The sequence below is a fragment of the Ictalurus furcatus genome, chromosome 5 (assembly GCF_023375685.1).
Source record: "Ictalurus furcatus strain D&B chromosome 5, Billie_1.0, whole genome shotgun sequence".
Classification (NCBI taxonomy): Eukaryota; Metazoa; Chordata; class Actinopteri; order Siluriformes; family Ictaluridae; genus Ictalurus; species Ictalurus furcatus.
This window is the reverse complement of record NC_071259.1, coordinates 5,752,158-5,896,336: the sequence shown is the minus strand read 5'-3', so window position 1 is coordinate 5,896,336 and position 144,179 is coordinate 5,752,158. Positions and strand designations below refer to the sequence as shown.

Below are 144,179 nucleotides of genomic sequence, written 5' to 3'. Positions count from 1 at the left end.
GAAATGTGTTCAGGTTAAAGCAAAAGCATAAGAAACAGAAACGCAGAACAAGACTTCACTAATACACACGGCAAAACAGAGGAAATGAATGCATAAATGAATCAGGGAAACATGTAACAGGTGAACACATTCAGGGAAGGAATGGAGACTGTTAACCAAACAGAAGCTCACTGTTAACCAACTCATCCTATTCATTAATACTATTTTATTGATAAAAAAAATATTTACATTATTAACAGGTTTTGGAAACAGTTTTTATTTTTTGCAGGCTGGGAAATGTACTCACTGGTTTGCTGTTATATGACAGATTTACGTATTCATACATTTAAAATCTATATCCTGAATTGATATATTTCTGTAAAGCTGCTTTGGGACAATGTCCATTGTTAAAAGCGCTATACAAATAAAACTGAATTGAATTGAATTGAATTGAATTGAATGATTTTTTTTTACATTATCCCTTTATTTTCACTTGTCATTTTTTACATGATCCATTTTGGTTATGATAAATGGTTATTTATCACATATTATTCACATGATATCCCATATTCATTCATAAGTCAAGTTTTTTTTTCAGTCTGTCTGCACTACTATGTTTATGGAAATCCTATTTTAAAAATACATTATTAAGTGCATGTTTCTGTGGGTGAGAGAGTAGAGAGCATGACAGATTAAGAGATTAAAAGAGATGATAAATCAGAAAATTAAAAGTAAGAAAAGGATCAAATAAAAAGAAGAAACTGAAGAAATCTGGCATTATAGCAAATTTTAGACTGTGCCTACAGTGCCCTCCACTAATACTTGCACCCTTGGTAAATATGAGCAAAGAAAGCTGTGACAAGTTGTCTTTATTATTTAACCTTTTGATTTAAAAAAAAATTCACGAAAATACTCTGTTGTCATGGATATCAAATAATTGCAAACAAAAGACAGGTTTATAAAAAAATATTTTTGTTAAATACAGGTGTGCAAAAATTATTGGAAGCCTTTTAGTCAATACTTTGTGCTACCTCCCTTTGAAAAGATAACAGCTCTGAGTCTTCTCCTATAATGCCTGATGAGGTTGGAGAATACGTGAGGTACATGAGGCATGAGGTACTTTTCCATATGGCTACCTCTCTGTGTGTGCTAAAACCACCTCTGGTGTTTATTGCCAAAAAGCTCTATTTTGGTTTCATCTGACCATAGAACCCGATCCCATTTGAAATTCCAGTAGTGTCTCGAAAACTGAAGATGCTTGAGTTTGTTTTTGGATGAGAGTAGAGGCTTTTTTCTTGAAACCCTTCCAAACAACTTGTGGTGATGTAGGTGACTTCGGATTGTAGTTTTGGAGACTTTCTGACTCCAAGACTCAACTAACTTCTGCAATTCTCCAGCTGTGATCCTTGGAGATTTTTTGTCCACTCGAACCATCCTCTTCACAATGCGTTGAGACGATATAGACACGCGTCCAATTCCAGGTTGATTCATAACATTTCCAGTTGACTGGAACGTCTTAATTATTGGCCTGATGGTGGAAATTGGCATTTTCAATGCTTGTGCCATTTTCTTATAGACACTTCCCATTTTGTGAAGCTCAACAACCTTTTGCCGCACATCACAGCTATATTCATTGGTCTTACCCATTGTGGTGAATGACTAAGGGAATTTGGCCTATGTGTTACCTCATATTTACAACCCTGTGAAACAGGAAGTCATGGTTGGACAATTTCCTGTTCCTTGTCACCCAGGTTTACTAAGACAAAAAAAAAATCAATGGGAATATACTTCAAATATATTTTTCTCATATAAATTCATAGGGGTGCCTGTAATTGTTGCACACCTATATTTAACAAAGATATATTTCTTTTGATAAACCTGCATTGTGTTTGCAATTGTTTGATATCCATGAGAGCAGAGAATTTTTGTGAATTCTTTTTTTTAACAAAAGATCAAAAGGTTAAACAATAAAGACAATTTTTCACGACCTTCTTTGCTCATATTTACCAAGGGTGCCAATATTAGTGGAGGGCCATGTATGTGCTTCCGCATACTAAAAACAGAGAAGCAATAAATAAATAAATAATAAATCTAGCAAAAACATACCTTTGATCCCACAGAAGAGGGGTTTATGTAACATGTAGCAAAGTACAATTCTGATTCCCCCCATTGGCCGCAGCAAGGTTCCCACAGCCCATCATTGGCCGATAAGTCACACCGAATGGGGTTTGGAGATAAATCTTGTTGGCATAATAAAAAACAGATTGCTGTGTGTCAACAATAGCCTCATGTAACTTCCCTCCTTCCCTCCCTCCACTTGATCCCGCTGTTTCCCATTGTCTTCTCCAGTAAAAACAGCCTGTCACATCGCTCCTGCTGCTGATAACTTTTCTAGACAAAATGCAGCCTTGTTTGTTCAACCATTATGAAAAAGAAATGTTTTCTCTCAGAATACAAAGTCTAGAAGTCCCACGGTTGCTTGTCATGTACCAGCAGTCTATAAAAAGATTCAATGAAAAGAGAGGGGATAAAAGCCAAGACTGGCAGCCAACAATCTCTGTATAATATCGTATTAATTGTTGCCATTATTGTAGATTGCTTGGAGGGAGTTGCTGATTGGGTTGGCCTGACAAAGTGAGCATGTGGTGCCACTTAGACAAGGTCATGAGCAGGCCTGATCTCTAGAGCCTTGCTGTCATCTAGTACAGTCAGGAAGAAAACGGATCAAATAGTTCTGCATGATTTTGGAAGCCAAAGTTGAACCCATCTCTGTTGCTTTCACTCCATATAGATTAACCTCTTCACCTTTCTCATAGTATTTACTGTAATACACAACCATACCTCTAAATCAGGAAAAGAATCTCTCTCGCGAGGCATACCAGACATCTTTAGAAAGAAATGACTGGCATCCGGCAGGTCACAAGTGGACTAGCGCTCAGATGAAAGTTCTCTTATGGCAAAAACCGTCCCAGGAGAATGCACAAACTCTCCTCACACACATAATCCACATGTAGACACAACTGTGCATTGTTGCACTTGAGCCACTGTCGCCTGACAAGCATCCGATACTTGCCACTCCAGCCTTATCGATCTAAATGTGTCACCATCACTGCCTAAATAAAGAGCCAGTTCCCAGATTTTCCTAAGCCATTGGGAACGGCATAACCTTGAGATCGGATGATACGCAACATCACACAGGTGAGTCTTAAGCAGCATATAATGTGAGTGGGATTGATAGAGACTTACACATCCAGACGATTAAGGTGTGTGAAAACATATGCTCACTGTTTATGATTACTCATCTTGGGGTAAATGCTAGCCAACCCACCTTTTATCCACCATCTCCAGAGTTCTTGGATTGATCCTGGGCACAGGTATCCATATCAAAAACACACCAATTACCCTTGACTCCAATGAGAGAAATACACTGATGCATGGCAATGTGTGAAAATTCCACTTCACATACTTGAATATTTAATGAATCCTACAGGACTCTTCAGTAAATGCTTTATTCTGGTCAGGGTCACTGTGGATCTGCAGACCATTCCAGGAACACTGGTTGCACTGCCAAGCTGCCACTGTTGGGTCCCCATGAACAAGGCTCTTCATTCTCTCTGCTACACCACACAGCAACATGCCTACATCATACTTGTAGTGTTTATTAATGCTTTCCTTCAGCTGCCAAAATACTCTTGTAAATTTGGCCTTATTCACATTCTGACCTGTCCACACCCATTGATCTCAATTGCATTCCTAGGAAGTCTGAGCAGATGTGGCTCAATAGCAGTGATGACTGGCCATAATACATATCGTGAAGACAACACTGGGTTCCACTCTTCTCAGCCAAGAACAGGAATCTGAGGCTACAGACAGCACAGGTTCACTGGTCAGTTGATGGTCGGAAATATGTCTAATGTTTGTACAGTTTTGTGAACCTGTGCCCACTGTAGCCTCAGCTTCCTGCTCCTGGCTGACAGCAGGTGAACTCGATGTGTCCTTCTGTTACTGTAGATCATCCGCCTCAAGGTTTGACATATTGTGCATCCTAGGACTGGTTAGATTGTAGACTTCCTGTGAGCTTGAAGCAGTTTTTCCTCAAATGAACACTAGAGACTTTTTTACTTGAAAATCTCAGGAGATCAGCAGTTTATGAAACACTCAAAGCAGCTCATCTATCACCAACAATCATGCTATGATCAGTATCACTGAGATCACATTTCCCCCAAGATTCTGATGTTTGATTAGAACATTAGCTTAAAATCTTGACGTGTTTCTGCATGATTTTAGGCATTATGTATGCTGTTATCCAATTATCCAATCATTTGGCAATGCAACTATGTTGCAACTGACCTCATAAATGTGATACTCATTGAGATGACCACAAACGGTCTTCTGAGTCAGAATGGATATCTTGCTTTTTATGCAGAACCACCAAACAATGAAAGTAATTCACATGTGTATACACAGCTGCATACAGGCCTGATCATCTGAAAAACAGCCGTTTGGGCAGTACCTGTGGTCTGGTATCCTGAAGGTCTAGCAAGCTCAGCTCGAAACATATGCCACAGATTAAATTGGATATGAAATGGAGCAGAAATGGGAAATGTTAGAGAATGTAATGATCTAAGGATCATTTAACTTCATAGTGACTATAAGATGGACTACAGGTAATATGATTAATTCTCAAAGCAGTTGAAATATATCTAGCTCATGTTGGATTTGGACCATTATCTGTGCCAGACCTTTGTCTCTGGCAATATAATTTCATTTTATAGGCTTACCAAGTAAATATTTTGGTCTTCTTCTAGTAGTCCTTATAAATAACAGCTTATTTAAGCTGCACATATAGGACACTTATAAAATAACAGAAATAAACATTGATCAAATATCAAATCATATGAAAATATCAACCCTAACCCTAAGTACATTATAAAGCAAATGTTAAAGAAAACTTTTTTTTTTAATCATTGGACGATGCATTATTGTACGGCACTAAGAAACGCTTACATTATGTTCTCAACATAGGCTGTAAGCTTTTGTAGTTAGAGAAAAACTTGTCTGTTAAATAGTTTTTCGCTGATTAGATCAGGGCACCAAGTGGAAAATCTTACCGTTTTTTGGTTATAATGTTCTCCCGGATGTTTGCTAGAGAAAATCAGTAACCTGGTTATTTCCCAAGCACAGTGATGCAGCTAAATGAGCAAATCAGATCAGATCATGTGATTACAAGGACGTGTGAGGTCTCACTTTGATCAACTGTATATAGAGAACAGAAAAAAATTGCTTTGTACATTAGGAAATATAAGTATTATCTTACTTATATATATTGTATTTGTGGTGGTCTGAGAAACCCGTTGGATGTCACTATAGTTGAAATAGCTTATTTATTTATTTATTTATTTGTTTGTTTGTTTGTTTGTTTGTTTTAAAACCTGCCTATTGCATACATACACCTCTAGTTGAACTCTTTTTACCAGAAAACAAAAAATGGAATTTAAACCCGTGTTCAACATTGAATTTATTTGTTATGTCACACTCCACAGTAGTGATTATAATAGTTATAATTATAATAATATAATAATGATAGTTTTTCATAAGTATTTCTTTATTTTACCTACCCTACTTGGTTTAAATTTGATCATTTTATTGTGGCAATTGTATACGGTATTTTACTATCAAAAAAGCTTTAGTTGTGCTGTCCATTTTTATCTCTGTACCAATTTTATTTTAGAGAGGTGTGAATTGTTTGCCCAGCAGGGGGCTCACACCCTGCCTGTTTCCCATCGCCCTGCTCACCATCACCTAAACACAGAGTCATGATACTCTGCACACAGAAACCCAACAATGTCTTGACTAATCTTACAACAGACTTGCAGCTATGAAATAATCAGTTTCTTTATAGCGTCAGTATACTGCTTGAAAGGGCTAAGTAAAAAACTATATTTTACACAGAAAAAATTCCCTTCTAAACTTCTAGCACACAAGACTATAAAATGGTAGTGGGCTAGGAATAAAGGTGGGTATATATATATATATATATATATATATATATATATATATATATATATATATATATATATATATACACACACATATATATGTATACACACACACACACACACACACACACACACACACACACACACACACACACATATATATATATATATATATATATATATATATATATATATATATATATATATATATATATATATATATATCAGGGCCTGTACCTGTATCAAGATTTTCTTTTTCTTTACCTCCAAATAAGACTCTTTGTGTACGGTATATCCTAGTTGTGGTTCTTGTTTGTTACATACCAATATGAAGAACTACTGATATGAATAATTCTCAAATCTAAGACTCCACAACATCCACGTTCCACAGCATTGATTTAACTACTGTATAAATGGTCAAAAAGTACGGTATTTCATGCCAAAAAAATTATCGGTGAGAAATTGCTGCGGTATAAGAGGCATAAAACACTCCGGGACAGGGTGTTATTGGAAACCAATCAACTTCAGGGTGATAACAATAACTCTGCTTCTGATCAGGTTGATCAGGCTGATCACCACCACGTTGTTGATTATTTTCCTATAACATCGTGCTCCAAGTGTTTTATTCCTTAATTAGTTTTCTTTTCATTTTCATTCCTGCCCTTTTATACCAACAGTTATTTCTTCAGTATCTGTCAACATAACAGATTTGTGTAATTCTGGCCCTGAATCCGCCATTGTGCTGTGGTACCGAGGTTCTCAGTCGCAGACAGCCAGCTCAAGCAGCGGCATTAGACTGGAATAATCTCACTACAGAAGTAGCAAAAGGTTAAATTCACAAAGCGGGTCTAAGGGGGATTTGATGACCATCTGGGATAGTATTGGCGAGATGAGAACCAGATGAGGTGGATCCCTGGAAAGAGCAAAACATCATTAAAACAAATGAAATTAGATCTTAAAGAGTGTTTAGGAGCCATGTCAATGCAGAGTCTACTAAAGCACTGAATAAACCTCACTCTAGCTGACATTAAGAAGAAGTTAAGACCGGTACCAATTTGTTTCAAATTTGTTTATTCACTTTCAAAGGTTTTCATGTAAGAATTTAGGATTATCTTGCATTTTCTGTTCCAAAATGAAACATTCCTCAGCTACAAAAAAGAGCACTGTGCTCCCTGAAAAGAGTGTGGCAGGAAACTTAACCTACGTAGACTCTGGGAAGTATTTAAGTGCAGCAAAGAATGCCATAGCAGAAAATGTTTTCATCATCTCTGAGCACGATGTGAGGATGGCTTTTAGGGGAGCAGGACCTGACGGCATCACAGGTGAAGTCTTTAGAGCCTGTGCTGACCAGCTAGCCCCGGTGTTCACCAAGAAATTCAACGTATCCCAGAAACACTCAGTAATCTATATGGACTTCAAGCAGTCCATCATCGTTCCTGTCTGAAAAACCCCCAGCCAGCCTGCCTCAACGACTATTGTCCTGTTTCAAGTGCTTTGAAAGACTGGTCAGAGACTTCATCATCTCTTCACTACCTGATACGGTGGATCCACTACAATTTGCATACTGCCCAAATCGATCCACAGATGATGCCATCACGCATCTCCTCCACACTCCTCTGTGACATCTGGACTCCAGGAAGGGAAATGTTTGTTGACTACAGCTCAGCATTTAACATTATAATTCCCTCAAAACTCACCATCAAGCTTGAGGACCTGGGTCTGAGACCATCTCTGTGCCATTGGATCTCCAACTTCCTGAAGGACAGACCACAAGCAGTTAGGATGGGCAAACATGTCTCACCCCCCTCACCCTCAGCACTGGAGAACCCCAGGGATGTGTACTGAGCACCCTGCTGTACTCCCTGTACACCTATGACTGTGTGACCACTTCCAACTCTTCCACCATTATTAAGTTTGCTGATGACACTGTTGTGTTGGACCTGATCTCTGATAATGACGAGAAGGCCTATTTAGAGGAGATTAAGAGCCTGGTGCCAGGAGAGCAATCTCATAATGAAAGTCAGCAAGACGAATCAGCTGGTTGTGTACTTCAGCACAAATCAGGAGAAGAGCTACCATCCACTCGAGATCAACAGGACTCCAGTGGAGCATGTGGACGGTTTCGATTATCTTGGAGTCAACATCACACAGGACCTAACATGGTCCTGTCACATCAACATCCTGGTGAAGAAGGCCCGTCAGCGACTATTCCATCTCACATTGAACAATTTTAAACTGCCTCCTAAGGGGCTCAGGAACTTTCACACCTGCACCATTGAGAGCATCCTGATGGGAAACATTACAGCCTAGTTTGGGAACAGCATCATCCAAGACAGACGAGCTCTCCAGAGGGTGGTTCGAACAGTTGAGTGTATCATCCGCTCTAAGCTCCCTGACCTGCAATCCATCTACAAGTGGTGCTGGAACAATGCCAGGAAGATAATGAAGGACCATCCCAACCATCCCAACAATCGACTGTTCTCTCTATTACAGTCAGGAAAACATTTCTGTTCCCTGAAGGCCAACACAGAGAGAATGAGGAGGAGCTTTTCCCCTGCAGTCGAATCGGGCCCTCAACCAGGGGAACACCAAGGACTAGAACTGGACTAGAACTCACACATACAACATCCACTACCTCATCCTGCCTGTATTACATCTTACATTCACTCATCTTTTTGCACTTTATACAAATTGCACATGTACGGTTTTACCAATTATTTATACATTTATATTTCCAATCTATTCTGCTTTATGTTCCATTTAGTATATTATAATTGTAATTTTATTTCTTTTCAGTTTTATAATTTTACTATATTATAATTGTATTTTTTTTATATTATATTCTAAATTGTCATTCTATTTCTATTCATTACTCTAGTTTTATTCTCTATTATATATATATATATATATATATATATATATATATATATATATATATATATATATATATATATATTTCTATTCCTTAATATATTTTTGATCTTTATTATATTTTATTTGACTTTTATTCTCTTTTATATATCAGAGTGGTTGTAAAAAGCATTTCACTGATTGTCATACTATGTATGGTTATGTATGTGACAAATCAACTTGATTTGATTTGATTTGAGGCTGGCCCAAAATAATTACCTCTAGCATTATTATTTTTCACAGCATTGGACTTCCTGTGTGTGTGACCTCTTTCTTTATAAAGACCGTCATGACTTAAGGACACGTTATGTCACCAATAAATAATCGTTCCTGACCTGATTCTGAGCTATGATTGACCTGTTGACCGGGATGAGTTGGGGTATGCTGTGTATGTGACACTCCTAACCTCCATCAGTCATCAACCTGTGACAAAACAATGTAAAACATGTCTAAGCCACCAGACAGGCCCGGTCAAGATGCTGCAAGTGCACAAGTATTCTGGTTACCCTCCAGGACTAATGTTTGAGTCTCAGGAACAGAAGAATAGGGCGAACATATGAAGACAGAACAGCATCAAGCAAACACCTTTTTCAGAATTGTGAGAGACTGTTGTATCTGAGCAGATGGGAGATTTTGTGTGGAAAAGGAAGGTAGGCAGGTTCTTACAGGTTCTGAGGAATGCATATAGATTAGGGAGCTGGACAGGGTCTTACAAATTCTCAGCAGAATAAGAGTATGGTTTCATTAGAAATCAACATTTCATCATTGTGCGACTTAAGAGCTTACCATCCATCCATCCATCCATCCATCTTCAACTGCTTACTCCTTTTCAGGGTCGCGGAAGAACCTGGAGCCTATCCCAGGGAGCATTGGGCACAAGGCGGGGTACACCCTGGACAGGGTGCCAGTTAAGAGCTTACCCTTCTGTCCAAAGCTACTTCTCATTTAGAGTCGAAGCACATCTGACTTGTTGATATTGAGGAAGAAGTTGTCAATGTACCATGCCGTGAGGACTTTCACCTTCCTTAACATCATTCAAGGCAAATGACTGTCGCGCCGTCGGCAAACTTGATGGAAGGGCAAAAACAAAACAAGCACCTGGGTTTAAAGTAAGCGTAGAACTGAGAGTTGGAGTTCTGCCTGTTGGAGGTCTGCAAGTCCATTCATCTATTTCTGCTTGGAGTTTCTGACGTTGTAGATGGTCTCACATGTGGATCCTAAAGATCAAACTTCCCCAAAACAGTTTATGCCCAAGTCTCACCCTTGCTTCAGTGGATAATATCACCTGGATACTATAGATTTATACATACGAACTACTGCTTTAATCATAAACATGGTCCTGTACTCATCCCAGACCTCTTATTCTTAATACTGTTTGACTTTATATCAGAGATGGAAACTCGGGTCTGCGACTTGGACTCGAGTCGCACTTCAGTCGCAAAAAAAAAAAAGACTTGTGACGTGACTTGGACTCATGAACAACTGACTCGAGGCTTGACTTAGACTCGAGAAGTGTGAAAAACACAAGTCCTTTTGGTTTTAAGGCATAATAGCTGTAGTGTTAAAGCAGATTGGCATGGTATCCTGGGTTAGTTACTGAATGGCGCAAGCCCAGACTACACATCCTGGGATGCCATCTGCTCTGGCAAACTTATTGAGGTATAATATCGTCAAGATATTTCTCACGTCATCTGAGTATTTGATTTGAGCTGCATGATCTTTTAGCAGGAGACAAAATTAATCTATGGTGTTTGGTTAGGCAGATTGTCTTGTTTGTCCCATATGCCATGCTTCTGTCCGTGTTCATCCTTTTGTCACTGTTTACTTAATTTTCCTTATAGGTACTTTCAGCAGGAGAGTGTATTTAGCAATTTTTTGGTCTTAACTCTTGCCTGGTATTCGTTATTTATGTGTACTCGTTGCCACTCACACTTTTTTTCTGCCTGTGTTCAGACTCAGGCCATAATCTGTATTAGGGGAAATCCAAGACTCTTAATCAACCACATCTTGCCTCAAGCTTCTGAGCCCTCACGATAGGAGCTCAATGCTACAAGTTCATGAACAATTTTTTTTTTTTATGTATTCAGATTTGGTAACTGTCACATTTTTTCCCCTTTCACATTTATATCTGATCCTGTCAAAACAGTCAAAACTGTATTTTCTCAGCTCTACTGTTTTCTTTGCTGTTTGGAAGGATTTCAGGAGCTGTAGATACATGAAGAGAACAGAAAAAATTATTATTTTCATACCAAATTTCAATTACATATATATATATATATATATATATATATATATATATATATATATATATATATATATATATATCACAGCTTCACAGTTTCCACAGCACTCTGCACATATAGTATATTTTTATTTATTCGCTGTTTTATTTTAAAGGATGCTGTTGCTTAGTTACAACTCTAAACAGCATTCCCACAGCTTTCAAACAAAACCTTTTGACCAATCATACATTTTGTTATTCACTCACTATGCGAGTTATAATTCTGGTCATTCAGCAACAAAATATATGAGGCACCATTTAAAATTAGGCATTTTTATTGAAATCTAGGTTTCAATTAAAAATACGTAAAAAAAAAAAGAAAAAAAAATGCATTGATAATTGGCTAAGACCTTTGATGACCCACTCACTGGCTTCCTCATTCACAGATTGCTACATGTGCTAAATGCAAATGCAAATTGTACTCAATTTGTGCCTACTTGTGCCTCAGGGAAACAGAATATCAGCGCCTGAAGCCATTGTTTGTGTTCATATGATTTTGTTTAACCAGATGAAGTACCATGTGTATTTATGTGCATATGCGGTTCTCTGTTCTGTTTATAGAATAGGAAGTATGTTTCCTCTCGGAGACAAATGAGCAGATCTGACTATTTCGGAACATTGGTGGACTAATTACAAGAAAGCACTCAGGAGCAGGGGCCCAGTAAAACACTAATCAAGTGAATCAGGACAGGAAAATATGCTTCAAATAGCCATTTTACAAGCTTTGCTAAAATGGCTTTTGCATTTTACAAGGACTTCCTCACGCTCACCAGATGAATGCTAAACAGGTACCAGTAATTGGAGAAGAAATGTGTGTGCACATTTAAATAGACCATGGAATATGTGAGAACTCTGTCCTAGACCTCTGTTGCCATTGGCTGGGGTCCTAATTAATCAAAGCTTTCACAGAATAATCGCCCAGGCCCAATGAAGCACAGGGACATTCTTCATCACAGAAAATCTAAACAGAACATTCTTTGGTTGAGTGCAAAAAAATCATTAAAGTGGATGATATATCTAAAGCCAGGATAACTTAATATAGTATGTGTTATTATAAATTACAGTTCATTAAGCAAGATTCTTTACATCTATAATAAACGGAGCATTATTATGTCTATTAAATCTGTCGAGACTCAGTTATTTAACCATACGGTGTGTTTGACTTGAATAGGAATGAAATAGAGGTTAGTTAGCAATTAAATAGTGCATGAAACTGTAACGTGAGACTAAAAGCTGGCTTTTAAACCTAGAAAATTCCGTGAATACCAAATGCAAAAGTGGTAATGCTAGTTAAAGGTATTAGACTTGTCATTTGGCTTTCAGCAGGTTTTTTTTTTCTTCTTCTTTTTTTTTTTACGGGAAGTGCTGATTGAGATTTGGATCCTCAGAGTTCCTATTTGCACCTTAGGGACTTAGGATCTTCACATCAAAACCAACTAACGACAGATATTCTCATCGAGAGCCTAACACACAGAAAAATAGAGAGCACTTGAGCATAACATTGAGGTCCCGAATATGGGTTTGGCTGGTGATATTTTGGTCGAGTCAAGGTGGTCTAAAAGCAGCTGCATCCTCCAGTTTTCACCACCTATGCAAAACAGGTTTCAGCCAAGTTCTCCACACCAACCAGTTTCCACTTGTGGCATATCAAAGGACTCATCAGCGGTGGTAAAAACAAGGCTTTATCAGATAATGCTGTCTCTTAAAACAGTGATATAACATCATTTTCCATTTATTCACTCTTACCTGCCATCACAAAACCTTGTCTAATCACCCCAAACACTGTTCTGTACACATCTCTCATCTATCTCTCATCTGTAGGTTTAATGTCTTGTTCAACTTTTCAGTATCTGAGCTGCCTTTTAAATTCTGTTGAAACCCAGCACAGTCAGCTATATTTGTAACTCTGGTATTTCTCTACTTTTTTTTTTTTTTTTTGCTGAATAGAATCAACATTTACCAATCAATGATTTACCAATCATTCTTAAAAATATAAAGCTGCTAGTAAAAAAAAGTTCTATAAAAGGACTGATTATCTAAAGAATCTTTTTTTTTTTTTTTAACCAAAATTGTTGCCGTTGAAAAACTCTGGACCACAAGGTTCCTGAGAAAGACTAAAGAAACATTTCTTTCTTGAAGAAGCCACTAATCGATCTACGGAACGAAAAGCTCCTCTGACCATATTACCTAAAACCATGTTAAGCTGTGTGTTTCAGTAAACGTTAAACAGGACCCATGTTGTGGACAGAGTGTGTAATTATGAACGCTGGCGTGGAAACGTTGGGTTGGAAGTAGTGGCAATAGCGGGTGTGAGTGGAATGGCATCTGGTGGGTTGGTGGTTTGGTGAGTTGTACCCCCCCCCCCCTCCTCGGGCCCCACAAATGTCTGCGCATGTGCCTGGAAATGTATAAATGTATTCATCCACCTGCATGTAGCACGGTGTTTCATGCTCCTGCATCACAATGAACCTTCCCAGAGAGAAATGAACATGGAATATGCAAAAGGAAACAAACATGGAACACGGAAACAAACGGAAAGCAGAAAAACAAAAACAAGCAAAAAAATTAGAACATAGAAATAAACATGGGACAAGGAAATGGGACAAGGAAAAAGATTTTTCAAAAACTTAGACATGAACACGGAACAAGTAATCAAACACGGAAACAAACATGGAACACTGAATTGAACATGAGAAAATTCATGGAATGTGTAAACGGAACACAGAATCGGATATGGAACATGGAAATGCACATAAAACATACATGGAGCATGAGCATGGAACAGAAACTACATTGAACACATACACAAATGTGGAACATGCAAATAAATGAACATGGACTACATTTACATGCACATCAAATTCCGTTTAAGGTCTATACTGTATTCCAAATACAATGTTTACATGTGTACAGGCATCGCAATATTCTTGTATACATGATTGTTCTCAGTTTGCCTGAGTTCCCATTCATAAATACCTAGCCTACAGCTGAATATCTGTTAGCACCCACAATTCCTTGCGGACTGAGCATGCACATGTACATTTATATTTGCATTTATTCATTTAGCAGATGCTTTTATGCAAAGTGACTTACAAACGAGAAAATACAAGCAAAGCAATCTATCAAGCAGAGAACAGTACAAGTAGTGCTACTATACAAGATCTTTAATCGAGTACTAGAAGAAGCAAAGTGCGCAGAGTAGAGGTGTAAGTGCCAGAGTTAAGTTTTTTTTTTTTTTTTACAAAATTTATATATATATATATATATATATATATATATATATATATATATATATATATATATATAAAAAAAATTTTTTTTTTTTTTTTAAAAAACCTTACTCTGGCACTATATATAAATATATATATATATTATAAATTATATATATATATATATAATTTTTTTAGGGGTTAATTATGTGTTCACAGAAGAGGAAGGTCTTTCGCTGTTTTTTGATAATAGTGACAGATTCTGCAGTCCGGATTGAGGTTGTGAAGTTCATTCCACCACTGAGGAAGGCACTACTAAGCGGCGGTCGTTGATCAATCGCAGATTGCGTGAGGGAACGTAAGCCTTCAGGAGAGTGTTGAGGTAGGGAGGTGTTGTTCCAGACAAGGTCTTGTACGTGAGCCTCAAGGCCTTGAATTTGATGTGGGCGGTTACAGGAAGCCAGTGCAGGGAGATGAAGAGGGGTGTGACATGGGTTGTCTTGGTTGAAGCTCCTATCAGTGGATTTTCTGAATAAGGTGTTTACATGCAACAAATTTCCGATTAAAGGTCTGTTCACACTTTTTCAGCACGTTAAACGGCCCGTTTAACAGCCGGGGTCTAAATCAATGGCTGTTAATGGGAGTGTTCACACCTACACGTAAAACGCGTGGCGTCAAAGTGTAAACATTTTTTAACGTCTAACTAACGGGTTATTTTTTTTTTGTTTTTTGTTGACGCGCCATGTTAAAAACTGTCCGACCAATGAGATTCATGCTTTTGTTCACCTGCCCGGAGCTGCTGAAGTTACATAAAAACCACAACTAGGTGGCATTCAAGCATAAAAACTGTCTTACCGAGCACATGTTGATACCTGAAGAAGAAGAAGAAGACATCACTGGTCCTCCTACTGCTGAAGCTACTGCTACTGCTACTACTACTGCTACTGCTGAATCGGCCAATCAGATTGCAGCCTTTACATGACTCAATACTAATAATTGATGTGCATGTGAATGTAGTCACTGAATGAAAATGGAAAGGAACATAGAAACAAACAAGGACCAGGGAAATGAACACAAAAAGTTAGTATGGAGAGGCATAAATGAGCAATAAACATAAAACATGGAAATTAATAATTAACATAAAACATGGAAACAGAAATGGAACATGAAAATGAAGATAAAAAAAAAACAAACAAACATGGACCATGGAAATGAACACAGAATATGGGAATGATCATGGAACATGGAAGTGAACGTTTGAGAAAATTCTGATAACAGACAGAAAAACGTTTATTAACAAAGGAAACTTTAATACACTGGCAAAAATTGCATACTTAGTCAAGAAGCTAAGGGCATTACTGGAAATGCTCTAATCTAACAACCAATCACTTCTTCTCTGCTGGTGTTTTCAGAGTCATTCAGTACTTCAGAACTATGAATACATACTCGCCATTTTTTTTTTTTATCTTCATACATAGCAGACAGGTCAAAACATGTTCTCAAGAGACATGCGACTAACACGGCTTACAATAACATTTACGCTCAAGACAAGTACAGCATGAGACTCATAACAGGAATGGGAAATGACCAGCAATGTAAACACAAATCACTGTAGGAACATACTATAAAACACAATGTACTAGGAGAAGACGCAAAAGGCCAGCTTTAACAAGGGTACTTGATGTCAGACAATATCTGTACAATACACACAAAAAAAACCACTAAAATGGCTGGAAAATGACTTCCTCTTGGCTCACTAATGCACGTTCAATGCCAGCCTGTGATTTTACCTCATTATGCAAGTGTATTTAAAAAAGAGACATGTTCCTGGATAAACTTAGCATGTAATCAGGGTTTTTTCACTGGGGTTAGCGAAACCCTGGGAAGAGGCAAAGTGATGGAAATCTAGTAACCTATCGAGGATAGCTTGGGCTCTGTTCAAAGTTGCTCTGCAGCGGCATTAGGAACGAACACTAATAAAACAGCGCTTACGATTTGAAAAGAACTTTACCGGGCTCAGTTTTAATGTGCCGCATCTAGCTAAGGTGATTTTTTTTTCCCCTTTCCAAACTTGAACTTCACTGCGATATGAGCTGTGTCAAAACAGCGAGCATATATCATATTGCCCTGATTGCTCATTAGCGTGAAACTTTAGCTTCGTTCCTGGTGCACCTCGCTCATTTACTGTGCACCCACCACTGATGGGTTTCCCCGTAATGCGAGGTCATCTTTAGCGACGTACGTCGTCAGAGAAAAGACCCAAGTCAATTAGCATCCCTCTGATAAGCGGGCGATTAGCTCCAGCGATAAACGTCTCACTAACACTTAATCTCATTGGGAGCCATTGGCTGAAGGTGTCCTACTCTTTAATGAACACTCAAGCAGCCATCATTTGCGACCAATTCTTCGTCCGAATGCGTCACCGGTGGATGATATCACTCGTGTTTCCATCAAGCGGAAGTGAGAAAAACGGACTTTAACGACTCTGTTAATGCACAGCATTAAAACACGAATTAAGAAAGAGAGATGAAAAATGCTGATTGAGGTAACATGGGAATCTATGACACAGATTTTCTTTGAATGTGGCAGGAAGATAACAATTATTGGCAACTTGAAACGGTGAGGTCACAGGACTACGAATAATTTAATGGCACTTTGGATTCAGTTCGAAATATTAAACTGCTGGCTAGCTTGTTTTACTCAAGAAAATTTTCATTACCCTGTGTGTCATGTGATGGAGTGAATCCGCATTATGAACATTAGAATATAGAGATTCATATTTGTGAACATGAAATGCTTCCTGGTTTGTAACAACCTGGCTAGTTACTGTACATCGTACCTTTTCAGAGGCAATAAACTAGATGAGTAGAAAAAATTTCCATGGACTGCTAAGGTTTGAGAAAATTTTTCAATCTCTGAATACACGTCTCCGTCCTGCCTTGTTTTCATTATTATTATTTTTTTTTTCCGCTTGCAGTTGTGCACAGGCACGCTGGCGCCAAAATCATGATGGTTCAATGAAACATGACAGACAGAAATTAAAAAGCATGGTTCACATGGGTTCCATTTAAGCTGCAAGAACATGCAACCACATGCATCAGAGTGGCCTTGTTTGTCTTTAAATAACAGGTTTTAATGTTACATGCAAGTCAGCTTAATACCATGAGCATTCAAAAGTAGGTGGCTCCTTGATTGGAAACCACTTTCTGAAGTCTGAGACTAAAAGTAATTAAGGTATAAACGTTCGACAATATATTCAAAATGACTTTTGCTTCATCTGTGATTGTCTACAAGATATGTGATGTGGTCTTTCAATCAACACGCGCGTAAGATTATGGTTAAATTTAGGGCTGAATAATACACTCACTATCCACTTTACACTGCATTCATAAGACCAATATTCCAATATTCCACCGCCCATTGTAGCCTCAGATTCCTGTTCTTGGCTGACAGGAGTGGAGCCCAATGTGGTCTTCTCCTGCTGTTGTAGTCACTCTGCCTCAAGGTTTGACATGATGTGCATTCTGAGATGCTTTTCTGTTCACCACGGTCGTAAAGAGTAGTTATTCGAGTTACTGTAGCTTTCCAGTCAGAACAAATCAGTCATTTTTGCTAACACTTTAAAGTCATCAGTTTGAAAAGATCACCTGTAATGATAACCGTTCACATTCACAACACAAATGGGAGAGGTCATTTTTACTCTCCAAATTCGCTAATATACACTGATCAGCCATAACATTAAAACCACCTGATCAATAGTGTGTAGGTCCATCTTGTGCCACCAAAACAGCTCTGGCCCGTCGAAGCATTGACTCCACAAGACCTCTGAAGGTGTGCTGTGGTATCTCGGACCAAGACGTTAGCAGGAGATTCTTTAAGTCCTGTGAGTTGTAAGGTAACTCTTTGTCACGTTTAGGCCTCTACCATTGTGAATATCGTTGCCATAACAGTCTTGGTCTGCAACAATGATAATGATAATGAAAATGAGTCTTTATTGATCACATGTACACAGCACAGTGAAATTCTTTTTCTTCACATATCCCAGCATGATAGGAGGTTGGGGTCAGAGCGCAGGGTCAGCCATGATACAGCGCCCCTGGAGCAGAGAGGGTTAAGGGCCTTGCTCAAGGGCCCAACAGTGGCAGATTGGCAGTGCTAGGGCTTGAACCCCCGACATTCCGATCAGTAACCCAGAGCCTTAAACAGCAAGCCACTACTGCCCATGTTTAGAGCAATGTTTAGGTAGGTGGTACAGTACGTGTCAAAGTAACATCCACATGAATCCCGGGACCCAAGGTTTCCTAGCAGAACATTGCCCAGAGCATCACACTTCCTCTGCCGGCTTGCCTTCTTCCCATAGTGCATCCTGGTGCAATCTCTTCCCCAGGTAAGCGACGCACAAGCATTCAGCCATCCACATGATGTATCAATGACCAAAGACGGGAAAGAGTTAGTGTTACAACCCCATTGTTGATACAAGTCTGTCTTTTTTTTTCTCTCTCTCTCTCTTGAAGTTAAAGACAAAAAAGATCACAGCTTTTCATGTTACTGAGAAACCGCGAAGACCTCCATCCCTCATGGTGAAAAACGTTATCTATTTTATCTCTGATTTACCACTTAGCGCTGACACTTGAGACTCCTTCCAAAATGCTAAATAAACATCTGCTCAAAGAAAACGTCCATATCAACAATTACAAGATCTGTTCATGTGGAGCATCCACTATACTATACAAGTCCCTGTGTATGTTGTTACTATAGAAACGATAACATATTAGAACAAGAGCATTCATATAAAAATGTGATTTGTATTACAGCAGGCACTACTGTCAGAGAAATTTAATCAACTTCTAAACAGTCTGAATCGAGAATCCACAGCACTGTGGCATAAAATAAAACTTGCCTCTTGTTATCGCTGATGAGAATTGCAACTTCATAGTCATTTATTTATGTACGATTAAAATTGAAATATCGTTAAAACCATATTTGTTCATGGAATCTTTAAAAAAAAAATGCTCCTCGTACATTGCTGGCACGTTGCACCTTCAGCTATTGTGATATGACACGTTTACCATACTGCCCACCTTGGTTCAGGTATGGTATATGTGTTTTATTATATCTTCTTGATTATATGTAGGAAAATGAGGACATTCAAAAGAGGCGGAACGGACAACAGACTGAACAAACAACCTGAGTGTTCTATTTTAAATAACCGAGTAATACAACAGGTCCTTGCTTGCCGACCGGCATCTACTATTTAAAACACAGTCACTGTTCCACAACAAGCGGGTAGATGAGATGCTATCAGAGTCTACCCTTCCCTCGTATTTCTCTCTTTCTATCCTGCCTCACCACTTCAGCGACCTTCTTCCGTGTCTCCGTTACGCACCCTCATCCGACATACAGACATGCCCACAGTATGATACTTTTTTTTCCTCTCGGCATCTACTTGTCAAGCTGGATTCCTGTATTTTTAAACACGGTAACCCAGCAAAGCGATTCTAAAGAGTGCCACAAAGACCTGTGCTGGTTTCAATTTATTTGCAATTACAGACCGTGACACCGATGACTTCCATCTTATGTATCTTACTATTTACATCCTTGTCACATTGTTTATCTGGTGAAAACCTTTGACCGTTACTTACATAACCAGCAATGTCTCCTCTTCCTATTTGATTTTTTCCCCTTAGTGTTATCAACAACCAGTATACTGATAGCTTATTATTATTATTATCATTATTGTTATTATTATTATTATTATTTCATGTAAGGCTGACGTCAGGAAGTGTTTAAGCACTTTGCATCAAATTCCATAGCCAACTGTCATGGCCAACAACATTCCAACAACCATGCCATAGTCAAAGTTACGGAGATCGCATTTTACCTCTTGACCTGTATCTGCATGATTTCACTTTTGCCACATGATTGGCTGATTGGATAATTGTGTGAATCTGCAGGTGTGCAGGGATACAAACCTTATTCCATCCAAAGAGTACTAAAGTCTATCAAGTTTGACCGGTACACAGGGGGCATCCATCCATCCATCTTCTATACCGCTTATCCTTTTCAGGGTCACGAGGAAACCTGGAGCCTATCCCAGGGAGCATCAGGCACAAGGTGGGGTACACCCTGGACAGGGTGCCAATCCATCGCAGGGCACAATCACATACACATTCACACACCCATTCATACACTACGGACACTTCGGACATGTCAATCAGCCTACCATGCATGACTTTGGACTGGGGGAGGAAACCGGAGTACCCGGAGGAAACCTCCGCAGCACGGGGAGAACATGCAAACTCCGCACACACAGGGCCACGGTGGGAATCGAACCCCCGACCCTGGAGGTGTGAGGCGAACATGCTAATGAATATAGAAATAAATAAATAAATAAATAAACACACTGCATACACAACTCCATTCCCACGATTCACACACATGCACATAACATTTCTCCTGTTCAAAGTCTAACAAGGTTTCAGGCAACAAGGTCAATGTACTTCAGACCAGATCAGCCACATTAGATCAGTAGCTTCTTCGAGCAAGTATGTTTTGCTGTAAGACACGTTTACTACTCATCCTAAGGTTACATTTTTCGCCATCCTGCCGCAGTTTGCACAGATTTCAAGTCGTAAGCTACTATATCTATACAACCAGACGGCTGACCACATGTTCAGCTCTTTTTCAGCCATACCACATAATCCATTCAGTATTGCATTGTTGACCTGTCTAGTTAGTGTGCACTCTTGTGTATTTCTTGTATTTCTTCTTGTTTTTTTGTTTTTTTTGCACTCGTCTCACATGGTCATTTATTTGCACTTTATGTAGTCTTGTGTACCGTGTCACTGTATTATGTGTCGCACCAAGGTCCTGAAGAAATGCCATTTCATTCAAACGTATACATGGAGGAACGATGATAAAACAAACTTGTTTTAAAATAGAATAAAGTGGTTTATTTAGGATACAGTATAATGTAGTGTGAGGTATGGATCTATTCATGCTCTACAGATTGCATCACCTTCAATTCAGCTTCAATTCACACAGACATCACATAGACCTTAATCTTCACTGTTGCTTATCTTTATTCCAGGAAGAGAAATAAATACAGCCACAAACACTCACACTTCCAAACTTTCCTGCAGAATTTGCCTTTGACTGGAAAATTATTCTAGGAAAGTGACATTTAGGGGCTTATATGCTTACACACACACACACATATACATATATATATATATATATATATATATATATATATATATATATATACACACACACACACACACACACACACACACACACACACACACACACACACACACATATATATATATATATATATATATATATATATATATATATATATAATGTGCTGTAAGATAAATAACATATAATATGTGTAGGGGAAGTGTAGGGTGTCAAAATTCAAAAACAAGATCAAAAAGATGACTGTATCCCCATAGAAAATACTAGATGTAATTATGTATGGAATAAAACTCTTGGGGATATGCAGTTAAAGGAAAATAATCAACACTTGGGTGGTGTGATGCATTCAGACGTGAAGCCGCGTTACTGTTACTACCCTGAGGTTGATTATTTTCCAGTAACAGCACATTCTGATGTGTTTTATTCCCCTTATACCACTGCAGTTTTCCAATGATTAAATATTTTTATTTACTTATGAATGACGCATGTTGCTTTTTAAGGGTTTATAATTACATTTGATGTTGTGGAACATCAGCAAGACAATTTATCACTTAAGTTATAGCAGCTAAATAAATCATCTTTTTTTCTCTCTAAGTTAATCTGACAAAAAAGAAGGGAAAGTCTTCAGGAAGTGGCAGAAAACATATTGAGTGTTATAACGCACTGACACTGGAGACTCCTTCCATAAATGTTAAGGAAACATCTTATGAGACGCTTCACCGTATCAACAATTATGTGTTTTATTTTGTGAAAACCCCCGATTTTTAGATCCCTCTCTATTTTTTTTTAATGACATTTCCTCCCAATTTGTCAATTGTTTTTTTTTTTTGCCAATTTCCACTCACTAGCTTGGTCTCCCTTATCATACAAGAGCTACCAACCAGACAGAGTGATGTGTAGCTGAATAGTGGTAGCCACATACATGAGCTCACAGACTGCCATGATTGGCTAGTGAAAAGAGTATGTCATCTCTCCCACCCAGACAGCATGGAGAATTTTGCTCTCCTGGACTCCTGTCCATCAATGGCTGTGGCAACGCTAAGAACTCACGTTCTCACAACGATAGGTTGAACTCTTTTCTGTTGTAGCACTTGAGATGGTGCTTTTCAAAGCATGGCTTGTTCACATGACAATGTTCACAGTTGTTCACGACGATGTGGCGACGTTCACAAACAGAACCTGTACACTGGAGGGACTGGAATCATCTGCAGGAAGTGAGCCAGGAGGAACCTGGAAAAAGTTTAACTCTCTCTACAGCATAAAAGTTTATTCACTTCTTGGGCCAGTAGCTGGATGAGTGCAGAATAGTATATCGTTCATGCTAACCTACCATGTTGCATAATTGTCATATCATGCAAGAGTCAGATTCAATTCTCTGCAGATTCGTTTCCCTGAGCAGAGACCGAGCAAAACTTAGTCAAATACAAAGCTATCAGAGTGCTCCTACATGTAATAATCCATGTAGTTTGCAAGGACGTATATAGCTCGCTAAACTAGGGGAGTTTACACAATAACTTAGCGTTGCATTAGCATACATAGTATGTCACAGCATGTTGCGTGCGAAAGCAAGCCAAAACTGCAGGGATGGAATGTCGTTATCAGATCAGAGCATGACATGAATGTGAACGACCCAAATGCAGTCCCAAGCATGGACAATCATATGAAAACTAGCTAAGGAGCAGCTGCTGACTTTTGACCAAAAGAAGCCACGTGGAAAGGGAATTTATAGTAAGCTGTTCTCTACAACATAAGACCACATGACAGTCTCAGTACAGTGAGATAAGCAATATGCAAACTTTGCACATTTACACAGTTTTCATGCTGACCAGGCAACAGGCAAAGAAATGGCAGGTGTAGGAAATCAGAAATACATTACATAACAATACAAACAAATGTCAGGTTTTGTTCCAAAGTCCTGTTTAAAATTCATAATTACAATTCCCTGTTTGGGCCTTTTGTAAACGAAGCAGCACTAAAGATGATCAGCAATGCATTCCTCTTGATCATATAACAAAAAAGGATGTCTACAACGTTTCACTTCAAAATAGAACAAATACTATAGTTTAATGTATGTAGCGCTTTATTTTACTTATTGTACAATGTAGATGTTATATTGCTGATTTTACTCTGCAATATGGAATTATGCTGGTAGTCAACAAGTTTTAGTGCCAGATTAAGGAGGAATTTCAGAAAACAACTATAATCAGTGTCCCAAAAGTCTCCATACTGTGCATATTGTATTGGATGCATGGCAAATGAACTAGTATTCAGATGTTCAATAATTTGCACAGCTATCAATTTCTCTGCAACCCTTGACACTGTAGGTAAATGACTAATAGGCCTATCATTACTGGCACAATGAAAATCTCCACTTTTAAGTATAGGTACAATAACAGATGACTTCCAAGCAAGCAGATGGAAACGTCCCCTGATGAATTGAAAGGTTGATCATTTTGGTGATGGGATTAATTAGTGACACACTTAGCTCTTTAAGCATTACAACATCCATACCAAATATATACTTTGAGATGTACAGTAATTGCTCATAAGACATCTAATTCAGTGACAGCCTTTAGAGTAAAGACTTGTTCAACTGCATTAACTGGAGAAACATCTGTATACTCAGGGGGGGAAAAACATTGTGCAGTTGAGACCAAAGTAATGATTAAGTTTTTCAGCCACTTCAGCTGGATTATTTGTCAGCTTCCTATTTACTCTCAATTCAAGTGATGTTCTATCTTTTTTGATGTCCTTTTAATTTATTTAACTGCTTCCAGATTATTTGAGAATTACCCCTTGCCTGTTCAATTATCTTCAGGAAATAATCTGCTTTAGCTTTTCTGAGTGTCTTTACCACCTCATTTCTTAACATAACAAAATGTTGTCTGTCGTGACTTCACTTACATTTTAGATTATTTGCAGTTTTTAAAACAAAATCCCATTCTTTCATTAATTTTAAAATATCTGTATTTATCCAAGGGATGGTATGTTTTTTTTTATGACTAAATTAACTAATTAACTATAACTAAAATCTTTAATAGTGCTCTCTAATGTTTTTTTTTTTTTTTTTTTTTTTAGAATATTTGACTATCTTCCACCTGATCAATTCCCATTAATAAATCACCGCATTTAATCTGATGAACAGCACTTTTGAAGTCATCTAGTTTATGTTTTGGGATGCCGTAAGACTCATATTTCACAAATGAATTAAGACTCTTACGAGATAATTTTCTGGCCACTAAAATCAAATGGTGGTCCGAGAGGCCTGTTAACATATTAAAAGATTTCAAAATACTCTCAGCTTGGTTACTAAATATCAAATCAATTTGAGTCCTTGTCGAATTAGTTATTCTTGTAAGCCTGTTAATCAGTTGATCAAAATGATCAGTTATCTGTTTAAGATTCTGTCTAGCTATTTTTGTCATCCCAATTAATGTTTAAATCTCCAATAATAAGAACAGCCTCTTTGTTAAAATCACATTGTTTTAGTAATTGCTTCAAATTTTCAAAGAAACTACTCAGAAGTACTTTTATATTCATTAAAGTACTATTTGTCATACTTTCTTTTTATATGTGTGTATATATATATATATATATATATATATATATATATATATATATATATATATATATATAAAATCTATTTATAGTTACATTTAATGTTGTAGAACTTCCAGGAAACAAATTCCTGTTATCCCTTTCATTATTAGAGCACCACTTGTACTCTGTCCTGAAGACGCACCCATGTCTGTAAACGTACAATGCTAAATATGCGAACTACAACATATCAAAAAATTACACGTTTACGTGAAGCGTCCGTCATGCAACATAGTAAAACGTATAAGAACGAGTGTGTTAATATAAACCTGTCATTGGAATTACAGTCATTGCTGTCAGATTTGCTGTTATAGAAAATGAATCAACACCCTTTTGACAAACCAGAAATAAAAACTCTACAGCACTGTGGTATTATAAGCTAAAATACTGTACCTTGTTGTGTATTTGTGCAGCGAAAGATCCGACATGACATGATGTGGAAGATGACTGAAATAGTCATGTATTTAACGACTGCAGTGTAAATCAGTAGCAACAGTTAACAGAAATTCACAGGAAAACCACAAGTGACAGTAGTTGTGTTTGTGCTGTTATTGAAATGATGTGGTTTGGGATCAAACAAGGATGACTTCACTCTATTAATTGAGCTCAGTTAATTGGAATGTTAATAAACTGAATCAACTGATCTTTTTTTAATCATTTGAATAAGTCATTCTGCACCACTTTGTATGCACAAATACACACACTCATACACACTCACACATATATCAAGACAAGCCTGATGGAATGTGAAGGTCCGTTGGCTCTCCTTTGACAGGCCATTATCACAGCTGAACCATGGCTGGCGTTGTAACTCCAGAGGACATGCAGCTAATCACCTCACACACAGGCGGAGATAAGAAGAGCTCACAGCCTTCAGCGGTACGGAATATCCTAGAAAAAGTAACCTGGATGTTTTTAGCTGTGGGTGTATTTATATCTGTATGAAATGCTTCAGTGAATGCAGTGCTTTAGGCACAAAGCCATAGTTCAAATTTCAGTGGATTAAGAGATAAAGTAATGAGACAAGACTTCCCTAGTAACTCGTTTTTTTTTTTTCTTTTCTTTTCGTATTCCTCTGTCAACATTATATGAGTCTTTATTAATAATTGGACATCATATTTACAACAAAAAGTCAACATACAGTACAGTACACTATTAAACCTGTCAGTTTAACAGGAACACCTGTACACCTGATCCTGATCATACATGCAATTATCCAGCCAGCCAATCATGTGGCAGCAGCGCAGTGCAGATACAGTGCTTAATGTTCGTATCAGAAGCATCTCATTATATCATTTAATATTTCAGAATCAGAATAGGGAATACGTTTAACCTCATTACATTAGATTTTGACTGCGGCATAGTTACTGGTCTGGCTGCTTTGAGCTAACGATTCTCATGGGATTTTCACTCACAACAGTCTCTAGAGTTTACACAGAATGGTGGAACAAAGCAAGCAAACAAACAAAACAAAAAAGCGTCCTTGTTAATGAGAGAAATCAGAGAAGAATGACCAGACTGGTCTGAGCTGACAGGAAGTCTTTAGTGACTCAAATAAGCACTCTTTACAAGTGTGATTATTCGAGTTACTATAGTTTGTTTTGTTTTTGTTTTTTTCTTTTGGAGAAATCATGTGTTGGTTGTTGACAAACATTCACAATTTAACACAGTTCTATGATTTGTATTCTACTGTACAAAATTCAGTGATCTGTTTTGCTGACCCTGTCGCTGTTCACGTGGTGTTTTTTATTGTTTCATGTCAAGTGTCAAGTGATTCTGTGATTCATTCCTAACATTACACTTGCCTCTGATAAGGGGAATGACAAGAAAGCCTACTTGACTTGTGTGTATGTAGACTGAAATGTTATCTGTGTAACAAATAAATCGTTTATGTGTGTATGTGTGTGTGTGTATATATATATATATATATATATATATATATATATATATATATATATATATATATATATATATATATACACACATTATGCATTACAATTTTACATGCTGAAGTTCTGGAATGTTACTCGTATGCTTAAGTCAAGTGGTTGGTATGACTTCTTTTAAACACATTTACTGTATGTCTTTATACGCTCGATATAGAAGTTGGACAAGGTCAAGTCACAGTTGCGCCACAGTATAGATGCAGTCCATATGTCTATTATATTATATATATAAAATATGTTTATATTATAGAGTATAGCCATACAGGTTTACTAGTAAGACAAAAGCTGTTTTGTTTGCCCCATTCATTTTAAAACTTTAAAAATCTCTTGCTTGTTTTCATACTTTCATGTCACGCGTATCCATTTCACATTCTACATAGCACACGTCACCATCGCCAGTCTGTCTGTCTCTGTCTCTCTGTGATTAGTGGCATCAGTCCTTATTTTATCTTATTTGATCTCTATGCTTGAGCTCGACTGATCTGTGCTAGCTATTTATAATGTGCCTCGGTCTTATCGTGTCCCCGTAAATGCCACTATTAATAATTAGCTTCCAGCAAATTACCATGAAAAAGAGCCTACTGAGAAAGAGATCGTAATCACTGTGAGAGCTGGTTAAAAGCATGATAAGTAAGAGGAATAAACAGAATAAACAAGTGATTAGGTGTGGGGAATGGTGTGAATGGTGTTTGTGTGTGTGTGTTTGTGTTTGTGTGTGTGTGTGTGTGTGTGTGGCTGGGGCGCTACTTTATTGAATGAAAGGCAAGTTCACTTTTCTAGCCATCTGTTACACTTGCCCCCACACACACTCTTTGCTCTGTTCACCCAAGGGAGCCTCACGCCATCACGTCAGGCACGTTTCTTTCAGGTAGTCAACGAAGCCTCTGTCCTGCTCTATAAAGGTATGCTGTGTTGCCATAATGTGACCACCATACCATAAACACATTATCATATCTGAGAGCTGACACGCGAATCAATTGAAGGGCAAGAGGGGATTTAAGACCAGACCAAGTACGTGTAGGAAAAAGAATGTTCAAAGAATGTATATGTGTGCTACATTTGATTGACAGGTCTGCTCGTAGAGCCAGGTTTGCTAATGTTGGAGTCATGACTTTGACAGAAAGTAAACAGCTATACCTCCTCTCTTCATCCATCTCTCTCTCTTTCTCTCTCTCTCTCTCTCGCTCTCTCTCCTGTGTTAGGTCATGTCTAAAGCTAGAATTTAACAAATTTTTCTAAAGAAAAGTGAACAGGCACAGGCTATCCAGTGAGGAGTGGGTGAAAACATCCAGCATCACTTTGACAAGTCAGACAGTCCATAAACGCTTTCAGGTATTTATTTATGTAAGAATTTAAAAAAAGGACCTGCAGTGAAAAGTCCAGACAAATTGTTCATGTGTGGAGCTATTTTCTGGTCACAGTCACACATGCAATCGATTATAAGCATATTACTGCTGAAGGTTGAACTAAGGGTCAGCTACGTGTGTTTCACCTCCACATGGTAAATTTCTGACATTTGCTACTATTTATAGTTTGGAAAAATGACAGAACTGAAATATGTTTCTCTTTTATATCTCAAGTACAGTTCTAGCATTTTAAAATCTGGTTACCACCAATAGGAAAAAGGGAGAATTTGACTGCAGCGCAGGAGCATCACCGACAAAACTGATTACAAACTGGATTTATTAGCCTTTGTGTAATCAGTGACTTGAAGCGTAACATTCATGCTGCATTCAACTTACCTCAGAAGTGGGAAGTCGGAGCTCAGAATAACGTCATCTTCAAGGTCCGAACATTCGAGCTACAAAGTGGGGAAAAACATAGACTCCTTCATGTCTGTCATTTTTTAGCAACAAGCTAGCCAGCTAACTGTAGTGACTGATGTATATTTTCCTCCTCAAAACAGCAGTCTGTATAGCCAATGTTATAGATTTAACAAGTAATATTTCTGTATGTTGATTAATCTAAAACAAATCCTTACAGTATATACAGTTAAATATAACTGATTTAAAGGTAAAAAGTAGAGATGCAGATACTAAATTTCTCAGCCGATACCGAAAACCGATTATTCAGAGTGATATCGGCCGATACCGATAGCCGATACCGAAAACCGATTATTCAGAGTGATATCGGCCGATACCGATAGCCGATACCGATAGTTCTGCCTTTTATGCCTTCTTTTAAATTAATAATAATTAATTCCACAATTCTGAAAGAAATGCAAATAAAAACTTTATTCTCTCCATTTCCATAAGTTGTTTCACAGTAACTGGTCTCATAAACACAAAACACATTACTCTAATTAACATTAACACATGAACTAAATTCTGAAGATTAAAGTAAGATTTCTTAACTTATTGAATGTTATTAATTCATATTAACAGTGATTGAATTCTAAAAAACCTCCTGTTAGGATTCACATTCACTCACCACAAACAAAAGCATTTCTACTTCATCACTGAACATCAAACTGGTAATATATAGGCCTAATATCAACTTTTTTTTGTGCTGATATTAACTCACATTAGCATTAACTGGATATGAAATATACCACTCTACAATTATATTTTTCTGTGCAATATATACTTTTTTGTCAACCCATCTTCATTTAAATCTTTCAACGGTGTACTGGCACTTTAATTCAACACGAGAAAAAAAAAACAGACTCCCGCTTCACTGCTGTTCACTTCCAGTGTAAAATTTTAGCAGTGCAGAGCTTACAGAGCTTACAAACTGCAGTTTTGTTGTCATTCCAAACAAGTGACATCATCTTTACACACAGCACCAAATCGATGTGTTTTCCCGCCCTCTTTTGATTGACAGGATATAAGCAGCCCTGATCATCGGATGTTTTTAAACTGTAGCGGCTGATACCGATTATCGGCAGATACATCGGTGCATCTCAAGTAAAAAGTGCCACTTTGTTTACTTTACTGATTCTGTGAGCAGCCATGTTGATTTGTCATCACTTGCTGAACTCGGAGGAATTGGATTTGAGGAGACCACCCGGAGTTCTTCAATAGGAATTCAAAGTCAAGGAGCTACGTTTTTTTTGTCGTTGTTTTTCCTGTTGGGAGTTCAAGAATGACGAGTTACGACCTCTAGCCAAATGTAGTATCGCTGTGAAGAAATCACACTTTGTTAGCACCTTTAGGTAAACTGACTGACTGTTAAACTAGCTCTTGTTAAGGTGCCATTATAATCAGGAACAAATGGCTTATAACATACAATGACAGTTTGTTAATCTATTTAAAGGTCCACTGAAACTTTATCAACCTGAGCACGTTTAAGTCAGAAAAGCTAAGGTATTACAGGTGCTAGCCTAATGACGTTGATTAGCCTAATAAAGCTAGCATCAGAGATGGAAACTCGAGTCTACGACTTGGACTCGAGTCGCACTTAAATCACACAAAAATGACTTGCGACTTGACTTGGACTCGTGAACAACTGACTCGAGTCTTGACTTGGACTTGAAGACAGAGACTCGTGAAAAGTCATTTTGGTTTGGCATTCCCGATTACATTCTCTCATTACTGCCCCACATGACAGCATCAAACACTTCATTTTTCAATTACTTCCTCATTCATTCATTCAGTATGTGCTGCAGCAGCAAATATTTCATCTCTAAACACACCAAGCCAGCATTATTATATACACACATGACGCATCTGAAGGCGCACGTTCATCACCCATTGGAAAAGTGCTGTTATATAAATAAACAGCAAATAATAAAAATATAGTCAGGTTTTATCTTGTGATAATCTTCGTGTCATTTAATTTGAAAAAGCAATCAATTCATCCAAAAGGGAAACTGCAGTGTTACACAGCTGTCAGGGGCTTGCTTGCTGTCCATTTTCAAGAAGTACAATTGTTTCCATGTCCTTTTCATGAGAACTACAGCAAACTACGGCAACTCAAATAGCTCAAAATACACAGCACGTTAGCATTCTGTAGACGTAATCAGTTTTAATATTTCAAAATTGATTTAGCCTCATACACTGTTAATTATAATAATTAGCTGAAAGAACTAATGCTAAAAAATAGAACAAAGACTTGAGACTTGACTTGGACTTGAACCTAAGGGACTTGTGAACATATCTGGCTAGCATACAGGAGGAACATTTAGGTTACTTAGCAAGCTGGCTAAGGTTTTATACGTTTTGTTTAGTCAGCTTAGCTATTTTTACTGTTGTGATTCTTAAACTAGCTGCTGTGTGGTGCTTGCTAAGCTACAGGGTAGACTGCTGGATGCTAGCTCTTAGCTTGTTTAGACTGTAAATAATCACCTTTCTATGTCAATTTGAGGAAGATTATTATTATAATTATTCTTATTATTTTATTTACATTATTGAAGTAAATGCTTGAATATACAGCAAATGAGAAATAAAGGTTTAAATCACTGGCTATATGCCAGAAAAACAGATGGTTTTGCCAGATGGCCACACATACTATATGTTTTTCTGCTTAGCGCAAATAACTCTGTCACCATGTGGGGCGGTCTGGGAAAACCTAACAGATGTTACCTGATTTTAACAAACGTACAGGATATACAAGCATTTAATTAAAAAATGTAAAGATTTTATTTCAAAATCACAAGGAAAGGTGATTAGCGATTATTCACAGGTGATTATTTGCAGTGATTTATATAAGATGATTACTGACTGCGCTAGCACCCAGCGGACTCGTGTGAAAATCTGATGATGTTTTAGGTCATATTTATGTAGAAATGTAGAAACTTCTAAAGGTTTCACAAACTTTCAAGCACTACTGTAAATGCTCCTCTTGCATGCTAGCTTTATTAGGCTGAATCTGAATCTCACCAGCATGTGTGGTGCTCATTTTACTGCTCATTGCCTCCTTCTTCTTTTCTTAAATGCTGGTGTTTTCTGGAGCTTCTTACAGGTTCTCCAGACCATTAATGTCAGCACAAACAGGATGCTTGGTGTTGACTGACACTTTACAGCTGGTTTAATGATTCTTTCTGCACAGAGTTGTGCTATTTTCCACACACGAGCGTTGATTCTCTGCAGATGTGAGTTTTTACTGTGTCCTGTGCCCAGTAATAGTGATTTAACAACAACAACAACAACAACAACAACAATAACATACTTTAGTGTCCGAAAATGGTGTCCATTTTGGTGCAACATTGAGTGGCCATTAAGGGTTTTGTCATTATTGTAAAAATGAGTGAAATAAAGTTTGATGCTGTTGTTTTAAGCAAATTTAGCTTATATTTATAGTACATGCATGAATACTATTTCCCTATTACATTATTGTTGATGCTTCATCTTGCATACATAACCAAGGACACATTTCTCCAGTTTAACATAGCGAGAATAATTCAGTTCAACTGTTCAGTATTAATCCCCATTCTGAATCATACATCTAGTTGATTTTATTTTCAGTCCCTCCAGGATTTAGCGATCGCAGAAATGAACGGAAAATCAAGCAAAATCCGTAGTATACGGAGGACCTTGAAATTTTTCTAAATTACCGAGACGCGTCATGTGACATCATCACAGCACGCATTCAGCCAAATCCCTCTTCGATTCACGTGCGTCGAACATGAGTACAGCTAAAAAGGTCTCATTTACTAGCAAACATTTTTGTGCAATTGCACTTTCACCAATTCAAGTAGTTTTCCGCAAAGAAAGCACAAAAAACTCTGCAAACTGCATTTCAAATTTTGTACAAATCCGCAGGAAATTCCAGCATTTTTGGGCACAACAATCACAGGAACACTAAGTATGAGGAAGCACCATAAACATAAACACATTCAATCACACTTACATTAACCAATACACCAGCATGTATTTTGGGAGGTTGGTGGAAACCAGGGAACCTGGATGAAACCCAAGCAGACGCAGGGAGAGACATTTGAAACAAACAAAACAAAACAAAAATAAATGCGCAAGTATTTAGATATACTTCTGAGATTTTTTTTAAACTCCACCCCCGCTGTACAAGCAGCACTTTTTTGTCCCAAAAGTCTTTTTTTTTTTTTTAAAAGAGAAGAAGTGTTTATTGGTCACATATACATTACAGCACAGTGAAAGTCTTTCTTTGCATATCCCAGCTTGTTAGGATGCAGGGCTCAGAGCGCAGGGTCAGCCATGACATGGCGCCCGTGGAACAGAGAGGGTTAAGGGCCTTGCTCAAGGGCCCAGCAAGTGGCAGCTTGATGGTGCTGATTCTAATCAATAATCCAGAACAATAACCGTTGAGCCACCACTGCCCATTTGATACAAACAAATACTATAATAAAAGACATAACGAGTTTATACCTCAGATAAAGTCCATATCTGAACAAAGATGGAAAAAGTATTTATTTATTTGTAATGATTTTTTGAAACATTTATTACGCAAGGAACCTCATTTTGAGAACTCACTTTAGAAATGTAATTTACTGTTGATGTTTCATCTCACACATGCAATCAAAGATAATTCTCTCCCAAAATATATTACTGCCATTATGTGTTCATGAAGTTCATGCAAATCAGCGCCCAAAATATGATCAGAAATATGGAAAAAGCTCTATTAGTTTTCATGAATGGTCTAAATGTATGAGGAAAATTGTGAAAGCAGTGATGTGTATACTGTAAGTACTAACATATGGCTAGCTTACTAAGGGGAATTTGTCAGTTTGTGGATTATAAGACATATAAGACAATAACAGCAATAATAATAACAATAACAATAATAATCATCATAATAATAACAATAATAATAATAGTAATAATAATAATAATAATAATAATAATAATAGTAATAATAATAATAATAATAATAATAATAATAATAGCAATAATAATAACAATAATAATATAAAGAAGAGTAAGAAGAAGAAATAATTAATTTAAAGAAAACAATTTATTTAAATAATTGATTTAAAGTAAATTTGCAGTGATTTGTTTCTTTCTTTCTTTCCCTTTTTTCTTCTTCTATTTTATTATTTCTCCACCTTTTCTGACTTTCTTTAATTCTCTCTCGCTCATCTTTCTCATTTTCCCTCTTTTTTCTTTCCTTGCTTTCTCTCTCTCTTTCACTCCTTTGTTCCTCTTTCTTTCTCTCTCTCTCACACACTTTTTCACTCCTTTTCTCTCATTCTTTTCTATCCTTTTATCTCTCTGTTTCACTCTTTCACTCCTTTTCTCTCATCCTTCTCTATACCTCTCTTTCTTTTTCTGCTTCACTATTTCGCTCCTTTCTCTCTCTCTCTCTCTCTCTCTCTCTCTCTCTCTCTCTCTCTCTCTCTCAGGTAATTATGTAAAAATTTATACTTTAAAGGAACTGTATGTCAGTCAGTCTCCCTCTCTTTCTTTCTGTCTTATTCTCTCTCTCTCTCTCTGTTGCACTCTTTCGATCCTCTCTCTCACACACACTTCTCATTATTAACAGCTCAGAGATTTGAATACATCCCACAGTCATTCCAGATAAAAATGTCTGTCAGATGAATAAATGTGAATGTAAATGACCACCTCTGGATCAGCATTTTGGACCTTGGGGGTGTGATTTCCATCAACAAAGAACGGCCTGTCTTTGTGAACGAAATCCCACAAAGCAAAAAGTTCCTCATGAGGTTGACATGCCTTTAGTTTCCAAATGTTGCATTTTTTTCGCCCCAAACGTCCAATCCTACACGGTAACCTGCTTCTCCCTGAGCAGCTCTGCAGTGACCACAAGCTTAATCACAAACCCAGCTGTGCTCTTATTGTCTACTATTCTTACATTTACATTTACATTTTTGGCAGACGCCCTTATCCAGAGCGACTTACATTTATCTCATTTATACAACTGAGCAGTTGGGGGTTAAGGGCCTTGCTCAAGGGCCCAGCAGTGACAGTTCGGCAGTCCTGGGATTTGAACTCACGACCTTCTGATCAGAACATCTTAACCACTGAGCTACCACTGCCCTGTTCTACGTTAACAAGGTCAAATCATATAAAAATTAATAAATAAATCAAATAATTTCATATATATATTTCTCAGGCACATCATTTATCTCTGTCAAAGAGAACTGACACAGAGCAGGAACTCGGTCCATCAGGAAACGGAATAAAACCATGGCAACATCAACTCATATACACATCTACCATTGCCTAATGATAACATAATCATGAATATATCTAGAATAAACTTCGGGGGAGCATTCTTTTATATCATATGACACTAAAATACATTACCTTGGGATAACTACTTGGGAAACCAAGCCTGATGTAACTTCATTACAGTTTATGGTGTTGGATCTGTGTTGCTCTTCCACACTGATGTAAAGAAAATCAACATGTCTGCCAACAAATATTTGCTAATGGTGAACTGGTGTGCCAAAGACGTCTAATATTTGTGTCATGACATTTTCCATTTGCAGTCCTCACACCGGTCGACTGCTCCATTCTGCACTTAACACAGTGCTAAGAGTTCAACTGACCCCTGAATAGACGTTACGTTGTCGTGCTTGTGACATAGTGTTATTACTGTTCTTACCTTGACTCAGTGTTTGCGGGGTCGTAGGTCTCTGAGCTCATACGTGAAGATTAGCCATTATAGTGATAAACGTCTTCATTACTGTATTACCCCTCATCCCATTTCCCTCCTCACCTTTTAACATTTCTCTCACATTGACACCTTTATCAAACAGCTTTCTTTCGCTATCTCTGTTTCACTGGTTTTAAACTCCAGTTTTACACTTTACTGATTCCAGGCATAACGTAAAATCAAACATTTATGGTCAACTGATTTAGATCCCATAGCCTGAAGGTTATGCTAATGTATGTATGGAATAAAACACTTTGTGGCATGCGGTTACAGGAAAATGTCAATGACCGGGCGGTGTTTTTTTTCCATTAACAGGACATCCCAAAATGTTTTATTCTAGTGTACTTCTACCACAGCAATTTACAAACATATAACCGTATAACATATAAGGCGTCATTGTCATCCTCCTCCTCAGCTGGACACTCTGACACTCTCAATCTGTCGATCCAAATCTCACTAGCCAATAAGAGTAAACCACTGTTAAGCCCTGCCCACATGTGAGATTTGTACCAGAATGGTGAACGTAAACGTAATCATACCCAATGATTAGCTAAAACAAAGCTTAGAAAACTGAAAGAATGCTGTTTATTTGAAGACAGTGTTAAATTTGCTCACTGTTTTCAGTTTCAGAGTGTTTTTCTTCTTTTACTTTTGATTGTTTCTTGAAAAGTTACGTTCAGTACTTTTGGCACAAATTTAATTCCATATTTTTGCTGTTCTATTTGCCATTTGTATATCTATCGTATACCTTTACAAACTTTCTACACAAATTTCTAAATAAAATTTAAAACATTGTGCCAACCTCTAATACCTTAGCTTTGTAATAATAATAATAATAATAATAATAATAATAATAATAATGATAATAATTTTAAATAAAGATTTTTATTTTACCTCAGAAATCAGCTGTCTCATGCAACAGCCCTAATTTTTGTACAAGAATCTGTCAAATGTCAAGAATATTGCCATGATTTGTTAAGAAAAGAAGATATTTTCTATAAATTTATCTAACCATCACTATTACATTCTTAGACCAGAATGTTAAATATTATTATAAACACATTAAACACGTTTTTATTTTATTTTATTTTATTATTCTTACATGATTCTTTTTTATTCATGGTACTCCTGCACATTGACAATCCCATTTACTTTTGAAATAAAGTGCAATTTGAACTAATATAAAAATAAATCTAAAGAATCTGGATGTTTTGTAATAATTTATGCATGAAAGGGTTAAGAATTATATGGTTTTTATCCATTTATAGTTACGCTTAACGTTGTGGAATATCCATGACGCAAGTTAGTTCACAGAAGAAGAAAAAAAAGTCTTTACCTCACCAGCCTCTCGTTTTTCTCTCTCTTGCATTTAATAAGATGAAAAAATGCAGCTTGTCCTGTTACCAAGAAACTGCAAAGCTCTCTGCCCTAAAGACATTCCCATGTCCCAGGACTATTCCTGTATCCCAGGACTATTCCAGTGTCCCAGGACTATTCCTGTATCCCAGGACTATTCCCGTGTTCCAGGACTATGCCCGTGTCCCAGGACTATGCCTGTGTCCCAGGACTATTCCCGTATCCCAGGACTATTCCCGTGTCACAGGACTATTCCCGTATCCCAGGACTATTCACGTGTCCCAGGACTATGCCCACATCCCAGGACTATGCCCGTGTCCCAGGACTATTCCCGTGTCCCAGGACTATTCACGTGTCCCAGGACTATGCCCGTATCCCAGGACTATTCCCGTGTCACAGGACTATTCCCGTATCCCAGGACTATTCCCGTGTCCCAGGACTATTCCCATATCCCAGGACTATTCCCGTGTCCCAGGACTATTCCCATGACTGTTAGAAAACGCTGATACTGAAGACTCCTTCCAAAAAAAATGCTAAAAAACAAACAAAAACAGAATGTTCAACAGAATCACACAGAAAATTTCATGTTGATGTGGAGCATTTTCCACACGAGTCCCTGTGTAAGTTGTTACTAAAGAAACGCTAACATATTAGTACGAGTGTGTTAATATTAACTCTGCAGCTGGAATTACTGTCAGAGAGAAATTGAATCAACATCTTCTGACTGACCAATCAGAATGGAGAATTCATCAACTCTTTACAATAATGTCATTATATGCGTGTTCAATTACCACCAAGGGACAAGTCAAATGTTCTGCAATCTCAATGTTGTCCTGTAAGGAGAATATCCCACCCACAATTCCTTCTCCTTCCCCTGGCTTCTTGAGAAACATTCAAAAAACCTATGAGTGAGTCTTCCGAAAGACTCTAAAATAGCCATGTAAACACTGATATACTGATTACTAAGCTGTCGAGTTAACTGAGCAGAACAAATAACATTGGGGCACAGAATAACATTACATGATGTAACTATTCTATATTAAGAAGTATATTTAAATTGCAGATTGTTACTGAATACTGTAAGGACTACACTGTAGACAAAGCAGACGTTTTTTTCTCCACTTTTTTTCTTTTTGGTTTTGTACACACAATGATATTCCAGAGCCTTTAAACTCTTTTCCTCTCCTCCGCTGACACATTTGGTTGTTTAGAGGAAACACAGGAGGGGCATCGGCTCCCTGGAGAGCGCTATCCCACCCACGATGCCAACGCTGCAGCCAGAGCCTTGTCACGCACCTGAACGGGGAGAGCTCATTTTAACTCGGATGCCATCACATGACCTGCTTCCTTCACTCAAAGCCTAGCCTGAGCCAAGTATGAAGAAACATGATAGTGTCAACTGCCCAGAATCCCCCTGCTGTACTCAGTTCCTGCTCTGACTCTGCCTTGGCCGTGGCACTGATCTTTGTTCTCAGCCTGGTTTCGTTTTGAACCAGGTTTTCCTCTCAAGTATCGCATGTTAAAAACTGCAAGCTGCCTTTCTAGTTATTCTACTTTTCTTCTTCTGTATGTTTCTTGATCTGTTATCAGATATCCTGACTGTGTCTACTTCTTACACATGCCTACACCTCTAAACAATGATTTATAGAAAAATCCAGAATAACATCAAATCGCTTCTGGCTTTCTTACAACAACGTTAGAAGGCAACATATATTTAACCTTCCTATTGGCATGGACATTAAAGACCAACCCTTACAGTATTTTACAGTTGAGTACAAGAGGTCAAACAAAAATAGTCAAAGAGTGTATGTTAGATATTAATAGTAACCAAAAACAACAACAACAACAACAATAGGAAATATAAACAATTCTACACAGTGTCCCAAAAATCTCCATATATAGCGGTCTATGTACAGCACACCAGCATCACGTCAGTGGTGCCTTTGTCCGTCCACTCCTCTGTTGGTCTGCAACACTTCCGATCTTTTTTAATTTGTTAATAAGTTTTGTAGCAGTGTCATGTGATGATGTACTCGCCACGTTTCCTGTTAAAATCCATCGCAACCTTGCGATAGCTTCCCCGATCCAGCCATGAGCATGATTTCCTTTGCTACACTGACAGAATATTCTCACATTCTCAACCTCTTTCATATCCTCTGAGCAACTTCTGGATCTCCTCACATTCTTCAAAACACATTTTAATGGTCTTATAACTCCAGATATAACGCCAGAGATCATATATCACCTTCTTCAGTTTTGTTTTTGGCTTTGTTGTTGTCTTACTCTGTATTAGTTGTTCTAATTTTAGCATCTCAGATCTCAGATATAGATAAATGATAAAATACAGCTACATTTTCCTTCTTCCTGATCAAAAACCATAAAAAAAAGTTTTGCTTTTTTAAAATTTTTCAGATCAGCTTAGCTTTGTTTGAAAGATCTTAGCTACTACTCACTTATTTACGCGTATTTTTTACACACTTATTTACGCAATTGTAACTTTCACATAACTTTCGAAAATGCAGCTTGCTTAGACTATTTATTTCATTTCCTACTTTGTCCCCACAGACAGATTTTTCCTCGTTCCAGATTCAATAAACAGATTTTATACTGGGATCCGAGAGAGCGAGAGAGAGACAGAGAGAGAGAGACAGGCTCGGGAGAAAAAATGTGTTGACTACATTTCAAAGAATTCAGGAACTGACCAAAAGGTCTCAGAATAAAGTTTGGCATTACATGATAAAAAAAAAACAACAACTCAGCAGCTATAAATGTACATATTTTTGTTGCAGTGAGTGCGCCATGAAAAGACTAGATACACATCCTGACACAAACGGAAGGCAGTCATATCTCCAGACATCTCTCTTGCGCTTTGGCTCCAGGAGGAAACTTGTTATCTATGACTAACGCGGCATAAGATACTTGACCGTTGACAGTTGCTGTGTGTGACCAAAGCATAATTTACTCTTTCTCTTTCACTCTTTCTTTCACTCACACACACACTGCGACACCCTACTGTCTGAAAATACACACAGCAGAGGCCTGGTGTGTGCAGATGTGCACAGCAACACCACTTCAAAAAAGCACGGGCTTGCATCATACCTCTGTTTGTCTCTGTTTTCCACACACACACACACACACACACACACTTACTTCCCATTTCCAGCCCTGAATAGCAGCATTTAAATCCTCCACTTAGAAAAAGTCCCTTAATTTTCCAGATAAGACTCAGGTGTGCAGCGGGGCCTTAACGCCACTCCACGCCTGTTTAACATTCAGAGAGGAACCATCTGCAACCGTTTAAGCATTTAGCAGTGCCATTCTGATAATATTCATTAATAACATTATATTCTGACTTGGCACGCTCCCTCTTCCTCATGGGACAAGCTTTTAACGTGTATTGGGTACAAACGCACCAACAGGCTTTTCAGTTCAACACCGTCTGCTCTATAGACACCCCCCGCCCCCCACCCAAAACAAAACCCACAGCATGTGGTTCCACTCCCCAGGAAATAAGTGCGATTTCCTCACAACCTGATGGCTACAGCACTCCGAAACTAGCCCTGGGTGTCTTAAAAAGCAGTGATCTCATGCTTTCCTAGACTCCAAGCCCATCAATTTTTCCACAAGTATAATTGACATCTGCTCATCTCACTCAGCGTAGACTCCGGAGCATCTGAAAGGAGCCCGGGGTGACTTGTAAAGCTGAAATAAACATACAGAAAGTTTGTGCACCCGACCTTCCCATGACAAAACATGCTAAAAGGAGAAGTTACAGTAGCATGCAATATGAATGCGAATATGAGACGAGTGTCATCGAAGCATGGTCACGAGATTCGGCGGGGGGAGTAAAATATAAACAGCGTAAGGCTTTTTAAAAATCCCTTGGAGATTGCGGTCTTCCCAGTGGCTTGTGGTCTTCTCATGCCCTGCTTCAAGGGATGTGGAGCAACAGTGCCAGGATTAGACTCTTCCTGCCCTCCTTAACATCCAGCTTGTTTTCTCTCGCTCAGGGAAAACAACAAGAGCCTGTGTATCCCTGGAGCATTTCAGAATATGTACAACAGCTCTGTGTAATAGGTGGCACTACATTTTGGTTTACAAACAGACCGCTAACTCTTATTGATCGTAATGTATATAATTCAGTAGCTATAATAAAGAGGTTGGAGCGTACTCTAGCTACGAAAGGAAGGAATAGTGTTTAAGAGGTTAAAAAGAGTGAACATAATGTAGCACATGTACATGCTATGGATGAAGGGTTCTTCCTCCTCGCTAGACTGTCACAACGCTGCCGAATTCTCCTTTCTAATCGGTCAGATGGTGCTGATTCATTTTGTATAACAGCAGCTCTGACAGTAATGCACTCATTGGAACGCGTAATCGTATTAATCTCATTTGCAGGGATTTGTGCGGCTGACGCTCGCCGCCGTAATCAAAGTAAACAGAGTTGAACAAAACAAAACATGTCGTTATTTAGCATAGAAAAACATCTAAACATCGATATGGTGATGCTTTCTCGAAGATGCTTCTTTAACATTGATGGATAGAGTCTCCAGTGTCTCCATCACGGGAAAAATCTGAGAGAGAGAGAGAGAGAGAGAGAGAGAGAGAGAGAGAGAGAAAGAGAGAGCGATAGAGAGGGAGAAAGAGTGAGAGGGGGAAAGAGAGAGAAAGAGAGAGAGAGGGAGAAAGAGTGAGAAGGGGAGAGAGAGGGAGAGAGAGGGAGAAGGGGGGAGAGAGAGGGAGAGAGAGAGAGAGAGAGAGGGGGAGAGAGAGGGAGAGAGAGAGGGGGAGAGGGAGAAAGAGTGAGGGGGAGAGAGAGAGAGAGGGAGAGAGAGGGATAGAGGGAGAGAGAGTGAGGGGGAGAGAGAGAGAGGGAGAGAGAGGAATAGAGGGAGAGAGAGTGAGGGGGAGAGAGAGAGGGGGAGAGAGAGGGATAGAGGGAGAGAGAGAGGGGGGGAGAGGGAGAAAGAGAGGGGGAGAGAGAGTGATAGAGGGAGAGAGAGAGGGGGAGAGAGAGGGATAGAGGGAGAGAGAGAGAGGGGGAGAGGGAGAAAGAGTGAGGGGGAGAGAGAGAGAGGGGGAGAGAGAGGGATAGAGGGAGAGAGAGTGAGGGGGAGAGAGAGAGGGGGAGAGAGAGGGATAGAGGGAGAGAGAGAGGGAGAGAGGGAGAAAGAGTGAGGGGGAGAGAGAGAGGGGGGGAGAGAGAGATAGAGGGAGAGAGAGAGAGGGAGAGAGGGAGAAAGAGTGAGGGGGAGAGAGAGGGAGAGAGGGAGAAAGAGTGAGGGGGAGAGAGAGAGAGGGGGAGAGAGAGAGGGAGAAAGAGTGAGGGGGAGAGAGAGAGGGATAGAGGGAGAGAGAGTGAGGGGGAGAGAGAGAGGGAGAGAGGGAGAGAGAGAGAGGGGGAGAGAGAGAGGGAGAGAGGGAGAAAGAGTGAGGGGGAGAGAGAGAGAGGGGGAGAGAGAGAGGGAGAAAGAGTGAGGGGGAGAGAGAGAGGGGGGGAGAGAGAGGGATAGAGGGAGAGAGAGTGAGGGGGAGAGAGAGAGGGAGAGAGGGAGAGAGAGAGAGGGGGAGAGAGAGAGGGAGAGAGGGAGAAAGAGTGAGGGGGAGAGAGAGAGAGGGATAGAGGGAGAGAGAGAGAGGGAGAAAGAGTGAGGGGAGGAGAGAGAGAGAGGGGGAGAGGGAGAAAGAGTGAGGGGAGGAGAGGGGGGGGGGGGAGAGGGAGAGAGAAACCACAAGGAAAATGAGCTTTTTCAATCATTTATTTAACAGAAATATCAATAGATGTGATATTCTTCTGTGGAAAAAGTAAGTACACCCTTGGCCTCAGAATCTAGCATTGCACCCTTTAGCAGAAATAACATCTTGTAGGCATTTTGCTTAATTGTCCACCAGGCTTGCTGGAATTTTTCCATAATGTGAATTCATGTAGAACATAGCCCTGTAGACTATTTGCTGTTCTGAACCTTTATTAACTTTGCACATCAATAACGCTCCACATAATCGAAGACTAATAAAAATGGATTTTGAAAAATGTGTTGTTTAACAAAGTAAAACGGTTGACATGGTGATGTTTTTTGGTTAGGAGACACTTATTTAACATTTATGGAAGGAGTCCCGGTTGTCAGCGCTTTGGAACAGTCATGGAGCTTTCCAAAGTTCTGTCCTAAGTCTTCAGGACAGAGGGATTTACACTTTCTGACAAGCTGCGTTTTTAAAAGAGCGAGAGAGAGAGAGAGAGAGAGAGAGAGAGAGAGAGAGAGAGAGAGAGGGAGAGAGAGAGAGATAGAGGGAGAGAGAGGGAGAGAGAGAGAGAGAGGGAGAGAGAGAGAGGGAGAGAGAGAGAGAGGGAGGGAGAGAGACAGAGGGAGAGAGAGAGGGAGAGAGAGAGAGAGAGGGAGGGAGAGAGAGAGAGAGGGAGGGAGAGAGACAGAGGGAGAGAGAGGGAGGGAGAGAGGGAGAGAGAGAGAGAGAGAGGGAGGGAGAGAGAGAGAGAGAGGGAAGGAGGGAGAGAGAGAGAGAGGGAGGGAGAGAGAGAGAGAGAGAGAGGAAGGGAGAGAGAGAGAGAGAGAGAGAGAGAGGGAGGGAGAGAGAGAGAGAGAGAGAGAGGGAAGGAGGGAGAGAGAGAGAGAGGGAGGGAGAGAGAGAGAGAGAGAGGGAAGGAGGGAGAGAGAGAGAGAGGGAGGGAGAGAGAGAGAGAGAGAGGAAGGGAGAGAGAGAGAGAGAGAGAGAGAGGGAGGGAGAGAGAGAGAGAGAGAGAGAGGGAAGGAGGGAGAGAGAGAGAGAGGGAGGGAGAGAGAGAGAGAGAGAGGGAAGGAGGGAGAGAGAGAGAGAGGAAGGGAGAGAGAGAGAGAGAGAGAGAGAGAGGGAGGGAGGGAGAGAGAGAGAGAGAGAGGGAAGGAGGGAGAGAGAGAGAGAGGGAGGGAGAGAGAGAGAGGCTACTTAGGAAAAGACTGTTCTATAATGTAAGGTATAAAAGAGCTATAACTTGTCTCTGGGATGTTCCACAAGATTGAATCATTACAATGCACAGCATGCTGTTAATGAATAAACAGTGTAATCATTGTAAAATCGCTGTCTTGTAAACACAATAACACACTCCTGCTGCATCACACCACCCTGGTGCGCATTATTTTTGTATAACTCCACAGACTGTCACGTGTTATTCGTTACGTGGCATGTCCTGCCATTACAAAATCAATGTCGGGATGTTAAAAGTAACTCAATAATTCATCACATTCCTAATATTATATTCCTATTGCTTCTTACACATAACAAGAGTGTACAAATAAAAAATAAAAAAATTCGTTTGTTGTTGGTGTTTCAAAGCTAGTACTCCATCAAGACTTGAAGACCTGTGAGAAAACGTAATTAACAAACGTCACTGTCAGGTATATCAGTCTGTTCAATCCTGTTAGAGATAAACGTCTTTCACTGACGAATACAGAAGATGATACGCACTGCAATGTTTCTTTCTCTCGGTAAGTGTCTTTTGTCTTGAAGTGATGAAATAGGGAAGATCTCACAGATCACTGGAATTTGGGTTGAAGTTTGTCTCGGAACCATCGGTGGACGTGATGTTGTCAGGGTGATCACAGAGAGACAGGACATTGCTCCAGAAAGTCGCAAAGCAGGGAGAGGCTAACATGCAGCATAATGCCAAGCTACAGTGGCCAGTTTTCCAATCTCAGCAGTAGAAGAGATAAAGACCCGTTATGCAAGGTCTAACACAATTCATTCAAGATGATTCAACATGATTCAACATGATTCATTCAACACGATTGAACATGATTCAACATGATTCATTCAAGATGATTCAACATGATTCATTTATTTTGACAAGTGATTTTTTCACCCACGATTCATTTCTTTTTACGTGAATTCCCCCCACACACAATTTATTTACACGTGATTTTTACATAGTTAATTCAACGTGGTTCATTTCTTTTCATTTCACCCACGATTCATTTCTTTTTAAAGTTATTTCCCCCCCCCCTACACAATTTATTTAGTTACACATGTGAATTGTACATGATTCATGTATTTTCCTGTTATTCGTTAGACCTAATTCATTTTTCAAGTGATTTTTTTCTTCATGATTCATATTCTCACATTATTTTTACACATAGTTAATTAGTTCGATCTGTGATGTGATCTTTCAACATGATTCATTTATTTCACGAGTGATTTTTCCCCATGATTCATTTTTTATGTGATTTTTTTTTTTTTTTTTTTGCCCCCAGACAATTTATTTACACGTGATTTTTACACAATTCATTCGTTTTCACATGTGAGGCTTTTATGGTTCCTATTTTTACATTATTTTTAGACATAATTACATTTTCACGTGATTTTTTTCCCCAGACACAATTCATTTATTTTTCACGTGATGATTTCATGATTCATATTCTTACGTTAATTTTACATATAATTACATTGTTTTCAGATGTGATTTTTGCACTAGATTCACTCATTTTTATGGGATTGCACATGATTCATGTATATTCACGTGATTATTTTCACAACTCATTTATTTGAACATGATTTTTTTTTCCCCACACAGAATGTTTTTTTTTTTTTTACACATTTTTACATGATTTTTTTCACGTTATTTTATTAGGCAATTTTTTTCACGTGATTTTTTTCATGATTCATATACTCATACATTATTTTTTAGACATAATCAAATTGTTTTCTCAATGGAACTTGATTCATTTATTTCACAAGTTATTTCCCCAATAATTCATTTCTTTTTACACATGATTTTTATACATGATTCATTTGTTTTCATGATTCCTAGTTTCATAATTTCATAAATTCATAGATTCAAAATTCGTGAATTTGTCACGATTAATTTACTTTCATGTGATGTTTCCATGATTAATACTTTTAGGTTAGTCTTAGACACAATTACATTGTTTCATTGTTTGATTTTTCCCCACATGAACTGTTTATTTTACATTTGACCCCCCCCCCCCCCCCCGCCATTATTCATTTATATTCCCATTACTCTTTCATTATTCATATTTTTATACATCATAAATTTTTCACACATTGTTTTTTCACAATTTTTACATGATATTTTCCCCCACACAATTTATTATTTATTTACATGTGATTTCTACATACAATTCATTAATATTCACGTGATTTTTTTTTTTCACAATCCATTTCTTTTCACAAGAGTTTTCGGCCTGATTAATTTATCTTTACATGTGATATTCCCCCAAAGAATATATTTATGTTCACATTTTTACAGTTCATATCTTTTCACTTCATTTCTTAAACATGATTAATTTATTTTCACCTGACTTTTTTTTTTTTAATGATTCATGATTCATATTCCCACATTATAAATGGATTGTGGCTCTTTCAACATGAATAAATTAATTCACAAGTGGTTTTTCCCCCATGAATCATTTCTTTTTACATGATGTTGTCATTAACCATATTTTTCTATTATCCTTAGGCAAAATTTCCCCCACATGATACGTTTATTTTACATGGTTTCCCCCCAAATGATTCATTTATATTCACGTTACTCTTTCATTATTCTTTTTTTTTTTTTTTCATTTTTTTAACACATAATTCATTTTTCACAATCCATTTATTTTCACAAGTTTTCAGCCTGATTCATTTATTTTAAGAGCATTTCCCCCCTCCACACACGTATGATATTTTCCCACATGATTCATGAGTCACATTTTGTTTTTACATTATTTTGTGTTTGCTTGAGTTCATATGCTCAATTTTCTGTTGTACACTGTAATAAAGTGTTTTACATGTCATCGTTTATTACTGACATTATCACATGTGAAAAACATCTGATCACATGTCCAATGTATCTGATTGAATTAATGTACAGATAAGTCTTGAACAGAAATTTACCCAGATCATGACAATCATTTCTTTTCCACAATTATTATGCATCAGGCTATTACATGCTTATATGTTGTGAAGTTACAAAGCTAAAATTTGACATAACAAATACTTTATTGGTAAGTCCCAAACAAGGTGCTGTTGCACAAGCAGAGTGGGAGGCGGATCAGTGTTTTGCTCGAAACATTTCCTATTTCCTTTAGTGCTCTTGATTAGCCCCTCATGCTAATGGAGAATTTCCGGTGTTAAGAAAGAGCCCTGCAAACAAACTGAGGCAGGGCAATGCTAAATTACACATAAACAGCCCTGTCACGACAACCCTCATACGAAGACCGAGATAGAGCGCGAGACAGAAATATGAAAACTTCATACCACATTTACACTGGCATTCTTTCAGCCATGTGGAAATATTGTCTTTAATCATTTCTGCAGTGGCGAACAGTTTGTTAATGTTTAACAAGGATTAATATTGTCTCAGTACCTGATATGGGAAGGTCTGAAACGATGCAATACAAATAAGCCCCAGGCCACCCAGGCTCTTGTCAGTGCAGATATGATGTTCAGGTCCACAGATTTCATTATTTTCTGTTAAAGCAGACTCTTTTTTTTTTCCCCCCGCATGCACAAAAAAGTTTGTATCTTTTTTACATGTCCAATAAAGACACCGGGGCTTACTGGTAGGTTTTTCTGAATTACTGTCCAATCTCAGAGCTGCTGTAAAACTGCTATGTACTCTACATGCTCTTTTTATTTGACTTGTTGATTTCCATGTCAAACACAAGTGTATCATTTTTTACTGCCAGCCAAAGTGACAAATCAATAAAAGCTGAGCAATAAAAAGCATCTGAAATTCTATCCTAACAGCATGGAATATTCTCCAAAAGGAAGGCAGTATATTACAGTTGAGATCATGAGTTTACGTATGGTTTTTTAAAATTATTATTTAGTTCTGCCCTGAATAAGATATTTCACACACTGTAAAACCGGATAAGTTCATTTAACTCAAAAAATTTGAAGAAACTAATTACCTCAAAATTTTTACGTTGATAAATCAATTTCTTTAAGCCAAATACACTTAAATATAACAAAAATTTAACTCAAACTTGTTATATTTAAGTGTATTTGGCTTAAAGAAATTGATTTATCAATGTAAAAATTTTGAGGTAATTAGTTTCCTCAAATTTTTTGAGCTAAATGAACTTATCCAGTTTTACAGTGCTTAGCATATGTTTACATATAGTCCACAAGACACAATAATAACTGAATTCCCACAAATGAACCAGTTCAAAAGACGACATACGCTTGATTATTAATACAGTGTGTCGTTACCTGGGTGATCAATGACTGTTTTTATGTTTTGTGATAGTTCTTCATGAGTCACTTTTCTGTCCTGAGCAGTTAAACTGCCCACTGTTCTTCAGAAAAATCCTCCAGGTCCTGCACATTCTTTGCTTTTCCTGCATCTTCTGCATATTTGACCCCTGTTCCAACAGCGGCTAACGCAAACATTCAATGATGATTTATACTTCCACAGATGTAGAGAACGCACATATATAGAATAGAGAATCCTATTTAAATATTATGTTCTTCGACTTTTTCTTTATATGGGATTTTAAGAAATCAGGATGTGACAGATGTGTACAGGTTCTCTCTCTTCATACACTTTTGGTCTTTCTGTGACAGCTTCAGATCTAACAGCTTATCTTTAATCTCGAGTTCTACACTTCTCCCCGAGGACCAGGATCAACTTGCATTTTACTATCTAGACCGGCCTCTAATTCACTTCCAGTGACCGAACACATTTTCTCTGCTAATTAACTGGCCATTCCCATGAGGAACCTCCGGAAGGCTCTTGGTAAACATAACTCACAGGCCTGGGGCTGGCAGCATCGAGCCGACTTTAAGATGCATACATTTTAAAATGTGCACTTCCTTCCTTTGAAGGACAGAAGCACAGGTTTGTGAACCTCGCTGCTCTTGATGTTTTCTGAAGACAACACTGGGAAAGGTCTCATATGGAAATGGCTCACAACCCAGGAGGAAAACGAGTTTACGAGGCATTCGGAAAAAACGCCGAGTGCATACTGACGTGACATATATGATGACGTGTTTTTCCTTTCCGGAGATGGTGTGAATGTTCTGGAGCAGCGTTTCCCCACTGAGACATCGCGTGTTGAGAAAGCTGTCTCAGGGGGGTTTAAGCATGAACATTATAAGAAGGTCTTTAAGTGTGAACTCTCAGAGGTAGGGTTATGAAAGAGCTGGTCTTGTGCTCAGTGTTAATATGTGTAATAAATGTGTACAAAACCAAGAGGTATGACTTCTACAGTATCATACCTCTATGGGAGGGGGATCAAAAGGATCAAAATGTAGACTGTCACTCCTTATTGCACAAACGTGATTATTATCATTTTAGTCCCTCGGTGATCAATAAATGTTCAAGAACCCAGCTGCTTTCTCAAGAATGATCAACTGCATTTGACTGGGTGGGAAGAGCTGAGCTGAATTTCTCATTTTATTTCTGCCAAGTAGCTGAGATATAACGCAAGGATTTACGTGTCCAGCTGAGCTCATTTGGAAAAAGTGAATGAAATAAAGTGTATTCCGGACAGTTTGTCTCGATAACTGTAAATCACTGTAAATTTTATACATTCCATGTACAACCCCAATTCCAAAAAAGTTGGGACGCTGTGTGAAACGTGAATAAAAACAGAATTCAACGATGTGCATATCTCACACACCCATATGTTATTCACAATAGAGCATAGAAAACATTAAACATCAACCATTTAAACTGAGGAAATGTACCATTTAAAAAAAAAAAAAAAAAAAAAAGGTCATTTGGAATTTCATGGCCACAACAGGTCTCAATAAAGTTGAGACGGGGGCAACTAAAGGCTGGAAAAATAAGTGTTACTAAAAAGAAACAGCTGGAAGAACATTTTGCAACTAATTAGGTCAATTGGCAACAGGTGAGTAAAATGATTGGGTATAAAAAGAGTATCATAGAGAGGCAGAATCTCTCAGAAGTAAAGATGGGATGGAATCTGAATGGAAGCATATGTTGCTCTAAAACCTGTAAATACCTTTCAGCATTGATGGTGCCTTTCCAGATGTGCAAGCTGCCCATTCCATAGGCACTAATGCACCCCCATACCATCAGGGATGCAGGCTTTTAAACTGAGCGCTGATAAAAAGCCGGATGGCCCCTCTCCTCTTTAGTCCTCTTTAGTTTAGAGCAGTGGTTGTCAACCGGGGGGATCAGAAACCAGGAGAGATCAGAAGGGGGCGCAAATTGTTTTCAAGAACAAACCACAGACAGGGCATCATTTGGGTACTCGGTCTATTTTATTGCTTTTCATATAGAATGTGCGTAAAAGGAAAAACCCCATGTTCCGTCTTCCTCTGTAGGCTATTTTCTTTTTGCTCTGGAGAGGCAGAGCTTAACCTGCCTTTTATCTAGCTGTCAGTGCAGACCAGTGTCACCAACTTAGCAACTTTTCAAACCCCTTTAGCGACTTTTTTTTTTTTTTTTGCAAAAAAAAGCACCTCACGACAAATCTAGCAACTTTGTGGACAAACCTTAATGACTTTCCAAATGTCGCCAGTACTGTCTTGCAAGCGTGAAGTATTGCTTTCACACCGCACTCGCACCTCTCTCTGCGTCTGCTCTGTTCAGTGAGTGGCCGAGAGTCAGAGCAGCACGTCCCGGTGATCTCACGGCAGCTGACATAGACATGAACGTAAAAAGAAGCAAGTGCAGGTGTCCCTCTGATTGATTTAACAATGTCATGGCTAACGAGACGCACCCTTCGTCAAAATTTACATCATTCGTATGTGAATGTTTTTAGAACGCAAGACGAATGGACTGCAACTGCAATGTTTTACATGTAAAATAGTATCTGTTATTACAGAATAGTTCTCTTGTTCAAAGTAGCTATAGTGTTCAGAAACATTTTTGTCATTCACGTTCCCTACCTGTCCGTTATATATAGTTTTATAAATGTCATAAAAGTTATTTTATAAAAATCATAAAAGTTATGAAAAGGAATTCAAAAAGTACAAAAACACAAAAGCAAAAGAAAAATCTATCTATCGTTCTATCTATCCATCATCTATCAAACTATCTATCAAAAACAGATTATACATTAGGTATATATATATATATATATATATATATATATATATATATATATACATACATACACACACACACATTTAATATATTGCCAGCATTGCTGACATATGATTGGCTGATTGGATAATTGCATATAGTATTATATGCAATATATTAAATGTGTGTGTATATATATATATATACACACACATTTAATATATTGCCAGCATTGCTGACATATGATTGGCTGATTGGATAATTGCATATAGTATGAACATGGAGTACAGGCGCTCCTATTAGCTCCTGTATATTACCAGTGGCTGCTATATATTGTGTATATAGTCAATTATTTGTTATTTTCTTTCAATAAAAGATGTCCATCTGAAAGGATCTGTCTTTATTCTTTAGATCACTATCAGTAAGATTGCATGTGTATTGCCTTTGAATATGGCCCAAGATACAGTATGTGAGTTCTTGAAAACATAAGACTTACTCTACAGCACAGTATCTCAGGACCCATCTTATAGCAAAACACATGAACCGCTTTGAGGTTTCTTGAACAGTCTAGTATTCTCCTTATTTCTTTTTTTTTCTTTTCAGCTGTAGCCCTAAAAGCCAAAGCCAACAAACTCCAGACTTAAGATTTTTTTCACCTCACATGGGTAGTCCATTTCTACTTCACTTGCCTCAACACTTTCATTAATTATGCGAGTCTAACTACATAATTGGCATGGCCTAGTTTCCACAAATTTTTGTAAAGTTAAAATCATATTTGACAGTAAACAGAGTGATCAATGTACAGCCTGGTCACAGCCATCCATAATTGGTACATACCAAATTCGTGTAACAATTTTTCATAGATATACAGTGGGGTCCAAAAGTCTGAGCGCACTAGTGAAAATGCATCTGTTTTGCATTCTTTTCTGCTTTAACGCAACAATTTTCATTACAAAATATATTATTGACAACAACTTGAGTTGTAAAGTAAAATCTTACATGAATGTCAGAGTTTCTTGGTATTTGGTACGTATACGGTAGGTACTTGGTACGCCCCGTTATTTGCTTAAATCTTATGATCCATTTTAGATCAAATCCATCGGAATGCCATCTGAACACACGCGAGATTAGGCATGAGGAAAATCCGACCTTTCTCACAAAGCAGTTGACATGGTCAATATCACACATTTGCTCACATTTCAGTCTGTGCAGTTTCTCTTGTAGTTTTTTGTGATTGTTGTGGCCAACAATACTTGATTTTACAGTGGCTTTATTCAAAATTTGTGATGCAATTTGTTGAGTATTTGTGCATTTTTGCAGAAAACTACTTGAATTGGTGGAATCGCAATTGTATGAAATTGTCTTTCGAAGCGATGTTTGTGGGTAAACGAAACCTTTTAGCCGTACTCACGTCCGATGCACGCGAATCAAAGAGGACTTTGGCCGAATGCACGTTGCGATGTCACGTGATGCGTCTTGGCTTAAATCTGTGTAAAATCTGCGGTAATTTCGAAAAATTGCAAGTTCCTCTAAATAGTTTGCTTGATTTTGCATTCATTTCTGAAATCACCAAATCCCGGAGGGACTGCCATTTAAATAGGGACCTAGAAAGAGTGCAGAGTCATCAATATTAAACATTCAAGATATCGACACACTTTCTGTGTTTTATGAATTTCAAAATTCTAGAAGTTTCGGTTTATTTCTCATTTTTAATGTTTAAAAAAAAAAAAAACAATCCCAGATTTTCAATGTGGTCTTTTGTATATATTTTATTCCTGCTGATTCATAGCTTGGAATACCCTGAGCATAAGTGGAAAACATCTCACTCAGTTTGGGAAAAGCCTTGTGATCATAAAGCAACCATGATAAACAAATTACGAATATGCAGGCTGGTCTTATAATTGTATGCACATTTTTATAAGACCTTGTTGCTTTTAGAAGAGACTCAGCCCAGATCATCAAACCTTACATTAAACCTTTGCATTTCACACTCAATGATTCATCCTCGGCGCAATACACCAACTAGTCATCGACTGGTGAGAGGAACCAAGAGTTTTTGAGCAGGGAAATCACCCAAGTATGCTGGATTCAAGCACAACCCTTGTGTAAGCCATCCAAGGTTACAGTGAATACCAAAGCGTAAGATGTAGACATTTTCACTTACTTCATTCCCCCACAACTATCGACCTTTATACATGATTTATTGCTAACTGTTTTAATGTTTAAAAAGAAACATCTGCTGTCTTAAATCAAAATTGGAGCTTATCGTGTTTAACTTTAGATTTCATCATCCAAATGTGCTTCAGCTTTATAAACCACGTAAGCATTTACAATCATCCGGTGGAATATTAATGAATTTATTTGTTCGTTCATCTTAAATAATCACTTTGATTTATCCTGGTCAGGGTTGTGGCTGCTTTCTAGAGGTGCTGCTCAACGACTCGATATTGTAGAAGCAGCTAGTACAGGTCAAAATACTTATCATCAGGGTCAAGGTCGTGGTGGATACCTAAGTTTATGCCAGGCATAAATGCACCTTGAATGAGACCAGTCCATCGCAGGGCTTCCATGATTTGTTCACCTCTTCAATATCATCTGGTGATGCCTGTATTGGGATATGTCTCGGATCGTGGCTTTAGTGGATTGCCTTGCCTATAGATAATCCAACTACCAGCATGACCTTGTTGGAGGTGTGAGGTGGCAATGCTACCAGCCAAAAATGTCCACATGTGTTTCCTCAAATGTTCCACAATTCCAGCTTCAGGGTTTTTAAATACTAAAAACCCTGAACCAAAATTAGGGGTTATTCTTGATCTAAGTAGTGCATAGAACTTTAATACACTAAACATCATGTTGAACTTCAGATTTCATCATTCAAATGTCCTTTATAATCTTTATATGTAATATCACTCCATGTTCCTTATCATCATCTGATGAACAGGCTTCACAATAACTCACTCAGTGGCCGAGATGAAACAGATCTCCTGGAAGATTTCTGCGTATCACATCTCTGTTATGTGGAGCAAGGTGCACGTAACGCTCTTATGAAATCTCATGGGGCAGAGCTAATTCAGTATCACCGAGATAATCCTACCTGGCCAAGAATAACATGCTTCTGATAGGACTGTCAGTAATCCATCCTCCCTCTGTCATTCTCATCGACAAACACTTTTATCCGTTTATCCATACACAGCTCGACATGAAGTCATACACGAAAATATTCGTGGGAAATTCCAAGCTTTCGTATGAAGCTCAGGTGCGTGAAATTCTCAATGAAGGAATTTGAGATGAATGGACAATCATTTCTTTTTTTAGCCTTCGCTCGTGCCAGGATTAAGGCACGTTTTTGGAAATACTCATTACATTAATAATAATCTATTTTGCAAAAGTGCTCAAACAAAAAGTTAACTTTGTTTCGTTTCTCTGCCTAATTCTGACGTGGACTTTTGCTATTTTGGCTTCTATAAATGTATGCTGTTTTCTTCCTCCCAATACTTCAAACACAGCAATGAAAGAGTGTCATTTACCCCAGACAGGTGTTAGCTTTAAGGGGTTCTCAATCTTGTTTAGACTGTCTCCCCATTTTAAGGCGCGCAAAATTGTCACGAAATCTCCTCCCAACACTACCACACTGTCAAGTATTCCATGTAATGAAGGTTAGGACGGAAGCAAGTGCAGATAAGAGCTTTTAATAAAGAGAGTCAGGCAGACAAATCCAAATCATGAGACAATAGCATGGTCAAAAACAGGCAATGGGTCAGGTGATCAACAAACAGGCATGAACGAGGCAAAGCGAGAATTGAGAATGAGAAATCAGAAACAAGATCAAAGTACATCAAAGAACGAGGAACAGGGTACAAACGCTTGGTACGGTGAGAACACTCAATACTTCACAAAGTCACTGTGTTCCAACAGTCTCTTCATACTATAATTGTGAGTGCTTGTGAATTTGATGCAGGTGTGCATGATTAGAATGAATGTGAGTGTTCTCGGAATTGCAGTCCATGGCGGCCATGTTTGTAGGCCGCAGTGCAGGATGGGAAATGTAGTCAATGGTTTGCTGTGACATGACAGATGCCAATAATTCATAGCATGGGAATAAATATAAATGACAGCCTTACTACTTTAAAAATCCACACAATCCGCAGGTTGCTAGGTAACTTTCATTAAACCAGTTTGAAAACATGATTAAGACATCTTTAAAAAAATGTATAAAAACTTATACATCAAGTTATACATCAAAGAGGTAAAGATGAACATGTTCTTTACATTTATACATTATGATGCTTTCTGAATTACTGTGTTCAAGAGCCCACAACTGCACTCAGTGAATCTAATGAGAGGACTGGACTTTGTGCATCGCTCTGCAGCTTTTCAAAGCCAGGACATTTAATATAATGATAATGAAAATGAGTCTTTATTGATCACATATACATTACTGCACTGTGATATTCTTTTCTTCACATACCCCAGGATGTCAGGAAGCTGGGGTCAGTGCGCAGGGTCAGCCATGATACAGCACCCCTGGAGCAGAGAGGGTTAAGGGCCTTGCTCAAGGGCCCAACAGTGGCAGCTTGGCAGGGCTGCGGTTTGAACTCACGACCTTCCTACCAGTAACTCAATGTCTTAACCACTGTGCTACCACAGAGAATTATGGGTATACACTGCAATATTTATGAATATGTGCATGAATATTTTGTATTTTGTAGTGTATCTAGCTAGTAATCAGAACTGTCCTGCACAAGATTACGCTTTTGTTTCATGCTTATTTGTGATTTACGCTTGTCCAGTGTGAACGCCACTTGGACAGAACAATGAACACAGCACAGCTGTAGTCTTGTGTATAATAGGCTTAAGAGGAGCTCTAAATTGGTTGAATAAACATAATATCTTTAATAATAGTAATCTGACCATTTTAGTTATTAGTAAATATGCCATAAATCAAGTGTATATGCACAGAACTGCATCATTAATAATGGTTGGTAATTTGTATTATAATTTTTTAAATAATCGCCTGCGGCCCCATCTACATCTCTGCTTATGTGTTTCATAATAAAGGACACATTTTGTCTCGTTTTGGCCACGCTTGATAGGGCGTAGCTTTCGTACCAAATACACATAACGAACACAGCGTTTGAAAAGCAGTAAACCAAGAAGTAGGATCAGTCTCACCGTCTCAGAAGCTGCATTTCCATGAACCTACTTAATTCGCAATTTGAAATTGCGAGATAAAAACCGGATAATGGAAACGTGAATTTCGACAAAAAAAAAAAAAAAAAAAACTCAAATATTGCAAAAAAGTTTATACACTCGCATGAGGTGGTTTTTCAGACAATTCGACAAAGCAATATTTCGAAAAAAAAATTCAATGGAAACACATTTCTCGGTCGGAACTGGCTCTCTCGGGCATGATATGGCAGGCGCCACGAGTGGTATTATTCTGTTGCATGACTCATCAAATGTTAAGCGAATCATTCTGAAGATTTGGATCCACAGGACCTTTGTAAAATCATTGCAGACTATGATCTCCCAGAAATCCCGGATACGTGGCCACTGCCAGGTATAAGGAGCTTGCCTTTCCATGATTGCTTGCATTACATGCCCTCATCGCTTTCTATTAAACACTACCACGGCTATTGCTGTGGATGCAATTGAAATCACCGTGCCAACACTCATCAGATCTTGGAGATTTGTCGCCATGTTTAATTGTAATGACTATCACGAGAGGAGAAAACCCAGATTTTCTCGCATAACAACATTTAATGGAAACGCAGACCATTCGCATTTATGTTTTGTCAACATTCTTAAAATATTGCTTTTATTTTGCGCAAAACTGTGCCAGGCATGTGGATGTGGTTTTTGTTGTTGTTGTTTTTTTCTCATTACATACATTTCTCTCTTTCGCTGTGTAATCGCTTTTTAAAAACCAATCATTCACACATCACCTTGTGCATTTTAGTGCGGAAATTCATCTAAAACCATATGACGGTTGAAAAGGTGGCAAAGCCTTTGGTTCCCACAGAAAAAGAAGCTGAAAGAGAAAACCCACAATCAGATAAAACAGAAGCAAAATGATTGCAATAGAGCAAACACAGCACAGGCACTAGCCACATTGAGACGCTATCTCTAGATCAAAATCTCATACATATACTCTATATGACGTAACCATGACTTATACTGTACTGCAGAACAAAAGAGGGCTAATCACAGCATGCTTATATAGCTATATAGTTATATAGTTTGGGTTTTTTCACATGTACCTCTCAGGTATTTGGTTCTTTTCCCAGAGCTTGCATGTTCTCCCAGTGCTTCAGAGGTTTCCTCCAGGTACACCAGTATCCTCCCCCAGTCCAAACACATGCATTGTACGTAGGCTGTTTGGCGTTTCCAAATTGTCCGTAGTGTGTGAGTGTGTGTGGGATTGTGCCCTGTGATGGGTTGGCACCCCATCCTGGGTGTCTCCTGCCTTGTGCCCTGAGTTCCCTGGGATAGGCTCCAGGCTCCCCTGCGACCCTGTGTAGGATAAGCGGTATGGAAAATGGATGGATGGATGGATGAATGAATGGATGTTTCTATTTGTTTTTCACTGGAATTGTGCTGAGTGCTATATCACATTTAAGGTGCATTTTGAAAGCACCTTGCTTTTGAAAGCAGCTTTGCTTTACAGAATTTCTTTAGATGTCCTTAAGACTTGTCCTTCTGGATTCGGAGCCATGAAATATTGTGCTGTCTTAAAAATGTTAGGGGAAAAAAAAAACGTTTTTTTTTTTTTTTCTGTATTGTTTGTGTTGTCGCTGTTTCCCCTGCTCTCAGTCACAGCAGGCCGCAATTGGAACTTTAAAAGGTTAAGACCTCATTGCACACTACTGGTCTACTTGAGTGATATTCGAGCTTAATTCAATGCCAAACCTATTCTCTTTCTTCACTCCTTAAGACTGTCCTTCGCTGGCATGCTAGCCACCCTTTACTTCCCATATGAGAAAGTGGGAGCCTCCCTGTACTCGCTGTGGGAAAAATAGCCTCACTTGAGCATGAAAACAGAGCTTGCCATTCCACCTCGCTGAAAAATGTCCACTGTCTATCAACAAGTCCAGCTGTGCCAGTCTTCTCTCGGCCTCTTGACTAGCGCGAAAGCTATGCCATCTTCTCACGCATGGACTAATAACCACCTGCCGAGCATGTCAGATTCAGTACTAATGGTTGCTCGATCGACTTGCACTGTTATCACCAGTGTGAAGACTACACACACACACACACACACACACACACACACACACACACACACACACGCAAACATTCTTATGTTTACGCAAACTTTACAAATCCACAGAAATATGTCCATGAACACTGTTACATAGGAATAGCTAAAATGGTACGCAAACACTGGCACTATGACAGAAGGACAATCTGTTTTTCACACACACTCTACGGTGCTCAGTGATCCATACTTTCCTTTGACTGTGACAGATGCATTACGTAATAGGTTGCTGTGATGAGAGCAAAGACAGTAATAATTCATAATGTCAGGCCAACAGACCGTCTTGCTTGAAGTGCTCGATTTAATTAAACTCAGCCCAAGTTAATATGAGCCTTTCGCTAATGACACGTTCATGACACGTTCATATATCAATACCAATATTTATATTCAATAACTTCACTTTCGGTTGTGCAAAAGATTTATTTTATGATTAAATTCTAAGCTGACTTTTTTTTTTTTTTGGTTTAAGCTTTATATTATCCACACTGCCACATGACTACCCTCCCGGATTTAGCCCTCACCTCATCTGTACTTAAAGAGAGCAATGCAGCAGCGCTTTACTCCTTTAGTCTATCCTCCACATCTGTACACTCTGCTTAAACAGATACGATTCCAAGCCTCAACTTTGTGTTATCACTGAACAATTATTCAGATTATACAGACAATTATACGGATTTATAGCACAGCTCTGTTGAAGTCTTGATTCTGATTAGTCAGAAGTTAGAAGTTTATTAAAGTTCCATAACAGCTGTTTCCATAGTAACAGCTAATTCTTTTATGGCTCCACATAATATGAAGTAAATAATAAACTATTATAATAGACATTTTTTAAAAAAATCATACTGTTACAGTATTTAACAAATGAAATGATGATGTGTTCAGTAATAAATTGCAAAAACGTATAAATTAAGAACGTCCTATAAGAGCACATCATGTCGTGTGTTTTTCTTTACTTATATATTTACAGTAGACAATCCTGCAGTCAAAAACAGAACAACAATCACCAGGGTAATTTAGCCACAGTCTGGGTCATGGCCTCTTGGCACGATGCTCTCAGCAAGATTCATTTCTTAGCATGTGAACCATAAACTTATCATTAATTCAAGCAAATCAGCTCCGCCAGGCTTAAGCATCAACATTAATATGAGTTCTCATGTGCCGAAGCTTTGAGTAATCACATAAACCTATCATGATTGTCTGCATTTTTGCACGCTGACTTTGCTCAGTGGTTTCTATAGATTGCAGCAGGAAGTACAGTCAGTGTGCGATGAACACACCACCATCCTGACCAGTCTGCCGTTTATCTGGTGAGAAAATCAATTCAACATGAAGGTTGAGATGTGAAAATGTGACCATCCCTTCTCAACAATTAAAGGGATGAGGACAAATCACAGGGTGATCTGCACAAGCTCTGTCCATGCATACGGTATACATACAGTGTATACATACAGTAAATCATCAATGACCCATGAAACACACTTCTGTCACTCCAATGTATTTCTAAACAACATCCAAAAAATGTTGCCAAAGACAGGGAAGATAAAAAAAGGAAACTTTGCATTTGATTTGCATGATTGTGACCGCTTCAGACTGGTTCCATCACCCTAATTTCAACCAGTTTCACATTTCATGCAAGTTGAGTCATGGGAATTTGCATGACTTTGCAATCGTAAGACTGTTGATTTGTGGGTACAATAGTAAAAAAGCATTTGGGATTTATCAGGATCCATCCAAACTTATTATTTCACTTAACAATAGTTAACAGTTAAGCATATTAGCTTATATTCGTTTTTTTTTTTCCCTGAATTGATGATCTAGACTATACCATGGCATGCTGAGTAAATTAAACTACATACTACTTTAACTGTCTGCTGTTGTATATAATTGCATTTCCAGACACAAGAGATAATGAATGAAAGAAAGAGATTAATGTTTCTGGTTTTCCTTAAACGTGCAGCTTCTCTACTCAGAAAGCCAATCCAAGCACATAAGTGAGAGATGATGTAATGTAGTCAGTGTTGCAAAATAATCCCTAGAACAGTGGATACATGACCCTGATGCAAAAAATGAAGTGCACGTAATCCAATTAATGTCACAGCTACTTGATAATAAATTACACTTAACAACTGTATTTATTTTTCACAAGAGGCAATTTCTGCTAGCAAATGTGCCAAGAAGAACATACCACAAGCACAACAAAACAAGTGGACGGTATAAGATGATGGTGTGTTTTTATTTGTATATTTATTTTTATTTACTTGTTTACTTTACCTACCATTCAAAGGTTTCTGAGATCTGCCGACCTCCAAAGATGTTTATAATTGCACTAAAAATGGTAATGTTTTCTCAGATATCCTATCAGGTTTGGATATATTGGCCATCTAGCAAACAGTGAAGAATATAAACATTCATAAATCACTAGAATTCCTGTCAAATTAACATATTTAGCCAAATAGTAAGCAAAACAAAAAAAAATTAAGTCAAGATAAAAACGTAAATTCTTTTCAAAAATCCTGTCAAGTTAGCCAGTTATTGGTATTGGCATTGAAGATTACAACATTCAAACATTCACATATTAAAAGAAAGAAAGACAAAAAAAAAAAAAAAAAACCCTCAGAAATAATGCAACATTACCTCATGTTAGTCTGCTAGCTAGTGCTAGTTGTGAACATGATGAACATTTATAACCTGCTACCCTGTAGTTAACAGTGAAGATATGGAAATTGATGTATAGGACTTAAAAATCCACTTTAAAAAACAACAACAAAAACAAACAAACAAACAAAAACCCTCAACCCTTTTCATTTAGCTTAGATAACCCTAGCTAGGGTTAGCAGAAATCCTATCAAGTTAGTTTAACTAGCTATCTATAGTGGTACAGATTATTACTGTTAATAAATATGACTTGAAAATTTACCCAGTAATCATATCAACCCTGGTTAGATGATGTATGTAACCATGTAGTGTTAGTTGTAAACATCAGAAATATGACTTAATAAAGGAAATCTCTTAGAAATGCTAGCAGTGAGGACTATGAACATTATATTAGCCAAATTATAGGCAGTATGAAATAGTGAACATTTGTAAACAGGACTTATTCTCTAAGCCAGTTATCTAGAGTTAGCAGTAAAAAAAAAAAAAAAAAAAAAAAAAAAAAAGAAAAAAAGAAAAGACTTCAAAATCCTCTCAGAAATCATGTCAGGTTAGCTTATTTTAGCTAATAGCTAGAATTTGTACAAATAAATAAAGACATTTTGTAAATAGGACTTATTTTAGCTAAATAGGTAGAGGTAGCAGTAAGAAATAATTAACATTTGTAAATATATCTTAAACATCCTCTCGGAAATCCTGCTAGGTTAGCTTCTTTTGGGCAAACAGCTAGAGTTAACAATAAGGAATGATGAACATTTGTAAATATGACTTCAAATCCTGTCAGAAATCCTGTCAGGTTAGCGCATTTTAGCAATTAGCTGAAATCAAATATGACTTAAATGTTCATCATTCCTTATTGTTAACTATAGTTATTTGGACAACAGAAGCTGTTAGCTAAAATACACTAACCTGACAGGATGTCTGACAGGATCATATTTACAAATATTCAAATATTTTTTAATTTATTTTTATTAATTAATTAATTTATTTATTTAATATTTTGGAAAACAGAAGCTAAAAAAAAGGTGGGGGGGCGGGGATTAGCATGAATTGGAGATGTTAGTTTAGCTACCTCAGGATGAAATAGACTCTGGAGAAAAGGGATAGTGTTACTGTTTACTGTTTATTTTTATTATTATATTTAATGGCTTTTACACTCTTTAATTCTTTAACATTGTTGTTTTTTGAAAAATAAATTGTACATACAAATTGAATTCATCATTATTTAAGTGTTTTACATTGTTGTTATTTAAGAATGCCATAGCCTAATAACAATCCATTGTAAACTTCATAAGTCATCACAACCTAAAATTGAGTGGAATCATTCAGTCTCAATGCAGTGTAATTGTTGCTATTGTGACATGTTATCGGGTTGTTGTTGTTTTGTTTTTTTTACGTGTTGCTTTTAATTGAATGAGTTTGCCTTTCAGATAGGTCTACCCCTCTCTCTGTAACTGTACTTTGATTTGACATTATAAAACGCTCAATTTCAGTAAATTTATTCACATGACATCGTTAAGATTCACAATTTTACCAATTTAGTTAAAGTAATGACAATAGTTTTTTTGTTTGTTTTTTTTCCAAAAAACAATTCATGATGATTAATTTGGCCTGTAGATATGTTCTGTAAGGATCAGGTGACAGATGGGGCAAGATGGTTCCATTTCATAAATTTAATTTCTGTACTGTTACAACTAAATTGTTAAATGTTTCCATTTGATTCCCATAATAGTACATTGGGTGATGCATAATGATCCTCTACATGCTACAATCATATATAAACAAGTTACAATTTACCAGTAAATGGACATTGTTCTTAAGTGGGGCTTCTTCCCCCATCTTTCCCTATGACTTAAAAATCCTCTCAGCATTCCTGTCAGGTTTGAATCTGCATGACTACTGGGGCTGAACTTTATGACAATTCTAGTGTTAAAACTGTTTCAAATGGGACATTCCTCACAGAGGGTAACCTGAGCTCATGATGCAGACCCTGGAGCTGTACAGAAATTAGCCCAGTGTTTATTGATGTGTTCTTTAACATACTCTGGCACACGGACTTCACTCTGAACATTGAAGGGCTGTATTTCTTTCCTGATTTGGTGCTGATGTGGTACTGATATGATGAAATTTCTGGCTGAATTTTGGGTAGGATTAAGTGTTGAAATATAGGCCATGATTCAAGTGCATGGTATTGCACATACTGTTCTGCTGAAATCTAGCATTCATCAGTGCCTGGCAGATTAGATCAGAGTTCAGAATTACTTACTGATGCATAGGAAATCCTGCCCTGAAGGTTCACATGTGAAAACAAACACACACACTCACTTGTGTGCCCACCTCTGTGCAACAATGACCGTTCGAAAAAATTTAAATAAACATCAGAACAAGGATTTGCTGTTCAACGCTGACATGAAATCTGTCAAAGAAAAAAAAAAGAAAAAAACAAGTACAACAATGTCTACTCGCACTGGAATGTGGTTTAGGTAATAAATAAAAGTGACAGCCCTTTTTGTGGATGCGCATGTGTGTGTGAGTTAAAAAGGAAGGAACTACTCAAGGCTTTCTTTTCAAGACTACCCACTGAGCCAACCATCTGCCTTGATTGGTCTTCCTGGTTTAGCTGGGTTGGCGTGAGTGGCAGATCTGATAAGCATCAATTATTTTTAGTGCTGTGAGTGAGGGGCGGGGAGGGGGGGGGGGGAGGTGGGCGTGTGGCTGCCATTGTATTGCAACACTAGTGAGACAGGAATGTCCTTCTGAAGACATCAGGGCTACCATCATAATCTGGAATCAGAGGTGACATCAAAATGGCAATGTGTAATGACTAAAGTGATGCAACGAGAAAAACAAAGAGAGCGAGGAAAAAAAAATTGAGTAAAATACTGAACACAACATTCAAAACCAATCTAGATGTAAATATGTGTCTTTCGAATTCTACATAAGCAATAGAAATGGATCTCATTTAGGATATTAACCAACCGTACAAACAGCAATAAAGACTAATTTCATTATCTTGTTGTATTCTTATGTAGGCTATGTAGCTTGAATTATGTGAGGTATAAATGTTGACAGGGTGAGGATGTGCTGTTATAGGAAAATAATCAATGATGGGTTGGTGTGACAGGGTACAGCCAGACATGAGTGTTTTATTCCTCTTATACCAAGCAAATGCCAACAATTAATGTCATAATTTTTTATCAATTTATAGTTACATTTAATGTGGAACTTTAGTCCACAAAAGTTATTACAAAAGTCCACAAAAGTTATTACCTGTTATCACTTATGACATAATAGCTATAAACAGTCTCTCTCCTTTGTTTTTTTTTTTAAAAAAAACCTTTTGTAGTTTATAAGACAGAACCCGGCAGCTTGTCATGTTCCTGGGAAACTGCAAAACATAACTTCGTGAAATCATAAAGTGACAGCTTTACATCTGACTGTTACAAAGTGCTGACAATGCCGACTCCTTCCAAAACTGCTAAATAAATGTCGCACCACAGACAACAATTACGCACATTTTTTTTAATGTATACCATTCTCCGTACAAATCCCTAAGAATTAGCTGTTACTTTAGAAAGGCTAATATATTACAGCAAGCGCAATAATACACACCTTGTGTCCAGAATTATTGTCAGAGCTGCTGTTATAGGAAATCAATCACCACTCTGTCCAATCAGAATCGAGAATTCGACAGCGCTGTGGTGCGAGCTATATAAATGAAATGTCCCTTTTATAACATTGTGAATTATTCGAAATGATCCTGAGCTCTTAGATATCTCAATTCGTTTGCACAACAGTTATTAGCGTGACAATTTCTCTGACACATGCGTGACAGCTTCTGATTGATACCCAGTTAAATTAGTGGGATGCAAAACAAAAACAGCTCTCGGCAGGCAGCAGGTGAACAGGTCTGTACAGTTGTGGCTGCTGTCCGAGGTTAAACTTATAATCTGTCCAATCTGCAGATAAAGAAAGAACTCAAAACGAAGCAAGCAGACATTATTGAACTGAAATGATCTTTAAACAGAAACTGTTGAAACTGCATTTTTTTTAATCACTTTTGGAAAGGCGCTTTGTGCAAAGTCCCCCCCAGTAAAGTTGAGGTAAATGAGGTCTGTGCATCAGCAAGAGTAAAATAAATAATCTCACACACCAGTCTTATTTAACTGGTCCTGTATGCATTGGGCTGTGGAAGAAACAAACACAGACGCAGTTCACAGCTGTCTTCGTCACCCCAAACATACCCCTCCCCAAGCAAAATACTGCACGCTGAATGTTACATTTACTGAGAGAGAGAGAGAGAGAGAGAGAGAGGTGGGGGAAACGACGAGTGGGAGGGAATAACAGAGTGAGAGAGAGAGAGCGAGGGTGCAGTGCTACAGTTCACTCGTACATTCAGAGCAGGAGTGTCAGTGCTCTTTGAGCTTTGGTAGTCGAAGCACTTTCAGTTTATTGCACTCAAGGCAGTAACAGCAAATTAAAAAAATCCCAACCAAATGGACTACACCAACAAGATGAATGCTTCTCTGCTTTTCTTTTGGATAAATGAAGATATTTTTTCCAAAAAAAAGTGAAGACACTTTTTCATGACTCTCCACACTACTGTCTCGCAAGGACTAATTTCAACCAACACAAAGTGTTTCTTCAACAGTTGGTCTTCTTCAAGACATCGAGAAGATCTCGAAAACATCCGCTGCACGGACTCCACAGGGGCAGATGTATTCTTCAGGATGAATGATGGTGAAGTAAAAAGGAATCACACGTCGTGTTCTAGGAGACACTGTGGTATCTTAAGATCGTCCGATTGCTCAAGTATGTCTGTGTCAAATCAAGACTCTAAAGGAGTCTAAAGGATCACAAGTCATGCCAGAGAAAGCGTATGTGTTCTAACGTACACGTTCGGGGCCGTAACGCATATCAGGAATGCCATTTCATTCATCACTGGGGCTTGTTCACTTTGTAAACTTCAAAACTGAGAGTTAGCGTTTGAGTCTGTATGCTCCTTTAAACTACAAACATGAGCAACATCACCAATTCTTCCTCCGTTGATAGTGATGCAGATTATAGATTCATGATTCCTGTGGTGATGATTGTCATCATCATCATCTTGGGCAACCTGCTGGTCATCATTGCAATAGCAAGGACAGCGCTGCTACAGACTGTAACCAACATCTTTATCATGTCATTGGCATGTGCAGATCTCATCATGGGGGTTATGGTGGTGCCGCTTGGTGCTACCATTGTCGTAACAGGCAGTTGGCAGCTCAGTGAAGATTGGTGCCAATTTTGGACATCGGTAGACGTCCTGTGTGTGACTGCCAGCATTGAGACGCTTTGTGCCATCGCAGTGGACCGATATATCGCAATCACAAGACCCCTACGACATAAAGTGCTGCTTAGCAAGTGGCGGGTTCGACTGATTGTATGCTTAGTGTGGGTTGTGTCTGCTCTCACGTCATTCCCCCCTATTATGACCAAAATTTGGCAGGCTGATGACGCTAAAGCTCGTAGTTGCTATGATAATCCGAAATGCTGTGATTTCATCACCAACAAAGGTTTCGCAATTGTATCATCAGGCATTTCATTCTACATCCCTCTAGTCATCATGATCTTTGTCTACACCAAGGTGTTTGCCATTGCTACAAGGCAGGTGCAGCTAATCGGGAAGAGCCGGCAGCGTTTCCAGAATGAAATTGTGGCAGGCAATGGCAACAACAACGTACCATCAACTACTAGCAGTGGCAGTGCTTCGTCAGGTAAACGGAAATCCTCGCGACGAAGGCCATCCAAATTATCTGTTGTGAAAGAGCACAAGGCCTTGAAGACGCTGGGTATCATCATGGGATGCTTTACTCTCTGCTGGCTGCCCTTCTTCGTAGCCAACATCATCGACACCTATAATCGCACCCTGATACCATCAAACATTTTCCGATTATTAAACTGGCTTGGCTACATCAATTCAGGCCTCAACCCCATAATCTACTGCAGAAGCAAAGAATTTCGTACATCCTTCAAGAGCCTTCTAGGATGTCCCTGGATGCAAATGCCAAGCATGAACTACCTTTATAAGGAGCTTAGGACTCGATGTCCTTGTTTTCTAGGCTTGACAGAAGCAGGCTTAAATGGAGCTTTCCAGAAGCCTGTCAGCTCACGAGGGACAAGGTCAGATCCTGTGCCGCAGGAAGATGGGGAAGAAAGTCTAGGAAGCACTCAGAGCAGCGACAAGAGTGAAAAACCATCGCCGAGACCGTCGCGCTCCAACGGCAGCGCACACTTCAGCGATTTCTCTGAAACAGAGACTGAGTTGTAAGTGAAACTTTTTTGTTTGTTTGTTAGTTTGTTTGAAATAAAACCACCTTTTTCACCGCACTTCACCCAAAGCTAATATAATCATAATATATTATTTTCGCAAAAAAAAAATAAATAAATGAAACCCACAAAAACCCCACCAACTTCCGATAACGAGCTTATATCTGTCTTCAATTGGCTTGGCAATGTTTCAAAAAGTACACATGCAAACATTTCTACATGCATTCAACATATTCAGTCCATGATATGAATTTGGGCAGTGATCTAATTTTGTGCCAATTTTTCCATGAGTACTCTGCATGGTGCATTTAGAAATCCAAATACATAAAATCACCTGAATCTGTGAATGTGTTTAAGAGGTATAGCTTCATAAGGAGAACACTTTAAGTTATAGATGAAAGTAGTTTCAAGCTGCGAAGTGTTTGAACTTTCAGACCGCTTTAAACAACCTGTCATGCTATGGCTTGTGGTCAAATCCGAAAAAGGCTTGAGAAAGTTTGCATAAGAAAAATAACTACAGGGCTCATAAGCACTCATGTTTGCGGTTATATAAGTGGTCGAGTGTTTTTCGACACACATTGGTTTTTAGGAAGCCACTTACTTCCCTCTGTGCCCCCCCCCCATATAAAAGCCACTACACAGTGAACTACCACTGCAGAATAGTTCTTATGAGTCACTGTTTAGCAGCCATTTATCAAGGAATATTGCACAAGCAAAGAGGAACACTTGGCTTAGTGTAAATATCACCACCTGACCTTATGTGTTTCATCTAAATATTTATTACACAAATTTATCACATTTAATAGTATTTAATATGACATTGACCTTTCACGGAACATGCATTAAACACCTTATCCTCTGATCAGGGCTACAAGCTGAAAATGACACACACAGTACTGTGAAAAAGTCTTAGGCACATGCAAAGAAATGCTGTAGAGCAAAGATGCCTTCAAAAAATAATGAAATGAAATGTTTCTACATGAAAAAAATACTAGAAAGAGCAGCAAACAGTAATAAATGAAAGCAAGTCAGTATTTGTTGTGATGACCATTTGCTTTAAAAAAAAAAAAAAGTCTCAGGTAGAATTAGTGCAGTTTTATAAGGAAATGAGCTGTAAAGGGTTATTGAGCATCTTGCAGAACCAGCCACGGTTCTTCTGGAGACTTTGACTGTCTCAATCGCTTCTTATTTTTGCAGAAAAACCCAGCAGGCTTCATTACGTCTTTGTCTGAAACGTGTCTCTTACATAATATGCTACTTTCTTTACTGACATACAAATATTTTTCTTTTAGCATTAACATCAGCTAATGTTAGGAAATCTAAAATGTTTTTGTACTGACTCTATATATTATATATATATATATATACACATATATATATATATACACATATATATATATACACACACACACACACACACACACACACACAGTGTAGGGTGCATAAGACTTTTGCACAGTACTGTAAATGAAAGAGATTTCAATTGAAAAATAGGAGGATGTGAAGACACAGCTCTTTACCCGTGCTTTCAGGTGAAACAATCTAAAAAAAAAATTAGGCAAACTTAACAGAAAAATAGAAAAATCAATATAAAAGAACCAAAGTTTGGTCTGCCATAAACCTCTTGCCTTTAAACTGTCAACAAGACTGAAACCTAAATATTACTTCCTACTGAGAGGATTCAAAAGATGATTTGAGGATAACCATGAAACTGTAGACACTTATAAAGTTGTAAGAGAATATATTTTGTAAGAGAATCGTACAAGTTGTAAGAGAATATATATATATATATATATATATATATATATATATATATATATATCTCAAACTTAAACTGATATTATTCTGATTTTTCATTATTATTATTATTATTATTATTATTATTATTATTATTATCTTAAGCATTTTTGTTAGATTTGTTAATGAAGGATCAATTTTTGTTAGATTTGTTAATGAAGGATCATCTTCGAAAACAATTCGTGTATATACATTGTTTGCACTTACAAAACGTGTACTTGTAGATATATTTGCCAGTGAGCTGAGGAAGATGGTTATGTATACTTTCACCCAGCTCATTACTTATCATTTTAAATTTGTCCGACATTTACACTAATTGTTTTGATGCTCGGCGTGTGCTGTTCGGTCGATCCGCCGGCGCAGACATCATAATTGTTCTTCCTCCTGAAAGCAAATTACTAATAGATTATTAATTATTTAAATCATGAGCTTTGTACAAATAGATAAACCATGGCACAGAGTCAGCGTTCATTTTAAAAGCACCTGAGACGAGAATTAACGCTAACGCTTTTTATATTAAGACGACATGTACAGCAGCACAGGGTTATATAACTGAGATGTGTACGTGTGCACAGTGAAGGATTAAAGGGAAAATGCAAATGGCTATAGGAGTTAACAGTAAAGGCTGTTCCAAGAAACGGCAGAGAGGCTTTAACTCAGATGTTAAAGAGGGGTAGGCGGGCAAACCCTAGAGACCATTGCCTAGCTGAAATGAAGCGGAAAAAATGTCCACACACACATACATACACAAACATACACACATGGACTGGAGGGAGGGGGATTGATTTAATCGACAGAAAGTAAGAAAACAAACAGTATTTTGATTCGTTTGGTTACTAAATCAGAAGCTGAATTTATAACAAATCAACTTTTAAGGACACTTACAACATAAAGACTTTCAAGGATCCCTTGGATCCTAAGGATTCTTGATTCTGGTCAGAAGGTGCTGATTAATTGATATTTATTTATTTATTTATTTATTTATTTATGACAGCGGTAATTCAAATCATCAGCACAATTGACAACAAATGATTAAACAACATGAATTAATTAACATTTGAATAACGGATAACCACTGATGAAGCTTTCTGTAACGAGATGTTTATTTAACATTTATGGAAGGAGTCTCCAGTGTCAGCAACCTCAGGACAGAGGATTTTGTCCTTTCCGGTTTCTAGGGAACATGGCTAGGAAAATAATGAGAGCAAGAGAGACAGAGTGAAAGGGGTTGGGGGCGGGGTTTGGGTGGCGACTGTTAGGTTGGTCAGGGAATGACTGTTTATAGCTAACTTGTTTTATGGATGTTCCACAAGATTAAATGTAAATATAAACGGATAAATAATAAGATGTGTGGATCATTAAATGAATTTAAAATCATAATGTTTGGCAATTTGCTGTGCTGCAAAAGGAATAAAGCACTAGTCACAGAATGTGTTGTTACAGGAAAATAATCAACTTCAGGTTGGTAGCAGTATTTCCACCACTTCATCCCATTGTTGATCGTTTTCCTATAACAGCATTGTATTTTTAATCCTTATTAAAGATAAATGGTGTATTTTATTTTAGGATTGCACATTGCTTTAAGATTGGGGATGATATAACCTATAAGGATTATATGACCTTATGACTTGATGAACGCTGACGTCACCAAGTCTCAAAGATAAATAAGCCTGAAACCATTCGGAGTCAATCAAGCAATTTTTTTTTCCATATGCAGAAATGACAGGATAATTTGTCCCAAATTTTACTGATTGTCTAATCACTGTGCTGCAGATATTATGTTACCTGCAATTTGTGTCTGGAGGAACAGCTGCTTTTATCATATACGCATATATCAAAAAGCAGATGCTCACTTGGGGTTAATAAATGGTCAACTCAGAGTAGATTAGGGTTTGATTCTATTTTAGTTTCGAATATAAAGCTATAAAGATTTTATCCTGAAAGGATTTTATCCTGAATTACAGTGCCCTCCATTAATATTGGCACCCTTGGTAAATATGAGCAAAGAAGGTTGTGAAAAATTGTCTTTATTGTTTAAATGCTGATCTTTTGTTAATGAATTTATATAAGAAAAATATATTTGAAGTATATTCCCATTGATATTTAAAAAAATTTTGTACACCTGGAAGACTAGGAACAGGAAATTGACTTCCTGTTTCACAGGGGTATAAATATGAGGTAACACATAGGCCAAATTCCCTTAGTCCTAACAATGGGTAAGACCAAGGAATATAGCTGTGATGTGCGGCAAAAGGTTGTTGAGCTTCACAAAATGGGAAGAGGCTATAAGAATATAGTAATGAACCTGGAATTGGCCGTGTGTCTATATCGTCTCAACGCACTGTGAAGAGGATGGTTCGAGTGGCCAAAAAATCTCCACGGATCACAGCTGGAGAATTGCAGAAGTTAGTTGCGTCTTGGGGTCAGAAAGTCTCCAAAACTACAATCCGAAGTCACCTATATCACCACCAGATGTTTGGAAGGGTTTCAAGAAAAAATCTCTACTCTCATCCAAAAACAAACTCAAGCATCTTCAGTTTGCCAGACACTACTGGAACTTCAAATGGGATCAGGTTCTATGGTCAGATGAAACCAAAATAGAGCTTTCTGGCAATAAACACCAGAGGTGGTTTTGGCGCACACAGAGTAGCCATAATGGAAAAGTACCTCATGCCCACGGTTAAATATGGTGGTGGCTCTTTAATGTTTTGGGGCTGTTTTTGGGCTGGAGGACCTGGACATTTTGTTAGGATACATTTCATCATGGACATGCCAGAAAGCTTAAAATGGGCCGTGGTTGGATCTTGCAGCAGGACAATCATGCAAAACACATCAAAATCAACATGAAAATGGTTTTCTGACAACAAAATCAAGGTCCTGCCATGGCCATCCCACTCCCCTGACGCCATAGAAACCCTGTGGGGTGAACTGAAGAACTCGAAATTTAAAGGATCTGGAGAGATTCTGTATGGAGGAATGGTCTCAGATCCCTTGCCATGTATTCTCCAACCTCATCAGGCATTATAGGAGAAGACTCAGAGCTGTTATCTTGGCAAAGGAAGGTACAGTAGCACAAAGTATTGATTAAAAGGGTGCCAATAATTTTCGCATCCCTATATTTAACCTTTTTTTTTTTTTTTACATAAACCTGTGTTTTGTTTTCAGTTGTTTGACATCCATGAGAGCAGAGTATTTTTGTGAATTGTTTTAACAAAAGATCAAAAATTTAAACAATTAGGACAATTTTTTTTCACAGCCTTCTTTGCTCATATTTACCAAGGGTGCCAATATTAGTGGAGGACACTGTATGCTACTGCTGCGAGTTTTGTTTTGTTTTGTTTTTCAGCAAAGTAAAAAGGACAAAAGTCACATCATTGGTCAGTAGCACAGTTCCAGGACGCACATACCCCCCATCAGGTGTTCGTGTGCTGAATGAAATCAAATCAGTGCTGTGAACTGCGAGAGGCCCTCCATATCAACCGTGTTAAAAGCTTGTTTGCTGAACACTGACATCCGCCATCCGTTGTATTAACACGTTGAGCCTTGTGGATGCTGTTCATAGCTCTGTGCTGTTCGTAATCAATCGTTGCCAGAGCACGTTGAACGCGTCTCACTGAGCAGAAAGGCTTTTAGAGATGCCGTGAAAGCGGTTTTGGCTGAGTGTTCGGTTCAGCCGGTTCAAGATGGTGTTGATTATTGACACTTATTTTTGGATAAGGTTTGATGTGCTGGAAAAAGAAAAACTCAAAAATAGCAATTGTGTTGGTCAAGACCTCTGTATGCGTCACTGGTAATAGCTCCGTCAGTGTGTTGAACAACAATAAATGGAAGGGCACTTTCGAGAGGCCGTTTATGCGCTCCCAGGTGGAAGCGTGATTATTTGAACGTGGCCTCAACAACAAAGACTTTTCAGTCGTGAAATGAGTGCATTTGAATGGAAATGGAGGTCAAGCCTGGATCTGACCGTGCTTCTTACTGGCTGCTGCGTTAAACGTTCAGCGTGCTAATATACTGAGATAGTATTTACGTGTGCTTAGTAGCGTGAGTGTATTTAGTGGCGTGAGTTTGGAAGCACTCCCAAACGCTGATAAACTTTATCACTGTACCACAACACTTCCGCTTCTCTGGAGAAGCTGTTTACCACCTAAAGAGAGCAAGGACTCAGCAAACAAAATGTTAACGAATCTTCGCTTATTGATTAAGTGGTGAAAGAAGTAACACATACAGATAAAGCAAAACTGATTCAGAAATAGTCTACCTTTTTACACAACATGGAAGACACTGGATTAATGAAACTATTTATGAGTATTATTATTATTATTATTATTATTATTATTATTATTAGAAGTAGTTGTAGTAGTAGTATATTATTATTAATATTATTATTATTATTAGTAGTAGTAGTAGTAGTAGTAGTAGTAGTATATTATTATTATTATTACAGTTACTATTATTATTATTATTAGTAGTAGTATATTATTATTAATATTATTATTATTATTAGTAGTAGTATATTATTATTATTATTATTATTGTTATTATTATTATTATTGCAATTACTATTATTATTATTATTAGTAGTAGTAGTAGTAGTAGTAGTGGTAGTAGTAGATTATTATTATGATTATTATTATTAGTAGTAGTAGTAGTATATTATTATTATTAACAACAAAAACAATAATATTAATATTATTATTATTAGTAGTAGTAGTAGTAGATTATTAAAATTATTATTATTATTAGTAGTAGTAGTAGTAGATTATTATTATGATTATTATTATTAGTAGTAGTAGTAGTATATTATTATTAACAACCAAAACAATATTATTATTATTATTATTATTATTATGTTTACAATCTTATTTATTAAAATGTAATTCTATTGAGATTATAAACATTATACTATATATATATATGTATATATATGCGTGCTTATTTATAGTTCTATTAATTGAAATGTATTTAAACTGAATGTATAAAATGTATTTATATATGAAATATTCAATTAACTATTAAATATTTCATTACAAACTGAGGCTTTAGCATAACTGTCCAGAATTTATTTATGTATTTGTACTTTTAATAGTACTATCCTTCAGTTTTCTGATGCATTCTTGTAAATGCGTTTTTCTTTATTCCTCTACATATTGATGTTTTAACTTATTGTATCAAGTTATTCCTCAGCTGAGCCACCTTGAGCAAAAACTTGACCCACCTACAGTATAGAAACGGCACGTTAGACCCATCGGAATGAGCAACTTTAGCTCGCTCAGGATCCCAGTAACTTTGAAATGATCCAACACTGAGCCATAAAGTGGAATTGTTTATGCAGCGTCCGGTCAAGTCAAGCAATCAGAAAAGCAAACAGCATTTAAATACCATAGGAACAAACAAGACTTTATTTCAATGAGCTGTCTGACTTTTGGTCACATGCTGGTCATAAGCTGAACATGGTACAGTCAAATAAATCTTTATCTCTTCTTAATCGTCTACCGGTTTTATTTGATTTGCTGTTTTGGTGCCCGGTGGTTTCCAAACGGGTCAGACTTTAGCTACTGGTGTCGATCTGTCTACACTCAACCTGTTGGACACAGAAGTTAGATTCCTGGCTGATATGAAAAACAACGAAGTCATTGATGTTAATAGGTAATGGTAGAGAAGTACAGCAGAACTTTGTTGCAAAACAACACTGATGTTTTGCATGGCTTTTTGTTTACCTTTCTTTTCACGCATATTTCATGATGACAGCGTGAAGTATAAACCCAACACACGTTCTTTCAGACTACTTCAGCTATTTTTGTACAATATTCCTATTTCTCCTTCGAAGCAAAATTGGACAAACCCTTGAAGGTGGAAACAATCAGTCATGTTCTGTAACACTACCTGTACCGTGTGCACTAAAGCATATGCTGTGCATTAACAAACACATGCCATGTGCTGATTACTACACTGGGCAGTTAAAAAAGAGACGGAAGGAGAGAGAGAGAGATAGAATAAGCAATGAGGTCATGCTTTACTTCAGGATATTAATACAGTATGGAGAAATTCTTCAAAATCATCCATCTGGGACGATGCCAGATCTTTCTTAGGCACACGTTTAGAATACCTTTTTTTAAATCACTCACCCAAAAGGTGACACTAAACATTAAAGAGGTGAGATGTACTTGGTAGAACTGGCTGGAGAGGTGTAATGGTCAGTCCCTGTGGCCCAGGTGGTGCATGTTAAAACTGTTTGTTTCAGTCTGCCATGCTTCTAAACATACTAACACATTACTTCATCTAGCACATGGCTCAATTAGTTTCCATTTACAGTTCATCATACAAATCAGATGATGCAGAAGGAAACACGACAAGCTGGTGTGAGTCTCAAACAAATTCCTTATGCGATCTCTTTTGACTTTACAGCCAGGGCTTATCTTATAAAGTACGGGATAACACACTTGGCGGTGTGCTGTTATAGGAAAGTGATCGACGACGGGGTGGTGTGATGCAGCTTTACATGAAGCACAATTAGCGTTACTATCCTGATGCTGATTATTTTCCAATAACAGCACATCATGAAATGATTTATAACTTTTTTTTTTTTTCCACAGCAATTGTTCTATTTTTATCCATTTGTAGTTAGGTTTTATGCTGTGGAATGTCTGTGTCACTTAGTTCCTGTTACCACTTTATAACCGCTTCAACAGTTCTTCCCTCATCAGCTTCTCTTTTTTTTCCCTCTTTAAGTTAATAAGACAAGACAGTGCAATTTGTCACGTGACTGAGAAACTGGAATGTCCTCCATCATTCAAGTCCCCATGAAATCAAAACGGAAGTTTTGTGGCTTTTAGCACGGTATGAATATGTCAGCCTTAAGGTGATCTATAAGATCGTGTGCTCCAAAACAATGACAAAATTCGCATTTAGAAGAGATATGCGTACAAAACATACAGTCTCTCTCTACCAACAATACGGATCGACAGTTTTGATGACATCATTCTGCACTTCAGCTTCTCAGCAGATTTTCGGTCCAATCAAACGCTCTCTTGAATCTGAAGTGCCCCGCCCCGACATTATAAAAACGCATGGTACTAACCGTCAAGTACGGCTTAGCCCGGGCTGTGAGGTAAGATAAACGCTACCGGCAATTTAAAAAGGCGGAGAAGCCACTTGATATGTCCCGCCGTGACTTCCTGTTTCAGTTGGAAATTATGTTCAACACATCGAATAACGCTGTGTGTTTCAAGGCACTTAAGACTTCGCTGTGTGTGAAAACTAGACAAAGGTACAGAAAAAAAAAAACCCTTCAAGCTTCACTTCTGACTTTTACAAAACTCTGACACTGGAGTTTCCTTCCAAAAAAGCGAAATAAATGACTCACCAAAAAATAAACCTTTCACTATATCAACAATTACACACATTTTAAGATACACACCCAAGATAAAAGTCCCTGTGTAAGATGCTACCATGAATAGAAATGATAAGCTGCTGTTATAGAAAATGAATCAACCGACCAGCCAATCAGCTTTGAGCATTCAACAGCGCTGTTGTATAACATAATAAATTAACAACCCTCTCAGTTGTTTTCTTTTTTTTTTAAATGGCTTTTCATATCCATTTTGTAACTTTCCATATGATTTGGCCAAACAAATTTGAGACAGCGTTGAATAAATATTTTAAGACTTGTTTATTTGGACAAGGGCCTCTTTAGCCATTACCCGAGCGCTCATTTGCATCCGAAAAATAAACTCAACTGTCTGGTTTCAACCTGCTAGAGAGCTTATTTAAAAAAAAAAAAGTGTAAAAAAAATAAAATAAAAAATGTAATGATTGATCCACTCAACGGCATGCTGCTGTGCATGGAAGGAACTCCAGAGAGACTTCAGTTTGGACGATAAACACACACACGCTGACTTCAGCGTTGGACTCGCATCACAGTAGTTGGTCTGGAAGAGAGAGGACACATTATAAAAGTATTAGCAACCATTAAAAACAAAAACATAGAAGGACGTCTTTTGGAAATCACGTAGGTGTCTGCAAGAGCAGTTACTCTGTGTAATAAGAGGAGACAGGGGAGGTCTCGACGCTGAGGTAAAGAACGAGGCGTGCCTTGGCGTAGGATAGATAGAGATTTGCGTGCCTTTGAAAGCGACTCTGTTGCTGCGCTGGTAAGTGCTCAATTGGCTGGTTGTGGGACTGCTGCCTCGCTCGTGCCAAGTGACCGAGAGAGTGTTAAAGCAGCAGGAAAGCAATTCTCAGGCTAATTTCAGTGGAGAAGGAAAGGACATAGTTCTCTTTTCAAAGAGCAAGCAGGTCAGTGCTTTCCTAGCCTGCATTGCTGAATGTTTGGTACTGTAACATGATGAACTACAGTAAAATGCTTACAGAACTCCGGGTAGAGGTGTGGGTGAACATGCTTTATGCTCTGGTTGAGTGAGCAGGTGTTTTGCTAGATAGAGGTCTGCGCCTCACAGTGAAAGCAGAGAGCCTGATCGTCAACCACAGGTTTATTTTCTTAGACAGAGATCTAGGTATGTGTCCAATACCCGCATCAACACACAGGGGCGCCTGCCGCTTCGGTCACGTAGACATGGATGAAAGTGGAAAATTGGCAGGCTTTAACTGTTTACCAAAGGAGACGTTTTAACACATACGGGCATTCCAACAAATTTCCCAATTTCCAGTTTCTCTTGTCACACTAAGAATAGACTGCGTTTACTTTTACACCTCCCTGGTGGAAGGTCTGTGTACGTCACATTCGTTCATTTGTCGTTAAACAAGATACAAAGGAGAAAAATAAAAGGTTGTAATTACATCAGTGTGTAATTACAAGTACTATAGACTGAGGTTACGACTTGATAACTACAAATCACTATGTGCTTTATTTATTTATTTATTTATTTTAAAATAGCAAGATGTGACTGTAAAGGGGGACGACATGGCAGATGAAATTTAACAGGTGCTGCAATTTAAGAGTTTTTTGAATCACCCAAAATGAATTTCTGATCTATTTTTCCATTATAGTTCTGATTTATTTTTATCCCATTTGTATCTGTAATGTATGCACTTCCAAATCATAACCAGACAGAAGAGCATGGGTAACTCATGCGGTTCATGCTGAAATAGACATAAAAAATGAGCCAACATTTTTTTTTAACTACTTTTATGAAAATGAATCTCCTATTTTAGTGTGTGAAAATCAATCCATCAATCAATCAAAAGCATTTTCTTACTGTACCTATTTTAATGTCGAAATGAAAAATAAATAAAACACAACATACCCAGATCGGGGAAGTCCAGTCGGCATCAGTACCGGAATAAGATCTAGTGTTACAGTGCTACTGTACCTCATTAGACGTGTATGCTCATTCCTTCAGTGGAACCTCCTAGGACTTTACAAGACCTTAAAAAGACAACAGAAGGAACTGGGAGAGAAATATTTTTGCATGAGCTATAGTTGGCACAAGGCATATAACCGAATTCCAAGCATAAATCCTTTCATAAAGGTTCATGGAGTACATCCACCTGCTGGCCTTTACTGTGTTAAGTACATAATACATTTTGCAGACTTTCGCCGAAAGGCACGATTAGACAATTAGATACACTACCGCAACCGCCACACACAAACCAGAAGGTTCTATGGAAGGCTGATTCAGCTGAGATCCTGACGTCAACGGTGGAACACGTTGCCAAATTCACACTGTAGCTGAGAGTAGGAAAATAAAAAATAAAAAAACTGAAGCAATTCATCTTGCTTTGGACAAAAGGCATATAGCAACACTCTGATCATGGTCACCAACAGACTGCCAATAAAATAATAATACTTGGTTTACATTCTTATGATTCAAATCTGGTTTTCATTGCCAGTAAACAAATCTGCCAAAGTACTCATTCTCTCGGTTTACCCTTTTTCCCTGCAAAACAGACCCAGAGTGTATGCATTCGGAGGTCTTGCACACGACTCTCACGTAAAGCTGTTTTCAGATCTAAAGGAGATGCAACGGATCTCAAAGGCAAAGGCCAGAGAAACGCCTTCCTACATGCTGTAATTATTATCACACAGCAGGCAGCAACCTGTGCTACTCAGCACATTATCACTTCAACCGCATTCTCTATGTTGCTGATAAATGTCTCATTCTTATTGACGTTACATAACTTAATCGGTAATCTCCCTAGCAGAGTTGGGTATAACACATCACTTAGTTGTTACTTTGTTACTGTAATCTAATCACACAGTAATGTAACGCATTGCATTTTGAATTTATGTCATTTGATTACAGTGACTGATGTCGATAAAATAACGTTACTTGCGTTACAAATTTATTGTTAAGAAAACAATATTAAGTGAAATGTATTTTTAAAATAAATCATGTTTTGAGTGGCTGCCAGGGGCATAACCTGGCCTGGGCATCCGGAGCTGTAGGCCTGAAGATTTTTTCGTCAGCCCCGAATAATTCTCCACTTGGAGCGGTTTGTGACTACATAACTGAACATCAGTGAAAGAAGACAGCCTGTAATTTGATATCTTCAGTGAACGGAGGCGAGACCAATCAGACAGAGTTTACAGGAAAATATGTGGAAATACTCATGTCTTATTGGCTGACAGTCTCTTGATTCTGCCAAACGCTCGCTCACAGTCAGTGTGAGGGAAAATGGATATATGCCGATTTTTTTTTTAAACCAGTAAAGGGGTTGAAACTGAAAGAGTAACATCCTCTGATGCTGAGCAGGAAAACAAGGTGTGTAAATGTCTATACGAGTTCCAGTTTACGTGAACGTGATATGAGCAGAACATAAGGAAAGATAATGTACTCTTCATGGCACTGTAGCAGCTAAACCCATACAATGACAGCTTAGCTGTGCCTCCCCTTGGCTAGCGACACCAAACTAGCCTAGTTAGAAAAGTTTTATATTTTATCGGTCTGGTAGTCCTACAAACAGTGACAACACCCGAGGCAGGTCTTATGATAAATCCGACTTTTTCTGATCACGTCATACATTGACGTGCGCTAAAATTACTGGAAGAACTCTGAGTTTCACTTTGTAGTGAATTTTTGTAGGTTTGATAGGTTTTGAAAGTAACGTGAAAGTAAAGTAATTAGAAATCTGATGACTTTTCACATGCAGCAATCAGTAATGAAACCATATTCCAATTTTAAAGTAGTAATTAGTCATCTGTAGTGAATTACTTTTTTTTGAGTAACTTACCCAACACAGCTCCCTGGTCTGTGTATTATCAGCACAAACCCTTTCTACTTTGCTGCAAAACATTTCTCTAATCACAAATGATAGCAATAGCAGGCTGTTTACATTTTCCCTGTTTCTCCTGCTCAACGCAATCGGGTTCAACTGTTTGAATTTTTCAATATTTCTACATGTATAACTTGGAAAATAAGATTTGACATTTCATCAACTTTTATTTTTAAAAAATGTGCCATATTCAACAAATGGTTTAAAGTGGTTATGGGCGTGGATGGTGAAGAAAAAAAAAATTTAATCAGAAAGTAACTAGAGTCATGTGTTTCTATCAGTTCTGAGATCAGATTGATCTGATCTGGGGTTGATCTGATCTGCCGTATATACAAACACACTAATTTGGTTCGCAATTCTGTTCAAGAATTCTGCTGACCTGATCCAAATAGATTTCAAAGGAGCAGAAAGAAGAAAAAAAAAGAAAAAAAAAAGACCGAAAGGACTGGAAAGAGTTACAAAATGATTTCTCGGGCCAGACAGTTCCCAAATGGAAGTAATTCAGCACTGTTAATGCTCCGCCTACAAAGCATGCATCAGTGCAAGGGTATGCCACAGAACTGTGAAAGTTAAATTCAATTAAATTCTGTCTGTGTAGTGCTTATAAGAATAGAGCAAAAACAGCATGTGGAAGAAAAAGGAGAGAACAAAAAAAGAAAAAAAACAAAGAAAACCAGTAAGGACTAAGGCTAAGGATGTGCAGAGTCCGTTAGCTCAGAACTTTGTGAGTCTAGACTCTGAAATGTCACTCTCATATGCAATACATAAGAGGTCGCTAGAAAGACAGCATATCTGTTTAATGCACTGTGATGATCGATGCAAGATGCAGCAGGGGTCAGAAGTCAGCTGTGCTGTTTCACTTGGCAGCAGAGTACAAAAGAAGCAATCTGTACCTTCGGGGTTGTACTAGAACAAACAGACCAGTGGAAATGTTTTCCCAAATTCTGCTGCCATTTTGTTGACAGCTGCCACTACCACTACTACTTCTGCCTTATGTCTCAAAAGACAGACTAGAACAAAAGCCCCTTCAGAAAGATCGAAATCATATTAGTCGCGTTCTTCCCCAAACGGATGATTTCATTTATAAATCACATGTAGTCCACTTTACTTTGACATTTGCCGAAGCTATAACTGGCCTTATTCAATCCTTTCATGAATTTACAGCAATGGCATATGTAACATGTCACTTAGTTGCTGACAAAGCTTGCTCAACCATGCCAATGTTGTTGTTGGACTGGGCGGAGCAACTGATCTCAGTGGTCTGGATTCCAAAGCAAATTCATAGTGGCTATTTTGAGACCGGGGAGCGCAAAATAGTGACAGTAAAGAAATCTACAGATGTGTTTGTGCTGAAATTTGACCAAAAGAACACTGCAGTGATATCTGGGCTTCTGGTTGGGGTGCCATAACAGTGGCTAGTGAGTAGACAGGGTTAGAGGCGATACATTGTGCAGACTGTATGAAACACTCAAGGCTAGCTAACTGTAATCGACATATTAACAGAAACGACTGAGCAGAAGTGTTTCTTGGGAGAAAATGGCATCCAAACATGCTATACATCATGTGAATCTATACATTGATGTGCACAGGAAAAAAAAGAGAATAAATAAAGGTGTGGGCAAAGAATTCACATAAATCTTGATGTTTATTTACTGAAATGTGACGCATCCGTTAATTTTATATTTCATGCATTGCTTAATAAGGAATTCAGCGGTTTCCTAGTAATGGCATCGTTTTGGGCATTTAATATAAGTTAACTTCAGTTTAAAGGCTAACTGGCATGAAAAGGTATCAGGTTTGAGGTCTAACACAAACTATTAATCACATACAGTAGTAAAACTTTTGGGATTAATCACAGAGTGACGCATCTGGGATGAATCATAAATTAAATCATTTTGGGATTCATCTCAAAGCATTTGGGATTCAGTAATTACATGGCAAAACATTTAGGATTAATCAGTTACATAGTAAAACATTGGGGATTAATCACACAGCAAAATATTTGAGATCACATTGTAAAGCATTTGGGATTAATCAATCAAGAAGTAAAACATGTTTTAGATGAATTACATAGTAAAACATTTGGGATTAATCACATTATAAAGCATTTTGGGGTTAATCTCAGAGCATTTTGGGATTAATCACATTGTAAAGCATTTGGGATTAATCAATCATGAAGTTTTTTGATGAACATATAGTAAAACATTTGGGATTAATCACATATTAAAACATTTGGGATTAATCACATTATAAAGTATTTTGGGATTAATTTTAGAGCATTTTGGATTAATTACAATGTAAAGCATTTGGGATTGATCAATCATGAAGTAAAAAAAAAGTGAGATTAATCATATAGAAAAACGTGGGATTAAACATTACAAAGCATCTGGGCTTTAATCAATCTTGAAGTTTCTTTTTTATGAACATATAGTAAAACATTTGGGATTAATCATATTGTAAAACATCAGGGATTATTCAAATAATAAAACAATCATCATTTTGAGGGCTTTAGGATTATTGCTCATGTTAAAGATAATCTCTTTTTTTTGCGAGATAAAAGTTTTTAGTCTCTACACTCTTAAAAACAAATGTTTCTCAGGCGTCCTTTGCTTAACAGGCAAAGGGGTTTCTACTTGAAACTATTTCTGAAAGCGAAAAACTCTGATGTCGGGTTCTACACAGAATTTAAAAGGGACAGACCACAAAACCCGTTTTTGTGCTCAATGGAACCTATTTTCTAAGAGTGTAGCCCCTAATGGGCAATAACAAGCTCTCTTTTCCAATTAAGCACATATTGATATATGTGATACATATGAGAGACCAACTAACTAGTTAAATCTCACTATTTATCTCTCTGTGTCCAATACCTCTCTTATCTGTCCAAATCGGAAAGTCCCACAGAACATTCGCTCTGTTGTTTTCCACCACTCCCCGTAGTTTCTCCCACAGTCCTCGCAACAGCCGAAATATTGCCACACCCTCTAACTTCGCTCGAGTCTGCGGACTACATACAGAGGAAATGTATATAAATGGAGTTGTGTTTAAAATAGTTAGGTGTCAGACTTTTTTCTCATGACCAGTCGGAGAATGAAATAGACAACAGGAACGAGTTCATATACCATGTTATGCTATTCCCAGTTGCACACCCTCATCACTTTCTATGCGCAGGGCAAAGCCTGGCATCATGCGTCAGATTTCCCGTCAATGTGTGGGCAATTTTCTCATGAGAAAGAAATCCTTTCAGTGTTCTTTTTTTGTTTGGTTTTTTTTGGTGAATCCAACATTCAGTTACATTCAGTGTTAGGTAGGATCGATACTTCATCCATCACTGCCTTAGGTATAATTAACATCTTAGAGGAAAATGACAGGCCCACTAGTGTACATGTAGAACCTATTTAATATAACATAAATCATCCATGTCCATTGTTGGCCCACATTAACACACTGACAACCTCATTTCCCTCTTAGCTGCACTCTGTGACAGGTATTGTACTGGAAATATATGGTGGTCAACTATGGTAAACTCAGTACTGTAAATCACTGAAACTTCACACAGTGAGCCCAATATGGAAACTCGAATGCGGAAGTGACCTCAAAGAAATATTTCCACCCCTGTTGCTTTAGGTGCAGCCATGATGGGAATTTTATTATTTGGTTTTGGTCTATGTTTCAATTTGGCTGTAAAAACAGCAGGTCCATTGAGACTCTTGGCGCATGCAGTCACCCAAAGTGGAGTTAATATATATCTCCCTAAACGCAAACAGAGAGGGTGTGCTGTTGACTGAGGCAAAGAGCAAAAGGTTGTGTGACATATGGAAAGAAGCACAAATTGAGTATTGGTTGGAGGTGTGAGTTTTCTTGTCACGTCTCATGGGCAGCAAAATAAAAAATAAATTCACATAGTGTTCGCTAGAGCACGGTGGCTTAGTGGTTAGCACGTTCACCTCACACCTCCAGGGTCGGGGGTTCGATTCCCACCGTGGCCCTGTGTGTGTGTGTGTGTGTGTGTGTGGAGTTTGAATGTTCTCCCTGGGCTGCGGGGGTTTTCTCCCCCAGTCCAAAGACATGCACGGTAGGTCGATTGGCATGTATAAAGTGTCCCTAGTGCGTATGTGATTGTGCCCTGTGATGGATTGGCACCCTGTCCAGGGTGTACCCTGCTTTGTGCCCGACGCTCCCTGGGATAGGCTCCAGGCTCCCTGTGACCCTGAAAAGGATAAGCGGTATGGAAGGATGGATAGTATTCGCTAACTTGATGTGCAAATAAACAAATCCCACGACTGCCAGAGACCCACTCCTGGGGCCTTGATTATATTATTGCGAGATTATACACAAGATGGCTGCCGAACGTAACCTGCAGTTGTTCGGAGCATCGCTTGGCATGTCCTCAGAAATTGACGCTACATGTCCGTGTATAGTAATTGGAGTGCTGTAGTATGTGAGACACCGACAATAGCAGAAAAAAAAAAAGTTTTGAAGAGAAGCTAGCAAAGCTTTTAGTCATAAGGTATGTTGACAACTATGTGAACAATGCTGCTCCTATACACTCATGTATGCATAACTAAATTTAAGCACATTAAGCAAAAACCTACTATAGCTCTCAGCATCAAGCTACATCTAGTAAGGAAACTAGTTATATATATTACAGATGACTAGGATATACAGCAAGTCCCTATTTATACCTGGTCTTTCCATGGGTGTTGGATTTGGATTCTGTCCTGATAAGATTTTATCAACACGCAGCCCTGGTTAGCCAGTTCAAAATCTGATTGCCGTATCGCCTTCACTATGCAAGTCACTTCATAGCACTTGTTCCAACTGTATATATATATTTTAAAAAAAGTTGTTCCTCATTTTAAGTAGTTTTATGCAAAAGGATGGAAATCATGAATTTGCAAGCCATTTAAATTCCTTAGAGATGCCAGCTTCAGCCGTCGTGGACCAAACCCATTATGTTGTATTTGGATACCTTTCACCTGTCAGATTTACCCTCATATGAATCTGGTTAAAATGCATCTCAGACCTCCCAATATGGGCTGAGTGCTCAGAATTAAATCTGTTTTAAATGTGATGTGTGTGTGTGTGTGTTTATGTAAATTATTCCGATCTAGATATAACCCTGATACTCAAGTCACATGCAATGACCAGGTTTAAATAGCATCAAAATGTCTGTCAAGTGACTAAATGGAAATGATGTAAACGTCTTGCTCATGGCACATTTCAGACACGCAGTGTGTCCGAGTCGAAAACTACAGTCCGTCTATAATACACAGTGAAGTGATTTTCACAAGAAGACTTTCACACTGTACTCTCTCGTTATTTCCCCAGTTCATAAACCGAAATCGTAATAAGAAATTTAAAATAAAAACACAACAGAACATGGAGTCACACCTAGGGGAAAATCCGCAGTAAAATGATTCGATCGGGTTTAGTTTTTGCTTGGTAGAGTTTAATTAACTGTGAGAAGAGAATGAAACATGAACCATTAAATCTGGTTTATATGCTTCTTTCTCTTGCTGCTTTCAAATACGAGTCACTGAGCAAGATCAAAGATCCAGAGATTAAAACAAGAGGTTAAACATCTGCCCCTGCTCTTTCGAATCTTCATGCTCATAATACCAGCCAAGTAAACACACATGAATACAATACTGATTACTGATTATACATAAAGCCAAATGGAAGTAAACACATTTACAATTACACAATATAGTCAAGTCAAAAACAACACTATTGGAAATAAATTCTGTTAATTTTATGTTTATCCTCTTACCTTTAAATGACTGTTAATAAAAAATGTATTGCCCATGCCCTGGAGGAACTGGTAACAGTATCATACAGTATCAATTCAGCAACTAATGGACCTTCAAAATGCATTTGACCGTTTTTATTGTGAGGTCTAAACTGCTTTATAGAATTGTTAGGTGGTTTATTTTGTTTGTTTTTGCTAATGACTGCCAAAGTGATTGAAGACTTTAGGATGTAAAGTCAGTATAACGTTTAAAGAGGATGGCATTAAGGCTGCAGTGTCAAATTTGCCCATTTAAAGAAATACTGTAATGCGAACACTTCATGGAAGAGCATTTTTTTTCTAGTGACTTGTGCATTCAAGCAGTATTTTTTATTTTTAGAACATTCTTCTAGTATATATTTTACAAATCATCATATAACCCAATATGTGTGTCATGTTAACAGTATAGCTACTTATTTTTATTAAATTATTTTCTTATCATGGTAAACCATGTGGTGGCATGGTGGTGGAGCATGGATAGCATTGCGGTCTCACCGCTCCAGGGTTCCTGGTTTGATCCTGAGCTCAGGTTACTGTCTGTGTGGAGTTTTGTGTGTTGTTTCCGATGTCCATGTGGGTTTCCTCCAGACTTTCTCGGTTCCACCTCCAGTAGGTGGATTGGCTACTTGAACTTGTGAAAGTGGGCGTGCATTGTGCCCTGTTGATGGACTGCCATCCAGGGTGCATCCTCTCCTTGCTCTCAGTGTTGCCGGGATTACCTCCGGATCCAGGATACTGACTAGGATAAAGCACTTAGGCTTGGTGAATGAATGAATGAATGAATGAATGAATGTATGATTACAGTTCCTGTACTGTAGCTGCTTCTAGAAATCAACCATGACCCTGACCAGGACAAAGCAAAGCGGTTACTGAGGACTCATTAATGGTATACCATTATACTGATAAACTGTTACACTGCTATTGCCTATAAAGGATTTTTAAAATGTCTTGGGTAATGGATCCTTTACATCATTTCCTCACAACAGGGCCATTGAGTTTAATGGTGTCGGGTATCCCTCTAACCTTTCAAAGACTAGTCTTGTAAGAAGAATTAGAAGAAAAAAAAAACATTCTGCAGCAGAACTGCAAAAGTGGGGAAAATACAGGGAAAAGTTTGAGATGAGTTAGCAGAATGGTAATATGAAGAAACATTAGACACGAGCCAGGTGGCCATTATAGGCACGGCAGCAAAGTGAGAGTTGATTCTAATATTTTCAGACCATCAATCATCCAAATCAGCAGACGTCTGGGTCCGACACCTCCCTGGCACACTTTACCAAATACAGCAGCGGTCCATGGAACAGCATCAGATCGTTTACTTACACTGAGAACAATTACTCAAAATGATTAATTGGTCTATATTTTTAAGCTCAGACTCTAACCCAGGGTAATCTGAATATCCGAGCTGAGAAATGACTGTAGTAGTGAGTAACGAAGACGTGCATAAAGTGGACGTCCGGTTTCGTCATATATGACACACTACAAATTACTCAAAGGATATATAAGCCACCAAGGACACTAGATTAGCCTTGGCTATATACAGAGACTTAATTAAAAGGCTTAAGTTCACGATCAAGAACTTAGTGGAAAAATCTTCAGATATACACCAGGCAGTTGAAAATTCGAACAAGACCAGGCAACGTATTTCCAATCCTTAGCTGTCCAGTTTTGGTGAGTCTGTTCCCACTGTAGCCTCAGATTCATGTTCTTGGCTGACTGCACTGGAACCCAATGTGGTATTCTACTGCTGTAGGCCATCCGCCTCAAGGTTTTGGCATGTTGAGATGTTTTTCTGCTCACCGTGGTTGCAAAAAGTGGTTGTTTGATTTACCGTAGACTTTATGTCAGGTCAAACCAGTCTGGCCGTTTTCCTTCAGCTGTCCTTAACACCGAACTCTAACTTGTAACAGCATTTATTTTCATAGGTGAAGTTGTTAAACAAGGTTTGTAGAGCTTGAAATCTCACTCAAACACCGTTGTGATAGAGAGTCCCCATACTGAGTGCTCTTCTGAAACTGAATTCTGTAGTCAAACATGTAAGTCGCAAGCTAAATTAATACTGTGAGGACCCGCTCCATAATGATTTACATATGGCAGATATTTTGTATTTAAATAATGCTGCTTGAAATAATTCTCTCTTTATTCATTTACATACAAGAACACAGTCTAAGCATTTAGCCGACCAGTTGAGGGTTAAGCCTCCTGTTTAAAACAGCGGCCCTCTGAGATTTAAACAAGTGTGCAGAAACTTAACCACTATAGTGTTGCAGTCAGTCAAAAGTTCTCTGCTTTTTTTTGCCTACCAGGTGCAAAAACAAGGCTTTAAAATAACGTCACTCGTGATCAGATCTGCACTCCTATGCCTGGGAGGATTGAACTAAAGGGCCTGGCCCTCTATGAACATTTCTTAGTTTGTTTTTTCCCTCTTTTCTCTCTGATAGGACATAAACGCTGGGTATTGTTTATCTGTTCTTGTGGAGACATGCACAGTACAGTAGCTATGATAGGATCGGAATCTGCGGCATTCAGAGTGATGAAGGGAGCGTTGATGAAATCAGAGGTGGAGGAAGGGAACGGCATGAAGGAGAAAAAGATGAGCGATGGCATATGCTACCCGAAGAAAAAAAGGACGAGGGAAGTGATGTCCTCCCGAGGCCACGGTGATGATCACTTTTAGGAGTCTTTTACACAGTCAGATTTAAGACAGGACGTTTTACGGCAAAGGCAAGAGTTATGAGGGGATACGTTTCTGACCCACAAAAAAATCAGATGGAAAGGGATTCATGAGGCCACTTATACGTGTTTAACCATTAAGCAGGAACTGTAAACCTAGTTCGAGTCTTAAACTGTAACACGAAAGCCATAGTCATGTGGTGCTGCATTTTCTTGTCATTTCCAAGTCATCCCTCGTTGCCAAGTTCAACAAGTCTGCCAAGCAGATGAGAAACCTGGCTTTATATATATGGATGTTTAAGCAATGAGACCACAGATCTGAGATATTTTGACAAAGAAGAGAGAGAGAGACAGAGAGAGAGAGAGTGAGAGAACCTCTGGCTTTAGCAATACTGCATTGTAAGGTCGTATCTATTGGGGAATAAACCGAATTATGCAGGCTAAAAAAACAAAACAAAACCACTTAACAGTGTTGCAACATTGCAGACATCTGAGACCAGTCAGTTAATAAGCCCTTAAAAACAAAGACCTAGTACTTGGATGGAACACTTGTATAATATATTTCCTCATTCAATTAAGTTGTTTGTAGCTCTAATAGTGATCAAAGTGCAAGTTCAATGTGTTGAAAACTTTTGTAATTTAATTACAATCATTTTGTCATGTAATTATGTTGACGTTAATTGGAGTGTGACGGGAATTGTGATGCAAGAAAATGCATTTTGACTTATTTTACGTGTTTGGAAATTATAGTAAGCAACAGAACATGACAGGGAGTGATTTATTCCTTTTATACCACAGCAATTTGCCAACAACAACTTTTTATTTATTTTTTAAAAAAATGACATTTCATAGTTTTTAATCTGTTAAAAGTTGCAGTTAATGCCCACAAAAGGCTAGTTCCTTTTATAGAGCAGGAATAAACAGTCGTTCCCTCACCTACCCATCTCTCTCTCTCTCTCTCTCTCTCTCTCTCTCTCTCTCTCTCTCTCTCTCTCTGTCTGTCTCCCTCTGTGTGTGTGTGTGTATCTCTCTCTCTGCCTGTCTCTCTGTGTGTGTGTGTGTGTGTGTGTGTCTCCCTCTCTCCGTCTCTCTCTCTGTGTGTCTCTCTCTCTCCCCGTCTCTCTCTCTCTGTCTCTCTCCTTCTCTCTCCGTCTCTCTCTCTCTATCATATATTGGAAAACTTACTAGTGACACCTTCCATAAATGTTAAATAAACATCTCCTTATAAAACACTTCACCACATCAATGATTATACAATTTAAAAAAAAAAAAGAAAAAAACCCCACACACACACGTTTTTTTAATCCATTTATTATTAGGCTTTGATTATTGCAGAGTATCCACCAAAGAAGTCTCTGTGAATTATTTGTTACACTAGAAACAATAACGTATTAGAACAAGCACATAAATCTATCAGATCCGAGAATTCAGGAGTGTTGTGGTATACAAATTAATACTTAAAATCTTCTAACATCTTTTAAATGACTGCTATTGCAATTGTGCATCATTTTAAAGAGACTTTATCTAGTGCACAGACAATACTATGCATAGTGCAGTAAGGTACTACTAAAAAGCCAACGGATAAATTGTAGATAAATGGGTCCTCTGCCTTAATTTGGGAGAAAAAGGTACACATTCGACATACAGGACCTACAGATGGTTTAAGGATCTGTGGACTTGCGTGCTGTTCATGATTTATCCATTCATTTTCATGAAAACCAAGACCACTTTCAATTTTGCCAGGACCAGGCTATATATTAAACTTAATCAAATATGGAAGAATGCTATGAGTGTCTGGCAATGCTTCTAACAAAATCTCCCTCTATTTATCTTTTCTAGTTCCACCTTACAGGGGCTGGGAGTATGAGAATCCACAGCTTGGCTGAAAGACAGCATGAGACAGCAACATAAAGAGAGAGAAAGAGAAAGAGAGCAAGAGCGAGAGAGGCGTAGACAGAGACGACTAATTTCAACCGAGATCGGCCAAACGTTCTGGCTAGCAGACCAGGGACTGCAAAGAGCCACAAAAGTAACCTCTCAAACGACTGTGATGAAATACACAAACAGGATAAACCGAATGGGAATGGCTGATCGGACAGTGGCACGCACAGAGACGGCTCGCGCACAAGAGCGGATGGACAGCGGAGAGCACATCCAGGCTGCTATTACTCTTGGCCTTTAGGGAAAATAACTGGATCAAACCAGTTAAGCTGGGTCAGTGTGATGGACAACTATCTATAAAGGGACTGAGGGAAGCCAAGCTGGATCTGGGTGATGTGGAGTAATCTCAAAGTGATCAAAATTTTGTGGATGTTCCCACAGGCTGACTCTGTCCCAGCAAGTTTATAGTTTATATCTTTCAAGAGTGAGGACTTGGGGGGGGGGGGGGGGGGGTGGGGGGGGGGGACGCTTCTGGTGCACAAACACCTACAACAGACCTACAACTTTTTTTTTTTTCCTTTTTAAAAAATAATAATAAAAAAAAAAGCACAACAGATGTAATCTGTCATTTAGGATACAGCAAAATAGTGTTTGAAACCAAATTTTGTACTTAATGTTAAATTATTTCCTATTTATTTTATTCCCCAATTTTACCTGTGAATGTGCAAAAAGTTTATCAGAACGATACAGGTATTCATGTCAGACAGGTTCACGTCTGTTCGCGGACATGTATAGCGAATAGTATGGTAGCTAATGTTTTCTGTTTTTCTTAATAAGTCCTTTATAAGCTGCAAACTCACCATGTGCACAAAACTCGAACTCTATGGCTAACCTCCCCAAAAAAAAAAAAAAATCCAAAAAAAAAAAAAAAAAAAAAAAAAAGGAGAATCGCCTTAGTTTTCTGTTCCTTCTATTCACTTTTAGAGCTGCTAAAATTTTTATTTTAATTCATTCAGAGACAAAAGATTGACATGTTTCAGTCGTCTGATCCCCAAGGCATGGCACACGATATTACTCTGTATTATACTTTTGTTTAAATAGCTTTTTATACTAACAAAACTCCCAAAATAGAATTTATTCTAATATTTAAAAAAATAAGTAACAACTTAGGAAGAACGGATTCCACTTTATTAAATGTAACACGGTGGTGTTTCATTATCAGGTGCAATTGTTGAGGATTTCAACTCCTGTGAGGGAAGTAACTGAAAAGGAAATGAATAATAATAATAATAGTAAATGCAACGACGGACACACTTTTGCGGATCTCAGGATATTTGTTGTGCCCTCTGATACAGTTCTTTTTTTTTTGTTTTGTTTTTCTGTTGCTTTTTTTTTTGGTTTTGTTTTTCAGAGGAATCAATCGGTAGCATCCATACTGCTTTTTGAGCTGTGTACATAATTCCTTGTTCAATGTGATTTTATTGTACCATTAATAAATAACAGAACAGATAAATAACAGGATGTAAAAAATATATATCCAGGGCTGCACAATTATTTTAAAAAAAAGAAAAGAAAAGAAAGAAAAATAGAGCAACTTTCATTATTTCAATGTTGTCATTGCGGTCTTTATAAAATCTGTTATTGTGGTGAAAAGTGATTTAATAAAGCCTAAGCCTGGAGTTATGAGCCATTCTCAGCAGAGATTTAAACATTAAACTAAAGATTTAACTAAAGCAAATCCCTTAATACTAAAACACAGACATTGTAACACCAGTGCCAGACTATTTGAACATGTTGTTTGAAGAGCAGTGCTGCTTTGAAACCAAAAACGCCTTATTTCAGTGCAAGTGTACCACTATATACACACACACACACACACAACATACAGCATTGATTGTGATTGTATAATTAATTATGCAGCCCTATAAAAAATATATATATAAATATATAAATAAATAAGTTAAAACATTTAAAAATTCAAATTCCTTTTTATTGGTTGGTTGGTTGTAAAGGAAATGAAGGAAGGAGGGAGGGAGGAAGGGATGAAGGAGTAAGGCAAAAGGAAGTTAAGCGAAGGAAGGAAAGAAAGAGTTGGAAGAAATGAAGGACGGCTAAAAGGGAAAGACGTGAGCAAGCCGTGAAAGAAAGGGAAGAAAAGAAGGAACGGGAAGAAAGGGAAACAACGCAACGAAATAGAAGGAACGAAGTTATGAGAAGGAAGGAAGGAAGGAAGGAAGGAAGGAAGGACAGAGTGAAAAAAAGTGAAGGGAGGAAGGAAGGAATAAGGTAAAAGGAAGTTAGGGGAAGGAAGGGGAGAAATAGTTGGAAGAAATGAAGGAAGGCAGAAAGGAAAGAAGCGAGCAAGTAGTGAAAGAAAGGGAAGGAAAGAAGGAATGGAAAAAAAGGAATCAAGGAAACAGAAGGAACGAAGTTAAAGGAAGGAATGAAGGAAGGACGGCGTGAAAGAGAGGGAAGGTCGGAAGCAAAGAAAGGGAAAGAAGGAAGGAACAAAACAAAGTTGGAAGGACTTAAGAAAAGGAAGAAAGGAATAACAAGTTAAGAAAACTGATTAAAATTTGTGTACTGTATGTACACTAGATATTAACATGTGGCATTTTCTCCTAATGCAAACAACAATAAAATATATTTATTTACCAACAAATAAATTTACTGTCTGCACTTCAAACAAATCTTCTATGAATCTGATCGGCAGAAGAAGCTGGGCTGGAGTGTTTAAATGAGACAAAGCAAATGCTTGTGATTAGTGCTGGATACTGCACTTTGTCTAAATGTTGTGTGGTTGTGCACTGCTTCACTACAGACCTCAACACACCGGCCATGGCACTGCCTGGGCTGCATTGCCATTAGCCCATTAAACACACAGATGGAACCAGTTAGCCAAATATGCTGCTGAGGACACGGCATGTTCAGCCTGGTTCTGCTCATCAACCAACAGAGAAAAGCAGAAAAACAATGGTTTTGTAACAAGGTTTTGCGCAAACACATATGAACAGTTACAAAAGTTTTGGAGTCAGGGAGGGGCAGTGGGCTTAACAAGCACAGCATTTCCTGAAATCCAACAAATATCGAACAGAAATGTACCTCCGGCTCAGCTTCATCTCTCCTCAGGTCAGGCAAAGCTCGGAGCGTCCGATATTTCAAACCTGTAACGTTTCGAGAAGCAACTACAAAATGGAAATCAATGCAGAGAGGCTGGGAGAAGAACAAAAGGGCTTCCTGGAAGAGTACATCACATTACACTTGCGCATTCAGTAACAGTAGCCCATCTGCAGATTCTCCAAAGCAAATATACAGTTGAATAGGAAAGTACATCAGTGGCACAGTGTCTCTAAAAACACTGTCCAGTTTACCTGATATCATCAAATTATAACCAAATGTTAGACTGTTCTTCCTGGATATAGACTCAGGGAGAGTTTCCATTGCAAGTGTCTATTTTCAGCCAGTTTAAAAAATAATAATAATACTAATAATAAATGTCCATCTGGAAATCTGACTGAAAAAGATCTGTGGATTTACTTTTGGAAGAATTGGAAAGGTACTACTCAAAATAACAACTGAGCAAACCATTAATTGTATGGTTATACTTAAACTCAGCATAAAAAAAAAAAAAAAAATTTCCACAAACAAACAAAAACAAAACCCAGAACTAGCCCAGCCTTAAAATATATTTGAAATTTTGTCCTCCAACCAATGGGAATGGTGCTTTTTGTCCTCAGAATAAACTGCAGCACTCGGTAGGGTGTCAAAGTGCAGATAAGCAGACGCACAAGATAGCAGAGGGATAGCGTGAGTCATGTGTGCACCTTCTTAGAACTCTCTAAAGATGAAACAGGAATTCCTTTTAAGAGTTAAGATAAAAAGTCAAAGTGCTGGCTAGATGGAGCGACCATTTTAGAAAGCAACATGGCAGGCAGTTGGACTTGTTTGCAACTGAAAGTCTCTGTTCAACTACGCCCAAGAGGCCACCTGAAGGCTAAGAATTCATTTTGGGCTCTAATTTTCCCTTGGCGCTTATGCGTCTTGGCGTATGCTTTTAGCAAAAGTGACTTTCAAGTTGAGACGGCATTACAATTAAACCATAAAGCTGAACAGTAAAGGGTTAAAGGTCTTGCTCGAGGGTCACGCACTGGAATTTACAACGGCGAGTCCATGATTGAGGTGCCATGTGTGTCCCACTGAAACCACATCTACAAATGTGTATGGAATGTAATGGTATAAGACACTGTAAACAGGTTAAGTGTCCTTCACTACAACCTATGCGCATTTTCAGACTTAAAACATTAATAAAAACCTATCTAGAGCACTACAGCATTTTTCCTGTCCCAGCCCACTATAATGACATTTTACTGAAAAAAATATTTGATCCTTTTTTAAATATTATATTACTTTGTGTGGAAAAATGGTCCTTTGGAATATTTTTCCACAGGTCACGTTAAACAGGAAATTACATCACCAAATTTCCTAAAGATCATGGGAAGAAGAAGAAGGAGGGGGAAAAAAAACTCTCATTCTTTCTTTATTTTCAGTGATATCGTGATATTAACTGATGAGCACACTTTAAAAGTGCAACCATGTGACCGAAAAGTAAATTATTAATTTAAAAAGTAAATTAAATGCATTTAATGCCATCTAGCACGGATGCTAGCTAGCCATATATGATCTTTGCTAATTCTACACTACTAAAACCTACTTAAGAACAACACAGTGGATTTAAAAAAAAAAATAATAAAAAAAAAGGCTACACACCCCTGTTAAAATGGCAGGTTTTTGTGATGCAAAAAATGAAACCAAGATAAATCAACTTTTCCCCACTCTCAATGTGAAGTTACAATGTATAAAGATTAAGTGAAAAACAATCAAACATTTTAGGTGGGGAAAATAAAAAAAAATCCCAATAACCAGGTTGCATAAGTGTGCAAGTCCTTTTATAAATGGGGACGTGGCTGTGTTCAGGATGAACCAATCACATTCCATACAGCGGTCATCAGTGAAAGTATTCTGATTAACCCAAATAAAGATCAGCTGTTTCTGTAGGATCTTCTCGGTTTCATCTGACTGCTGAAGCCATGGTCTGCAAAGAGCTTACAAACCATGTGTATGGTTTGAAAGGAATAAATTAGGACCGGAGTATAAAAGAATTTCTAAACATTTCTCCACATCATCAATATGTGGAGAAAATGGAGCACCACAGTTACATCACCAAGAACAGGATGTCCCTCCAACATTTACAAAAGGACAAGACAAAAACTTACCAGGGAGGCTGCCAAGAGACCTACAGCAACATTAAATGAGCTTTAGGAATATCCGACAAGTACTGAGACAACAATCTCTCGTATCCTTCACACGTCTGGGCTATGGGGTAGGGTGGCTAGTTGGAAGCCCTTTCTCACAAAAAGACACCCAAGCCCAACTAAATCACTCCAAACCATGTGGCAAAATGTGTTATGGTCTGATGAGACAAATTCCAAAAAGTATAATAATTCCATAATCTCAAAACGTATGTGTGGCACAAAAAAAAGCACACATCAACAACACAGTGTAGCATGGTGGTGGCAGCATCACGCTTTAGGGCTGCTTTTCTTCAGCCAGAACTGCAGGTTTTATCAAAGTGGAGGGAATCACGACTAGCTAGAAATACCAGCCACTTTAATGCAAAACCTTCAGGTGTCTGATAGTAAGATGAAAATGAAATGGAATTTCACCATTCAGTGTGACAATGACCCAAAGCATACATTCAAATCAACAAAGGAATGGCTTAACCAAAAGAAGATCAATGTTTTTGAATGGCCTAGCCAGAGCCCAGACCTGAATCCAAATGGAAATCTTTGGGGTGACCTGAAGCAAGCTGTGCACAAGAGATGCCCTTACAATTTGATAGATCTAGAATGCTTTTGCAAGAAAGAGTGGGAAAATATTGGCAAGTCAAGATGTGCCACGCTGATAGACTGGTGTAATATAATCAAAAGGTGCAACTAAGTATTAGTTCAGGGGTGTGTACACTTATGCAACCTGGTTACTGTAACTTTTTTTTTTTTCCCCCCTAAAATGTTTCTGATTGTTTTTCACTTTATTTGTAACCTTTTGCAATTGCACATTAAAGGTGGAAAAAGATCCGACATGATTTATCTTGGTGTAATTTCACCATGTAATTTTCCCGTCATAAAAACCTGCCATTTAGGGATGTGTAGACTGTTTATATGCATTGTAAGTAGCCATCGTCAGCAAAGAAACCTTGTAAAAACGTGGTCATGTGTTTGTAATATTAGAAAATGTCTTCCGTATGCAACTTAGGAACACCTTTGAAAGCGTTTGAAAAAAATAAATCAAGAAAAAACCTCTCGTCACCTTCAAAGTTGTAAAAAAAAAGTGAAAGTCTTCAGTGTCCTGCTTGTACAGTAAATGTTTGATCCCTCCTAAACACAAAAATCTGAAGACCTCCAAAAAATAAAGGATTGTAAGGAGGTGTCAGCCTTGGCCAAATGTCACTGTTAAATGAATGTATATGTAGTCACACTGCAAAGTATACAGTAGTTTCCCCCAGGTTTAATCTGGCACATCCATAGCATCGAAAAGTCAACAATCTCTGCTGTGGATCAATTATACCCTATTCCAGAGCTTCTCAATTCACCACTCTCTGCACATTTTTGTGATTCCTCTGCTCTTAACACCAGCAGCGAGGCTTGAAATCCAGACTTCCATGAGAAAGGTACTTGGCCCTCCACCATGACCCGCTCCAAAAAACCTCAATCTTTATATACACGTTCCAGGCACCTGATTATCTCAAGGCCTTTTTAATCATTGAGAACTTTTCCTTTTCTTACAGGACTCCAGCACCTTATTCCAATCTCATGAGACTATAAAAAATTTTTTTTGTTTTTAAAAAGGACACCTTTCAGCATCACACCAGCCAGCAGAAAATGATATTATTGTGGCACCAATACACTGGTTTGACAGATTACTAATTTATTCATTTATTTATCTTCATTAACTGCTTCAGCCTGGTCAGAGTCATGGTGGATCTGGCGCCAAACCCAGGAACGGTGGGTGAAAGGTGGGAATACACCCTGAACTCAAACATCAGCTCATCTATTTAGAGTCGACAGTCACCTGCCTGAATGTTTTTGGGAGGATGGTGGAAACCTGGGTGTTCCACCCAGGACAGTTCACTGTTTTAAGAACTGAAGTAATTTTGCAGTTAAAGCTGTACTACACCTTTTTTTTTTTTTAAGTGACATTATGCTACAAGATTTTCCAAACAGGATAGCTTCATTTTTAAAGAAAGCAAAACGTCAGAGAAAATATTTCTATGCCGTTTTCATAACGTACTGCCTCTTAACCAAGTCCATTAAAAAAAGCATTCATTCTGAACCAAACAATGTCACTTTTGTTCATTAATGTAAATAATCCCTTCAGTTAAAATGACATGCTGTAAGAGATTATACCAAAAACTTATATAAATATTCTGTTGGGTATTTATTTAAACAACATTTCATGAGCGTGTGTTTGAGCCTCAGTGATGATATTCAGGACAACAGTATGATTGTGTTTATATAACAGTTCTGTACAGGGGCAGACTGGCAACAAAATTTGATAGACCAAATTTGAACTGACACAACATGTTTTTCGATCATCGAATCATTAAATAAATAAATAAATAAATAAATAAATAAACAAACAAACAAAATCTGTTCGTTTGTATTGTTTGTGTTAAGTTAATATGTAAAACGACTAAACAATTTTTTTTTTTTCGGAAGGTTTTCCTCCCCATGTTTGTGAGTACAGAAAGCAAAAATTCAAAGTGGAATTTAATGTAATGATCGCCTGACACCTAGTTTGACTTAATAGCCTGCTTTTGGGAAAATTCCCAAACTTCCCACTGGCCAGTCCACGCCTGGTTCTATAAACAAGAAATTAATATTGAGTAACTGACATTTCAGACACAATATGGTCTGCACTTATATAGCGCTTTTATCCAAAGCGCTTTACACTGTGTCTCATTCACCCATTCACACACACACACACACACACACACACACACATCAATGGTAGCAGAGCTGCCATGCAAGGCGCTAACTTGCCATTGGGAGCAACATGGGGTTCAGTGTCTTGCCCAAGGACACTTCGGTATGTGGGGTCATGTGGGCCAGGAATCGAACCGCAAACCCTACGATTAGTGGACAACCCGCTCTAGCACCCAAGCCACAGTCGCCCCAATATGGGCAAATATTTTGTTTATTTTAAGACAGATAATGAAAACAGTTCCCAAAGAAGCAGGACAGATTGTTGCATGTTGCCATGCCAAAGCACAGACTGACTGACAGTAACGGTTTCAATGTAACAAACTATTACTAGAATTGGAAATTTGGAAACTGGAAATTTATGTAGGGAATACAGACAAGCAAAGTGATAAACACAGTGAAATGTACCAGTGCTGTTATACTAAATATCAGCACTGTTGGAATATTGCTCATCCAATCAAATTAGTGGACCAGAACTAACAATAATGTTTCTGTACACTCTTAAAAATAAAGGTTCTTCAATGGGTCTTTACAGCACCACATGTTCCGCAAAGAACCTTCTTCTTGTCAAGAACCCTTTTTCATTGTATAAGGTTCTTGAGTTGAGCTATATGGTTCTTTGGAGATTAAATAAGTTCTTTTGCTTTATTATAGGTTCTTCAGAGCAGTGTATCGGTTCTTCACGGCACGATCCTTAACAGGTTAATGTGAACCCAATAAAGTTCTTTGTAGGACTGGAAAAGGTTCTCCTGGCATCACTATTAAGAACCTTATTTGGTTCCTTAAAAGCACTAAGGTTTTTTGTTTGTTTTTTTTTTTTTAAGAGAATTTCTGATGACATGGTTCCTTGTGGCTCTGCTGTGAAGAACCATTTCTGGATTCTTTAAAGCACCAGTAAATAGATGGTTCTCTAAAGAACTTGAGAGTAAAAGGTTCTTTGTATAACTTAAAACAGTTCTCCTATGGCATGAGGCTAAAAAACAAAACAAAACACCAAAACCCTTTATTTTTAAGAGTCACAAATTTACAAATTTGCAAAGTTACAAATTAACATCTTGGTGTTAGAAATTGACCTAAAACCATTTGAAAATGGCCTTGCACATTCTTATGCAAATACGTTTTCTCCATTTTGGCCTTTCATTCTATGTTTTTTTGTTTGTTTGTTTTTAACACTATTTTCAGCTTTGGTGTGGATAGGGGAAATGAAAATGTTGATTTTTTTTTAATTTTTTTATAATCATGCCATGACCCCTGATCTCAGTTGCAACACATCCAAAAACATGAGCACAAGAATTTGACTTTTATTATCAGTGCTGTTTTTGTCACTCTTTTACAACTGAACAGAGCTACACGCAAGATAAACTCTGCCTTCCTCCATGCAAGATGAAGTACTCTGTAATCACTACTGTACATCCGGCAGCACGCTCAATAGTGTTAAACTGTATAAACGTACTTGGTCAGGTAATGTGAACAATCTCTGTTTCACTGTGAACTTTTCAAATGACAACGTGGACATAACATTTTTGTTATGAAAACAGTATTTTCAAATGCCTCCATATTAGTGTGCACGTCATGTGTTCATCGACTGAATCCAAGAACCATGATCAGGTTCTGTGTGAAACCAATTATGGCATTTTTATATTATTATGATTAAAGTCAAACATTGCTAAATAAAGAGGGCAAACTGATGTGAGAAAAAATCCCAACAGACTCCTCAATGTTTTTACTGGCAGATGGGACTACAGCAACTTCAGCTCAAGCAGCAATATTCACCCAGATTGCAAGCCTTTTAAAAGGATAAAAGATTTTGTTGTATAAGAATAAGAACACGAACATGTTTTCCTGATTAAAGTGGGGGATTTGAAGTGAGCGTGTCCAAATTCACTAACATTAACAAATAAAGATATGGCAATTGATGTAAATGGCCTACTTTTTTAGAGGAACTACAGTACCAAAGCAATTGTTGGAGATTTCTTTTGTCTAGACTCAACCCCATTTTTCTCTTCCGTTTATCTACTTCAAGCAATCATTTAAAGATGCTGCTGGCTACTGTGGGTTGGATTAAGTGGAAACATCTGTCGGTGCCATTAAGACGACATTTATCAAGGACCCCATAATTAACATTAATAAAAAGGCTGATATTTATCAGCATGGTGGTGGATCACTATGTTGTGACCTCCGGGTGGTTACATGTCTAAAGGTTCTGTCCTTCGTAAACAGGAGCAAAGCCCTGATATATATATAAATATTTAGGCCTTTTGTATTTTAAACAAAGCAAAACTTTAACTGATTCCCAGTCTTCTTTTCTTGAGGAGTGTTCTCATTTTTATTTCAGGATTGCACTGTGTATGTCCACCACCCCTCCTTCTTAGATACCTGCTGATACAAAAGTGACTCCACCATTACAATGCCATTTGTGCTCTATTAAATTTACAAATATGCATGTAAAGTAAAGGTAAAAAGGTATTATAACCACCAAAAGTATTATAAAGTGTCCTTCACAACAACCTATTACTGCCTCACAGCCCCAGGGTCCTGAGTTCAGCTCAGGTTACTGTGTGTTTGTGAGTTTTGCATGTTCTACTCATATATTGTTCCTCCAGGTTTCTTCATACTAACTTAATGTCCAAAAACATGCGAGTAGGCAGACTATGCTATATACTGCCACTACGTGCGAATGTGTGTATGTGTGTAATGCATTAATACAACCTATCAACACACTTAGAAAACAGTTTTTTTTTGCTGCTGCGGCCCACTATACTACAATTTACCTTAAAATCTAAATCATTAAAATATACTTTTAACATCTCAGGCATGAAACATGCTCGTGGGACCCATTAAAGTTTATGGAAAAAGGCACATTTTATTCTTGTCCCACAATATTCACGCAACCTTGTTACCTGAACACAATCACCCTGATGAAATATTTGGAATATTCAGTCCCTCCAGGATTTCACAATTTTGCAATCACAGAAATTAGAGCAAAATCAAGCAATTACCTTATATGTTCCGCAGATTTGGGCCAAAACTCGTCATGTGATGTCGTTATCACAACACATTCACATGCCTCGAACAGGAATACAGCTAAAAAAAAAAAAACAGTCTCATTTACCAACAAACATCACTGAGAAAGTCCATGCAAAACAATTTAGTGCAATTTCAATTTTGCCAATTCAAGCAGTTTTCTGGGGAGAAAAAAAGCACACAAAAATTCAGCAAGTTTCATCACAAATTTTTGTTGGGAAAGCCGCAGTAAAATCAAGCATTTTTGGGCTGCAACAATCACAAAAAGGTCACTAGTCACACCTTCAACAGGAACTTTCACTATTCAGAATTTCCTGAAGATCATGGGAATGTAAAAAAGAAGTTCTCATTCCTTTTCCCCCCTCAATGATAGTGAAACTGAATGGACAACCTTCCTTTGAACGGACAACCCTGTTACCCAAATTAAAGTCTAAAAGCAAATTATAAATCTACTATCATTAGAATGTCTGTAATGTCTTCTTGACAGTAGCTTGGATGATAGTTAATCACATTGTGTATTTGCGAATTCTCTTTTAAATAAATAAATAAGTAAATAAATAAACCTGTCACTGTTACCTTTTTTTTGGCCTGAGATTAGTTAACACATTTCTCAATGGTACATGCATGTTTACATTTATATGATTTTTTAAATTATTATTATTGTTGTTGTTGTTGTTGTTGTTGTTGTTTCATGTAAGGCTGGCGTCAGGAAATGTTTAAGCACTTTGCATCAAATTCCATAGCCAATTGTCATGGCTAAATGGAACAGAATCACCCACCTGTCACTTTGACGCCATTTTTTCCCCCTCAGAGGAAAAAGGTCGCCCACACAAACCAATGACTGACCTGGGCATCTTTTCACCTTCATATTTAAGTTACACTTTTGTTTCTTCGAACTGAACTCTTACCATAAAAAGCAGCACAACACTTCGTCAGTCCCTGAAGGGTTTTGTTATTATCCATTTAACTTCTCCATGTTTAATTAACTCTACACGGAAGCCATATTGTTGAAAGGTCTCGCGCTGCCCTCTAGCGGTCATTTTAGTTTATCAGGCAGGCCAGTGGCGTTTCTGAAATCACCTGAGATTCATTAATCAGTCGAGTCCTCGAGTCTGCTTTCGCCTCGTCTCTCAGTAAGTTTAATGTTATAAAGCTAAATATATATATATATTGCAATGATATTAGTTATTAAGAATTTATAAACACAGGCCTGAAAATGATATAACTTGTTTCAAACTAGAGCTTAATGAAAACAGTTCTATTAAGATGGATTGAATGTAGCACTTAGCCAAAGTTTAATGTCATTTCAAGCATGTCATAGTTGTAACAACTGTTTAATGACTGTATGTTATATAATGATTTTTTTAATATATATATATATATATATAATTTTGTTTTTGTCTTATTTATTTTGACCCACAAAAGCTATAGAGAAATGGTCTGTTTAAGCGACTCTGTGGCTGTAAAAACAACAATAAATCTTTACATCCTTCATAACTACAACTAACACACACACACACACACCTCTTAATTTTGCTTGTGTTGCTAGTGAGGCTTGAAATTTCAATGAAATGACTACCTGCTTTGAAGAGGTTTCCATAACTTCACTTGGCCTGTCAGACATAACCAGCTCTTCGTCCATTTCTGATAAAGTCTGTGTGTACTGGGGTAAGACCTGACTGGTTTTTTTCTTCTTCTTCTTTTTTTAATCACCTTTTTTTTTGTCTGGATAAATATTGCCATATGCTTACTTTTCATTCATATGTTTCCCTTTTATCCAGGATGTGAGCTCAGTTCCAGCCAAACCACAGCCGTGTTTGAGGCGGAAGATGATCTTTTGGAGAACCAGTTCTTCATCAAAACAGTAAGATTATTCATCTGTCCATAAGTGATGGATCTTCTGCCCTGGACTGGCTCCAAACCAGATTTAGATTGAAGCCTATGCCTAGAAGGTGTCTCCCATAGCAAGATGACTTCCTCCTGCTAAAGCATTCATTTGAAATATCTTTAAGACAAGATAAGAGGCCACATTTGGACTCGATCAATACTGCATGAAAATCCACCCCAACCTCACCCTCCCCACAATAAAAAAACTCTTATACTATTATTAGTTGTGCCAGGAGCAACTATGAGATGGCCAGCTGCCAACCCACCCGTACCACTTTCATTTGGCCCGCATATTGCCATGGAACAGCGGCAATGAACTCATCCAAATCTGGCTCCCAGAACACAGGAACAAGTCAACCTTGATGACATCTTACCTCAAAACAAGATGAAACAGAGCATACAGTTGAGCATCACTTTTGGCCCAAAGCCACAATCCTGTGCAAGAAGTACAGTACATATGGTTCGATTCATCTAGCCCGATTTCTAAATGCTATTAAACCCTTGAATGTGGATCCTCACAGTAGTATTGCCGTTGCATTAACTTCCCGTTGCATCCCTAAACTCAACCATCTGAAACCTGGGTAGTTTTTACACTTTGGTAAATTAATTTGATACTGCATGCGTCGAGAATTGTGGATGAATTTGAAAGTGGCAGTTAGGGAATAAATGGCGCTGCTTCTAAAGTGTAATGGTGCGAGCCACTGTGCTGTGAATAACAATAGTCTACGGGAAGGCAAATGACCGACCTCTCTTTCTTTCATTTTTACCCAATTATTAAAAGTGGCTTGTAAAATCATTCAGTTTCTGTTAAGCTTTTAAAAATGTGCAACAGCTTTTTTTTTTTCCTCTCCCCCCATAACTTTTAGTACAGGTACTTACCTGTAAATTCAACAATATCATTTAGACAGCATAATAATCCCTTTGTACTTTGGGTTAACTTGCTGTTTAAGCTGCAGTGAACTAAATTAAAGAGTACTTTGTCAATGGTTTTTTCGAGTGCAGTGGGTTAAAAGAGAGTTATTGCAGCAAACTTAGACTCGTCTAAGTTTAAGGCAAGAAAACCAGTTGAAGATGAGTGATTTGAATTGAATTCCACTTTCTCCTGCAGATATGCCTCGGTGCACAGGCAAGTGACGAGATGCATGTAGTTGCTGTATCAGACGGAGTTGGCGAGTCCAAGCCTGTTCCAATTGCCACCCTGCGTCACTGTATGCCCATGGTGGGTGGATCACAATCTAAACGAATGTCTAGGATAGTACATTTAACAGCGTGCACTTGATCTTGCACTTTATCTGGTGTTTCAGGTCAGCTTCCCTGCCTTGGAGCTCATGCCGCCTGTTACCTTCAGTTTGTGTTCAGGCAAAGGGCCGGTGTTCATCTCTGCTCAACATATTACACGTGAGCATTTATTACACGTACGCGCAACATATTACACGTGAGTATGCAGTGTGCATAGCTTTCTGTATGGTTTTCATAAAGGATTATATGTTCCATTTTTGTCTTTTCAGTTAATCCTACGGAAAACACGGAGGAGCAGGAGGAGGAAGGAGGAGGTGGCTTCTTGGTTGACGATTTGACGGACTGAACCATCCTGAATTGTCACCGATTAACTGTGTGGATGTATCTGAACATGTTTTGTGATCAAAATGTACAGCTCGGCTCTGTGGGTTCAAACATCGATATGTGTACGTCAATGAATGTGTACTATGTCTATGAATCAGAAAAGCAAGACAAATGTGAAGGGAAAGAAATCCACAGACTTGGAGTATATTGAGGCAGCAGGGTTGTGGTGTTATTTGTCTGCCTTTTCTTTTATAACTAATCAGATTCAGTTGATGAACCCACGGTTAAGTGAGTGTTGAAATGAATGAATGTGACGCAAACTAGAAAATGAGAAAAGAGCAAAGATGATTGCCGTATTGAATTCACTGTTGCATCTGAAGCTATGTATACAAGTGGGTTCGGTCATCTGTCTGACCCTGAACAATAATTATTTGTATTGTTAGTAGGATAATTGTGGTGTGTTTTTCGAAGAAAATGTGCAGTTAAATGTCACTTTTATCACTGATGCAAATCAGCCTGGATGTGAAATAAAACATTAACAATGGCAGCTAAGCTTTTAGAAAAGGTCTGAACACTTGGTAAGCAATGTTAATCAAATAAAATAAATGAGGTATTAAAATAATAATTAGCTTTTAAGGGTTTTATGAATTATTGTAAGGTGTTAGTAGTGGGAAAATGGCCATGAAGTCTGCATAACTTGTTAATTATGAACTAATTGTAGGTTTCAACAAGCTATAAAACGGGCTGCGTCCCAAATCGTTTATGAAACACTGCATCAACATCATACACCACTGCAGTTTACCATAGAGGGCGTAGTGTACTATTTAGGCATGTTATGCGGTTGCGGACATAGCCCATGGGTGCTGGTTGCTGAGAACTGTTTCATATGCAACCATGGCAACATGAAAGTAAACACGGAGGCCGGTTTGGTTCACGCGACGCACCTGCGATATCGCGAGAACGAAAAACCCATCTTTTGACACTGAATAAGTAAGACGGTGTTTCACGCAGTAATGGCCTCCTGCCTTTCTGAGCCCCGGGATACCCCTGTGGCGGCGATCAACACCGAGGAGAAACTTCTGGAAGATTTCCAACGTGACTCGCATCCTGACAAGGTCTGCCTCGCGTGCAGGGGTGAGTGACGCAACCGCTTAATTGATGGTGCGCCCGAACCATCACTTACCTCCGGAGCTGTTGTACATCTAAAAGTTAAATATATTGAAAAACGTGCGTCTGAAATATCAGGATTATAACATGCAGATGTAAAATAAGCAGATACAAAATAAGCTTTTAAAAAGGATTTCAATCCGATCTCTTTTGTCATTTCATGCTTCTTAATTCCGATTTAATTCACAAAATCCAGGTGTAAATGTACCTGAGATGTACCTGGTCATTTCATGCATCTTAATTCAGATTTAATTCACATCAAAGTCCGGGTGTAAATGCACCTAAGATGTACCTGGTCATTTCATGCATCTTAATTCACATTTAATTCACATCAAAGTCTGGGTGTAAATGCACCTGAGATGTACCTGGTCATTTCATGCATCTTAATTCAGATTTAATTCACATCAAAATGCAGATGTAAATGTACCCGAGATGTACCTGGTCATTTCATGCATCTTAATTCTGATTTAATTCACATGAAAAAATCCAGGTGTAAATGCTCCTGAGATGTACCTAGTCATGTCATGCGTCTTCATTGTATCCTCATAAAAATCCTGGTAAAAATCCTGGTAAAATTTGAAATCACATCCATTTACACTTGTATCTAAATGCATCACCTAGTAGATGGGACGCTGATTGCTATATTGTGCATAATATGCAAATTAGCACATTTCATTTGACCAGTAACTTCCTGTGTTGTCATCCGGATGTATTTATAGTATATCTTGAATTTATAGAAATGCTTTGGGATTTAGATCTGTTCATCCTTTGCGCATTTACACATGCATTTTAATGTGGATAATCCCGATCCAGATATTGTCAGGATAATCAATATGAATGAGATGACCAGATGTAAATAGGCAATAAATCAGTATTTTTTTTCAAGACTAGATGATGTTATGGTCTGCACTTATATAGCGCTTTTATTCAAAGCGCTTTACACTGTGTCTCATTCACCCATTCACACACACACCAATGGTAGCAGAGCTGCCATGCAAGGCACTAACTTGCCATCAGGAGCAACTTGGGGTTCAGTGTCTTGCCCAAGGACACTTTGGCATGTGGAGTCACGTGGGCCGGGAATCGAACCACCAACCCTGGACAACCCGCTCTACCACTAGAACCACAGCCGCCCAGTATTAATTATTTATTTTATTATATTTATTATACTTATTATTATTTAAAATATATCACATAGGTGCAAAACACCAGCGATGTCCCTGCTCTAATACACAAACTGGATTGTTAATCGATTAATTTGAACCAGGTGAAGAGGGAATTGACCAAACTGCGCCACCAAACACCGCCACTGTGCACCTCAAATGCTCTCGAACAACACTGTAGCCTAATTGCTAACCTTTGTGAACGTCTTCCTTTTCAGAATACGTAGGCGAGGATGGTCACCCCATAGTGAATCCTCTCATCCGGAAGATCAAGCAACAAATTGCCACTGACCCCACCCTTATCCCGGAGTATCCACCTCCACTTGGCATCCCAGAATTCAGCAGCAGAGCATCGCAGCTGGCCTTAGGCCGGGATAGCCTTGCCATTTTGGAGAATAGGGTGACGTTTGTTTCGACTTGTACTACACACACCTTCACATTTAGACTGTGTGATTTCAGTGATCTTTTAAGACTTTTCCTTATCACACTGTAGATGATCCCAGTAAAACCATTGTATAATTCTATAAAAGAATGTCGGATAATGTGTTCTCCATGTCAGATTCAATGATGAAGACCCACTAACAATCGCGATTAACCAGTGATTAAAGAAAATGACTACATTTTGCTTATGTCTTCAATCGGCATGATCCGGGATTGTGCTGAAAACATGCTTGCATAAATGGAAACATTCTTCAAACTGTGCTTAAGGTCATAAACTTTCTGACAGTGCCAGAACTTGAGTGTTTTTAGTCGTAATGGCACTAAATCATCAGCATGTCACGTTATGCAAAACTGCAGAACTCAGCTTTTGACCAAAGAATTCTTTTACAATGTGTGACTTTTGTCTGAGACAGCGACATCAGACTGACATCGTACAGCTACAGTCTGTCTATATGAGATATGACTCTATTTGTTGAAATTGCTCGTTAAATCCATGGGGTTTTTATTCATCACTGACAACTTGCCAGCTGAATACACTGATAACGCCAGTGACGCAATATCTACACTGTGTAGTTTGTTTAGACGAGAGAGAAGAACGGTAGAAGCCTTTGACTGGATGTTGGGTTGATCTGTAAAACAAAGGCCGGTGTTTCTTGTAAATATTTAATCTTGTGGTACCCTTATTTGTCACTGATGATATTATATCCAGACGGTAACAGAAGAACATGCTTGGATTACACAAAATGCCGGAAGATGAGAGACACAGCTACAGAGAGATCATTTGACCTCCAGATAATTTCTCATATTCACTATGGCGAAATCTCCTTGCGTGTACTTTACTTTGGCCCTGTAACTGTAAATCCATCTGGCATTCACAAGGTGGTAACTGTAGAGCAGGAGGATCCTGAAGTAATTCAAAAGCTAAACACTGCTTTTTTTTCACCTGTGTTTTCATCCCTGCCAATCAGCAAGCTTTAAACCATCTATTGAGACTAGTCATTTCACCTTCCTTGATCCTTTAGATCTCACTCAAATGCATTCGATTAGAGTAAGTCAAAACCTAGTATCGGAAATCATTAGAAGGAACATATGCGTCTAAATATACTGAATCCTGCACATCAGTCTTGTCACCAAATACATAAAGCATCACCTCTGAATGTCTAACTCAAGGAATTCTATAAATATGACTATTTTATGAGTGGTAGTTACGCTCAGTAAAACACTGTTTTCTCCCGTACAAAACAAGGAAGTGTTTTAGGCCATTGATTTGAGTTCTTGAGTACACTTGTGATGGGTTAAACCACTGCAGGTTTTTTTTTGTTGTTGTTGTAGCCCAGCAACATACTCCTGATAATCACAGAGTGCTGCAGGTGAACTGCGAGTGCTTTTGCTGGAATATTTGATGAAAAAAAAATATTTAAGGCTATAAGACACACTCTTAACTGCTGCCCCTTAAACAATGTGCTCCATGATACAATTCTAAAGCAGAGAAAAACAGAGTGGAAGAGTAGTCATAAAAAATGTATGTTTTTAAAAACCATACACTTCTACTGTAGATACCAAAAGCTGGTACTCGTTTTCCTTTCCAAACCTTATTAAGGCAAGCCATTAGAGGTGAATAATATAGATTGTATGCAAGATCGGAACGTAATTGCTCTGGATGGGAAATGTGAGATGCAGTAGACAGAGAGAATTGCTTTTTCTTTTGCATTTGTGACATAAGGAAAACATGCCACACTGAAAAGCAGAACCTTCACTGCATTACATTGCATTATCGCTCAGTGTAAAAACAATCAGCTGGGATTACTTTCTACGTAATAAACTTCATGAAGCTATTGTAATGACCAGGACTCTTGCATCCTTGGGTTATTGTGTGGAGTCTTTATGATTGAACATTTGGCTGGCTCTTTATTATTATTTCACTCTCTGCAGGTTTTAGTTGTACAGACGGTGGGCAGCTCCGGAGCTGTGCGTCTGGGAGCAGAGCTGCTAAAGCGTTACTTCTGCGTCAGCTCTTCCTGGGCCGGCGACGTTCTGCTGTCTTCTCCGTGTGATGGTGTGTATAACACTAGCATTGGGATTAAAGTTCAGCTCTTCAATCTAAAGACACCAGTGGTCACCAACTGGAAATCTACCACCTTGCAGTTTGTTACAGCTGTGGATCTAGCAGATCAAGCTCACTTGAAGATCTTGGTTATGTGGATTAGATGTGTGAGATTAGAGATGCATCTTAAAACTGTAGGAAGTTCAGGATCTTTACTGATTAACGCTTGTCGAAATAACATCCAGCCAAGATCCGAGACTCACATGTACCACGGTTGCCAACGTTGGCTTCCTGGCTGGAGTGAAATTTATGAGTCAAATACTTTTTTTGCTGTGCGTAACGTCATACATCACTTTTTTTTTTCCTTTGGACTGTTTCTATTTCTTCCTCCCCATGCCCTTGTCTTTGCTGTCCACTGCCATCACTACTTTTCATGAAAGTCCCCATGAAATCAAAATGGATGTTTTGTGGCTTGTAGTACGGTATGAATATGTCGGACTGAAGGTTATCTATAAGCTAGTGTCCTCCAAAACAATGACGAAATTCACATTTAGAAAATATATGAATTCAAAAATTACAGTCTCACTCTACCACCAATACAGATCAACAATTTTGATGACATCGTTCTACACTTCAGCTTCTCATCAGATTTCTGTCCAATCAAATGCTCTCTAGAATCTGAAGTGTCCCGCCCCCAACATTATAAAAATCCATGGTACTAACTGTCGAGTTTGGCTTAGCCCGGCTAGTTATCATAGACAAGCGTTACTGTACTGGTCACTTTTGTACATGCACAATTTCTCTCCCAATAGATGTTTTATGTGGAACAATGGTAATGTCACTTATAACAAGAAGTCATTGTACATGGAGAATTGCTTCCAGCGTAACATTAATTGTAAACCAGCTTGTTGACAAGAATGAAAAAGAATTTTAACAATAATAATTATGTCTACCCCAATGGCATACTAATTTTAACCAAATCTTCAGTTGTAGATATTAATGATTCAACCTTACGAAGTCCAGTTTGGTCTTTCCATATATTTTTATAAACATTTTAATAATAATTTTATTATTGTCGGATCCAAGCCTCCATCCAAATCAAGATGGCATAAACTTCACCATTCATCATGGCGCATCATCTGAACATTACCTTATAAATATACATCTGTTATCTCTACCTCATTTTGGGTTGACTTTAAAATGGACATGACAACAAAACTGAACAAAAACTTTCACTTTAAAACCATATGATATTTTACTTTGTTTACAAAACCCAATTTTTTTTTTCTGAAAAGCAAAATTGCATAATTAATATTTCAATTATATTAACAAAGCTTTACAGTCACAAGACAAGAGGAACTCTCATATATATATATATATATATATATATATATATATATATATATATATATATATATATATATATGAATTTAGACAACATGAAATCTAGACGCTATCAACATGAATTTGATTAATACCTGAGGAAAATGCATAAGAAATGCTAAACACTTTATCATTGTGTTCTTATCATGCTTCTGACAGCCCATTCGTTTGAGCTGTTAGTGTAACACTCTCTCATTGTTAAATTACATTCCTGGTGTGATTTGTTCACAGAGTCATTACCTGGTATCTTTAAGGCAGCAGGCATTGAGGCGGTGAAACGATACCGCTACTGGGACAGCGGGGGTCGCAAAGTGTGTGTGGAAGAAATGTTAGAGGACCTGGAGAAAGCTCCGGAACAAAGCACGGTGGTCCTTTCCGCCTCAGGACACAGTCCCACCGGAGCCGATCTCTCACAGGACGAATGGAAACGTGTGGCTGAAATCCTGGTGGTATAATGCTGTTTGGTTTCTGTTTAGTAACAGACAACTTAGTCACAATTTTTTAACTGACTGTTAGAAAACCACACGAATGCAATTTCCAAATAATAAAGAAATATATTGAAAACATGATATATTCTACTTGGCCTTTAGGAAACAATAGTACTGTCTTGCAGTGTATTCCATTTTTATATGATGCCATCCTATATAATAAATGATACTTAACCATATAAACGTCGACATCGGATATTAATAATATGAAAATATTAGGCAGTACATGAAAACATTTCTTATGATCTCTAAACCATTAATGTATTAGTATGCACTAATTATATAAAAATTAGTCCAATAATAAAAAATAAAAAACACTTCATTTTAATAATTGCAATAATTAGCCATTAGGATGAATTCTTATTATAAGCAGGGACGTTATGAAACTCTGCAAAACTCTGCACGCTGAGAATGTACTGTTGTAGGAAGCTACTCTTTGACATGTTATAGTTTAAACATGAATGTTGTATCAGGTACGTGTTTATTCAGTACCTCTCTTTTTCTCCTCTCTCAGAAACGTCGGCTTCTGCCTTTCTTCTTGCTGCCAGCTCAGGGTTTGTGCAGCAGGGACATCGATCAGGACTCCTGGGCACTGAGATATTGTGTATCTTTGGGGATGGAATTACTGTGCGCTCAGTCTTTCTCCCACAACTTCAGCCTGTATGGTAAGAGCAAACACAGAAATATAGTCCAACTCTATCCTATAGACGTATGAACAAAATGGCATTTAATGAGAATAACCAAATAAAAATAACATGATTAGTTAAGGTTGTATTCAGGGTTGAGCTACAGTATTCAGACATCAGATGTATTGACAGATTTCAACTCAGCTTTTATCATTAAAAATGAGAGCAAAGAAAAAAATCTGGTCCTTTAGTCCGCATTTTCTATCCATTGTTTTTTGGGGTTTAGAGGTAAGTTTGTTTTTAAAGGCGGTGGTCTAGACACTGTTGAAAAAACCCAATCTCTGACCCTTCTGCTCAAGAAAAATCTGGCAACCTTGGAGATATGAACTGTTTGCCTAACCTGAATAGTGTGCCGAGAGAATAGGATCTCCTGAAGCATGTGCGTAATCTGACTCGGAACACAGATAACTTGCCCGGTGTAAATATTAATATTGAATAAATTCAATGAGTCAGATTCACTTTGTGTGTATATTCTGACTCAAAAACTATAGCTTTTTACATTTCAAAGGCTAGTTTGCAAGACAAAACACATTACCTTTCGTTTACATATTTGAATTATGTTTATTCGCTCAACCCAGGCAGCCAGATGTAACATTGTGTAACTACACATTTCTCCATGGAGAGCCTGCCTGTCGTTTGGAAAATATATTTCAATTCTGCGCAATTCTGCATTTAATACCTTCAGTGAAGTCTTTTCTCGGTTCAGGCCTAACCTTCATGCTTCACATGTCTAATATTGTATCCAATCTCACTTTCTCAGGAGAGAGAGTGGCTCACCTACTGTGTGTTGTGAAGGAGAACGCCACTCTGCTGGCTGTCCAGTTCCAGGCAGAGAAGATCGTCCAAACGCTCTGGTCCCGCCCACCAGTGGAAGGTGCCAGAGTGGTAACAACGGTGCTCAGCAATCCTGCGCATATGGTGGAATGGTACGCTTGTTCATAAACTATGTACAGTGAATCGTTTGTTATTGAGCTTTGGGAGGAAAAAATTAGACCTTTATTTATAGCTTGACTTTTGTAATACGGCCCAAAGAAGAAAGGTAACAGCAAATGAGAAAAAATACAAAGAGCAGAAGAATTGGTCAATTCGTTAAATGCAATTGAAATAAAAATCTGTATCATATTTAGGAATATAAACAGGAAGGAGCATTTGTAAAAATTAAAAAAAAATTTAAACCCCATAAAATTACAGTACTCTTGTTGGTTTCAGAATTGTAAAGTAGACGTTTGCAAAATTTTACACTCAACTGTATATCATGTTCCTTAAAGAAGCACCCGCCCACTTTGTTAAAATTATTATCTGTGGATCGCCTTTTAGGGAGAAGCGGTGGCGCTGATTTCAGGGCCAGAAAAACTTAAATAAGCCTGAAATGGGGAAAGAAAAACTAAGCAGAGCCATTGCATTGTAATATTATACCATGGTTTTTCTCATAGTGAGGAGTTAATACCAAAATTGTGCACATCAGTATTCAGACCTCAGATATATTCAGACAGTTAAGCGGGAGTTGATCGTTTGGCAACTGACATAACCACAATATGTAGTGCTGAAATCCATGTTTTAGGCTGTAAATCCACTCAGGAATCTATGAGATGTCATTCAAGGTTAATATTAGATACTTAAATATGACACTATTAATTCATCAGTAGTATTGTCCATATAAAGTTCTTCTTTAGTCTGCAATCTCTATGTCCTGATTGGCTTACAATCAGGTGCTTGTGTTTTAAAGTGGTGTCTGCTAAAAAAATTAATAAAAATAATAATAATAATAATAATAATAATAATAAACATCTGAGACCCAGCTGTAATAATCTGAAAGACTCATCCACAAAATCGATTTCAAAGGCTTTATACCTTATTAAATGATTGCTTTAAATGACTTTTCTGACAGGCAGGAAGGGCTAAAACGTACAGTGGAGAGATGCATGCTGATAAAGGAGCGTCTCCGAGAGAAGCTGCGTCTGTTAGGAAGCCCAGGCACATGGGAGCACTTGATTAAGTCGGCAGGACTCTACTGTTGTATTGGACTCTCTGGTGAGCGTTGTTTTTGTTGACAAATCAATTAAGTAAAGTGAGTACATTTTCCCACTCATAACAGATGTGTGATGACAGCTTCATTAATCTAAGATCAAGCCAGAGATCGACGTTTTGTCTGAAGGGAAGTTCACAGTCACCAAACAGCACGTTCTGCACACACACTAAGACAGGGTTATGTAAAGGTGGAAAGCATTTCAGTGTCGATGCATTGTAGAAGGACAGACAAACTGCTTTGCCAATACCATGGCCGTTTCTAAAAGATCCTCCTGTTCAGTTTGAATCTGTCCCAAAGCTGCCAGTCGTCTTCATTTAAGTTAAGGTGGAACAAAGCTTACCTGAGAAAAGGTCAGAGAAAGTTAGCAAGTCAGTTTTCCTACCACCGTGTTACGGGGTAAGTTTAATAGTGAAACTGTAGCTCTAAAAAGACCCTCTTTTTGCCTTCCTTTGGTACTTGGTTGATGGTTGTGGCAGGATGAGTCATTTTCCAGATGATTCATTTATGATTATTTTGGTGAAGTGCACAAGTCACGCGTTTGCAGACAGCTTCGATATGTAACGGGAGAATTTTGAGGTCTGTGCTCTTTTCAGATTGTTCAAGAAGATTGTCCTTTTAAAAACTTTCACCATCTAATGAGCACCTGAGCTGAGTGTGTGCAGAATGTGATGTTTAAAGAATTTAAATGCTTCCCAGTGTGAAATGTCACTGCACTCGCTATCTCTGTCTTGATCTTTCGCTAACAAATGAGTATGAACGCAAACGCAGGAATGATGTCTATTATAAGTGGTGGAAAATTGTGTCCATCTGACATCGGTAGTAGAGTGTAAGTTGAACAAAATATGATTTACACTCTCTCGTTCTCTGTTGACGTGTATGTAGGACTCGTGTCTGTGAAAGGGGAGGATCATTTCACTTCGGTTTTAAATTCTGATCCAGAGCTTTACAGCAGTGACTCATCTAGTGGGAAGTGATTATAAAAAAAAAAAAGGGTGAACAAAAGGTCAGTGAATCGTTGCCTGTTTCTAAGCATTTAATTCATTTTGTGCATTAGTTCAGCAGGTGGAATTTCTGGTGAAGCAGAGGCATGTGTATCTGCTCCCGGGTGGCTGCTTCAACGTGAGTGCCATCAACAGCAATAACCTCGACTACGTTGCAGAATCTCTTCATCTAATTTTGACCACTTGACTCTGACCTTGGCTGACATCATACAGCTTAGACAGTTATGTCTGAAATGGATGTTGTGCTTCTGTGCTGCTTAATCATATAGTTATGTCTTTGAGAATTTAATATAAATAAATAAATAAATAAATAGGCCACGGATTTTGCATACAACATAACTCAGTTTATAGCTATATGTAATGTTGTGGAACGTCTGCAAAACAAGTTAGTTATGGCTTAATCTTGAAGTTAATACGACAAAAAAAGCACAATTTGTCATGTTGCTGAGAAAACAGAAAGTATAATATCCTGAAGACTCTCCCATGGTGGGAAAACATACCGAATGTTATAAAGCACTGACACTGGAGACTCCTTCAATGAATGTTAAATAAACATCTCCTGACCAGTTTGGATTTCGTGACGTTTTTTTTTTTGGTGTGTGTGTGATTGTCATGACCAAAAATGGTTGATATTGCGGCGGCTTTTTACAAAATGTTTGATGCATTTTGTGTTTTTTCTTTTTTTTTTTTGTGGAAAACTGCTTGAATTGGTGAAATTGCAATTGCACGAGTGATGTTTGTTGGTAAATGAGACCTTTTAGCTGTACTCGTGCTCGACGCACGTGAATCGAAGAGGACTTTGGCTGAATGCACGTCGTGATGACGTCACATGACGCGTCTTGGCTCAAATCTATGGAAACTCTGTGGTCATAATTGAAAAATTGCAAGCTCCTCCGAATATGTCTGCGATCGTAAAATCCTGAATGGACTGCCTTACAGAAAACTTATTGGTGAATAGCAAAATTACAGCAAGTACGTGGTGTAATATAAATATACGGTGTGTATGAATATCACACTTAATGTTATAATTAACATATCTAATTAAATCCAAACTATCAGTCACTAGGATTTAATGCAGCCTAATCAAGTGGAATTCATGCCGCACTGCAATGCAGTCATTATAGTGGGACAGTGTGGCATGTAATTCATTACGGTGTTACTGTGACTCTCAATCTGTTTTTAAATAATGTCTAAATAATGAATGCAAGCCACCTTGAATTAAACTCAAGAACCCACACCAGTGTGGAAGAAATTCATGGATCCCTTACGATCGTAGCACAGATCTATTTACTGGAAGCAGATGTGTGCAGTGAAAGGAAAGTGGAAAGTATCCATTACACACCATTGGTGTCTTTGCTCATGCATAGCCACAAACCACAAAGGAAGATGAACTAAAAAAAAAGAAAGAAAGAAGATAAAATGTGGAGTGTTCACCAGGGAACCAAGTAGATTGAGTTCAATTTGATGAAATGCAGGAGGATAGTGTATGATTTCACGTCCTTAATAATGAATGATTTCTCTCCACCAGAGCCTTTTATTCAACTCAAATTAGGGCAGAGCACCAGAGCAGGCAGGCACGTCTGTCTCGTTAAAGCTAACCTGAAGGCATTGCTCTTCCTCAGACCCATCATAGATAACCATCACAAAGCCTAATTTGTTCATTTGCACCAATGTTCTTAACTCTCTGCAGGAAATTTTTATGACATTTTTATTTGAGATGCCCATGGGAGCGCTTCTATAATAACAACAGGTTAAAATATGTACTACATTACTGAGCAGGATGAAAGGAAATGTCCATATATATACACAGTATCTCACAAAAGTGAGTACACCCCTCACATTTTTGTAAATATTTGATTATATCTTTTCATGTGACAACACTGAAGAAATGACACTTTGCTACAATGTAAAGTAGTGAGTGTACAGCTTGTGTAACTGTGTAAATTTGTTGTCCCCTCAAAATAACTCAACACAGCCATTAATGTCTAAACCACTGGCCACAAAAGTGAATACACCCCAAATTGGGCCCAATTAGCCATTTTCCCTCCCAGGTGTCATGTGACTTGTTAGTGTTACAAGGTCTCAGGTGTGAATGGGGAGCAGGTGTGTTAAATTTGGTGTCATCGCTCTCACACTCTCTCATACTGGTCACTGGAAGTTCAACATGGCACCTCATGGCAAAGAACTCTCTGAGGATCTGAAAAAAAGAATTGTTGCTCTGCATAAAGATGGCCTAAGCTATAAGAAGATTGCCAAGACCCTGACACTGATCTGCAGCACGGTGGCCAAGACCATACAGCGGTTTAACAGGACAGGTTCCACTCAGAACAGGCCTCACCATGGTTGACCAAAGAAGTTGAGTGCACGTGCTCAGCGTCATATCCAGAGGTTGTGTTTGGGAAATAGATGTATAAGTGCTGCCAGCATTGATGCAGAGGTTGAAGGGGTGGGGGATCAGCCTGTCAGTGCTCAGACCATACGCCGCACACTGCATCAAATTGGTCTGCATGGCTGTCGTCCCAGAAGGAAGCCTCTTCTAAAGATGATGCGCAAGAAAGCCCGCAAACAGTTTGCTGAAGACAAGCAGACTAAGGACATGGATTACTGGAACCATGTCCTGTGGTCTGATGAGACCAAGATAAACTTATTTGGTTCAGATGGTGTCAAGCGTGTGTGATGGCAACCAGGTGAGGAGTACAAAGACAAGTGTGTCTTGCCTACAGTCAAGCATGTTGGTGGGAGTGTCACGGTCTGGGGCTGCATGAGTGCTGCCGGCACTGGGGAGCTATAGTTCATTGAGGGAACCATGAATGCCAACATGTACTGTGACATACTGAAGCAGAGCATGATCCCACCATGTATTCCAGCATGCTAACGACCCCAAACACAACTCCAAGATGACCACTGCCTTGCTAAAGAAGCTGAGGGTGAAGGTGATGGACTGGCCAAGCATGTCTCCAGACCTAAACCCTATTGAGCATCTGTGGGGCATCCTCAAACAGAAGGTGGAGGAGCACAAGGTCTCTAACATCCACCAGCTCCGTGATGTCGTCATGGAGGAGTGGAAGAGGACTCCAGTGGCAACCTGTGAAGCTCTGGTGAACTCCATGCCCAAGAGAGTTAAGGCAGTGCTGGAAAATAATGGTGGCCACACAAAATATTGACACTTTGGGCCCAATTTGGACATTTTCGCTTAGGGGTGTACTCACTTTTGTTGCCAGCGGTTTAGACATTAATGGATGTGTGTTGAGTTATTTTGAAGGGACAGCAAATTTACACTGTTACACAAGCTGTACACTCACTACTTTACATTGTAGCAAAGTGTCATTTCTTCAGTGTTGTCACATGAAAAGATATAATCAAATATTTACAAAAATGTGAGGGGTGTACTCCCTTCTGTGAGATACTGTATATATATATATATATATATATATACGGACATTTCCTTTCATCCTGCTTGGTAATGTAGTTACTGCTCATATTGCACAGGGGTGTAATGATTCACTGTTTCTAATCATTACACCAAACCTAACATTCGTGAGGCGATCTGAAAACGTATTGATCTTGAAATGGCTGAAATCTCTGACAGCTCTACTTTAAGGAAATATAAATACATTTGTCCCAAATGACATAACCTAACCTTGGAGTCTGCCTGCAAATGTCTGGACAGTTGAAGATTTGAAAAAAGACCAGACTGGGTTTTTCCCCCTAAATTTACCTGTCCAGTTTCTGTGAGCCAATGCCCACTTTAGCCTCAGATTCCTGTTCTTGGCTGACCAGAATGAAACCCAATGAGGTCTTCTGCTGTTGTAGCCCATCTACTACAATATCTTTCGTGTCGTGCATTAAGTGATGCTCTTCTGCTCACCATGGTTATAAAGAGTGGTGATTATGTTACTGTAGACATTCTGTCAGCTCAAAGCAGTCTGGGCATTCTCTGACCTCTCTCATCAACAAGACATTTCCAGCCGCAGAACTGCTGCTCACTGGATGTTTTTTTTTTCTTTTTTCTCCATGCCATTCTGTGTATGTCTATTCATAGGTAAGTTCACCATATTAAAAATCTGTTTATTATTAGTTTTAGATTACATTGAAATAAGTACATTAGTATAAACTACACTTTATGGCCACCTGATCGTCACACCCATATGTGGGTCTTCTGCAAATTGTTGGCACAAAGTTGTAAGCACACAACTGTATAAGATGTCTTTGTATGCTATAGCATTAAGATTTCCCTTCACTGGAACTAAGCGGTTCCAGAATGGCAATACCCCCGTGCACAAAGGTGAACTCCATGAAGATATGGTTTGTCAAGGTTGGTGTGGAAGAACTTGAGTATCCTGCACAGACCCCTGACCTCAACCCCACTGAACACATTTGGGATGAACTGGAATGCTGACTGTGCGCCAGGGCTTCTTGCCCAACATCGGTGCCTGGCATCACTAATGCTCTTGTGGCTGAATGAGCAAATCCCAACAGACACGCTCTAAAATCTAGTTGAATGCCTTCCCAGAAGGGTGGATGTTATTACAACAGCAAAATGGGGGCTAAATCGATAATGGAATGGGGATGTTCAACAAGTGCATATGGGTGGGATGGTCAGGTGTCCACATAGTTTTGGCCATAAAGTGTGTATATCTTCTTGCAGTTAGTTAATCTGTTCTAGGAAATCAGAATCAACAGTGCTGTGGTATATATTTGTTCAATCATGTATTGTCTATGTGTCAACAAAGACCTCAGTTTGGGAAACTGCCCTTTACTTACTATGTTACTTGTTAACAGAAAGACAAAATGAATCTACATTACTAGGAATCATAGTTTCACTGATTCCTAGTAAACTGCTCTTCATATATTCAAAAAGCGCACTCTAGTTCCTTGATTAGTTTATACACATCAGTTTGCAGGTGGTTAAACGTATGTCACATTCCTTGTGAGTAAGACTTAAGAGTCACTGTGTTTCGGTTGTAATGAAGTCCAATTTCCACATCTTACAGGATGGCAACAGCACATCAGCAGTGCCATAAAGGAAGCTGCCTACATGCTGCTTTTAATCTCTGCACAGTCTGAACCCATCATCTGTGCCTGATAACAAGGCCAAAACTCAGCCAAATTACTTTCATAAATGACTCATGCACCGCAGTAAACATGGCCTGGCCCTAAAGAGTCTATTTGTTATTTACACAAAAATTTGTATGCTTACACAGATCAGGTTTTGAGGGATGATCAAAAAGAAATAAAATAAAACGCCGCATATCCACTCTTTTCTTCTTGATCTTTGTTACAATCAGCCTTGCACTCTTCAGAGTCAGGCCACAAATGAGAATGGAAAAAAAAAAAAATAATAAATTAATAACTGTGGTATGAATAGCATCACAACACAACACAGTTGAAAAATATGAAGAAATAATAAAAAGGAAAAATAAAATCAGAAAAATAAAGCTCACAACCTTTTTAACCCTTTAAAGTCCCAGATTATTATTAAGTTAAATCATTTTAAAGCATATGATTCAGTAAGGACGATGAATTATTCAATAATTACATTCTCATGCAAGTGACAAGCCTCAAGTCTTGAAACACATGTCTGTAATTGTAATCTGGACTTACGATGTGTTCCTTTAATGGCGTTTCAAAATTCAACTCAATCGGTTGAAATGGTTAAAAAAAATGATAAGGAATAAAACACAATGGAGTGTGCGGTTATAGGAAAAGAATCAGTGATGGAGGTGGAGGGTTTGGGGCGGGAACAGTTACTGTGACAGCCCTGAAGTATTATTATTAATAATATGATGTTATTTTCCAATAACACTACATCCTGAAGTGTTTTATTCCTATTATACCACAACAATTACAGCGTGATATGTCGTTCATTTGATCTATTTATTGTTACAGTTAATGTTGTGGAAAGTTCGAGAAAGCGTTTTCACTTACGGTATGACGACTATAAACAGTCATTCATTATTACCGAGAAAGTGCAAAGCTGTCCATCCTTCATAACAAAGACTTTCCTGTGATGGAAAAGTTACAGCTTTACATCTCACTGCTACAAAGCACTGACACCGGAGACTCCATCCAAAAATGCTAATTAACATCTCCTCACCATATCAGATTGCAATTTTTAATCTTGTGTTTGGACTAGTGTGATTTGAGAATTCAACAGCTCAGTGGTAGAAGTATAAATAATGACTACTTGTTTACTACCTTTTAAATCAACTATTCAGCTCATACATAGATCACCATGAAACACAACAGTGCAACTACTACGTGAAGAAAACACAACAAGAAAGTGAAGCCACTATATATTTTCTTTATTGCTGTTCTTATCCTATTCCACTTCTGTCTGTCAACAGACACTGATCAGAGATTGTCCATTAACCTGACACCAAACAGACAGAGAGAAAACATGCCCATGTATTCTAATTGTAATGTCTCCTGGCCACTTTGACCAGTCGTATCATTGGGATATGAACTTACAATCTTCTGATGATTGGGCAAAATTGCTACTTATTCAATTCAATTCAACTGTATTTGTAGAGCACGTTTAACAATGGACATTGTCTCAAAGCAGCTTCAGAGAAATATATAAACACAGGATACGGATTTTAAGTGTGTGGATTAATCCCGATTGAGCAAGCCGGTGGCGACGGTGGCGAGGCAAAACTCCCTAAGATGTTATGAGGAAGAAACCTTGAGAGGAACCAGACACGGAAGGGAACCCGTCCTCATCTGGCTTCTTATGTGCACAGCCTTAACGGTCTGTGTCTGCAGCCATGGGTATGTTATTAATATATGATGCTGTTTCTCTCCTGTCCTTTTATTACTACCAGATGTAGCTGAGGGAGGCTCACTCCTCTACTTTAGGGGCTAGTAGATGAGTGCACTTAGTACATCACAGAAATAGTATAACAATTTAAGAGGGCTGGTTTGAGAAAATAGCTATTGTACCTCAGTCCCTGCAGATATGTGAAATACATGTCATTATGTAGTTAGAATGAAATTGTTGGGTGTGCAAGACTACCAGTGGTTTTCTGTGGTGAACAGAACCTAACGTATACATGACAAACTCTCAGTCAATTCTCATCCTATACATGTTTCTGATCATGAAACCAAAACAATTTGGTTCATTGTGTTTCTTTCAGCGTCATGTAATCTTCCACGTGTTACACGAGTACGCGCACACACACTCGCGTTATTATAGTGCAAAGACTCATTCATCATGTACCACACAAAAAGGACAGAGGATAAAAGACAAAATGCTAATGATGTGTAAATGTTGGAAGACACAAAGATGTCAGTGGAGGATGTGACCTCTTAGAGTTAATTAAAGACCTCACAAGATTCATGACTTTACACGCTATTCGTCAAGTCAAGCCTAATGTGAATGCCACTGTTGCCATGTCAGCCTCAATCAGATCAGTCTGCTTCTTTGCCTTGAGATTCCTTTCACTTCCTGTTAGGGTTGAACTTTTCAAAGCTCCTAAATGCACTATATGGCTAAAAGTATAGTATGTGCACACCTGTGCTTGTTGAACATGCCATTCCAAAACCACGGTTATCGATATGGAGTTGGTCTACGCTTTGCACCTATAACAGCCTCCACTGTTCTGGGAAGGCTTTCCACTAGATTTTGGAGCATGGCTGTGGGGTTTTGTGCCCATTCAGCCATAAGAGCATTAGTGAGGTTGAGCAGTGATGTCGGACAAGAAGGCCTGGTCTGCTTTCCAATTCATCCCAATGGCTCTATGTGAAGGTGCTCATGGCTCTGTGCAAGTTTGTCAACACCAACACTGGCAAATAATGTCTTTACGGACCTCTCTTTGTGTACAGGGGTGTTGTCATTCTGGAACAGGTTTGGGCCCCTTAGTGCTAGTGAAGGTAATCATAATACTACAGCATACAAAGACGTTCAAGACAGTTGTGTGCCTCCAACGTTGTGGCAACAGTTTAGGGATGGCCGACATATAGGTGTGATGGTCGGGTGTCCACATACTTTTGGCCATATTGTGTATCTGCTAGAGCAAAGGAAAGGAAACAGATGTTGCTTTGTTTTCTGTCCTTCTGTCTGTTTCACTTTTATTCCCTCATCTCTAACTCCATTTTCCGACAAAACCATTTACTCCCTTCATATATCACTTATTTTTATACCTGTTTCCCACCAGTAATGTATAATTAGAGATATATTCATAGCCCTGAGTGTCTGTTAAAATCCAGCTGAGAGGAGGCGTAATGTGCTAACTGGTTTTCACCAACAGGCATTGAAAATATGGGTAATTACTCAGGATCACAGAGAAACCCATTAGTGCCTTGAAATTAGGGCTCTATCCTGACCCTACTTTCACTCGCTGTGTTCTTACACAACCTCACATATACCGAAAGCAAAGGCTGCTTTCAGTGCACCTGAGCTAATGTACCTGAGCTCTAGTGCACTGTTAATCTGTTAAAAGCACTGCTACCAAGGTGAAGGTCAATTCTACCAACAGGATTAATAAGAAAATGGCTATGTGCTCACTAGATGGGAAGAAATGAACTTTTCTAAGTGGACTCTATCCCCAAGATCTGTACATTGTAGTTCATAAGCAGTGCATAGTGGCTATTTTCCTTAACAACCTGATCAAAGTTGTGTGCTATGCAGGGTACATAAATGCACAGAAGTTATACAGTGTGCGAAAACCACCTGGAGACATGAAAAGAATTGCACAGATGCCTCTTGGTCATTTTACTAAATCGACTTGTAGGTGAAAGGTGGTAGCTAGTGTTGGTGCATTTCAGCTCTAGTATTCAATCCTAGGGCGCACGGTGGCTTAGTGGTTCCCACCGTGGCCCTGTGTGTGCGGAGTTTGCATGTTCTGCCCGTGCTGTGGGGGTTTCCTCCGGGTACTCCGGTTTCCTCCCCCAGTCCAAAGACATGCATGGTAGGCTGATTGGCATGTCCAAAGTGTCCGTAGTGTATGAATGGGTGTGTGAATGTGTATGTGATTGTGCCCTGCGATGGATTGGCACCCTGTCCAGGGTGTACCCTGCCTTGTGCCCGATGCTCCTTGGGAGAGGCTCCAGGTTTCCTCGTGACCCGAAAAGGATATTCAATCCTTGGGTTACTGTCTGTGTGGAGTTTGAATAGGTTTGTTCATTTCCATACTACTATCACAAAACAGGAAGTAACATGACAAGTTGAACCAATCACTTAGCTTCCACAAAATTTTAGTCTCAGACCAGTACTTTTGAAGACCAGGGATCTGTACTCTGGACCACTCCACTTTCGCACTCTACCAAACATTCTGAACTCTCTGGGCAACCAATCGCTCGACCGATTGAACGATTTTACCAATTAATCAGCATTGATAACCAATTGCTGGAACTATCGGTTATCTGCAAAAATCCACACCGATTTTTTCCCGGTCATTGCTTGAGCGGCTGAGAAGAGTCCGCTGTCATTATACAGTACAAGAGCGGCCTCTAGAGGCTAAATTAAAACTATCACTCACAAATTTTGTTGTGTTATTTGAAGTGTTTTTTGATTCATTTTAGATGTCTCTACTTTTAATTGTTATTTGGAGTGTTACTTTTAGGTTCAGTTTGGATGTGTATCTTTTATTTACTTTAATATTTATCAAAGAGTTTATGTAGATAAATATATAAATATGAATTTAATTAAAAAAAAGTACAGTACATTTTCATGGTACAGTCAGTACTCTTTATTTTTGTTCAGCAATATTTTACTCAGAGTGTTATGTTTTCATTCAGTATCAATTTGAAAAATTATATATTGATTAATTGGTTAGCGGCAGGTACTGCCCAATTTAGTTATCGGTATCAGTAAAAATCCACTATTAGTCAACCCCTAGCCCATAAGTCTAGAGAAAAATGGCAGACAAAAGTGTAACTGCCCCTAGATACCCTGCAACTACCACAACCCTGACCAATGTACAGTAAATCAGTATTGAATTTGTAGATTGTTAAAAATATCATTTTGCATTTGTGTTTCAGTTCAGATAGAGCACCATTAATGACTATTATACTACTTAATTTTCGCCAGAGCTCAATCATTTGGCCTACAAAATGAGGCTGCCATTTGCTAAAGGGATTCCAGTTGTTTAAAGAATTTGCATTTTGAGTAAAAATCCGTCCAGAAGAATCGGGCTAATTTCATCTGCTCCAGGACCTGTACCTATTCCAGGCAGACAGCTTTGGGAAATGTTTCTTTGATTGCCTGTGCTGGTCATATCTCCTTATCATTAATTGTTTTACCAGTTTTCCTTGCACTAACCTCATGAGAATTGTATCCAATCTTGAGCAAAGGGATTTTGCATGATTTTATAAGAAGTCATAAGAAAGATAACCTAACCTTAAAGCTTTCAGATCTTTTTGTATGACTTGTGTCAGGTGAAACAGGTGCAGAAAATCCATTAGTCCTAGTAGAGTGGTGAGATTAAAGATCGAACAAATCAACCATCCAAAGCCACCATTGAAGACTGTGGTTTGAGTTTATTGGGTGGTCCATTTGCACCCAATAAGACACAAGGCTTAGCAGGCAGCCCCCTGACAGGCAGCTTCACCGAACAGTAGTAAATTGCTGTGCATTGATTTAGGCAGAGAAGTCTTAATACAGCTTTTGCTCTGTGAAGGTGCTCTGTGAATCAAATGGCAGTTATTTAAAGGAAGACAGAAACACAGTGAAGTGGCAGTGGAAAAAGTAATAAATCTGTGAATCTGTTGTTCCACTTTTTCTTCAGAACACTGGATCTGTGATCTATGTAAAATCAAACAAATCCTCTCTTGCCTACGGATGTTCTGTGACACATTAGGGGGAAACAGCTTAATATGGAGTTTCGTAATTGCGACTTGCTGAATGAACTGTTCCGTATTAAAGTGTTTGGAGGAGAACTCTTTTATATGTTGACTCATTCCAAGAAGAACATATTGTCCTCTTTTGAAGAGCATGAAAAATGTTACAGCATCCTCAGCATCCCCAGATAACACAGTGTGCCGGCGAGCAGAAAGAAGTGCCACAAATGTGGTAGGCGTAAGTAAATTAGTACTGTGGCTCCCAGAGTCTGAGTGACTGACTGCATCAGGACGGCTTGCCAGAGAAAAAAAATATGCTGTTTGCATCAATATATTCATTTCCTAGCTAAGTATGGGAAGTTTATAGGCATCTCACTGTAGTGAAGAAAAGCAAGCAAGGCCTTCATGGAAGGACTCTGAGAACTATAGTTGTATAAGATAAGATAAAATTAAACTTTATTGATCCAACACTGGGGAAATTCCCTTGTTACAGCAGCTCAATTACACACAAAACAGATAAGAAATAATACACATTAAATAGGAATAGAATAGAAAAACTGTATATATATATATATATATATATATATATATATATATATATATATATATATATATATATATATATATATATATATATATATATATATATATATGTAGGAATAGAAAAATAAGAATAACAGTAGTAAAAAACAATAATAATCACGGTAATATGTACACTATGAACACCTCAATGTATGTACAGATGAATACGAATATGAATAGATACAGATGAGTAACACCTCGTTTATATACAGATAAGGGACAAATGGAATTGCACAGTTCACAGTAGAGGGTGAGAAACAAACAGTAATTAATGAATAACTGTTCATATTGCAGAATTATTGTGAACGTGGCTGATGATGCAAAAACAGCTAGCAGTGCTACATTATGTTGTTTTTTGCATTAAAGAGTCTGACTGCTGTAGGGATGAAGGACCTGCGGTAACAATCCTTCTTATACTGAGGGTGAAGGAGTTGCTCAGGGACCCTAATGTCTCATACAGTAGGTGAGAGGAATTGCCCAGGATTGATGTCAGCTTTGCTAACATCCTCCTCTCCCCCACCCCTTCTATGCTGTCCAGACGGTAGACCAGGACAGAGCTAGCCCTCTTAACCAGTTTGTTAAGACGTTTCCTGTCCCTCTCTGTGCTCCCGACTCACCAGGAGACTACTGCATAGAAGATAGCAAATGCTACCACAGTGTCATAGAACGAGTCCTGCACACTCCAAAAAAACTCAGTCTCTTCAGCAGGTAGAGACGACTTTGGCCCTTTTTATACAGGACATCTGTGTTTATGGACCAGTCCAGTTTATTGTTGTGGTGAACACCAAGGAATTTGTACGTCTCCACCCTCTCGATGTCAACCCCCTGGATGGCCACCGGTGTAGACCGTGGTGGCATCCTACAGAGATCGACCACCATCTCCTTTGTTTTGTTGGCGTCGAGGCAAAGGTGGTTTAACTCACACCAGTTGACAAAGGCAGCGATGACCTCCTGGAATTCCTGATCATTCTCTTCTGATACTCGTCCAACAATGATAGTATCATCAGAGAACTTCTGCATGTGGCAGCTGCTACTATTATGCCTGAAGTCCGCTGTGTACATGGTGAAGACAAAGGGAGTGAACGCTGTACCCTGTGGTGCTCCCGTGCTGCTAACCACCACATCAGACATACAGGCCTGGAGCATCACATGCCGTGGTCTGTCAGTGAGATAGTTGGTGATCCATGCAGCCAGATGGCAGTCAACTCCAGCTCCTAAAATCTGTAGGTATGTAGGTATAGATGCGCTATAGTTGTATGTAGTATAGATCTATGTTCCAGGTATGATTCAGTGACAAACAGATGGAACAGATTATTGACTTGAACAAATTACTAAAATGAGATTACTAAAATTGAGAGTACACTGTACTAACGGAGGAAGAAATGTTGTTAGTATTTTTCCACCGTGGGCCAAGTTCCAAGTTGGAAGTTAAGCCATTTTCCATAACCACCAGCAAAATTTACTTTTGATTCTTCCTAACTTCAAACATATCTAATTTACTAAATCCACAAAATGTGATTAGTAGTTCTTTTAATAATAAAAAAAAAAAACCTCAGAGCTGGGGGAAGTATGGTGGTTCACATATTATCACTTTTTAGATATCGCCCAGAGTTTTTCCCAGACAACTTGATATACAGTCAATGGAAAACAAAGCAAACCCTCCTGCTATTCTATGTTTTTATTTATCAGAGGCTAAATACCAACTGTTGGTCCTCAACAACTTCTATGAACAAACAAATGGTGACCAAAAACCCCCCACACATAACAGATTTCAAAATGCAGTAATTTTTTCTCCCAAAAGGAAGCTGACATTCAGAAACTAGGTGGGAAAAATAAGTACCCACCTTCCTACTTCCACAATTTTTAAGAACATAATTAGCAGCCAATGAAATGCACAAGATTCGTTAATCATCTGGAATTATGACTGTCTGTAAAAGCAGAGCTTTTCCCAGTTGGATGTTGTGGAGAACTCACATGTGTGTCTACATCATGCCAAGAAGAAAGAACATCAGCCATGACCTCAAAGAAGCAACTGTTGGTGTTCATCAACAGAATATTCAGAACAGAATATTGGGTCGATACTGGGGCATGAACGCATTGAACCCAAGAACACCATCACATTGACATCTGAATGGCTAATGAACCATGTAACAGGTTAATGAGTCCAAGAACACTAGCAAATTGACATCTGAATGAATAAAGAAGACAAAAATCAAGGTGTTGGATTGGCCAAGTCAAAATCCAGACCTCAACCCCATTGGTATACTTTCTTTTTCCCATGACTGTATAACACACCTACTGTACATGTCTGGGTGCCTATAGGGGTGTTTTTATGCTCACATAGCTGAGTCAAGGCTAGCTATCGAAAGGGGTTTAGTGCCAGGCCAAGCTGTTAGCGGCATGAGCTGTCACACACTTCATAATGGCCAGAGTGGGCTTGCTTTTACGCCAAAAAGCAAGACCTGCAAATTGCTTCCTCTTTGATCTCAGAAAAGAATAGTTCATGTTGAAGAACACACACACACACTCACACACACACACCACCTTACATAAACACTTCCTTGATGCAACCTCAGATAAAAACAATAAAAAAAAAACACATAGTGTATTCTGATCAACAGTAGCGTTGCTTTGTATTACTGATGGGAATTTCAAGGACATTGTGTGAACTAACATTTGAGCTCAAATTCATTGTTTTCTTAGTTTACAAGACCACCATGAAGCACCACTATAAGACTATAAAGCACCTTTCAGTCCCATAGCACCAAGGTTTTCTAACAGGAGCTTTTTCTTTACTTTCTGTACTCGTGTAAGAAATTCTAACGATGTTCAATACCAGGAAAATCTTTCACCCTTTCACTGTGAAAAGTCCAAGGGCGTGGAGTAATTAAAAGCTGCAAATCCATGTTAGTTCTTGACATTATAATCCATATAATAAAAAGAACAGGCAGGAGATACATTAATAGCTGAATTATATCATCAGATTTCAGCAGGATTCAATTCAATTCTTCAAACAGAACCTTTCCAAGTCTGAATTCTAACTAAAGAGATTATAACTACAAGAAAAATGGCAAACAGTATTATGGTGACAGCTCACATGATAATCTGTAGATGCTGTTTTGCCTTTCCTTTGCAAATCCCAAAAGCTCACTGAGCTCATCTTGGGTCACCCATGAACCATATATAATCATGTTGATCCATCAGACATATCCATCATCTCCCAGTCTGATATAGAGAAATTCCTTGTCTATAAAAATGGAAAGAGACTGGGGATAAACCGAACCTTATGCTATCCAGCACACACATAGCCGAGCATTTTTTTAAACAGTTTGTATGTACTGAGGCACCATAAAGGGGGGGAAGAATAAACATGAACGTGACAATAAAACTCATTTTAATTACAAATGTGATAGAGGGCGTTTGTAGGTGTAGAGTTCAGCCATCTATAGACCCAAATAGGCAAAATGCTATTTTTGATGGAATGTGGTCAAAGTGATACTCACTTATTATACACTGATCAGCTATAACATGAAATAACTAACATCAATTATCCTATTACAATGGCACCTGTCAAGGCTTCTGTTAGGCAGCAAGTGAACCGTCAGTTCTCGAAGTTGATGTGTTGGAAGCAGGAAAAATGGGCAAGCGTACGGATTTGAAGGACTATGACAAGGACCAAATTGTGACGGCTTGAGGACTGGGCATCTTTAAAATGGCAGGTCTTGCTGGATGTTCCTGATACGGGGCGGCCGTGGCTTAGGTGGTAGAGCGGGTTGTACACTAATCGTTGGGTTGGTGATTCGATTCCCAGCCCACGTGACTCCACATGCCGAAGTGTCCTTGGGCAAGACACTGAACTCCAATATGCTCCCCATGGCAAGTTAGCGCCTTGCTTGGCAGCTCTGCTACCACTGGTGTGTGAGTGTGTGAGTGTGTGTGTGAATGGGTGAATGAGACACAGTGTAAAGCGCTTTGGATAAAAGCGCTATATAAGTGTGCCATTTGCCATTTGATACGGAGCAGTTAGTACCTACCAAAAGTGGCTACTTCAGAAATGATTCATTAATGGTTTGAGGAACATGACAAAGAGTTCAAGGTGTTGATTTGGCCTGCAAATTCCCCAGATCTCAATCCAATCGAGCGTCTGTGGGATGTGCTGGACAAACAAAGTTTTTGTTTTCTTTGAAAGATACTGAATCTCCTGGCCCTTGCCATATCAAGTGATACATTTATATTAACAAATGTTCTCTGTATTCAGTGCATACACAAATTTTCACAATAATTAAATTCTGTCTGTGTCACATTTACAGATGGGGAAAATGTTAAATGAATCAATTTGTCTCCTGGTGGGCCAAGGGCTGATTGAAGAATGAAACAAATATCAGGGTTGATCAAATGAAATCTGGTTTTGATTTGGAAAAGAGGAAACATTGCATCTGACAAGTTACGCATGCTCATCTTGCAGTCTGTGTCATTTCATTTTGTGGGCCTGATGAAAACAGATGAGACAAGAATATGCTTTTGAGAATAAACACTTTCTTTTGAGCAAAACATTATGTGTATACGATAAATCTCTTGGAGACAGGAGCCATTCATATTTCCTTTCTCCAACCTTAGGAATACTTCAGTCTTTTTGATAAATGCTGACCTGCCAGCACAAAGGTCGGCTATTCATTTAGCATTCCTTATAATTAAAAGGTCAGATGGATGGTAGTTGCAAGTACAGATCCTGCATTAGTCCCTGCCATTAGCCTGAAACGGCTTGTGTGCATTTATTCGCTGCATGAAACCTTTCTGCCAATATTATGCCAACTGCAACCAAGCACAGAGATTTGCCTTCAGTGTGAATGCTGTCAACCTTTAGTATAGTACTTTCTCAAAGCACCTGTTGTCCTTGGTTTGCAGTGCACCTTGAAGTACTTCAGAACATCTCATTTCAATGCTCAAAATCCATCTACAAAGTTGGAACTTTTGCAATAAATGTATAAATAAATGTATAAATGAATGAATGAATAAATAATCATTTGTAAATTGGAAAGACCCTCATTTCTGTCTATCCTAGTTACACTGGAGTATTGATGTATTGCAATATAAAATAAAGCCAACATTGGGATAATTGTTGATGTATCAAGATGGTAAAATTCCGTCATCCACTTACGTTTACTAGCATTGCTTGCTTCCTGGTAACCTTAATATGGGCGGCGGTGGCTCAGGTGGTAGAGCGGGTTGTCCACTAATTGTAGGGTTGGCGTTTTGATTCCTGGCCTACGTGACACCACATACCGAAGTGTCCTTAGGCAAGACACTGAACCCCAAGTTGCTCCTGATGGCAAGTTAGCGCCTTGCTTGGCAGCTCTGCTACCATTGTTGTGAGTGTGTGTGGAATGGGTGAATGGGTGAATGAGACACAGTGTAAAGTGCTTTGTATAAAAGTGCACTATAAGTGCAGACCATTTACCATTTAATATGAGTAGTACACTTTGTTGGTGTTTTTTTTTTTTTGTATCATTTTTATGGGGGTCTTTAGGATTGCTCTTTATCTGACCTCCACCCTCAGATCTATTCGCCAAGGAAGGCCTTTTTGAGAGCATTAAGTTCACAGTGACATAACCCTGAGGTTCACGTCAAGGTCTCAAACTATAAAATGGCTCACTAAACTATTTTTTTTTTCTTCTTGTTAACAAAGAAATCCTGTAGCTGTACTGTATGCACTGTAGCTTTAACACTATAGTTTCAAATGGAAATGTTCTCTTTAAAAAGTTCAGTATATTCCACTCATTTTGCACCAATTATAGACATTCTGAGAAAAGCACTGACAAATGTATAAACCGGGCAAGTTTGTAAATTTAACATTGAAACGAGATGAATCAAACACGATACAGGGAAGAGCTCTGAGAACTAGTGAGCAGAACCCATTTAAAATTTCCACCTTGCTGAACCCAAACCCAACCAGGATAATCTTTAGATCGAGAGGAAGCCTAGCACTGTCTCTTGAAAGTACACAGACTATTTAAAAAACATCCACTTTGTTAGATTTAACTTTATAATTGACCCCCATAGCTGTTTCTAATAGGCTAGTCATTAGGTTTCTCCAGTAAAAACAGCAAGCAAGATCCCCACCCATAGTGCTTCACTTCACAAGTGATCGTTCCTGAACATTTCTGAAATGAAAACAAGTAAATCTGATAAGATAGTATTAGGTGGTTATTTGGTGGCTCGTACAGCATTATTCGTGCACTTATAATACAAGCCTTCTGCTACCGAAGTATTCAGATTAAGATTCCATGACACTGAGGCAGCTGTCAGATAAGCAAATTGTTTTATTCACACAAATGATTCAGCCAAAACTCATGAATTATTCACAGGTGAGTTATAACAACAACACAATGCAAGTACTTCAGTCGGTATAAATTAAACATGAGCTTTCGCCGTACCAAACATGCTCTGAAGAACCAGCACGTAGGCTCTTTTGTCCTGTGTCACTTCTGTAGTCAACACTGATTAACCTTGCTTAACCTGCAGTTTTTCTCTGACTATTGAAAGCAAAGGAAAAAGAAATGAACTCTCAGTGCTGACTTTCTATCCAAGCTGGCTCATTCTTACATAAGCCAGAATGTTAGCAATGCCAGTACATCCATCAAAAGAGAAATCCTTGAATTATCGGACAAGAAAACGTGTGCTGTGTCTACTGAGCAGAAAAGTTTGCAGGCAAGCTTTGACTAATGAAATGGTTTTTCATTATTATGATAAGAGATATTCATGGCTTTCATTGTAATTATAAGAGACCACGGGTTTGTCTGTTCAAATACTCTCAAAGCTAATCAGGTGAATAGGCATTGAGTCAACAAGAGAATTTTTAGTAATCAAGCAGATTAGCTAATCAGAGCCCCTGTCAAACAGTTTTCTGTGTGGATCATTCACAGGATATTCTCCCTATTTTAATAAGCTCTTATTATCGTATGAACACATTTTATCCTTTGAGAGATAGAATTACCCATTCTGGGTTTGGACAGGATTTCCCCCTCCTATTGAACCAATATAGGTTATAGATATAGTCATATTATGTATTGTAGTGCATATATAAGGTATTGCTCAAAAGTGGTGCTCAAAAGTTTGTGAACCCTTTCGAATTTTCTATATATCTGCATAAATATGACCTAAAACATGATCAGATTTTCACACACGCCCTAAAAGTAGGTAAAGAGAACCCAATTAAACAAATGAGACAAAAATATTATACTTGGTCATTTGTTTATCGAGGAAAATGATCCAATATTATATATCTGTGACTGGTAAAAGTATGTGAAGTTTTGCTTTCAGCACCACTGTATATACACAAATGAACTGCTAGTGGAAGTGAAAGAGACAAACTACAAACTAAGCAGAAAAAATTGTTCATTTCTTCATAAAATTGTATGCTTATTTTTCAATAAGTATAACAAGAATATTTATGATTTAAAGACTAAAATGAAGTATTATGTTAGAGCATTAATGTAAACATCAGTTCTTCTTCTTCTTTTCATGTCAAGGTTCCACTTGACAGTATAACCATCGTGGTGGAAGGATTAGCCGCTCAGCAGTATGATACTGAACGTTGCCCAGGGTGCGCCAGGGGAGGCTCCTTCCATGCACACACATTCACATACTACGGACACTTTGGACATGCCAATCCGCCTACCATGCATGTCTTTGGACAGGGGGAGGAAACCGGAGTACCCAGAGGAAACCCCCGCAGCATGGGGAGAACATGCAAACTCCACACACACAGCCACGGTGGGAATCAAACCTCCAACCCTGGAGGTGTGAGGCGAACATGCTAACCAATAAGCCTCACCCTCATCGGTGAAGATATACAGACAGTTGAGGTACTTTTTTTGAAACGTTAAAAAAAATGCTCTAGTGTGTTTGCTCCTTGACTTTGACTACAAACTTCTTTACTTTTACTTTAGTATTTTGCTCCCGATCCCGATGCAATGTCAATGTATGCGTGAATTCAAAGTGTTTGACAGTCTCGACGCTTCGATGGCACTCACGCTCTTTTGAATTCAGAATAAACCTGCAAATGATCTATCCTGACATGACGGTGATCGACTAAACAAGGCCCGGTTTATTTTAGAATACATTACAATCACTCCAAAATAGATGATGACAACTCACAAGCTGCACTTTTTATGCGTGCCTGTTTAGAATTTCCCTCAGCAGCCCCCGAAGAATGTGTTTGTTATTGAACCATCATACATCACTGACTTTAAGTCAGTCAGCTGCAGAAAAGTTGTATTTCTGCCATTTATTCATCGTACCTTATCTTTTCAAACATTCAGAGGGTGGGACCCACTTTGAAATGGTAATATTAATTAGTTTCACTACAGGTGAGTGACAATTCATCTATATCCAATATATAGTCTTTTACTGCCCATCTTGATTGGTGGACTAGCGTATAGGGATGTTAAGGTTATAGAGGCCCCACCTCCAAGCCCGAGGCCCTAGGCACTTGCCTACTCTGCCTATAGGTAGCGCCGGGTTTCAAACCCTTAAAAATGCTGTATATATGTGTTTCCCTCACACTGACTGTGTGAGTTAGTGTTTGGCAGAATGGAGCCCTGTCAGCCAATAAGACACAAGTATGTCAATGTATTTTCCTGTAAACCCTATATGATTGGTTTTGCCTCCGTTCACTGAAGATACAATATTACAACACTACCGTCTTCTTTTATTAACGTTCAGTTATGTAGTGGCAAGCAATAATTCGGGGATAAAGAACAAATCTTCAGGGCTACAGCCCTGAATGCCCAGGCCATGTTACACCCCTGCTTGGCACCCCATCCAGGATGTCCCCTTACTTGTGCTCTGAGCTCCTTGGGATAGGCTACACCCTCCCCAGCAACCCTGTATAGGATAAGCAGTATAGAAAATGGATGGATGGATGGATGGATGGATGAATGGATGGGTTGTACTCAATCAATATCACAATAACATTGAGAATAAAGAAAAAAATTCACTTAATCTTCTTCCTCAACTTATCTTCAGGAAAATCGGCTGACGCAACTTCCTGTTGAACATGTGACGTGTATAGTTTTCCAGATATGTCATAAGGGTTAATGTTTCAAGGTAACAGGGTTGAAAGTGAATGACTAAAATGTACTTCTTTGTCATAACCGGTAATGGATGACTCATGAAAAGGGGGGTTTTAAGTATGAGATGTTAAATTGATTCACAAATTTATGCAAAAAATTTTTTTTTAAAGTATTTTCAATGATTTTAGTCATTTATAAATTCATAAGGAAATAATCATCCATCCATTTTCTGTACTACTTATCAGGGTCATGGGGAGCTTGAAGCCAATCCCAGGGGACTCAGGGCACGAGGCAGGGACACCCTGGATGGGGTGCCAACCCACCACTGGGCACAATCACACACACACACACACTCACTCTAGTCAATTTAGAAATGCCAATCAGCACACAATGCACACATGGAGAGAACAGGCAGGTGGGATTTGAGCCCACAGCCTTAGTGGTGTGAGGCAACTGTGCTAACCACTAAGCCACCATGCCTCCTTAGGAAAGGAAAGAAGATGATAATAATAATAATAATAATAATAATAATGAGTCTTTATTGGTCACATATACAGTAGAGCACAGTGAAATTGCTTTCTTCACATACCCCAGCCTGTCAGGAGGTTGTCGTCAGAACTCAGGGTCAGCCATGATGTGGCACCCCTGGAGCAGAGAGGGTTAAGGGCCTTGATCAAGGGCCCAACAGTGGCAGCTTGGCAGTGCTGGGGCTTGAACCCCCGACTTTCCGATCAATAACCGAGAACCTTAACCACCAAGCCACCAGTGCCCCATTATTATTATTATTATAATTATTATTATTATTATTATTATTGTTGTTGTTGTTGTTATTATTATTATTAAATGCAGAAATGCTTATTTCTGGTCTAATTTTTATAGATCCATTTACTTATTTCGGAGTATTTGTATTTATCTTTAAATTTATCTGCATGTACTTAATGTTATTTCTCATCGTGGCAGTCCTGATCCCGCAGTGGCCGCGCGCGAGACTCTGAGACTCGGAGACTCCGCCTCCAGCCGCGCGCTCAAAGCGAGGAACCTGAGTGGCGCGAGGACGCGCGCGCGCGGTTCTCCATCAGCACGAGCGGCACGGAAACCAACGAAACCCGCAGCAGGGCGAGTCAAACACTGTTTGTCTGGGCTTTAAAGGAAATTTGAGCCCAACCAGAATCAGGTAAGCTCACTATAAACACTATATTTATTCACTGAGTCACTGAATTAACTGGTTTTGAGAAGAACCAATTACAGCACAGGCTTAATTTAACTACGACTAATTAATTATTCGTTATTGTCTAATGGAACTACAACTATGACGAATTTATTATGCAGCTTTTATTTTTCCCAGAATTTGTGAAACTATGGTTATGGATCGTATACTTTAACTGATACGATCAAATCAATTACAATGTCTGTTAAATCTGTCAAATCTGTTATATATCTGATGAACATAAATGGTATTTATTTATTTGTTGTTGTTGTTGTTGTTGTTTTAACTATTAATTGGCTACTCATGAGCAAGTACAGATTTTATTTCATGGTCATTCTTCATGGTTATGGATGACAGGTGAACTTCCCAGTTGGTTAGATAACTCTAGATAATCTGTGTAATACACTCTTTTTTCAGCTTGTCAACTAACTCTAACAAACACCATCCAAATATCAAACTTGAGCAACAAATGAACTGCTGCAATATGTTGTAGTGTGAACATGTGACATCTGGCTTGATCATGCTTTAAACGTCTTAATTATCATAGTACCTAAATTATCATTCTCAAATTCACAAAATGCTCAAAATCCTGGTGTAGACACGTGTGCAGCTGATACATCCCAATATACCTGTATTAAATATTCAATGTGGATATCCTAGTATCAAAACCACAAATATAACATGCTCGGTGCATGAGAAGTGATCATGATAACACAGCGCATCACCGCTTGCTGCATACGGGGCTGCGTAGCTGCAGAGTGCCCATGACATCACAATTTGGCCATTGTCAAAGTCGCTCAGATCCTTACGCTTGCCCATTTTTCCTGCTTCCAACACGTCGACTTTGAGAACTGACTGTTCACTTACTGCATAATATATCCTAGCCTTTGACATGTGCCTTTGTAAGGAGATCATCAACGTCATCACGCCCCCCTCATGGCTGATGTGTATATGGTAATACTTCACATTTGTGTGTGGTCATAAAGTGTGATATTGTGATATGAAAAAGGCAAACCATGTGATCTTGGGCATGCCAATGGTCATACATTTGCATATTTTATCCCGTTAGTGCTTTTACGGATGGTAGGACGTCTTTAAAATATGTGTCTACGGAATACTTTCTTTTTTTTAAAGATTAAAGCAATAAAACTTAGATTTACTCAGTGTTGTCATGCCAGCACCTACACTTTTACCTTAACGATTCCAGATTTTATGAATTAGCTCATTGGAAATACTGCCTGCTCTACATGTGAGCAACTACTTCTCCTGCTAAACTGGTGTCCTGCATTTCCATACAGAAACCCGATAGGCTCTTGCACACAATTGCCAGTTACCGAGAGGAACAGATATTTTCAGGTGATAATTTTGGTGGTGCAGCAGGTAGCGTTCTCACCTCACAGCTCCAGTGACCCAGGTTTGATTATGAGCTCAGGTTCCTGTCTGTGTGGTGTTTCACATGTTCTACCATGTCTTCATGAGTCTCCTCTGGGTAATGTGGTTTCCTCACACCTCCTAAAAACATGGCAGTAGGTGGACTGACTAACGTAAAATTCCCCATGGTGTGAATATGTGTGTGTGTGTGTGTGTGTGTGCGGTGCCCTGTGAAGGACGCGCAGTATCCCCAGGATAAGCTCTGGATCTACTGCAACCCTGACCAGCATAAAGCGATGACTTAATATGAACAAATGAATGAAGGAAGGAATTTTTTTTATTAGTCTTTAAAATTTTTCATTAGTCTGCTCAGGTAAGTTTGTATAGATGCTGAAAAGACTTTCATCTTAGAACTGAACAGCTTGTCAAAACACACTCAAGAGTGAAGCCAATCTACATGTCTGATAAAGCTCCATTAAGCGAGACGACTTACTGCGTTTGAATGTTCAAATCAGCATTATACTGGGAAAAATCTGACCTGTAAAGGAAAAAAATGCTTCCTTTACACTTTCTAGCACTGTCAGACAATCCCTGCAAGCTTTTTTTTTTTTTTTTTTTTAGTTCAACCCAAAATTTGTTGCAGTGCAGGCCAGACATTATAGCATGAAAACGCTTGGAGCACATGGATGGAAGTATAGTTGGACAGAAAGATGGGCAGTATTGTTTGGTCAATATCAATGGGTGCTGGCTTTTAAAGATATGAGCACTACCTATACTCTAGTTACATGTGACCTGCCCCTCTCCATCGAATTTATTTTATTGAATCTCCCAGGATGAGTCACTGGAGTTTCACTGCAGTTAATGGTGAAGGACAAATTTGACTGGGAATAACGACAGGAAATGCAGCACCTGTAAATGGACATTACACATGCTGAGGAAGTGCTGACTGACGGAGCATGCTATAAAGAAGCCATCAGCTGGCAAATTGGAAAATCTGATCGCTTCACAGGTTTATTTAGTTGCATTGCATCTGTATTAATACAATGCATTACGACAACATGGAAGCATTTATGTTTTAGTACCAAGGGTGATGAAACCAATGAGAAAAAAAACGACACTATTTCAATTTGCATACATAAATGATATAAACGCTTCAGTCTTCAAATGCGCTCTGTGTTATTTTGTATTATATCAGGATTCATTTATTTTTAATCATCTGTGAAAGCTTGCTGTGTGTAGTCCAACCAATCCTTTTACATCAGCATTAACAACCCATCAAATTAAATCTTAAAGAATGCAGAGAATATAAAACTTACTGCTTTCAACATTATGCGTTATGCTTCAACACATCACACTTGGATGAGCTTTATTTAAAAAAAAAAAAAATGAAATTAAGGAAATGATTAAATGTTTATTTCCAATAATGTGGATGTCATTAGCACTTAAACTAGAACGTATAATGACCTTGTCAAGAAAGTTGCACAAGGCAGAGGTCAACAGCATACTGGAGGTGCTTGAAGTAAAATATGTCGGATCATTTTTAAAACACATTCTGCTGTGCTGCATGGTAAAATGTACAATTCAGTCACTAATTACTGATATCTGATTACGATGCAGCCGACATGCCGCTCATTGAAATATACTTTTGGTGCAAAAAAGGCATGCGCAAACATAGAGGCCAAATTAAAAATGAATATCAGTTAATTTTGACCCTAGCAGAGAGCATCAGTCTAACTTCGCTGACAGAATTCCATAAACCTCACAGGCTTATGTATATATATATATATATAGAGAGAGAGAGAGAGATTATTTAATTTTGTTGCTGCAGGCATTTGTCTGAAAATTAATGAAAGAGTTTGGCAGTGAATAGCCAAGGGAAATTACTATTGTTTGAGATCAGAGCAAAAAAAAAAAAAGCCTTTCAGAAAGTGTGGCTTTGGGAATTGATCAGGGTGAAAGAGAGTCTGATGACACAGGAAGCCCTCTAATATTCTACTGAGCAAATAATGGCTACAGGTCAGGTCTTTTTTCCTCGGTAAACATAATCACACAGGATGTAAACCCCCTTAAGGTGTAACAAGGTGTATATCTCAGTATCCTTTGATGTTGAGCACTTTTAGAAGATCCATGTAGCCGTGTACTCTCAAAGCAATAGCAAGCTATTTGGCTTTTCGGCTAAGGCTGAGAGCCAGGTGTTTCAAAAGAATGAGCTTAAGGCCAACGCTGAACATCTTCAAAATAATGTATCCAATTTTGCACTTTTCAAAGCACATATGTTGTGCACAGGTGATGGAGAGGAATGGGTGTAATGGAAAAATCATGCCACTGGCCAAACCAGGGAAGACAGACAAGATATAAAAAAACAACACAAAACATAAATCATCACACTGCTGCAGGGAGACAGACAGAATAAAACCAAGAAATAACAAGGAAGGATCTGTTGTAGTCACGCGGTGTTGAGTGTCTATTGCTAAAAAGGAATCATCTAAGCAATTTTATTCCACGGTGTTGAATTCTTGTTTCTGATTGGTCAGAAATTGTTGACAAATATTCTATGAAGAAGCAGCTCTGACAGTAGCTCTGATGGCTTTGAGGCAAATCCCAGGTTTACTAGGTCCCTCCAGGATTTCGTGATTTTGCGATAATCAAGGAAATCATGCAAACTCCAAATATTCACAGTAGCGTGGAATTTTTCAAAATTACGGCAGATCTTCCGCAGATTTGGGCCAAGGCGCTTCATGTGTCGTCACTGCAACATCAGCCAAAGCCCTCTTCAATTCACATGCGTCGAACATGAGTACAGGAAGGATCAACAAAAATCCTGTGCAATTGCAATTTCGCCAGTTCAAATAGTTTTTCTCAAAATAGCAACAAAAAAAAAAAAAGAAAGAAACAACTCCACAAATTGCATCACAAATTTTGAGAAAAGCTGCAGCAAGATCGTGCGTTTTTGGCCAAAACAATCACAAAAAACCCTCCGCGAAATCCTGTATGGACTGGTTTACTGTATATTAATGAATCTGTTGTAATACAATATCATTTCTAGAGTAACAACTCACACAGAGACTTGAATGTTCTATGTACTTGTTGATCTAGTTTTCTGTAAAGAGGTGTTTATTTAGCATTTTTGGAAGGAGTCTCCAGTGTCAGCACAAGTAAAACTCTTTTTTTTTTTTTTTAATTTTCCAACACAGGAAAGTTTTACATTAAATTTATCTGTCACGTATTCCTTGTAATGAAGGTTAGGACGGATGCAAATGCAGATAAGAGTTTAATGAGAGAGATACAGGCAGACAACTCCAAAACACGAGACAATAGCGAGGTCAAGAAACAGGCAAAGGGTCAGGCGATTGGCAAACAGGTATAAACTGGGTGAGGCTATAATCGAGAACAAGAAACAGATCAAGAACCATGAAACAAAACAAGGAACGCTTGGTACAGTGATAACACTAATACTTCGCGAAGAGTGAATGCCTCGAAAGTCCTTTTAAACTATAGTGTGATTGTGTGTGAGATTAGATGCAGTGCGTGATTAGAATAAATGAGTGTTCTGGGAATTGCTGTCCATGGCGGCCATGTTTGTAGGCTCGCAGTGCAGGATGGGAAATGTAGTCACTGGTTTGCTGTGATATGACATTATCTATAAATGGATAAAAAGCATGATGTCATTTCTTTATCAATAACAGAAAATGATCATTTTTGGCAAATGTCCGTGGTATAAGAGAAGTAAAACAATTTGGGACTTGCATTATTGGACAACAATCCAAAATTTAGTCTGGTAGCGGTAGTTCTGCATTGCATCAGGCCACATTGCACCACCCCAGGACTATTTTCCTATACCAGCAGGCAGGAAAGTGTTTATAAGTGTTCCCTTAAGTAGGCAAAACCAAATACCACCATTATTGTGTTCTTAATCGTTCTTAAACACTGAGTTAAAGTTGTACAAGCATTACTTGACAGCACTTTTCTAAAGAACACTTTTCAGCAGGATCAAATACTGGATAAACACTCGCCCTTAAAATGAGTGTTTATGAGCTGAAAACAAACAATATCTTGCAAATAAGAAATTCTGATTAAGCAGATTAAGCTTCCCTAGTTCTTTGCTAATACTAATAAACACAATTGAAGTCACTAATGGAGAAAACACCATCATTAACTGCCGTATGGTTTTGCCCAAGAGATTGGATAGTCACTTCATTTGTCAGTCATTTGCTCAGTTTGTAGAATTAGAGCAGGAGAGAATGAGCTGGCCATTTGCATTACAAACCAAACTAGCGTACATGCAAATATGCATCACTGTAAAGGACATATCCATGAGTCAAACGACTTCAGTGTATGCTGACGTCATCGTAGGACATGTTTTTGTTCACCACTGTTGAGCATGTTATATATCTAACTGTGACTAACAAACATGAGTTTTTCTGACATCTTTCAGAATCTTACCATCTGTTACTGATGGTAAGCTGATGATTTGTACAACTAAGACTAAAAAGAGTAACACAACAATGTAAGCTGCTGCATCTTAAAACCATATCAGTGCATTCCAAATGCGTATTTGCACATATTTTTTTGGCATCTGTTCAAAAAATGTAATAAAATGGTGAAATCCATGCATCCGTTTGGCACAAACTGCATTAGCACTCAACACCACTCGCCCACTCAGGACACAGCCAACTGCTGGTAATTCCTCTGGTAGTTTTCCAGAGCCATCTGTGATTTATGAAACTGACATCCATGCTCTTGGGTTTTAAAGTTTTGGTTAAAAACTTTGGTAGCTAAACAAGCAAATTCCTTTCTCTCCAACTCCAGGTCGGTGAATCTGCCTGCCAGCTTTCAAGCATGGAGGCCAGTGGCAGTGGTTGGCCAACTGAACCTATGACCTCTTGCTTCTTTGGCAACATCACCACCGAGAACTCCAGCGTGGGTCGGATATATGAGGTGGCGGTGCAGTCAGCAAACGGCTCTGCAAAACGCAGTCCTCAGTTCGTTGGGGTGGAGCTGCTACAATCTTTCAAACTCCTTATCATTCCTTGCTATACACTGGTGGTACTAGTGGGAGTTTTTGGGAACTATTTACTGCTCTATGTCATTTGTCTGACCAGGAAGATGCACAACGTGACTAATTTCTTCATCGGGAACCTGGCCTTCTCGGACATGCTGATGTGTGCCACCTGTGTGCCATTCACCTTGGCGTACGCCTTTAACCCTCAAGGTTGGGTGTTTGGAAAATTCATGTGCTATCTGGTGTTCCTCATTCAGCCAGTGACTGTGTACGTGTCGGTGTTCACATTGACAGCAATTGGTGTGGACAGGTAAGTGGGAATTGTTATTTATCTTTTAGATGAATCAGAGGAAACGAGAAAGGGAATAGCCTTGAAAGGGAATAGTCATGCAAATGCTAAAAATAGCCAGTCCCTTCAATAAAGATTTTAGTGTCTTCATTTTTCATAATCAGAATAGCCATTCAGTATATGCTTTGCTGATATATATAAATTTTATTTTTTTACTTTAAAAGAGGTTAAAACTTGGGAGGCTGTCTTTAATAAGTATCTGGATCTCAAGGTCTCCTTGTCCATTTTCATAAATGCAGTTTTTAGGTCAATTGACATTTAAAGTGTAGTCATCTCTCAAAAAGAAATGGTCTGTGCTTACAGTA

The 144,179-nt window shown here is 38.4% G+C and overlaps 4 protein-coding genes across 6 annotated transcripts in view; all 4 read left to right on the top strand.

The window, feature by feature from the left end:
• Nucleotides 1-65,314: 65,314 nt before the first annotated feature.
• On the top strand, nucleotides 65,315-91,081 carry adrb3a (adrenoceptor beta 3a). The gene is made up of 2 exons (XM_053624403.1): nucleotides 65,315-67,221; nucleotides 90,554-91,081. The coding sequence occupies exons 1-2, from the start codon at nucleotides 65,933-65,935 to the stop codon at nucleotides 90,579-90,581; spliced, it is 1,317 nt and encodes a 438-aa protein (XP_053480378.1). The 5' UTR covers nucleotides 65,315-65,932; the 3' UTR covers nucleotides 90,582-91,081.
• An 11,958-nt stretch (nucleotides 91,082-103,039) lies between these two features.
• On the top strand, nucleotides 103,040-105,747 carry npm2a (nucleophosmin/nucleoplasmin, 2a). 2 transcript variants are annotated; one of them, XM_053624422.1, is made up of 5 exons: nucleotides 103,040-103,326; nucleotides 103,440-103,522; nucleotides 104,654-104,764; nucleotides 104,850-104,943; nucleotides 105,054-105,747. In XM_053624422.1, exons 1-5 carry the CDS (start codon nucleotides 103,230-103,232, stop codon nucleotides 105,128-105,130), a joined length of 462 nt encoding a protein of 153 aa, XP_053480397.1. In that variant the 5' UTR covers nucleotides 103,040-103,229; the 3' UTR covers nucleotides 105,131-105,747. The 2 variants fall into 2 exon arrangements, with proteins under 2 accessions (XP_053480397.1, XP_053480396.1); XM_053624421.1 differs by having other exon boundaries at nucleotides 104,850-104,960.
• Nucleotides 105,748-106,108: 361 nt separating this feature from the next.
• On the top strand, nucleotides 106,109-116,076 carry got1l1 (glutamic-oxaloacetic transaminase 1 like 1). Of its 2 annotated transcripts, none has more exons than XM_053624405.1 (8): nucleotides 106,109-106,242; nucleotides 107,657-107,838; nucleotides 109,812-109,935; nucleotides 111,538-111,755; nucleotides 112,309-112,459; nucleotides 113,241-113,406; nucleotides 114,369-114,511; nucleotides 115,569-116,076. In XM_053624405.1, the coding sequence occupies exons 1-8, from the start codon at nucleotides 106,122-106,124 to the stop codon at nucleotides 115,649-115,651; spliced, it is 1,188 nt and encodes a 395-aa protein (XP_053480380.1). In that variant the 5' UTR covers nucleotides 106,109-106,121; the 3' UTR covers nucleotides 115,652-116,076. The 2 variants fall into 2 exon arrangements, with proteins under 2 accessions (XP_053480380.1, XP_053480379.1); XM_053624404.1 differs by having other exon boundaries at nucleotides 115,564-116,076.
• Nucleotides 116,077-143,362: 27,286 nt separating this feature from the next.
• The window catches only part of prlhr2a (prolactin releasing hormone receptor 2a), a 2,981-nt gene continuing 2,164 nt past the window's right edge, over nucleotides 143,363-144,179 (top strand). Inside the window, exon 1 of the mRNA XM_053624415.1 lies at nucleotides 143,363-143,835. Coding sequence (XP_053480390.1) covers nucleotides 143,363-143,835 — 473 coding nt within the window. The remainder of the gene's footprint in view (nucleotides 143,836-144,179) is intronic.

Excerpts from the sequence above, each read along its gene's own strand:
- adrb3a (XM_053624403.1), top strand. The coding sequence starts at position 65,933 with ATGAGCAACATCACCAATTCTTCCTCCGTTGATAGTGATGCAGATTAT. Across the intron at positions 67,222-90,553 it reads TCTGAAACAGAGACTGAGTT|TTCCACCTTACAGGGGCTGG; the intron begins GTAAGTGAAACT and ends TATCTTTTCTAG.
- npm2a (XM_053624421.1), top strand. The coding sequence starts at position 103,230 with ATGACTACCTGCTTTGAAGAGGTTTCCATAACTTCACTTGGCCTGTCA. Across the intron at positions 103,523-104,653 it reads ACCAGTTCTTCATCAAAACA|ATATGCCTCGGTGCACAGGC; the intron begins GTAAGATTATTC and ends TTTCTCCTGCAG. Across the intron at positions 104,765-104,849 it reads TGCGTCACTGTATGCCCATG|GTCAGCTTCCCTGCCTTGGA; the intron begins GTGGGTGGATCA and ends CTGGTGTTTCAG.
- got1l1 (XM_053624404.1), top strand. The coding sequence starts at position 106,122 with ATGGCCTCCTGCCTTTCTGAGCCCCGGGATACCCCTGTGGCGGCGATC. Across the intron at positions 109,936-111,537 it reads GCTGTCTTCTCCGTGTGATG|AGTCATTACCTGGTATCTTT; the intron begins GTGTGTATAACA and ends ATTTGTTCACAG. Across the intron at positions 114,512-115,563 it reads CTGTTGTATTGGACTCTCTG|TTCAGCAGGTGGAATTTCTG; the intron begins GTGAGCGTTGTT and ends TTTGTGCATTAG.